At 39.8% G+C, this 121,896-nt stretch overlaps 1 protein-coding gene and 2 long non-coding RNA genes across 14 annotated transcripts in view; 1 reads left to right on the forward strand and 2 right to left on the reverse strand.

Annotated features, from left to right (window-relative positions):
• The window catches only part of LOC123627517, a 16,302-nt gene extending 10,975 nt beyond the window's left edge, over positions 1 to 5,327 (reverse strand). Inside the window, exons 1-2 of one of the 2 annotated variants that reach the window (XR_006731319.1) lie at positions 5,248 to 5,327; positions 4,236 to 4,339 (exon numbers count right to left, since the gene is read on the reverse strand). This is a non-coding gene — a long non-coding RNA (uncharacterized LOC123627517). Of the gene's footprint in view, positions 1 to 4,235; positions 4,340 to 4,438; positions 4,481 to 5,247 lie in introns of those variants that run through there. The other variant, XR_006731320.1, reaches the window with a different exon arrangement.
• Positions 5,328 to 5,763: 436 nt separating this feature from the next.
• Positions 5,764 to 8,731, forward strand: LOC123627518. The gene is made up of 2 exons (XR_006731321.1): positions 5,764 to 6,252; positions 7,064 to 8,731. It is a non-coding gene; the product is annotated as an uncharacterized LOC123627518 (long non-coding RNA).
• Positions 8,732 to 16,188: 7,457 nt separating this feature from the next.
• Positions 16,189 to 116,641, reverse strand: ENAH (ENAH actin regulator). 11 transcript variants are annotated; one of them, XM_045537118.1, is made up of 16 exons: positions 116,172 to 116,641; positions 68,615 to 68,780; positions 62,429 to 62,606; positions 50,653 to 50,709; positions 45,364 to 45,448; positions 39,761 to 40,080; positions 37,746 to 38,540; positions 35,110 to 35,414; positions 34,028 to 34,173; positions 33,809 to 33,866; positions 32,952 to 33,000; positions 29,033 to 29,099; positions 26,258 to 26,320; positions 23,165 to 23,243; positions 20,260 to 20,317; positions 16,189 to 19,731 (listed from the first exon to the last, which is right to left on the reverse strand). In XM_045537118.1, the coding sequence occupies exons 1-16, from the start codon at positions 116,174 to 116,176 to the stop codon at positions 19,694 to 19,696; spliced, it is 2,469 nt and encodes an 822-aa protein (XP_045393074.1). In that variant the 5' UTR covers positions 116,177 to 116,641; the 3' UTR covers positions 16,189 to 19,693. The 11 variants fall into 11 exon arrangements, with proteins under 11 accessions (XP_045393074.1, XP_045393079.1, XP_045393075.1 ...); XM_045537123.1 differs by having other exon boundaries at positions 37,746 to 37,856; positions 116,172 to 116,584; XM_045537119.1 differs by lacking the exon at positions 116,172 to 116,641 and adding an exon at positions 115,705 to 115,748.
• Between the last annotated feature and the right edge of the window lie 5,255 nt (positions 116,642 to 121,896).

Raw genomic sequence — 121,896 nt, forward strand, 5'->3', positions numbered from 1 at the left:
GTACAGCTCAGCATCACCCAAATGTGTCTTCTCCCCTTGATGAGTCACCCCCAGTAATGACCCCTGGGCGGGGACAGGGGAGAAAAAGGCAGAACCGCCTCAGACACTGAGACCCGTCGGTGGCCGTCCTGGGCCCCTGCCGCTGCAGAGAGCTGGGCACGTCCAGGGTCTCACTCCCCCACTGTGGCCAGCGCAGGGGGCCGGCTGGTCCCGTGGGCGTGGCCGAGACAGACTGTCGGTGTTTGTAGCTGCTCCGGCCACACGGCTGCAGATACCAGCCAAGCACCAGCCGCAGGCAAGGCCTTTCTGATCAAGACCGGAGCTCAGGTTCTCCAAGTCCCAGCGCGCCAGAAGGGAGGGTGGAGCCTGGGGCAAGGCCTCCTGCTTCGGGGACTCACAGGGACTGCAGAGCCTGCGGGGAGCCGCCCTCCCTGTGGCTTGGGTGACTGAGATCACTTCCTGTCTCACTTCCCTCTCTGTGGCCTGCGGAAGGCGGGGGGGCAGGGCCGGGCTGGGCCGGGCTGCAGGGATGCGGAGATGCGGGCTCTCCCCAGGCCGTGGACCGACAGCAGAGCCGTGTGGCTCCGCCCAACTCCGGCAGTGGCCCCTTCGTGTCCCTTCCTGCTCCTTGACCCTGGGGCCTCAGAGGAGGCTCCCGGTGACAAAGTTCTCTGTAGCCACAGGGCTCGGAGGCCACTGAGGACAGTTAGGCTCCTCCAGGAGGGTCAGAGGCCTGCGATTCATTGTTCTGTTTGGAGCAGGGAAGGACAAGGAGCTTTCTAGGGCTACTGCCCCAGGGACAGCTCTAACTGCTCTTTCCCACCCTTTCTCGTGTTCTTTCAAACAAGAAACGATGAACTCTAGCAAAGGACTCGCGGGAAACCTGCAAGGATTTCCAAAGGTTAAGGGGACAGGAAGCCAGAAGGTGGAGATGACCTTGTGCGCCTCCAGCCACCAGCTGTGACATCCGGGGGATCTGCGAGGTCAGACAGGGCCAAGCAGGAAGTCCCCAACCACAAAGCACAGGCACAGGAGTGGGTGGGGCTCCTCCAAAACTCGCACCTGCTCCCCAGTCTCCTCTCAGAAACATCCCTGAACTGAAGACCGGCCCTCGGCTGTGGCTCAAAAGAGCCGCGTTCTCCTCTGACCAAACCCTGGGGACGAGGCCCTTCGAGACCCCCCGGAACTCAGTCTCCTCATCAGCAAAGGGAGGGGCTTGCAGCTGGTGGTCTCTGAGGGTCTTCTCAGCTCTGAGCCTGTGATCGTGAGTTTCACCCCCTGACCTGTGTGCAGAGAATTTGAGGAGTGAGACAGATGTTCAAGGCAGCGGGCCCTGTGCCGGCCTACGCTACTAAAGCAGAGGCAGGGCCCAGAATCGCGTTTTAACAAGCTCACACTGAAATCTCAGATGGTAGGGTAGCACACCAGCTTTCTCGTGGTTCCTCAACTGTGACCTTTGCCCTTGCTGTTCCCTCTGCACTGCAGCCTCCCTGAATCCTTGCGGTCTCTGCCCGAATGTCCCCTTCAGAGAGGTCTTTCCTGACAGCCTAGTCTAACAGCTAAACAAGAAGTCATTTTTTAACAAGGGATGTCCCATGCAATGTTCGAAATGTAACTGGACATCCTGCGTTTTTAGTTGCTAAATCTGGCAACCCTCAGCCAAGGGGACTCTGCGCCTCCAGCCCCCTGACCGTGGGCCATTTGTGAGCTGGAGTTCCGGGTGGCAGACGGCACCGCAGCTGCTACGCCTGCACAATCCACCCCTGCACAATCCACCCCTGCACAATCCACCCCTCCGCTCCCCTCCCAGAAAGACGCGTAGACGCTGGACAGCCTAGACAATTAAAACAAACTGTCTTCTGCGTAGTCTCCGCACCTACAGACGCGCACCTGCAGAGCCAGGGATTTCTGGGCCAGGAAAGACCTAAGACATTTCTTCTCCCATCCTCCCCTCCCTTCCCCCACCTCCCGCCCCACACTCAGGCCCCCCGAGTCCCCCAGCGATCACATCCGTACCGTCAGCTGCATGTCGGTACAGACGTACGGTACAGACCCCTGCGCCATGCAGGCCCCTGTTGTAGTAACGGGCACCACGGGGCAGACACACTAATAGAAGAGGCCCCTGCCCTTGACACTGGTAACCATAGCGACCCAGAGTTGGAGCATGTTATAGGCTGAATTTTGTCCCCTCCCAACCCCCCAAATTCATATGCTGAACTCCTCACCTCCAGGACCTCAGACCGCAGCCTTATTTGCAGACAGGGTTTTCACAGAGGTAATCAAGGGGGATTGAGGTCATTAGGGTGGGACTACATGCAATTTGGCCGGTGTCCTTGTAAGGAGAAATCTGGACACAACCACGTACAGAGGGGAAGACCACGTGAGGACAGGCGGCAGCCGGCCACCTGCAAGCCAAGGAGGGGCCTCAGAAGGAACCAACCCTGCCAGCGCCCTGCTCCCGACTCCAGCCTCCAGAACTACGCGATGACACATAGCTGTGGTGTAAGCTGCCCGGTGTGTGGCACTTTGTTACAGCCGCCCTGGAATCTGACACAGGTGCCCGGCCTCGGAGCACGGACTGGCTTCACCCTCTCTCCTGGCACCTCCCGGCCCCCTCAGGCCGCAGCCCATTCCCAGGTGGGGTCTCCGCAAAAGCACGTTCGTGGTGAAGGCTCAGGTTGCCTCAGCGACAGGCTCGGCTCAGGAAAGCCGCCGGGTGCCAGCCAGGTTGGCAACCCAGCTCCGGTTGGAGACCCCCCGGCGGGTGGAGAACACGCTCACTTTCCTAGCAGCCTCGCCGGGGAAACTTGTGCACCGGCGGCAAAAGCGCACGAGGACCCAAGAATGAGACTGTCAGGTCTTGAGACCGAATGAAAGAAATTCGGAGCAGCCAGGGTCAGGGAAGGGCGAGTGGGCACACAAAGCGACATGAAGCCGACTTTCTGGTCTCCGGAGCTTGGCGCCGAGTGAACCAGGGCACCCAGCACAGCACCTAGCACACAGTAGGTGCTCAGTAAATGCTAAGCGCTTGCCAAGATCAAACACAAACATCCCAGCCCAAGCAGCACCTTCCAGCACTCTCCGTTGCTTCAGAGTCCTGCCCAGAGGAGGTCAAAACTCTCAGAGGCCGGAGTGAAGAATCAGAGCTGGGGACGACACCACGCCACCAACAACCCCACCGGGACATCAAGGGGCAAGGAATCGCACTCGGGCAGACTTGGCTTATTGATAGCGCTTTAGGGAGACGAATACGGTTTTGAGTGACCGTCCACCCTGCGCCTGCCTCAGGACAAAGAGTGGCACGGGGCAGAGAAAGGCATGGAGGGGAAGGCCCAGAGCTCTCCCTGCCCGAGCCCTGGACGCACACGGTGGTCATCTGCCACATCCGGTCCTCCAGTCAACACCAGCAAGCGGCTGGGCCCCTCACCCGGCAGGGCGGACCCTGGGCCAGAGGAAAGTGGGGATGAGAACAGGGTGGGGGCTGGACAGCCCAAGGGGTGGCCTCCAGTCCCCCTGGGGCCTGTGACTGGCCTCTGCTGCCGGATGCAGCTGGTGTCCAGGGAAATGAGTCAGACAGTAGCAGCACGGAAGAGAGAGGCCTTGGAGCCCGAGAGCCACCAGCACGCGGGGCCGGGCTGGGGTAAGGACCAGCACCGGAGGTGAGCGAGAAGCTCAAGTCTGATGATGTCACCCTGAAGGAGGCAGGTGGCCTTCCTGGTCCGGCTTTGCCGACTGATCGCACCGAACTGCACAGGCTACCTGCCCCCGCCCTGTGCTGCTGCCGCCTGGGAACCCCATCCGAGCCCTCTCGGCGGGACCTGAGCCCCAGGGGCAGGGCTGCACCAAGACACCAACCCCGTTCAGGAGGTCGAGGTCACAGGATCGCTTGACGCCAGGAGTTCAAGACCAGCTTGAGCAACAAAGTGAGACCCCGTCTCTATAAAAAATAGACAAAAAATTAGCTGGGTCCAGTGGTGCGCACCTGTGGTCCCAGCTACCAGGGAGGCTGAGGCAGGAGGATCGCGTGGGCCCCGGAGTCCGAGGTCGCTGTGAGCTGGGCTGACGCCACGGCACTCACTCCAGCCCGGGCGACAGGGCGAGACTCTGTCCCCCACCCTCCCGGCCACTCCATGCGAACAGGCCGCAGCTGCGGACGACCTTCGACAGTCGGCACCGCGGCTCGACACGGCCCCCTGGCGCCCCGCCGGGCAGAGGGGAAAGATCGCAGGAGCTACCTTGCACTGGCCGCAGGCTCCGCGGCCCCAACGCCCGTATTCGTGCCTTTTCTCAGCCAGCTGCAGCGAGGATAAATCACTTCTCGGAGCCTCAGTCTTCTCAGCTGTAAAACAGGAACAAAGTCAACACCAGCTGCTCCGGGCGCCGGCGGGACGCGGGGGGAGGACGGGGACGGCCGCGGCCGGCAGGGGGCGCTGCGCACCCGTGTGGGACGGGACGCGCCGCCGAGCGCGGCCGCCAGGGGGCGCCCCTGCCTGCCTCCCCCGCGGACCGGCGCCCCTCGGGCCTCGGACCCCGGACCCGTCCCTTCCCCGCTCCTCCCGCTGCCCGCCCGGAAGCTCCGAGCACGTCCCTGCCGGGGGGGGAGGGGCAAGCGCGGGGGTGGGGAGGGCGAGCGCCGGGGGAGGGGCGAACGCGGGGGGAGGGGAGGGGCGAGCAGGGGGAGGGGCGAGCGCCGGGGGCGGGGCAAACGCGGGGGGGAGAGCAAGGGGGAGGGGTGAGCGCCGGGGGAGGGGCGAGCGCGGGGGGAGGGGAGGGGCGAGCAGGGTGAGGGGCGAGCGCGGGGGGGGAGGGGCGAGCGCGGGGGGGAAGAGGCGAGCGGGGGGAGGGGCGAGCGCCGGGGGAGGGGAGGGGCGAGCGGGGGGAGGGGCGAGCGCCGGGGGAGGGGCAAACGCGGGGGGAGGGGCGAGCGCCGGGGGAGGGGGCAAACGCGGGGGGAGGGGCGAGCGCGGGAGGAGGGGAGGGGCGAGCGCGGGGGGAGGGGCGAACGCGGGGGAGGGGCGAGCGCGGGGGGAGGGGCGAACGCGGGGGAGGGGCGAGCGCCGGGGCGGGGGAGCCAGGGTGGGTGGCGGAGTCGGTTCCTGCTTATCCCCGAGCAGCCAGCGGGTTCCACTTCCCGACCAGCCCACGGAATGACTGAAACAAGCCAGTCCCATCCTCCCGAGGGAGCCGGGGTCACCACGCCCTCGTGCTGTCACCCTGCGACGCCTCCCGCGGCCCCTGCTGGCTCACTCTGTCCCTGCGTGGTCCCCGCGTGGCCTGCGTGGCGCGGCGTCCTCGTCCCCGCGCTGCGAGTGCAGGTTCCCAGTCAGCCGCTGCTGGGCTCAGCGGTCCAGCGTTGGGGGTGTGGCTGCTTCGCCATGACCCAGGCGGGAGTCCCTCCCTCACGACAGGTGACCAGGAGGCAGTCAGAGCAACACTGCTGCCACGTGGGTTGCCTTGAAGCTGGGCGTCCTGCTACCGATGGCAGGAAGCCCAGGGGCTCCCCTAATCCCCAGGGACCCCGGCTCTGAGTGTCCCCCACCTGCTGTCACCTGCCATGCACTCGGGAAAGCGCCAAGCCGGTTGGTTTATTATTCCGTGTGTCCACAACCTGCCAGGTCACTGCACCTGTCCTGTAGCATATCCACGAATCCAGCAGTGACAACAGACCCGCTCTCAACCATCGGCTAGGAAACGAGAGGCCATCGTTTCCTAAAGGGACCAGTGTTTTTTTGTTTGTTTGTTTGTTTTACTTTCCCGCTGGACTACTTAAAAACAATTTGGCTAAGATTTTTTAAATGGTTATATATTTTCCACACAGGGTCTAAACGTGGGGAAGAATGTTAACCCAGATACCACCGTGGTTTCCAGAAGACAGGGACCGGGTCACGCGTTTACCTGTCTTCTGTGTCAGCACCTTAAAATCTGTTTCTTTTTAAAATCGGAATCAAACTCGCTGTCTCCCATGAGGACCCCTGGAGCTCTCTAGAAGCCACGGAGTCTGACGTGGCACGTGCAGGATTTCATGGCAAAGAGCCAACGGTTCCCAAATCCGTCCCACCCTCTCCGAGCCACGTCCCAGCCCACCTCCACCCCGCACGCCCGCCCCCAGCCGCGCCCACTCATGGCTGCATGGACGTCCCTGCGCTCTCACGGCGCCGAGCCCTGCGGGCTGGTGACACCTGTCATTCCTGAAGCCCAGCTCATCTGCCGGCTCCAGATGAACTGACTTTTCCATCACCTAAGCCACATACGGTGATTCCTCATCTGTTTCTATATCATTCTATGAAAGTTGTTGCACTGTAATTTTTTTAGGCTACTTTAGGTCAACTAATTTAGGCTAAAATCGTTCACTGATCTCCTCCTTGTCCCCCTCTCCCCAAGCACGTAGGGACATAGGGGCAGGGGTTGCATTTTAGAGGCAAATAACAAATGCTGCTCTCCGCTCGCCTTACAATCCATGGAAAGGAAGGAAAAAAAAACATCAGGGGGACAGCCACGCCAGAGGTTTGGCCGTGTGACTTGTATGTTCCATTCTGACCCGGATGTCGGGGCTCGTGGGCATTTGTGATGGGGTTTATCGTGGAAAGAGAACTCTAAGCTGAGCTACCATCTTGAGTAGGATTATACTGGACCTGGCTCCTGTTTGAATTCCGATTACATCCCACCCTCTCCATGCTCGAAGCTTCCTCCGTCCGAGGCGGTGAGCTCCGGCCCGGGGAGGGGGTGGACGGGGGGCACCGGCTCTGCCAATGAATGACGGACAAGCTGCCTCTTTGAGAATCACTGTCTGGCAGGGCTAGAAAGGATGGTTTCCATGGTTACCCCCATTCTAAGCTCTAACAGACAGTTCTTGGATCCTTGGCCCTGTGGCACACCCTGTTTATAATCTCGCTCGTTGAGTTGACAGCCCCAATCCCATCCCTGCCGATCAGCAGCCACTCCTGCTCCCTTATTCCACGAAGATTCCAGAAAGCAACTCTAAAATCTAGCATTCCAACTCTTCTGGCCTTTTGCTAACTTGCAGGCGTTTCGAGTTGCTATTTTTATCCTTTGTTTACATCAGCAGGTTGCAAGAAAGCAAGAGAGGCGCGGTGCCGGTCAGTGTTCAGTAGACAAAAGATCCGCAGGGAGAAGTCAAAGCCGCGTCCGCGCTAGTCTCCTGCGGCCACGCTCAACCTCGGGCTGACCTGCGTGACTCAGGGTTCACAGGAGAACCGGGCATGCGGATGACACTAAGTGAAAACAGTCTTTTCCTTTTCTTGAAAACTCAGGAGAACAAAGGGGTTCTGGGGATTTGAACAGCTCCCAATTAAAAAATAATAAAAAATAATTTTCCATAGTTCCAAAAATTATTAGCACTTAGCACTGGCGATCGGTATCTTACCACCCACTCCAAGCCCTGAACCCCCGGACGACCAGGCAGAGTGGAGTCACCGCCTCAAGTCAAGCGGCTTCCCACCCCACAATGATGAAGCCATGGGAATTTCTCTAGGGAACGTCTTTTAGGAAAAAACAAAAAAGGCAGCAACTTCCTTGGCTCTTGGGTCTGTGCCTCAGCTCTCCGGGCCTGAGAGCGAGAGCTTGTCACAACCTGTGAGCCTGTCACAACCTGCAGATCGGGAAGGAACAGCTGGTCCGCGAATCCGCATCTTGTTAGGTGGCAATTTAAAAGGCACTAAGAAAAATGTAATTTCATTGAGTATAAACTCACCGTATTGGAGGGAAAAAAATCTTCCAAGCAAATGCTTACAATACCCGTAGGCAGGAATAGGGATTTTTGGAAAAAGGGAAAGGAAGTTGTGGCGGGTACTTCTCAGTGTCACGTTTCGGGGGACAATCAGCCCGCGGTTGGTGACCGAGAGGGGCAGGTCCGGCCCTTTCATTTGCTGTCACCGCCATTCAGAGGGGGCCACCGCGGACGGGGCTCGCGGGCCCTCCCCGGCGACAGGCCCGTGCACGCCTCTCCGGGGCCGCCGCGTGCTTCGAAGTGGGTCAGGATCCACCGACGCCGAACCCAGCACCCACCGCGACCCACCGAGGCTATTCTCAGCCACACACCCGGGAGAAACGCATCCGTATGTTCACGAAGCCACACGCTGGAATATTCCTGGCAGGGCCGCCCACATCAGCCCCACGCTGGGAACTACTACAGCACAGCGACAACGGACCGGCCGCCACTACACACGCCGCGGCGAACTCGCACGCGACATCCAGGGAAGAGTCAGACACAGAGCAGAACGACTCCATTCACAGACAGCACAGAAACGGCAACGCTGACTGATGGGGTCAGAGGTCACTGGAAGATTCGGGAGCTTCTGGGGTTCTGGCAACATCCTTCCTCGACCCCCGTGCTGGGCGGATGGTGCGTTTAGTTTGCCACAAGTCGGGGAGCCGTACGCACACGCACACTTTGCTGCGTGTGTGTTTTACTTCAATGAAAAGTTAAGGAAAATAAAAAAGCCAATCCTGGCTGTGAACTCCCGACAGCAGCCCTTCCGTGGGTTTGAGTGGCCCGTCAGCGGGGACCTGTCTGTCCCAGGAGGGGACAGGCTGCTCCTCACCGCGGGTTCCCAGCTGGCTGCGACGGGACCACCGCAGGTGGCAACACCCACCCCGTGGCAGGAGCGGTGGCAGGAGGGCCACCTCCCCCCTTCACGTCACAGCCAGCTTCCCGGCTTCTCAGACTCACTTGTGTTGGGCTCAGGAGTGACGACCGAGAGCCGCAATCATCCAAGAATGACAGAAATCCCTGTCACACCCCAGGTGACTTTTGAAAAGCGCTTTGAAGAATCGATCTTCAATGCCCTTCCCCACAGGAGTGGCTTCCCGATATTAAAATCAGTTCAATGCGACGTTACCCCACGGCCACAGGCCTTTGCTGTGACAGGCCTTGTGGCCACGGACAAACAACAAATTAGTATTAATAGTTCTTCTTACCTGGTTTGCAGAGAGGAGCCTTGAGCCTTGAGCTTTACTCGCATCACATCTCCATGCTGGTGTCTGCAGCTGCCAGGGAGGTGACAGGGTGACAGAGGCTGTCTCGGGCTCTGATTCCGTCACCGTCAGCCCGGGCCATCTGCGGTAGGGACCTGCAGCCACCTGCAGCCAGGTACCCTCAGCACACGAGAACCACAGAAGCTAGAGCAGGAATGACCTCTAAGACCCACCCACTTCACTTCGCAGCTGAGAATGGAAGTCCTAAGACACGACCCCAAAGGTCACGTCACCCTCGCCCACTCTGCCTTCTCCGTGGCAGCCACCGGCTATCTTGCTGCCACCTAACTGCTAACGCAGCATCTTAGGATGTCAGATCTCATGACAATAATCTCCGAGAGAGTATCTCACTTAAAACCAAGGGGCCTCACACATCTTTCTGTCATATGGTTTCTTAGAGTGTCCCCTTTGCTACAGACAACGGGATTTAGCCTGGAACGAATAACATCAATCGCAGAAGGCTAGGGGCAAGCTCGTGACGACTTTGTCCAAGTGCCTCCTCCCAGCCTCTCTCCCGTGTCCATCTGGGGGCTGCTCTGCTGGACAGGGGAGGTGGAGACAGACAGCCTGTTCAGAAACGAGGCTGGTGACCAGGGACAGGGGGCCTGAGCCTTTTCACCTGCCTGAGGTCAGAGAGCAAAGACATGATGCAGAAATGAAAATGTGGCCATTAAAACGGTCACACCCCTTCCGCTAGTGTGCAGGCAAGCTCCTTCCCAACCACACACCCCAACCAGAACAGCAGGTTCATGCGCACAACTCTGAAGTCCTCGCGCCCCTGCGTGATCGTGCGGGAGTCCCAGTCCCGCTCACAAACTCAATACACTCGACATTAAAAGCGCAGGGCACCTGCTAGTCCCAGAGAACGGAGAGCAGGTGCACACAGGTCACCAGGCTGGAGTCCGGACTGTGGCCTTGGATGTCTCCAGGGAATAGGCCACTGGGTTTCCGTGGACTTGGTCAGGCACACCATTCGGAGAGAGGAAAGCGGTTGCCTGACACTGTCCTCAGTGACCAACTGAAATGCAGAAGGCCGATCGGGGACAGCTCCCCCAGCTTGTAGAACTGAGCACATTTTAAGGTCAGAATCGAGAAAACAAAACCGCTGAACTCTTTTTCACATCGTATACCTTTGGTACATTACAAACAAACGGGGAAATAAATACAAGTCTCCTTCGAATGAAGTATTTCATCTTTTTATTTCAAAAGAAGAAAGGATACCAAGAAGCAGAAGAACGAAGCAGTTAAAACCACAAAGCTGCAAAGTGGGAAAGAGAGTCCGAGAGGGGGCGATGGATCAGGTTCCAATGACACAGTTGCTTATGCAGACGCAGGGGTCGATGCTGCAAACCTAAGTCACACTGTGTCCAGTGACTTCGGCAGGCCCACGGATCCACCGCAGGGACAGCACCAGGCCCCTTGCTGCTGAATCCTGACTTTACACAGTCTAGACACATGTCATGCACATACAGGTTAACACGTTGTGGGTACATGAAACTGCATGCGGCTCACACAGAGAATCATCTAGAAGGCACTGTATTGTGCAGCGGGAGCTGCTGCTTTCTGGCAAGTCCTTCCTAGGCTGGCTCACAAGTGGTCCTTTTTATTCCTTCCTACTTGAAACTCTGATGCAAAAACCAGGTGCCAGCCCGATCCCACCCTGCCAGCTATTTTGGGTTCATGTCTCATCCTCTCGTCTGCTTCCCCGTCTTCAAAGCAGATGCCAAGCTTAGAAGATGATGTTTCCTGACAATGAGATAGATCCTGTTTGATTCAGATGTTCCAATGATTTGAGTCAAGCAAGCAGAAATTTAAAATACCACCTTGCATGTGTTTAAGTCAGCCTTCACTTTGAAAACATGATTTCGGCATATGCCACCCTAGTGAGGCTCACTCCCAAATCGTAAGGTCCCGGTTCATGGGCTGCAAACGTTTACATCTTTAGCAAAGAAAACAGCTCTGCAGCATCTTTTAAGGACATCCATACACATTTCTAGTTCTAAAATTCACAGCAAAGCAAGATGACGAACGATTCCAATTCCAGTGTATACTATGGAGGGTTATGGGCTGTGACTATCCATTTGGATCGTAACAAATTCACCTTTACATTTTTTTCTATTGTGCTATTTTATTGTATGCTTTTGGTTTATCAACTTGGTAGGCCTGAAAAGGAAAATGTATTTAACATTCTAAATCTCGTAATAGAAACTGCATACGTTGTTCTTTCACCGGGAAGGTCCATCACTGACTCCCCCACCCCTCAAAAAAATAAAAATAAAAAAAACCACAACAAAACAACAAAGCTTTCCTGCCATCCATTCACATGCTCGGTCTGATTCCACAAAGTCTCGGCAGAAAGCACGACTGACCGAACCAGCTTTCCTTTAGGTCAAGCAGAAGTTTTTTTTGTTTGTTTGTTTTTTTTGGAAGAGACAGGGTCAGGCTGGGCATGGTGGCTCACACCTGTAACTGTAGCACTTTGGGAGGCTGAGGCAGGAGGATCACTTGAGGCCAGGAGTTCGAGACCAGCCTGAACAACATAGTGAGATCCCCATCTCCACAAAAAAATAAAATTAGCCGAGCATGACGGCGCACACCTGTAGTCCCAGCTACTCAGGAGGCTGAGGCAAGAGGATCATTTGAGCCCAGGAGTTTGAGGTTGCTGTGAGCTACGAGGAGGCCACTGTACTCCAGCACCCTGTATCCAGAAAAAAAAAAAAAAAAAAAGGAAAGACAAAGTCTTGCTATGTTGCCCAGGCTGGACTTAAATGCAATTCCCTGGGCTCAAACAATCCTTCCACCACAGCCTCCCAAGCAGTGGGGACTGCAGGTGAACGCCACTGCGCCTGGCTTAGGTAGAAGGTTTTGAAATCTCCCAGAGGCTAGGCAACAGAAAGCTTTCAACTAGACCTTACCAGGGTTCGCTTCTACCTAAAATTCTGCTCTGCTCACAGCATGGCTGTGGCTCTCCGCCTCTCCCTCTGCAGCTACAGAAGAAAGGCTTTGAGTGTTCCTATCATTACAGACTGCAGAGAGGCTCGTTCAAAAACAAAAATCTGAGAAAATACGTATGCACTGTAATTGAAGATTATAGAAATATTCTGCATCGACTACAGATGTCTCAAGAATTCTTTCTAGCTCATTCACTTTTGTGACAAACATTTCATTCCCCCCCCCAAAAAAGAAAAATACACATAATGAAAAACATGTCTTATGATGACAGGAAATGAATCCTAGAACACATACACTCCCCCCCCCACGCGAAGAACCAAAGTAAAAAGAATGTCGGCAAAACAGGATTCATCTTTTATCATCCCAAACCTCAGACCTTTTATCCCCCTTTCTCTTGGATCAAAAAAGTAGTAAACCAGCCACTGGCTGCAGAGGGTACAGTGAGTGAAGAAACTCGGATGAATCGCAGATAGAGGCAGGCGGCCCAGACCCATCACTGAGCAGCCCTGCAGCCCAACAAGGGGTGAAGCCGGCTGGCCCCGTCCAGTGACAGCCCACAGTCCCCGACAAAGGAAGGACCAAGAGCAACAGAGCGGCGGGAACAGAGAAGGGCGGTCAAGCCTAAGAACACTGCAGAGACATGGGCACGATAACACTCTTTCAACGTTTTCTTCCAGAAACAAGGGTATTTTATGCAGGGATCAAATACTCTCCCCAAACTCAATTTCTGCAACTGGAACTTCCGATGATGAGGCATGGGTATCTACGACCAGGAAACCAAGTTGTAAACTGGCTCAGGCTTCAAACTTCCATCCTTACTAGTAACTACAAAGAAAATGATACCCCAATTTCAAAGCACTTTCTTCTAACTATCTAAACCTCCTCAGTTATTTTCCTTGGAGAGGAACTATTCTTCTCCCTGGAAATTTTAGTGGCAAAGTCAGTGCCCATTACCAACCCCGCAAGGTCTGCTCCCCGGGTACAGAACTGGCTGGCGTCTACACAGACGCATCACTACCAACTCTGACCGTGACGCCCTTCCACTGGCACTGGGGTGGCTCGGCAGTTTGTGGTAATCAGACGGGATTGGGATTACGATGTCCCGTTAGTCCACCGAGAGTACACAGAACAGATAAATCTCAGACTCGAGGATAAACGGGTCTGGGGAAACTCTTATTTAACATTCAAAACATCTAAAGCCACGGTCAGCAGAACAAAGCAAGTCTACACCTGAGTTCAACCTGGTAGTGGCAATGAAAATCGTAAAGTGATAGATATTTTTCACCTACAGCTAGTTGGAAGATGTTTTTAAAAATGCCCTTACAACTTAAAAAAAAAAAAAAAAGGCAGGGCCGGGGGGGAGGTTCCACAGATGTGACAAAGGGCATAAAATTCGCTTTAGGGACCAAATATGTTTTCTGTGACATATTTTTTGAGACAGGGTCTCATTCTGTCACCCAGGCTAGAACGTGGTGGTATCGTCATCGCTCACTGCAACCTCAAACTCCTGGGCTCAAGCGATCCTCCCACCTCAGCCTCCACAGTAGCTGGGACTACAGACGCACCACCACGCCTGGCTAATTTTTCTATTTTTTGTAGAGATGGGGTCTCCCTCTTGCTCAGGCTGGTCTCAAACTCCTGGCCTCAAGGGATCCTCCTGCCTCAGCCTCCCAAAGTGCTAGGATTACAGGTGTGCGCCACTGTGCCTGGGCAACATATTTCTTTTGTATGGTTACAATAAGGTATATTTTAAGTGTAAGCCAAGAACCTATTTTCTCAGTTTCCATAGGTTAGAATGGAAACTTTTGGACATGATGGGAGAATTATCCTTCAATCTAAACACCATCCATGTAGATTTCTTTTCTTCTGACTGCTATTTCCTGTGTCATCCAAAGTACCAATAGATCTTCTACTCTAAGCCTAAGAATAACCCTAAAACCAACCAAGCCCATAACACTACCCAGTTCCTATATTAGTGGTCTCTTTATATCTTTTTAGAATCCTCTCATCTACTACTAAAGACAGTTTTCTTGGACTTGAAGGGTTAAATCAGATTTACAACATGATAAACTATGAGGCTGTCATTTGTATACAGATCTTGATCTTGTGTTTATGGAATAAATGCTAACAAACTTGGTTCTCTAATGAACTATGCAAGCTTTTCTCATAAATTTTATTAAAATGGAAAGCTTTACTCTCTTGGAACTTAATTTTTTTGAGAAAAGGCTGAATTCAGTGACCAGTTCACAGGTATCTTTGAACTTGCTAACTACTAGGAGTTATATGCCTTAACAAGGTGAGACAAAGAGCACTACTCAGATGGTTACGTTTTCTTCACTCCCGGCCATGGAATGAGGCCCGGAATCTTCTCCCTCTGCCTGGGACTCCCGTGGTCCTGCGTCAGGACCCCCAGGGGCTGCTCTGTGCTGTTGATCTGAGCGTTTAATGAGCTTCACAGAACTAGGGGTGCAGCTCAGTGACTGTGATCCTTTGGTGCAAACACTTAACTGAGCTTTCATCTTTTATGTAGTCTGTATGTTAAATCAATCAGCAAGTACTCAAGGCCTACTATGTGCCTTAAATGACACGAATACTTCAGTTTGGAGCATTTATGGGCAACAGAGAACATCTATAGTAACTGAAAGTAAAAGTCATTTTTTCTGTTGATCTTCACATCTGTAAATTCCTTCAGATTTCAATGGACATAACCGATGAGACAACGATTCCTAAAACATCCTAAGTCACCAGAGCAAGTCATTTGTTTACCCTTTGACAATGATTCTGTACTTCGTAAAGAAAGCTGTTTGGAAAGACATAAATTTACATAGTTCATATTGTAGCAGTTTTCAAATATCTCTCCTCACCACAACACTCACTTTTCCTCTGATGTGACTTGACCGTTAGTATTCCTTAAAGAATTTATCCTAGAACTCCACTGATGAATATCCATAACCATCCTAAATTTACTACTTTAATTTTACTTTCTTTTCTAACCAATTTTAGACTGTTTTAAATTTGAAGGTTTCATCTTTCCAGTAGTAACAGATGTAAAAATAAATCTCTTGAGGTCTCAAAAATTATCTGGAAATAACATAAAGGGAACAAACCTAATAATCCACAATTTATTTTGATGCTGGGAACAAAGAAAACCTGCATCGCAGACTTCCGACAGTACTTGGCTTATGTAAGTGGTTTTTCTTCAGGGGTTAATGACTTGAGCTGCTTAGTCAATTCAAATCATCGTATACTCAAAAGGAAAGTATTCTTACATGTAAATGTTCTCCACCACGTCTTTATGTAGCAAAGAAACCTAGAACATTTTTGTTCACTCAGGGTTAAGAAGATTCCTTATAAATACTTGTATATCAAGTTTTGACTTCAAAAGCATGCAACTAACAAATATTAAATGGCTTTCAGTGAAAGTCAGAGGTATTAAACATCATTAATTGCACTGTTCTCTCAGGATCTTTTCCTTATTCCTTAGAGCTTTGGAGAGATGTGCAGACTCCACTTCATCTTCCTATTAAAAACAAAAATGGTACTACCAGGAACAGGTTTGGAGTTTGGAAGTGAATACTAGAGCAAATGTCTTCAGGGAAGTGGATTTTGTAATACCTACATACAGGAATTAAGAGCTCACAGAGAGTTCCTTCACATAGTTTTGCTTATATGGTGTTATTTTTATGCTTATAATCAATAGAATTTAAATAATAATGTAGCTATCTTTAATTTCTTTTTGTGGCCATTGTGACTTTACAACCCCATTAATATAATGGTTACAAAAAGGAATTAAAGAGATCCTGGGCATATTTTTGGAAATTGTGCTTCCTAGGATAAAACTATATAGAATTCAAAAGCCAATTCCCCACAATGGCACTCAAAGTATACATAAATTTAAGACACATAAAAGTTGTAAGTAGGCAAATTTAAAAGGTTAGCATCTGTTACCTAATTCATTTTTGAATGAGAAATGACTTTTAGTTTTTGGACATTCGGATTTACATACGAAGAGAAGCAAGAACCTGAGACAGGACAGAGCAAAAAAAAAAAAAATAATAAGCTGATATTTTTACAACTGTGGACTCTGCAATGGCCGCACATTTTAACGAATGACAGGAACACAGTTCATGAAAAACGGAGAAGATAATGGGGGGGCGGGGGGAGGAGGACAATCTGGGTTTGGTAGAGAAAAAAATATGAGGATTACTGTATTTCTAACGAACACATTAGAATTATAAAATGGAATTCAAAATTAATACTTTATAAGAGATAAAAAGTACTGCTGCTTATACGTAGAACAGTTTTAAGAAATCAGTATAACGTATAGATAAACACAGAATTTACTGGATTTGAAATTCACTACTTGGTAATGCCCTTTACCATACAAAGTCCTTTGCCCTGCAAACTACATAAAGGAAAGTTTTAACTGCATAAATGAGTTTAAGTATCTGACCATGCTGTAGAACAAAAGGAGCAAAATCAAACACTTATCATCATCCTGACTGTAAGAGGAAGACACTGTGTCAAGGCAGGCCGAAAGAAAATAAAAACAAAATAGGAAATACCCAACAGTTATCTCAAACAGAAAGTAGATACATGATCACATATTCCCTTTGTATACATTATTTAGTATTCGTGACTTTTACGAAATCTTTAAAGAACAGTGACGTGATATGTAAACTTTAAATAGTGAAGTCTTGGACTTTAAAAGGTTGTTTTTCACATCCAATATAACCTATTTTAGAACTGACAAATTATTTCAAAAGATTATCTAAGTGTCACAAACAAGCAACATATATATACTGCAATTTTATTTCAATCGCACAAACGAAGTTAGCGTGTAGGAACTTTAAATGAAATAAAATTTAAATGAAATAGTTACTGTAAAAAGAGCAGAGAACGGAAAAATCTAAAGAGTACACCTAAAGCATGAGAATTCAACATTCGTTAGGGTTTCGCCTTCAGTTCTGATTGACACTTGATGCTTGCAAATTTTTAAACAAACTTTTAAATCATGATGACTATTCTGAAGAGATTTCAGCACCAGCACTAAGATTTGTACATTCAATTTGTTTGCAATGGACTTGTTAGCCATTTACATAGTGTATAGTACAGGTTTGTCACAGGTCAGATCACAGTGTTGAGGAAAGCAGTACCTTCCTGTGATTCAAAAGGATCCCTAAGCTGTATTCAGCTTAAGACATCCAATGTACAAGAGCACATAAACCATCATAATAATGTGGTTCTAAGGAACATAGTTTTGATAAAGAAAGTAACTTAGGCTTCTGTTTCCCATTTTAATTACTGAAATCTCTAACAATGACACAATTGTCATGTATGACAGCAAATGTACAGAATTCAATCTAACTTTGTGGAAAGAACACATTTAGCAATCTGGGAGAATGCAAAATGATGGAAAATATAGCGTGATTCAACACTGGTTCTTTTTTGTCATTTTTACACAAGACATCATGTTAATATTAGACCAAGGCACAAAACGTTTAGTGCATAAACCAGTTTAAGATTTAGCATTTTATTTTAGTCTTCTATCTTAGTTTGGACCACCTGTACCCAGTACTCTACCTATATAGACTATTTAACTTACCCAACAAAACCAAAAGAGCTTTCTGACCAGATTTATGGGGGACATAAATGTTTGTATTGTCAAAGTGTTTGCATAACCAAAAGTACAATGATAAAGATGAAAATGCCTCCTATTTCTTTTGGAAAATAGTACTTTATAAGCTTGCTGCATCTTTAATGTCTTTACTATTACTGCACGACAATGAATACCTGATAGAAAAAAAGAACTGTATATTCAAATTATGATAGCTCATCCATCACAGTTTAACCTAAAAATGAAATTTATACAGAAACAGGAACTATTTCACAAGGAAAAAAATTCCCTCATTCAGACTTCTTTGTAGTGGTAAGGCCTGCAAATGTGCCGCACTGAGAAGGCTATGCGACCAACAAGCTTTGCTTTATGAACAGAGATCTCAGTGTGAGATCTAGAAAGCAGGTGAGAGTAAATTATCTCTTCAAAATTTTAGTGAGACATCTGGTAATTGAAGATTTCAAAGCAAATATGGCACGTAATAACTCAAGCATAAATCAAGATGGAGAGCATGGAGAACTTTTGATTTCCTAAATTTTCCAGAAAGCTATCATTGCCACATATAGGATTTCTTCCCTGTTTTCATCTTACCAGTTTCAAAGAAAGGGAGTGGACTACACAGAGACAGCACGTGTGTGCACGGGTACACACACAGGGTGGTGGGCACAGTATCCAATTCCTTTGTCCCAACACCTAAGTCTCACTTTATTTATTAAAAGAAAACTGCAGAACTCCTCATCGGTTTCCCTTGATATAATGATTTCTGTGACCTTAATTGCTGCCATCATTGTTATTTCTTATATTTCAACATAACAAAAGTCAAAAGCAGCTGCTGAGTCAGGAACATGTATCTGAACACGTATAACTGCAGGGGCACCTAGGTAATAGTAACTGCCGAAGTCAGTGATCAAACTTTTGAGTTCCACACCAAGATATAATTCATGTGAAACTCAGAATCATGTTTCAGACCATTGAAATTACGGATTAAAATACAAATAGCTGAAGACATGATGTAAAAGATTAAGTACTTGGTTTTGTAACGTATTTACCAATTAAAGTCACAAAATATTCCTCATTACTATTCATGCAGGTAATTGAGAAAAAAAGACAGTGCAGAAATTAACTTTAAATAAAAAATTATTCCTTCCCTTCCTCCCACTCCCCTATACGCTACAAAATGTTTTCCCTGGGACTAGGCCTTGAAAAGGCCACTACGTATTAGTGTGACATGCATTACTGTCTGCGATTAAAAAAGCTAACTTTGTGGTGATTGTAATTACATTATAAAAATGTCCACATGCATAAATCTAAAAAAGGTTGAAAACCTACAGTAAATCTACAATATATTGTTTTACATTTGACCACTGGTTTGTGTTATGTAGAAGTCATAGATTTGGTAAAGCATTGTAACAATTTAGGAAGGCATCTAAATCTTTAAATTCTGGACGAATTTTATGTTTTAATCTACAAAATTGCATGAAGGCTAATTCGAGAGACTTCCTATCACTCTAAAATTCCTCAAGCTGGACAAATCATTTTTAGGACACTTTCTTATAAATATCAACCTCTGAAAGCACTTACAATTCCATTTGTTCCACATTTTATGATCTTAACCTACACAGGGCTGATCTCAATTATTCATGGAATATCAAATATGATAGGAAGACAAACCTGAGAGAAACATTTGCAATACAATAGCATAACTTGCTAAATTTTTCATGAGTACTCTCTGAAAAAAAACTTCTTAAGCCTTTTTCCTCTTTATATTAGCAATGTATTGTGGAAAATGTGCAATTTTATCTTGACATGGAAATACCTCCATGCACGGTGATCTTGCCTGATGAGTTTAGTATTTTCTGCATAACTGTTACAGGAACTTTTATGCGACACTCTTCCATTCTGTTGTAAAGATCAGAAAAAAGCAGCAAACTGAGGGGGAATAGCTTATCGCCAGAGTCATGGTATCTGAAGGCTTCCAGAGTATGTCGGGTTTTCCCTTCTTGGGACTGTTTGTCTCCATCTTCTTCTGACAGCTCATAAAATGTAGGGGTTTGCTGTTGTTAACAGTTGTTGTTTGTAGCAATTTTTTTTTCTCCAGATTAAAGTCTTATCTCTCCTTAGTTTGCTTCTCTATGCAGTATTTGCCTTGCTCAGTTCCTGCCTGATTGCTGGGTAGAAAAGAAAAAGTAAATATAATGATAAAGTAAAATAAGCTCATGATTCATTCTTAAGTACTGTGTTCAAACTCACAGTAATAAAAAATATATATTGATTTTGCATCTTTCACTGCACAGTTCTTTTACTATTACAAAGATGGTACTAATTTCTATACAGGTGTATTTATTTTCCCTTTTTGTATACAAAATGAAAACACTGATTATCTGGGCCCCAAAACAAGAGGGCAGTGGAATGACTGAGTACAGGTAATCTAGGGAAACATTTGTTCATCTGGTTTTCCATCTAGTAACAGACAACACCTGAATCTTAGGAATATTGTTTACTCCCCATTTTTACAAATAATTTCCATTATATGAAGGAGAGAGCTCCTCCCTGGCATCCTAAGCCAAGTAAAGGGCGAGATACTATGGAAAAGTAATTGCCCTCAAGTAATAAACTGGGTATTTTTAAATTCACATTTTCTAAAAATAACTGTTCTTAAATACTGTTCTAAATGGGTAGCAAATTTGTGTACTTACCATCAATGAGCTCTTCTTTTAGCTTTGCTAATTCTTTTCTCATTTCATCTAAAATGTCCTAAAATATTAGAGAAAAACAGCAATTAAGAAATTAAAAATTACTGCTAAAAATATTGTCACTCATATAAAATTTTAAGAATGTTATAAAATACAATGTGAGTTCTTTTTATTTCCAGTCATAATTCTACTACTTGGAAGACACCAGCTTTGGTAAATTTTGTTTTAATATTATTCTTCCCTTCCCAATCTTTGCTTATTCTAGCCTAGCAAGATATGAAATAAAGTGCTTTCTAAAACTAAAATAGGCCAGGTGTGGTGGCTCACTTGAGGCCAGGAGTTCGAGACCAGGCTGAGCAAGAGCGAGACCCTGTCTCTATAAAAAATGAAGAACTAGCCAGGTGTGGTGGCCCACACCTGTAGTACCAACTACTCGGGAGGCTGAGGCAGAAGGATCTCTTAAATCTAGGAGTTTGAGGCTGCTGTGACCTATGATGAGACCACTGCACTCTAGCCTGGGTGATAGAGCAATACTCTGTCTCAAAAAAAAAAAAAAAAAATTCTGTCATCCAGTGAAAGGTTTGATTCAGACAGTTTCTAGAAAAGCAAATGGCTCTGCTGTTAATGTTGTCCTCTGGCAGCAGTCTGAGAGGTGATGTTTCCAAGAGGAAGGCGTTACAGTCAAGTGGACAGCTGGCTCCTGGCAGATCTGTCATCTGATTTGAAGCATGGGGATTTCTTAGGAGTCACCACAGCTGCCAGACCATGTCTCAAAGAATCTTGGATTTCGCTGGAGGGACCTCAGGGGCTGCCCTGAAGGGTGGGGACGAAGGGGTGCCCCACACAGCAGGCCCAGCCACAGGCAGCTGCTGCACGCTTGGAGCAGGGGGGGTCTAAAATGGGACGTGCTGTCCGTGTGCAACACCCACCAGATCACAGAGATTTAGTACGATAAAAATCACATAAAGGAACTCATTGGTAATTTTCAAAGCTTGACTACATATTTAAAATATTTTCAGTAAATTAAGTAAAATATTAAAATTTTGCCCTTTTCTTTGTACTTTTTAAATGTGCCTACCAGAAAGTTTTAAAATGGAAACTATCAATTAGTTTAATTCTTTCATTTTTACCAATGAGGGAACTGAGGCACTGAGTTACAGAAGTTATTGTATGGACTAACAGATGAATCAAATTCATCTTTAAATTATATCAAAAGTCAAATCTATTCTTTCTTCTACTCCATTACTTCAGATAACCAAGAATTTACCATATTTTCTAGTGTGTTCTTGAAAGTGTTCTATTTTAAAGCATTTTTCAAGAAGAGGGCCGTATTCAACACACAGCAGAACACGGGCTTGGTTATTAACGACCACATGCTTCCTTTTTAAATTATATAACTCTACTTTGCAAATAGCTTTGGAGAATAAAAATTAAGTTTATCTAAAAAAAATATTTTATCTCTTCTGGGAACAGATTTTTCTTTTTTTTTTTTTTTTTTTGAGACAGAGTCTCACTCTGTTGCCCGGGCTAGAGTGAGTGCCGTGGGTCAGCCTAGCTCACAGCAACCTCAGACTCCTGGGCTGAAGCGATCCTACTGCCTCAGCCTCCCGAGTAGCTGGGACTACAGGCATGCGCCACCATGCCCGGCTAATTTTTTCTATATATATTTTTAGTTGTCCAGATAATTTTTTTTTATTTCTAATTTTAGTAGAGACGGGGTCTCGGTCAGGCTGGTCTCGAACTCCTGACCTCCAGCGATCCACCCACCTCGGCCTCCCACAGGGCTGGGATTACAGGCGTGAGCCACCGTGCCCAGCCTGGGAACAGATATTTTAAAACTCACAATCTTACCACCTATTACTTTTTCCTGGATATATATACATATTAAATATAATGCATAACTACCTAAAATACGAATAGTATCTTTTTCTTTTTTATAAAACTGAGATAACTGTACACATTGGTTTTGTTACCTGTTTCACCTAACATGGGCAAGTCTTCACAATTCATTATTAAATATTCTAAATTATGATCCCTTGATGGCTACAGAATCCTCACCATATATTTGCAAACTTCTACACAGTATTTTCTTTGCATAAATTCCTGGAAGTGAAACTGCTGAGTTTAAAGGTAAGACATTTATTTTTCAGGCTTTTGATTTGTTTTCCCAAACTGTCTTACAAAGCAGAAACATACGAGAGTGTCTATTTCCTTACATTCTTCCCAAAATCAGAGTTGTTGGGTCCAATTTTGCCAATACAGTAAGTAAAATGTAGAAGCCTACTGTTTTCTCTACAACTGAATACCATGCACTTATATTTAATCTTTACGCTCTCATACTCATTGGGCCATGGGCCCACTCTCCACCACTGCTGGAACTTTATATGAATTCACTGAACCAGAAATGAGAATTTGAAAAAAATAATACAGTACTATGCTACTAACTTATATAAAAATATTTTAACTCTGGCAGGGCGCGGTGGCTCACGCCTGTAATCCTAGCTCTGGGAGGCCGAGGCGGGAGGATCGCTCGAGGTCAGGAGTTCAAGACCAGCCTGAGAAAGAGTGAGACCCCGTCTCTACTAAAAATAGACAGAAATTATCTGGACAACTAAAATATATATAGAAAAAATTAGCCAGGCATGGTGGCGCATGCCTGTAGTCCCAGCTACTCGGGAGGCTGAGGCAGGAGGATTGCTTGAGTCCAGCAGTTTGAGGTTGCTGTGAGCTAGGCTGGCACCACGGCACTCTAGCCCAGGCAACAGAGTGAGATTCTGTATTAAAAAAAAAAAAAAAATTTTAACTCTATTCTTTTAAAATACATTCAGGATCCCTGTCAAACATATGCACATGGGACATTTTAAAAAAAACAAACAAGTACTAGTAAAAGTCGCCACCGAGAACGCACCTGTTTCAGCCTGTCATAGTCAAGTCCTTCGGTCTGGACTCCGTTGGCACTGGGCTGTGATAAGGGTGTGGATTTTGGTCTGTACAAAGGAAATTTCCAGGACAGGTAAACAACATTTTTGACATTTAATGAGTTCATTAAAACTGGCAGATTGTGTCAACCCAACACCAGATTTAAATACATTTCTTAAATAAAACACACTTTGCTTAAAAGGTAGTTGTCAAAATTATAGGACTGATTAGAACATAAAGCAGAAAATCTTTCATTTTTCTCAGCATTGCAGTTATTTATAAAGAAACTATAGGAAGGTGACAAGATGGTGAGACTTCTTCAGAACAGAGTAGAAGACAGCATTCTTTAGGCATGAGGCAGGTGACCAGGTAACACGTGGCATGTTGACCAAACAGTGATGAAGAGGCCAGCTGAAACATCTGAGGCCCAAATAACATAATCTTGTTTTCTCCTTCTTTTGAAATTTTACATTATCTACTAAATTACCTGGCAAACCAATGGAAGGAAAAATATAAAGACTTGACTACTTTACTCTAACACAAATCAGTTTACAAAGTCTATTATTCCTTGGGTTGCAAGAAGAAAACATTTTAGTAAACATGATCTCTTTGTATATATTTTATTCCATTTCAACATCAAAATAAACAAGAATGTTGGAAACATGATTAATAGGTTAGACCATATGACTCTTTCCCCATGAAATTTTTATGGAGACATCATTTGAATGGTGTTTCAGGTTAACTACATTCATAAACTTATTTTGGTTTAAAAAAAAAAAAAAAAAGGAAATGCCAGACAGAGCAGATTGTCAATTTATTATTGCACTTTTAAAAGTTCAGTTTCTATTAAAATTTTATGTGAAGAAATATACCTAGTGATTAGGTATATTTTAAGTAGTTTTAAATTTCAACATCAAATAAATCAGTCATGGCTCCCTCTCTAAATCTGGCAATAAGAGAAAATCCCCAGTGGAAAACCTAGAACTTTAACTGGCACTCCTCCATTTTCTGGTTTGGTATAGTAAGTGGCCACTCTTTAAGGGCCACAAATCAGTGAAATTTATAACTATTAGGCAAATCATGTGTTTCCAATTTCACAGAGAACCCATTTTAGAAACCTGAACCAAGACACAATAGGCATAATAACTTTTTCAAAGTTATAATTTCATAATTCTTGTAAGACATACAAAACTTTAAACCCATAAGCATTGCTCATGAAGATGAAATACTGAGTTAATTTGCTTTAATATCAAAACGTATCACTGCTTCAAAGATTGTTATGAATCAAGTCAACCAATTTTACTTTATTAGGTATCTGCTTACATGAATAAGGAAAAGAATAACTTTCAAAAAATTTCATTCAGTAAGCACTGAGCTTATTAGGGGATAAGAAGATTTATATGAGCTACATCCTTTCCTCTCGTGAGGATACCCAGTCTTACTTTGCTGAGGAAGACTACTTAATTCCACAGTCACTTTAGATTGGCTGAGACCACAGTATGCACATCATGGGGTTCTGTGTAGAGTCAGGTCTAGAGATTATTCTTGACGCACACTGTGTGTTTCACATATTCATGCTATTTATTCCTGTTCTCCAGAATTAAATTATTAATTACCCTGCTTTTCTTTTACTTTTCACATTTAAGTGGCACAATTAGCTAGTTATTTTCTCCTAAGTTGTATAATGAATACCTCTGAAATTCATACGAACAACTACAGTCTGCTGCTTAACTGGGCAGGATGTTATCAATAGATCCTTATTTACTTAACAATGCAAAAATTTATTGTTATTTAATAAACAATTGTGGAAACATGCAATTTTTAAAAGATTTAATTTCATGCTAACATGCAATCCATCACCACCACCACCACCATGATAATTAACTAAAGGGGGGAACTTTTCATACTGAAGGAAAGAAGTAATCACCACTTTTTTTTAAAAAAAACAACAAAAAGGTTTATTAACATTATCCCAGGGAGCACTATGTGTGAAAGGAGAGAAATAACTGAGAAGATTTATCACAAAAAAATCTCTTTGTTAAATGCTATTTTTCACTCTTCATACTAGCAAATTTTCTAAAGCAGGAAAAAGTATTTCACTATTGCAATATAAACATTTTATGAAAATTTAACTGACAAAATTAGCTTATCAAATATTTTGATTATCAATGGCATGAAAATAATTTTTGAAAACAAGGATTTGGCCAAAGGGTCTGATGACAGAACTCCCTACTCACTGTGATGGACAACCCTCCCACGCATACTATTAACTCCTCTTCACAGCAGACTTGATGTGTGCAGTGACATGGATATATTCCAGTTATTTCTAACCTACATGGGTTTCACTATAACTGATAAATGAAGTATGAGGGTTTTTCAGAGGTTTTTATTACTTTATAATAAGAGTGTTGCCTTTAGACACCTGCCTATAAAATAACTGTACTATAATGTTTAAGTCCCTATTCTGCCAAATTCTATAAATAGCTGAAAAGCATTTAAGGATTTTTCTAATTATCTATTTTTTTAATTAAGAAACAGATAATTCATATCTTAAGTCTTCTTAATTAAAAAATAGTATAATAGGGCTCATTCTAGGAAACAATTTGCTCAGGATGTTAGATATTAGGTTGCTAAAGATTCAATTTACTATAAAATATCTAGGAAATAGAAAGTTTCCTCAAAAGAATGAATTATCCACAATTGTGGCTGTAATACTGCCCTGTGTTCCAGTAACAAACAGTACAGGATCTTCTACTCCACTTTTTAAAACCTTGTCTCATTATCATAAAGAGAACAGCCTTTAAAAAGAAAATGCTGAAGCTACAAATGGCCTAGATAATACATGTGGCCTTAGATTCCCACTCAAGTATTTCTGGTATGTTTACCATTTATATTTATCCTAATCCTACTATAAAGTCATGGAAGGATTTGTTTTAAAGCATGCAAAATAAAGTAAAAAACGAAGGATTCGATCTTCCTAAGTATCTCTGTGGTGATTACCAATCCAGGTAGAAAAAGCTCAGCCCTATCCTCAACATGTTATTTAAAAGTCTCAAATCACAAAGTCACAGCAGGATGATACCTGTGTAATGAATCATAGGACCTGTTGTCAAAAACAATCTGATTTTTCCTTGGAGAATCCCGTCTATGAAGGGGAAAAACCATTTAAAGGGATATACAATAGAACTTTCAAAAATAATTCTCATTATGTTACTGTTCTATAGGTTTTCAGTTATAGCAAGCAAAATAAGAATTAAAGGAGTCCATTAACCTTAAAATAATCGTTATCCCCGATAAAAATCAAGATATTTTAAGACTAATTTTAGTTATGTAAGGATACTATTTATTTGATTATTACAGAAAAAAAAAAAAAGATCATCCCAGAATGGCTACCTTTACAGGCTGTAGGCACAGTAAAACCTACCTACCACAAAGATTCAAAAAGTATCAAAACACAATCAAAGACATTTCTATTAGAGTGACTATACAAGCAACAGGCTCAAAAAGCATAATAAAAATCACCGTAGCTTCAAGTATACAAAATTAACTCTCTTTAGGAGGCATGTAAAGTAATTTTTCCCCCATCCTGAATACAAGATCTGTAAGATCTTAATAAAAACCAGAAGAAGAATTCACAAACTTTCCAATGTTACATTCTAGTAATAGTATGAAGCATTTTTAACTACAACATTCTTGCTTTTACTTTACTATGTCACGTCTTCACTTAAATACAGCATAACGCAATATTCTCATGTACATATGGGGTATTAATCCATCTTACCACTGACATAATTTTGACATGGGTGTTCAGAAGAGAAACAGGTACTTTCACTACAGTGGCAGGATGCGGTATACTTAAATAGAAACATAAAGTAGCCAAAATACTTGCTTTCCGAAGGAACAGGGGAGATAACTTAGGAAGAAAAGCAATGTAGTTCTTAGTCTTTTAAACATATTTTAAAAATCTTTTATGGTTTAAATCTGCTTTTGCTGAAATTTTAAGGTATACGTATTAGTGGCTGGAGCAAATCTATCAAAAGATACACGAGTGGTCAAGAAATAGGTATTTCAGAATTTCTATTCTGGGGAAGGTGAGGAAAACCACCTAAGAGTTGGGACAGGATTACAATGCACTGCTGGACAACGAGAACCAAGGCTCAACTAATCCATATAAAATTATTTTCAAAATGGTGACCTTTAGAGTATCTATTAAATTTCTTTTAGAAGTCTGAAAAAGTCTTTCAAAGAGTATTTTCTCTTTTACTAAGCGAGAGACCAAACACACCAAGGAGCGCACGTGCGTGGGGAGCCTCTTCCATGTGTCTCCTGAGACTTGCCTTTTGCCATCGGTGAGGCTTAGCTTTGGGATCACCAGGGAATGTCTATCATGAAGTGGGCTGAACAGCACCATTCACATCTTCAAGGACAAAATGTACATCACAGTTCTGCTCCTGGTTATGCACGTGATAAATCAAGCCTCCTAATACACCACTGAGAAAAACCCAGAACAACTGGTAGAGACGTGTTAGGAGGCCCCCTCAGGTATCTGAGAAATAGATGTGCAATTTTTCTACTCTATTGAAAAACCATGTCCACTAAAAGCAACTCTCTTCTTTCATGTAAAGTCAGATACGATCATCTTTTAGTCACTTAGGAACTAAAAGCTTTTATACATTCAAAAAGGTCCGGTTTCTCTGTGGAGCTTAAATGATTGCATCATCACCAAACCACCTTTCCTCCCAGCAGAAAGAACCACACAAAAGCCAAAATCAAGTTTAGACTTAGGCTAGCACAGAACAGGTTTGTGATAATGTGAAGGCTACCCTTGTACTTTAACTAGGTTTCTACGATTAAAGACACGTTTGCTTTTTGAGGCACAAATAAGGCAAATGGCTGAGAAAGTAAAGACAAAAAACTTCAGTCTCTAAATACATACCTTTTTTTCCTGGGAAACATGAGCCCTTTAAACTGTCTCATAGAACCAAGAAAAAGTTTCATCTGTGTTAAAGATCTGTGATACAACACAAATCCAGCCATGATAACACAGTACGCGAGCTAAAGGGACAATGACTTCACCTGACTCTGCCCACCTGCCACTTACGGAAACAAGCACTCACCAGTCTCATTTCTGGGCACTGTCTTTGCCAACTTGATTATGCTTAGAAGTTTCAACAGAGATAGAGAAATCCTTCTTTACAAATTAAAAGTTTTAGGTTTTGTTTTGCTTTCTCTTAAAAATTAGCCTTTTCTCTCCAGATGATTTTTCAGCTTAAAACATAAGCTGAAACAAGTTTCTTCCAAAAATTGTATTTAGAAAAAAAATCTATGAAGGATGTTAGTGAGATTAATTGGGGAAATGTGAATATATACTATATTAGATAATATTATTGTTCAATGTTAAATTTCTTGAGAGTGATATAATTGTGTAGGAGATGTTCTGGTTCTTTGGGATTTGTGAACTGCTTTCAAACTATTCAGAGGAAAAAAATTGTGGATGTGTAGATAGTTAAGACAAATGTGACAAAATGTTGACAATCGGTGAACACAGATAATGGGTATATAGGAATTCTTTCAACAACTTTTCTGTAGTTTTGAATGTGTCAAAGTAAACAAATTGGGAGGGATTAAGCTATCTTAAAATTTCAGATAATCTAGCTATTAAATGTAGGGTAGAATTTATCAGACAATCACTAGTAAAAAGATAAGGAGGCTCAGTGCTTATCAGTACTAGCGGGATTACCGGTATTTTATGTGCTTCTTTGTATAATTTCTAATCTTTCTTCAATTTTTTTCTATAACAGTATTAATTTCTTTTTTGATACAGGTGAAATACAAAACTTAGAGAAAAAATTGGTACCTGGAGATAACAGGTGACTTGCTGCCATTCATTGTGTTTGTTCTTTCCCAAGGTTTTCTTGTTGGTTCTTTAAAAATGAGGACCAAAAGTCGTTAAATATCTTACATGTTTCCAGAGTTATTATAAAACAAATAACAGAATACTAAATGCCATTATAACTGTTTATGTTAGCAACGTAGATAAATAAAAATGTTAAATGTAATTTTAAACATTAAAATCTGAAAGGATGCTAATTTGTACAATTTCAGACCTTAAAATGAGAAAAAGTTAATAAGGAAATACGATAAATTCCCTAGGAAAAACTCAGATTGTTAAATCTGAACTATTATAATTCTATACACCAGATGGTAAGAAGTTTCCCTAACAAAGATAGGATAAGAATAAGGGTAGGATAATTTTAATTAATTAGGATAGTTTCAATTAATTAGAATAGGATATTACCTATACAATTTTTAATTACTTTTAGCGCTAATGATAAAACAAAAAATATAATTTATAATGTGTTCATGTACTTCAACATTTCATCTAAATCCAAACAGTCCTCATGGAAAAAAAAATTGAAACAAAATAAATTTCAGAATCATGGAATCCTATTGTACTCCCTTGATTCTTAGACAGTAAGTTCTTAGGATTTGGCAGACAATTCCAGTTAAACATAAAGAAGTTCACTCTAAGCTCCTATTACCATGTGGTGACCCACTGGTTGGCCTTCTGTCGTGCTCGAATTGTGTTTCTAACTTGGGCTGACTCACGAGGTGTCCTCGGCCTCACTGGACAACTGGGCAAACTCAGAAGTGGAGCCGTGTCACGGAGGAAAGCATTTGGGCCACGTGAGAGTCAAGTCCGTGTACGACTTGTGATCTCACTTCACAGTCGTAACTGACTGCTCTGCTCCCAGTTCCCCCACAGCCCCTCTACTGGCCTCTGCACTTCAAACTAAACACAGGAAAAACTAAACTCCAACTCTCCCTGGAGACACTGCTTGTGGTTCTGGATTTCTGTCGCACGCTGGCATCTAGGTGTGAAACCTTGAAGTCATCACTGATCTTGCTTTACTCCTCAATCAATCAATTCCTTCCTTTTTCATTACTTTTTTTACGCCTTCTTTTGTACTCTAATAGCTAACATATTCTCTCAAAGACCGCCACAGTGGTGCCAAGTTCTGGAGTCGGCCAGGGGACATCAAATGTTCCCTGGGTTGGGGACAGACAGAATCAGAAACCTCCAACAGACACCAGCCTGAGCAGGTAAAAAAAGGAAAGTCCCCAATGAAACAGGACAACTGGGCAGGGAAGGAAACAGTCATCAGGTCACTGTCACCCAAGAGGCAGGTGTAAGGATGGGGCAGCAATCTCGAAGTAGGTAACATGTAGTGAGTGCTACCTTTTAACAACTGGCTGAGAGGTCCTTTTGCAATCAGCCAAACCAGAACCATCTTTTGATCTCAAAAGGGCTCATGTGGCTGTGAGGAAGAGCTGTTCAGTCTGGCTCTGAGAGCAGAGACAGTAAGAACTCTTCTCTCGAAGGGGTGCCAATGTGTTTCAGGGGGAGGGCAGGGGCTGGGTTCCCTTCGGAGGGTCTTTTCTGGCAGCAGTATGGTGCTTCGCAACTGGCCGCCGCCCTCAGTCCTCCCGATTTCCACAGCACGCTGCTCAGGTGCCACTTTAGCGTGCCTGCAACAGGGTCAGTGGACTCAATGTCAACCTAATACTTGGAGGATTAAGTCTAAACTCCTGGCCGTTCATAAAAGGCTCTTGACATCTTTTTAGTTTCTAGCTCACTTTTCCAATCTTTCCCGGTAATATTCCTCAAAAAGAATTCTCCACTCAAGCCAGGGAGTCTACGTACTATTTCCTGGCCTCTTCTCCAACTCCGTCCCTTGGCACACGCTGTCCTGACTTGCTGGAATAGCATGCCTTGCCTCACTTTCAGCCAACTAAATACTCTCCAAGGCAAAGGAAAATGTCACTTTTCCCCACAAAGATGACCCAGGTGATTCTATACATGATCTCCCTCTCTGACACAGTACTTAGAAATTCAACACACGGTTGCAAAAGATGAACTTTCACTCCTGCGTGTCTCAGCTGGACCAGGAAATTTTGTGCTCAGGATCTTTATCTCTCGTTTCTTTTTGGCCCTTCAAGTGTCTGACATAAATCCTTGATTTGATATCAAGGATTGCATGGGTGCACACATGCAGGCACACACAAAACTTGTGCTTTAGTTTTTCATATTTTAAATAAGGGGACATATATTCGATAAGGCATTCTTGGGGACATGGATAACCTTCAGGGAATTCAGAAACATCTTAAAATTATGGACAAATCTGTATAAAAATATGATTCTTTCCTGGAGAGAGAAAATCTATAGCTCTTATAATATTCTAAAGGTTCTATGACCCCAAAGTATGGTCCAGTTTTAAAATATTTATGGTCCTAATGACAGCATATATAATTAATTTTGGCTTATAAGAAGGAGGATAAAGGTAAAATAACTGGGTTATAAACAAGTGAGTTTTTCATTAAGGTAACACAAAATGAAGTCTTATTCAGAGGAAAAACAAGGTAGGCTGAAGAAAAATAGTTTACAAAGTCGTAATGTTAATTATAATATAGCAGTCAGACTACTGAGTAGTCACTATTCAATAATAAGAATGAGGAATTTTTTTGAGGGGGGAATAACTTACAATCACAAAAACAAAATTAGAAGTATGTTTTTTTTTTTAAAAAAAAAGAATACTAGATACAGCTGGTAGTCTCTAAATCAAAATACGTAGGAATTAATATTAACATTTCTCCATAATAGTTTCCTATGGACCATTTTCAGATACTAATTCATCAAATTTATTTATGTTACTTCATTCCAAAATAGATAAGGAGGTAAAAAATAGTTCAGCCCTTAGTCTTTAGTCCAAATGAAGAAATGACATGTGAATGTGTAATGATCTCATATTCTCATCTTGGATATAGTACTCATTAAGTACCACAGTGAAACATATTTTATATGTGTATAAGTAACAAATTCTATGCCCAAGAGTTCTCAATGCCAGAAATTTCACAGAATTCAAAAACAATTCCCAAAAGTTTTAAGGAGAATTTTTTAGCTTACAATTAGAAGATTTATTTCCTTGATTATTAATATGACCCAAATGAATGGTTAAAAAAGACAACCTAGTCAACTTGAGAATGTTCTGAAATAAATACTGCTGGCTAACATGCTCACTTAATTTTTATCCTTAAGAATGTACTATTAAAAATACTTTCCATTCATTCAGTCATTCATTTTAGAGATAGGGCCTCACTCTGTTACTCAGGCTGGAGTACAGTGGTATAATTACAGCTCACTATAACCTCAAATACCTGGGCTAAAGCAATCCTTCTGTCTCAGCCTTTCAAGTAGCCAGGGCTACAGGAACATGCCATCAAGCCCAGATAATTTTTTATTTTTTGTAGAGATGGGATCTTGCTATGTTGCCCAGGCTGGTCTTGAACTCCTGGCCTTAAATGATCCCCCACCTTGGCCTGCCAAAGTATTGGAATTATGGGCGTGAGCCACTATGCCTGGCCTAATAATGTATTTTTCTTGTTTTAGTGAATAACCTCAAATTATTAACAATACATATAAAATGTGTAAAAATATGGTTTTCAAAGAGAGTCATGAGAAAAAAACTTTTGCATTTTAACAGATCTCTTAGTATCAGGAAGAAAGCAGCAGCTTATGGGATCACAAAAGGCAGTTGGGGGGGGGGGGCGCACGGGGAGGGTGGAAATCAACGCTTTCAAGTATGAACAAATAACTTTAGCATTTTAGTGACTCATCAGTCACTTGGTCCAAACAACGGTGAGGGGGAATTTTTAATTGGGGAGTATTACTATTTACAGAAAATTTATATAGGTTAAAGTATTTCTCCTGAACTTACCAGGTGTACTTATTGAAGAGGCCTTAGAAGTTACAGGCTCTGAATCCTCCTAAATACACAGAAACATTTATGTTAATGCCACATCTATCAGAAACCTGTTGCTGTACACAGTAAGCGCTTCTCTCTTCCACTTCCAACATTCTTTCTGCCTCCCCCCACTTTTTCCTTCCTCCATCTTTTGTCCCTTCCATTTGGCTTAGACTTTTTCTTTCTCTTCCCTCCCTAACATTTTCCCCCTCAGCCTTCTCCACAGCTCCTTCCCTCACGTGTTCCTCCTCAACGAGAACTTGCACTAGCCACTGCCACCAAGCCAGAGGTAGAACAGGGATAGAGGAACGGCACCAAGGAAGGCCAGATGTTGCCGGGGAAACAATTACGTTGTTTGTTGAACACCAACAGCAGATAAAGCAGAGTTTGCCCGGCTGAACTGGGGCGGGGGGAAGAATGTGACACTCTTAAGGGGTATTGCTAAGAACCACAGAGCTCCTAGAGGAAATGTATGAAAACTATTCATTTAGTCTAATTCCTTCATTTTAAATTAATGGAAGGAAACTGAGATACTAAGAAATGAAAAAAACGAGTAAAAGGTCTTTCGCTCATTTAAAGGTAGGCTTAGGAACAGAATTAAACTGCAGGTTTGAACATCAGTGCTTTCCTATAATTCTACACACTCAATTCATTACGTTAAGAATGCCATTAAAAATTTATAAATAACATTCAAAACAAGACACTTTTAACATGTGAATAGTTAAAAAAAAATAAGCAAATAGTTCAAATTAAATAATCTGACACAATGTCCTGAATGAGCTATGCCTGAATTTCACGTAAGGTGCTGGAGACTGTCTGTATCCACTTACACTTTTGTCCTCTTTTTGTTCTGTTTCTATTGTTGATCCCTTTTCAGCAATTCTTCTCCTACAAAGAAGGCAAATTGGTTTTTAAAAATATCATCTAACTCTTGGCATAAAAACTACTCCTTCTCTAAGAGGGAAGAACTGTACCTAGTTGTTATATTTGGAATAAAATTCACAAAATCTTCTCAATCTGGACACGTTCCCCATAAAGAAACTCCTCACCTCCTGGCCAGCAGGGCGCTCATTTCTTCCATTAAGCCACCACCCCCCAGAGGCAGGGGTCCGTTTCCACGACCCGAATCTGCTTTGGATGAGGCCGAGTTCACACCAACGGCACTCCCTCCACTTGGGAAAGACGTATCCTCCATCTTAATGAGAATATACACACATTAAAACTCCTACGTTAGACAACCAAATGTTTATTAATATAGTACATTCAAAGCAGAAGGATACATCAGCAGTAATTTTAAAAAATATTACCTAATTCTTAAAACCTTCTTAAGAACCAATAGAGTAATACCATTGACTTTCTAAATCAATGGGAGTTTATCAAAATTAACACCACCAGTAATGGGATGAAACAACATGACGTCTCCTCCTTTGTACAATGAGGACACAACTTTACTTTGGTGGTATGACGGCCAAAAAAAATGCATAACCTGCATCTAACCCTGAGGACACATCAGATAAGCCAAACTGCAGGACAGTCTACAAAATAACTACCTTACAGTCTTCGAAAATATCAATATTATTTAAAGGAAGACTGAAGAACTGTCACACATTAAGTTACAGAGACATTACAACTAAGTGCAACAGATGAACTAGAAAAAATTGTCATAAAAGACATTATTGGACTGTAGATGAAATTTGAATATGTGAATATTTATAGATTCCAGTATTCTATCAATGTTAAATTTCCTGATTTTGATAATTATACTATGGTCCTGTAAGTGAATGCCCTTGTTCTTACAAAATACACACTGAAGTATTTTGAGCATGATGTCTCTGACTTACTCTCAAATCATTCAGACAAAAAGTGTGTATATTGAAAAGAACATAAACAAATAAGGAACAATAAAGCAAATACTAGTAAAATGTTAACTGTTAAATCCAGATGATGGGTTTACAGAAATTCTTTATATTATTCATGCAACTTTTCTGAAAATTTAAATTATTTTAATATTTGAAATCAATGATGCTGATAACATAGAATTCATAAAATTAGAATCCAATACAGTCAATATTTTAGATATTTAGAATAAGATATATATTTTAAAAATACCATAATTTAGAAATATATTTACCCGTGACACTTTCCTAAGTTTTGCTCCAGCAATTGCAGCTGCAAGTCCAGTTAAAGGGCGATTGTCTTCCGACATGGATCCCGAAAAAAATCCAGATGCAGGGAGGGGAGGGGCAGGAGGTGGTGGAGGAGGAGGGGGTACTTGATTAGGAAGAGGAGGGGGAGGAGGTGGTGGTGGAGGACCGGAGGATGGAAGCGGAGGTGGTGGAGGGGGTCCTGGGGGAGGGGGGAGTGCTACCGGAGCCTGGGCAGGACCCGGTGGGAGCGGTGGAGGGGGTGGAGGTGCAGGTGGTCCCAAGACAATGCCTGAGAGAAAGAAATGTTAAGTAAGACCACCAACAATAGAGCTGAGTGACACTATTTTAAGTGGAAAGATACGCAGAAGACCACGCTAAATTAAATCGACTCAAACATTTACCACGTATTAATGAGTCCAATTTATCATAATGTTTAAAGTCTGAATCAGTTTTAAACAGACACTAAAACAAAAACGCAAAGTACATATAACTATGTTATGTTAGAGCTTTAGTAATAGAACTATGCAACCGATCATCTAATTGTTTTCATGGGGATTTGGTAAATAAAATAAATTCTTATAGAATTTGGGAGAGAGGTAAGCATCCCTGAAAAAAAAAAAAAACAAACTAGTACATACAATGACAGTACCATTTGAAATAACTGACCCAAAATAATCCACATAAACCTTACGTGTTGAGACAGTAAATTCTATGACAGTGAAGACATATATTTAGTTGTTCACAGACAGTCAAAGTGGCTGTCTATGAACATGAAGGAGGGGTTAGTCCCAGGCTTCAATATTTTAACAATATTACACATTTAAATGCAATGTGTAGCCAGGGTTGAGATCACTAAAGTAAAGGAATTTACTAGTATAAATGTAAAACCTCAAAATAACTCTCAGAAATAATTAAATAACATAAAACTTGAAGTTCACAGAGTTGTTTTATCCTACGGGACTGGAAGTAGGAAGAGAAATGTTTAAATCACAAAGGGAGTGTAAGATTACAAAGGGAATGAACCTGAATTTATTTAATAACAGAATACTGAAATAGTAGGTATGCCCTTCATGAAGGCTTAAAGGGGGTGTTTCAGGACAAATGCTATCTGCACACTGGGTGGTAATTGCTAACTTTTTCAGCTTGAGCAGTTGCACAAGCAGAAAACAAATTGTTCAAAGAAGTGCACAGAGCAATAGACTGTCCACCTTCTGCGGCTGTGAGAGCTGAGGATACAGCAGGTAGGTCATTCAACCTGTCGGGCTGGCTGTGCCTCTCTGGTCCAGTATTAACTTAGTGATACTAAATTGCACATACTAGAATTTTGACTCAACTTTTAAGCAAGTTAAATAATAAAAAAATAGACACACGGCAACAACAAGCCTTATGAATCTTGGGAACTAAATTTTTTTTTTTTTAAAGAGGAGTTTAAACCCAGACAATAACACTGTTTAAGTATAAATTTGTTTTCAGCTTCCTTTCTGCAATCTTCCCTAAATCACATTTTTAAATACAAGGGTTGCTAAGCATCTTCTTATTTATGCACAGAACAAGGTCCTTCTGAATTTACAAATAATCCACTTAGAGATTACATCCTTCCTTCCCGGTTACCATAACAGCAAGGTGCATGGGGGAGGAGGGAGTAACTGTAGAGGATGCTGTTCTCTCAATTATCCCTGCAGCCCACTGCTTCTTGCCATTTTGGACCCTGAAACCCTTTAAGGACATATACCAAGCCTGTCGTCCTCTCTACCCTCCTACAAAGTCAGAATGCTCCATAGGGTTAAGGTGCCACCTGTCCTGAAAGTCCAATATGGGAAGCGTAATATATAAAGGCCCAAGATCAGAAATCAGAACTGTTTCAAAGGAAATTCTAGGATGATGTATTTTTTTTTTTTTTTTTTGGAGGCAGAGTCTTGCTCTGTTGCCCTGGGTAGAGTATAGTGGCATTATCATAGCTCACTGCAAACTCAAACTCCTAGGCTCAAGTAATCCTCTTGCATTACCCTCCCTAGCAGCTGGGACTACAGGCGCATGCCGCCACGATTGGCTAATTTTTTCTATTTTTGGTAGAGAGAGGGTCTTGGCTCTTGCTCAGGCTGGTCTCAAACTCCTGTCCTCAAGCAATCCTCCTGCCTTGGCCTCCCTCAAAGTGCTGGGATTACAGGCGTGAGCCGCCATATCTGGCCCTAGGATGATGTATTTAATGACCACAGTTGGGCACAAAATATATCTCTAAGTCTCCCAGAAACTAAAGAAATACTACTTAGATCATATATTTATTGTGTGATAGATCAAACGGGTCACAAAAAGTTTTCCTATTGAAAGAAATGTGTCATGGGGGCCATTAAACACATTTAATAATGATACTGCAGAAGACACCAAAATCTAGCTCAATGTGGAAATTCTTAACTTTGATCCTCCAAATACAATTAATCCAACAGGAAAAAACAACTTTATTTTCCACTTTAATTTAAAAAAATTTAAAAAATACATGGCACTACTGCATGTAGACATTCAACTATCAAAACCATCCTACCCATTCTTCCAGGCAATTCAAGTTGCTGCTACACAATATTTTCGAGTGATTAGCTGTTAGTAGCAATAACGAAAGCCTTACCCTGTTGGGCTGGAGTCTCGGCCGGCTGAGAGGCTGCCTGCAAGCCTGGCTCAGAAGCAGAAGAGTCTCCCAGCACAGAGTTTAGAGGAGTCTCAACAGAGGCAGGGGCAGCTGCAGAGGGAGAAGGGAGAACACTAGGCTTGGATGAGGGAGTTGAGGCAACAGGGGTGCTTGGAGGAGGAGAAGCTTGAGATCCACAGTGTGAGAGTGATGCGAGGGAAGGCAGTGGAGGCGGCGGCGGAAGAGCTGCTGGCCCTGAGGTAGGCGGTGGAGACACTGGGTATGTTACAGAGTCCAGCAGCCCATTGGGCGCTGTTGGTGATGGAGGCATTTGGGGCACAGGAGAAGAAACACAAACAGGGAGGACAGGCCTTGGACCAGTAGCTTTGCCTGGGGGGCTGCTAATCATTATTGGAGGAGATGGAGGGAGGGGCGAAAAATTGGAAGTAGACCAGGCACAGGGCTTCGGAGCTGGAGGCTGAGAAGAGGGTGTGTTCACAGGAGAAGAAGGTCGAGAGTTTTTGTTCAGAGGACGAGGAGCTGTAGCATAATGGGGAAGAACGGGGTGGAAGGCTGAACCTAAAGATGTTGCAAAACGTGTCGCTGGGTGTCGCAGTGGTGGTGTAGGGGGTGTGGAAGTAGGTGGCAAAGCAGTCACTACAGCATAATCAGGAGTGGCATCTGACACTGGAGCTGAGATGACTTTAGCGTATGATGGAGGAGGTGCTGAAGGAGGCTGGCAACTGGAATACTCAGGAAGTGGAGCGTTATACAGGGAGCTGTCTGAAGATGGAGCTGGACAGAAGGTGGAAAGCAGCAGCAAAAGACAGGATAAAAAAGGAGAGAGAAAAAGGGAGCTAGTGAAGCCACAAAACCAGCATTCAGACAAAATGTATCAATGTAGACTACAGTTAGTACCACAGCATTAGCACATGTGCAAATAACCACTTTCACCCAGGAATATTTTAATTCATAAATACATTCTGAGATCCAGAAGCAGAGGAAATAAGTTTTCTTTTTATCTAACAAGTGGATTAATAAATTAAATCGATCATTTATCCTTTACTAGAAAAGGATATCCTACTACTAGAAAAGGCTAGTAGTAGTCTTAATTTTTATTATTTAGTCCACTAAAAGGACATTAAAATTACGTGACTAGGACCATAAACAGAATAAATTTAGTTTTTTTTAAAAAACAACAAATAGCAAAACTAGTAAAACTGGTAAGACATTTACTACAAAGGGTGAAGAATTTCCTATTCATTCAATGCTTATTTATGAAAAGGTTTTGTTTTCTTGGCCATAACTCCAGAAAATAATTAGGTAGGTAAGAACAAATAAATTAAACAATAAACTGACCAACCAATATTTAATCAACCCACACTGAAACTTTTGATATAAGCCATAAGAAATAAAAATAAATCCTATAATGAATGTTAATTTTAATGAATGTTAAAATATCCCAAACTTCCAGCCATATCTTAATTCTTATGTTTTTCAATAAATTCCATCAGATTTAGTATTTTTAATTTTTTGCAACACTAGAAAATAGATTTAAATAGTTTTAGAGATAATTTTTTTTACCTATTATTTTAATTCCTCCTTCAAAAACTTTCAGCAAATTTCTTGCTGAATGGTACTCTAATACTAAAGACATTTAAGACAATTTGAGTGGGCTCATAGGGGAAATACATTCCAAGTTCACCCACTATAAAAAAATCTCCCATAAAAACACACTTACACTTTATGGCCAATTTATAGGGAGTTAGAAGAATTAGAATGCCAGAATAAAAATTTCCAAGAGCTTTCTCTAAGTCTCCAAGCAATAAAAGCAATACAGAGAGAAATGAAAAGAAAACGTTGAAGTAGCAGCTGCTGTGTATGTTTCATAATTTCAAATTGTATTGCTTAATCCCAAGCATCTCAAATGTGAACCGGTTTAATACACGGCTGCACAGAATATCATCCAACCAAGCTCAGACACACAAACACAGAACAGTCTGTAAAGTTCTTACCAGCACTTGATACTCTGCGCTCTCTCTCCCACTCCAACTGCTCCCTTTCTAGCTGCTCTTGCCGCTCCCTCTCCAGCCTGTCCCGCTCCAATCTCTCCAGCCGCTCCCGCTCTTGTCTTTCTTGCCGCTCCCGCTCCAGGCGCTCCTGCCGCTCCCGCTCCCGCTCTTGTCTCTCTCTCTCCAGCTGCTCCTGCTCCAGGCGCTCTCGCTCCAGCCTCTCCCTTTCTAACCTCTCTCGCTCCAGCCTCTCCCTTTCCATTCTCTCTCTCTCCATTCTTTCCCGCTCCAGCTCCTTCTGTCGTTGCTGTTCTTGTAGTTGTCTGAAATAAAATTTAAAAAAAATTAAAAGCATGCACTCATCATTAAAAAGCCATTGTTTTCACAACAAACGTATGTGAACTTTATTTCTGATTCAGACAAAAGCAATGTTGAGCACACAATCAACATCTCTCCTCCCAGGGGAGTAAAGGCTACCTTAGAGATGCTGTATGTTTCATACACGTAAAATTAATTCCTCCAACCTGCATCGTATTGGCTAAATGCTTTAGCACATTATACTACGGCCTCATTTTATTATGTACTTCTCACGAATAAAGTGTTGCAAATAAATTAATTTTCCAAATAACTGAACATATCACTTTAATGACTGGGAGTCATTATTTTAATCATTTAATAAAAAATTTGTAAAATTGTAATTTCCTTCATAAAATATACTACCAAGTTTTAACCATACAAATGACATATTATCACTTCAGAAAACACAATGGCTGGCCACAGCGCAGTAAATGTTTGCTGAATGAGAAAAGGACAGTTAAATAAGAAGAAATAAACTGGTCTCAAACTCACGGCTTCAAGTGATCCTCCTGTACCAGCCTCTCCAAAGTGCTGGGATTACAGGTGTGAGCCACAGTGCCCAGTTTAAGATTTCTGATACATAGTTCCAAACTGTCTTTAGGAAAAGTTGTGTCAATTAACCCCGCCTTAGCAAAAGTTGTCTTTATCTTACACATATATATTTCGTAGCATTGTGGGGCAGATTAAGTGAGGTAATACCATAAAAGCTGTTTGAAAAGCACGTGGAGCATAAGAACACTCAATAAATGTGAGCTGTAGTAACATCTGGACATTTCAAAATGGGACCTGTCCTGGACTGGCCGGTGAACTGCCTGGGTTCTGATCAGAGCTCTGCAAAGCTAAATGATGGAACACACATGGAGCCTTTGCTCCTCCTAGTAGTATCAACACACCAATAAGTTCTTTCCAAAAACCTCTCTCCCCTCATGTTTCCTAAGCTGACTTTAAAACAAAAGAAAAATTTTTAACCACTCATAATAAGCACTACCGTAGGTTTTTTTCCGTTTTCCTCTTGCAGTCATTGTTAAGTATGGTGATATATCCAAAGAGAGGCTGTGTGTTTTTGTGAGAGAAGTCAAGTAGGCTCTTTTTCTGACAGACTATTTTAATTTTCCTTTTAAGTTAGGATATGCACTCTACAATAATTTGAAAGTTTCTGAGAAAACAATGTAATGTTTTTCAGAAACAATTACAGCACAAATGACCAATATTACAGCCATTAAAACATTTAAAAAACAGTATCAGACATAGTTGCTCCTACCACCAAAATATCTACTTCTCTCCAAAACAGACAGCCCCAAATGTAAATACATACACAAAGCACTGCCCCACAATGAAATTGATAGCTTTTTTATATATATTCAAACGTGTTTAGTTTATTGTTGACTCAAAGACTTATCTTTTGAAGCAAGTAAAGTATAAATAACAAAATTTCAAAATACATTTCATCCAGCCTTACCTACAATGAATAGTGTAGGTAAAAAGAGTGATTTCAATTTTGACATAATGAAGTAGGAGAGCAGACTAGGAGAAATGTTCTGAGTTCGTAACATTTACTAACACTGATGCTACTGACATTTGTCAGAAAATAAAACTACATACATAATGCTTTGATTGTGTAACATGAGCATTTCGCTATTCCATTAGTAAACAAATGAAAAACAGAGGAAATCTAACAAGATATTTAAGTTTTAATATTACAAGGCTCCTGAGACAAGACCCAGTACTTACAACAGAAGGCGGTCGACTCTCGGGCCATCCTGCCTCTGAAGGGTAACTGGAGGGCTATAAACTTTCATTGCTCTAACTCCTCAGTTATATGCTGGGACTATTATTCCCCTTTTATAACTTTCAGGTAGTAGTGGTGATTTGTAAACTATTTATAGACAATAACTAAGTTCTACATTGAGACTAACATAGGACTGACTCACATTTCTTAGAATAGATTTTTTTCATCATACCCAAAGAAGCCAAATATTAATACTATGAGTACTAAGGCACCAAAAACTGATTTAATAAATGATACACATATGAAGAGAAAACTATACTATCATCATATTGAAGGTACTGGACTAATAACATTTAAGATCTAAAGCAAACATTTGTTTTATGAACTCAACTTTACACTGATTAAAAATTAAACTTATAAAACACGTAACTTAAAAAGCCAAATAGTATTAGAAGGCTTGTAACAAAACAGTAATCCTCTTACCAACCCTTATCACTTATGATTTTGCCCCTAGAAGCGACTACTTTCAATACTCTATCTTGTTTCTGAACATGGTAATTTGTTTGCAACTATTACTTTTTGATTTTTCAGAGTTAGGTGTTATGTCCTGGCTTCTTATATACAAATGATTCAATTCCTACATTCCTGACACCCCTAAAACCTTTTCTTCTCCATTCTCCCAATAAAATCATAACACCACTTTGGATACCTCAATATTTGCTTATCATATAATTTACTACTGATCACATTTACTTTCCAGAACAATTTCTTTCTTACTCTGGTGCTAAAAATTAGTACTTTTTAAAATTTGATTCTTTTTCTATATACCTACCCCTGTTTCACCCCAAACTCTCCACTGGAACTGTAAACCCTCTGACTGTGGTCAAACACAGCAAGTGATCAGGTTTTGCGGTTTGCTTGTTTTGTGTTTCTTCCCCCCACCCTGTCAGCAGCCCTTGGCCGTCCTGGCTGCAGTCAGTGGGCTGCTTCACCTAAGGTTCTGCCTTCACCTTAGTCCTAACTGGGAATTGCCTTATTTCTTTCCTAAACTGGATTCCTTGCTTCCTGGATCCTCTCACGGTTTCATCATTCTTACAAACAGAACACATCTTTCAATAGCTTTCTAGGAAGTTGTACAGAAGAGGAAGTTTTCAGATTGGAAAGAATTTCTCTCTGGATTTTGACGCTCCCAACTCCCCAACCCCAAAGCTTTGAAATCCTCTCTTTATTCTAATGTAGTATTTTAAAATTCCACAGTGATATGCCTTGGTGGTGGGTCTTCTTTTCCCCACTTACTGGGCTGGGCACTTGGTGAGCTTTATCAACCTAGACCAGAAACTGGCAAACTACAGCCCTGGGGCCAAATCTGGCCCCACCAATTCACTCACATGTTGTCTACTGCAACCTACAAAGGAAGAGCTATGCAAATGGTGTAGTCACCTTATGGCCCACAGAGACTAACATATTTATTATCTGGCCCTTTACAGAGAAAGTTTGCAGACCTCTGATCTAGAAGATCAAGTCACTGAGTTCCAGGAAAATTTTTTATGTTACTTATTTGCAGATTCAATTTACTGACAGTTTTGTTCTTGCTGGACCTCCTAATCTGGTCTTACTTTACTTTCTTTCCCATATACCACCTCTACGTTTTACCACTATTTTCAGGGTAATTTCCTCAACCTTATTTCTCAAATCTTCTGGTTTTTTATTAATAATGCAGTTATTAACAAAAATTTTTTCCAAGCATACTTTCTTGTTCTCTGATTCTTTTAAGATAACTACCAATATTTGTTTCATTCATGAAATATATTCTTTCAGTCCTCTGAAGCTATTATAGTATATTTTTAGGTTTTCATCTGCTCCCTGCATTGTATCTATTTCATCCAATTTCAATTCTTCATTTTGGTCTCCATGTTATAGAAGTTGCTCTCAAAGGTTGGATGATCCCTGGCTGTCCATTCATATTTATAAGTAGCACTAAAGCTGATCAGAAGCGCTTACGTAAATGAGCTTCACTGGTAGAGACCTAGAATGTCAACATCTCTGCCTTTTCTCTTGGCCAAGGCAATTTCCCAAAGAGGAATCTCATGGTTTCTTCCCTGAGCTCTGCAGGTCTGGCTGCCAGCGTCTAGGAGCCAAGCAAGGGAAGGAGAGCGATTTTGCCAACTTTCACGTAATCTCTCTTTTCAGTTGGCACCTCACCCATGTCCTCCCAATTGTGATTTTACAATGCAAATTAATAATGTTTTTCAATACATTTTTCAGCAATAGTGTAGAAAAGAGCCAGTTAAATAGCCAAAGTTAACAGGACAATTTTACTCAGCTTATGAAATAAAAGTTGACCTGAGGGTATTTTATTGTGCCTCTGAAAATGAAATCAAGGAAAAGAAAAATGATTTTTATATAAATAACTACATGAAATAAATTTTGGAAATACAATTTCTACTACGAACCAATCACTAGACTGTGCTATATACGTCCTTTCCCACTGTGTTTTCTTTTTTTTCTTTTTGTGAGACAGAGTCTCACTGTGTTGCCCTGGCTAGAGTACCGTGGGGTCAGCCTAGCTCACAGCAACCTCAAACTTCTGGGCTCAAGCAATCCTCCTGCCTCAGACTCCCGAGTAGCTGGGACTACAGGCATGTGCCACCATGCCCAGCTAATTTTTTCTATTTTTAGTAGAGACGGCATCTTGCTCTTGTTCAGCCTGGTCTCAAACTCCTGACCTCAAGTGACCTTCCTGCCTCAGCCTGCCACAGTGCTAGGATTACAGGCGTGAGCCACCGTGCCCAGCCTAAATGTACCTTTATTTACAAAATATTCCTTACAAAATTTTATAAAATTGTTCCTTTGTATGGAGACTTTTGGGACACCCTGTATTATAAATATCTGAGCAGCAGAGGCATCCATAGTCCAGAATACACTGAAAACGGCCAAAGCACACCTAGGAAGAAGAACCTGGGAAAGACCTAACTTGCAGTCAGCAAGCGGGCAGCGCAAACATAACCAAGCTGAGTAAGAAACGCACACGCTGTCTGAAGAACAGCTGTAACAACTCCTCCACTCTTCTCCCCAGTCCCAGTAGAGAATAATTTTGTATTCTGCTAAGAAACCCTATGGTGATTTCTCAAGATCAATGCCTTATAGAACCAGCCAACACTACTTCAACTTTCTAGTTAAATTAGTCATGTGAAAACTGATTACTTTATAATTATTATAAACGTAAAAATAAGACTTCTGGAATTATAAAGACATTCTGTATGCTGTTAACTGTATTTAAATATTTTAAGCACACTATGAGTATGATTTTTACAAAAAAGCACGTATGAAATTTTATAACATTATGTGTCCAGCCTAAAAGTATCTGGTCACTTATTAACGGTGATTCCAAAACATAACTAAGAATAACAGTTGTGACTTTCAAACAACTGACAAAACAATCTACTTTCAATATTGAGACATTCCCAGCTTAGTCTTCTGTAGTATAGAGAAAAGGACAAACAATCACTTCTAAATTTACCTTCTTTGAATTTCCAATTCTTCTTGGGATGGGCCATTTTGAACTTGGACAGGTAGTTGTGAATTTTGTCTAGGCAATGTTGGCCCTACAGAGGGAGGAAAACATTATAGGTGAATATTATCTTCATATCTAGCTGGACAGAGGAGATAAAACCATGAGAATAACATAAAACCATCACATATTTACAAATGTATCTTCTTTTTGTCTAGCAAAATAAAATATAAGCTTTACAAAACACACAGCAAATGAAAGACTGCAACATAATATTGTCATCATCTCAGAAGGCTTACTTGAAACAAATGGAAAACATCAACAATAAAGGAAAAAGAAACATTTATATATGAAGAGCTTGAGTAAAACAAGTGTTCAATGAGCATCTGAATAGGCACCTAAGCTTGACATTTTCTAAGACAATGAGACATTCTCTTTAGGGTAATTATTCATGAAGTGGAGAAGGAGAACTTAAATGGAAAATCAGAATTCAAAAACTCACCTAAATAGAACACTGGAAATGAAAAACAGGAGAGAGAGAGCATGAGAACCTTATTACTAGACTGAAATATGCTAATGCATTTATCAAATTTGCCCAATTTAAGCTGCCATTTTTGTTTAATGGCCTGGCATTTCCAATACTGGTGAAAACAAACATTTGCTAAGCTTCTATATAACAATTAACCTACTTATCTGAATTTCTAATGTAATAAAGGTAATCTTAACAACTTTTCATTTGTGGGTAAGAAGGAAAAAAACCTGCATTCACATCAACATGATTCTGTCATGAGAAACTAGTGACCATCCATTCCCACGTATCACGTACAATGCAGACCATTTTTAGCATTTTAGATAGAATGCCACTAAATTTTGGGACAACTTAAATGTCACTGGATATAAAAATTAAATGTGTCATAAAATGAGATAAATACTAGACGAAATATACAGTGCCTAGGGTTAAAACAGAATAATCTTGAAATCTTATCCAGTAAACATGAGAGTAAAGAAATAGTATTTATCTTCCACTCTTGGAGAGGAATATATGAGTAATGACATACTATACATATTTGTGAATTCTAGTGTGCCACCAAATGCTCCTAGCAGATATTATGATAGATTTTTATAGACCATTAACATTAAAAAGTCAGTAAATAAATGCTGTGTACACTAAAGCAAATTCCTGTCATCTATAAGCCAATTAGTACAAAGTATCTATCTTGTACTAGTGGAACAGATTTCACAACTAGAAGTAAACATTTATTAGGATGTAATACAGTATTGGTGTATCCCAAATGTAGAAAAACAAAAGTAATTCGATCTGAACTTACCTACTAACTTTTTCCCTCACCTCTTTACAAATGTTTTTAATCATTTAATTTGTCCTATAAGGACAAATTAGATGAAATAGCAGTGATATATTTCATTAGATTTCCTACGAGTCTGCTATTTTGAGAACCAAATAAAGGAAATATAAAAATATATTACTCCCATATAATCAGTAACAACAACAAAAAACCCAAAAAGCTTTTGAAATCAAAATTAAATACACACATAAAGGTTTGCATAAATAAAAATATGATTGTTGTCAAATAAACAGACTAGAATTCTTTCCTTGGGAAATTAACATAATGATGTAAAAATAAAAACAGACTGTCATATTAGGCCAAACGCTAATGTTTAATACTTTCTAGGGAAAAGATTTCTCTTCTGGCAGAAGGATGGGCACATGCAGGGTGGGAGGGTACGTTTGAGAAAGTATAAAATGTTTGGGGACGTACTTTATACATCCAAAGTTATATTTATCTAAAACTATTAAGTGTGAGGTATTTGGCATGGACAACTCACAAGACCATTACAGTTTAGCTATTTTTTAAAGAAATCTTTATCTGAGTATTTAAGTGGAAACCTCAGACTTCTTAAATAATGAAACAGTTGAATGTAATAGCTTAGACTTGTCTGGCCTCCAACTCAAAGAAGAATGCACTCGTCGTACTACTAGCATCTAATCTAGGACAGGCATCATATCACAACAGTAATATTAACGGATTAACGCTGGCCAGTTGAAATCTAAATTTTAACTGAAATATATAAATTCAAAAAGAAGATGTCAAAATTCCAACTCAACACTATTGTTTTTCATTAAACAGGTTTTTGGAAAACAAAAGTTTGATAAAACTCACAAACTGAGAAAAAAATCTTTTAGCAATTTATAGAACCTGTTTTGGAATTTTTTTTAAAGCTTTTTAAAAGTTTACTGAGCAAACCTGTTTAGAAAGGAGGTTTTATTTTAAAATATGGATAATATTTTATGGCTGCTATCACTAAATATAAAAATAACTTACTAAAGTTTATTTGTGTAGCTGAGGAGGAAAGAAAAACTTCCAAGGGAGAGCCTTTTAAAATGGGGAGAATTTTGATATCAAGCAACTCTTAGAATTCTTTTCTAGTAATACGTGGTTTTGTGGTAATGGGCTATTTGTCTTTCTAGACATTCTTTAAATGGGGATTAGAGGGTGGCATCCCTCCCCTCAGCAATTTTTCACATCTATATTTAATCTGGTTGTTTTGCTTGTTTCTTCATCAATATTGTCAAGCTGTAATAACTAGCACATTGAAATTTATGTGCATTTAAAAATTAATATATAATAAAAACACCATAAACATTAAATAAAAGTTCAAGGTAAATTACGAACTTCAGGCACATAATCACATTTCTCTTTCCTCTCAAATGCTCTCATGGGCTACAAACTTGGCAAACACCACCAAAGGCCCCACAGGGACAGGGAGCAGCAGCTAAGGTTAGGCGACCCTGGCAGCTGCCACTGTGGGCTCAGGAATGTGACTGCCACTTCACACAGGTCACATTCCCAAACAAGTGTCTGTGCTCTCATAAAATATAAAACAGCTACTTTTACAACCATTTCCGTGGGCAAATGACATTTTATGAGCATCGTACGGTAGTTAATAGCACTCTTTTGGGGAAAAAAGAGAGAGCAGTTAACACCCAAGGTTAACAAAGGAGTGAACTGTGATCCTAGCACTCCAGGAGGCCGAGGCGGGAGAACTGCTGAGTGCAGGAGCCCAGGAGACCAGCCAGAGCCAGAGCAAGATGCCTTCTCTACCAAAACTAGAAAAAATTAGCCGGGCATGGTGGCATTCCCCTGTAGTCCCAGCTACTCCAGAGGCTGAGGCAGGAGGATCATTTGAGCCCAGGAATTTGAGGTTGCCGTGAGCTATGATGACATCACTGCACTCTAGCCCCAGCGACAGAGTTGAGACTCTATCTCAAAAAAAAAAAAAATAGAAAGAAAGAAAAAAAGAAAAGAAACGAGTGAAACTTTTTTGCTCCTACTATGTGTTATCATAAAGAATAGTTAACGTTTTAAGAGCTAGTTCTTTCCCTAACAGCCAAAGGCAATGGTTGATCTTAACCTGTCCTGGCTAGAAGAGGTATATAGATAGCAAAGTTTGTGAATTACTGTTTCTAATAAAGAAAATGTGGCAATGTCACTGATATAGTATCCTATAAATGCCGAAACATCATATTGGAAGAATCTCTTTCTAAAACAGGAATGGCATTTCAGTCTTGCCTTCAATACTGAGTTTTGGTTAAAGCACATTTCACTTACTGTCACATTTTAATTTTCACAAATCTAGTTTCACACTTAACCACAGACTATTTAAAAACACAAGACTAAAAGACAAATAGGTATTATTATACACAATACAATCAAGTTAAACTTAGCAAAGTGGTAATTATATTGTTTGTACACAGTTAAATTAAAGGTAACAGTGGGGGAAACCTGTTTTTTAACACATTATTTTACAATTTTAAAAATTCACCTTTAGTGAGGCCAAATCAATCTTTTCTCTGCAACTGGGCAAACTATTATTCTACATGTGAACCTCAATGTATTAAGTAGAAAGCTACAGAACATCAAGTGGGTTTTTTAAAAATGCATTAAAGAGAGTCTTAATAACATAAATATCAATAATCACTCATGACTAGTTCAAAAGATAGCCTGGAAAAATCCCCAGGAGGAGGCAGAAAAATCAGAAAAGAAAGTTACTGATTAAACACTTAATCTCCAATGTTTGATTTTGGGATCTGGGAGGGAGAGTAGGGACTTACAGAGCCACACAATAGGCTCACTGCTTTAACTGTCACCTGGAGGTAACTAAGAAAGATATTAGAATTTTCTTTTCTTTTTCTTTTTTTGAAATTTACAACACATATTTCTTTGCCTAAACCAGTAAGTACATAAATTCAAAAATGATTCTCTTCATAAAGAAACTATCAATAATACTGAGGACTCACATTAAAAATTCTCAGTCACATAGATAAAGTATACATAGCTGAACTGTATGTAAAATTTTAGCAGTACTGTATATCATGTTATAACTTTATCTCTCTCATAAAATAATCTGGCTACTCAAGGTGTACCTTAAAAAGGTATATATAAGTCAATAAAAGCTCAAATAATGAAGAGTTGATTTCTGGAACTTGGGCTTTTAACATACAAAGTTTTAGGATCAAATGGGGATAAAAAGATTTCAGATAAGGATGTGTATCTATCTACAGATATAGATATATCTACTTATAGAGAGATATATCTCCTTGTGTGAGGATAAGGATATGTACATATCTGATTATCTCTAATTTGGGGTGGCCAAGTGACATTGGTTTGTCCATGCAAACAATACATACATGTGCACACATGTGTGTATATGATGAAATTGAGAGTGAAAGAAAACAAGAGCCTAAATTCACTCCTAAGCCACAGATATTTAACCTACTGAGTAAAGGAGGCTTTCAATCAGAAATCAACCTATTGAAGCAAATAATAGCTTACATCTGCCTCGCAACATGCACACCTAAAATTAATTCAAGTGCAGCAAATGCTCCCTTCGAATAAGGCATATTTACATTCCTCAAATCATACTGAGATGGATATAAATTTTTCCTTAAATTCTAAATTAAAAGTTTACTCCCAAACAAAATAATTAAAAACAAAAATGAACAAACAAACAAAAACCCTTGTCATTGGTGTTGGAAGAGGTGGGCAAGAATAGTTTTAAGATCCTAATTCTAAATAAATCCTCACTAACAATCCAACTCAAAAGCTGACCAAATCACCTACATGAACCACAACAAATATCACAACATAAAAACAGTAGCTTGCTGTATATCCCAAATATCACAAACCAGACTATGGCCTAAGGAAACAAAAATTATGAAAATGTGCAAGTAGTATGTACCACAGCTTGAAAAAGTAATGTAAACATAATGTTGCTTACCACAGAAAATACATCGCAAATTAGTGCTGTCCTGGGTAGCAGTAACCTTGCTCTGGGCTGCAACAGACACCTTGGTGTTAGAAGCTTCAAAGGACAACGGGGCCATCTGAAGAACTTCACATAAACTAAAAGGTGCTTTGAAATGTTCAAAACGTATTTATACATACGTCCTATCTAGATCCTCATCCTGGAAGCTCTGTAATTTAATAAAAACGTATCCTCTTTAGCATAAGTGCTTTAAAAATTTTATATGTAGTCTTATTTGTGGGAAAACCCTATAAGCAGCCATAGATCAAATGATGCACTTACAGCTCAATTATTTCCTAAGTTATATCATCAAAAAGTGCAATCCACATTTTAGGATTATGTATTTTAAAAGTTAATGGCAATAAGGTAGAAGTCAGGAGTCTACGGCCATTAGAGTTAATTTCATGAGATCTACCCTCTCATTTATGAGAACTGCATCTGAAAAAAATTTAGGGGAAATTCTTAAGATTATCTTAACATGAGATTAACTCATTTCTACTAGCTGGAAAAAGACCAAAGCCATTTTAAACAGCCTACTGCAATAAAGAGTTTTATATTAACTGATATGAAATAGTATCTTTCTTTGCTTTGCACTTTGAAAAAAAAGTCAGTTATTCATTGTTTTACCAAGCCACATTTTACTGTTTCTTTTTTCTTTGATATGTATATATATTTGACAAAATATCTTATTAAAAATGTGTGGCCACATCATACAGCCATTTATTTAGGCTATACATTAAAATTTAACATAAGTGTCAATGAAGTAAATTCTTTTTAGGAGGAAAAAACTCAATGAGAAGGTGGTAATTTATGAATAGGGGAAGGGCTTATCCAAAATCAAGGTGACACTCTCACAATTGGGATGAGAAAAGCGAAAGTAAATTATATATATATTTTACTACCACTTTAGTGACATCCAAAACTTTACAACAATAATCTTCTGTAAAGAAATTCTTTTCAGCATGGGAAAAGTTTTCTTTTTCTATCAGTATTAACCAAGAAACATTTACTGGTTAAAAATATGTATTCTTTAAACAATACAACCCATGCTAACTAAAAAAGTTTTAGAAGAATCAGAACCAATTTATATTTAAAGAGTGCACATCTAAAAATGGTAATAAATTTTAATTAATCAAGAGAATTGTTCATCCTTTTTAGAAATTAAACATAAAAGTTGTGCTTTAAAAATAATCACATACAGCAGATATTTGCAAACACAAAATAAATAAGACTGATAAATGTCACCTTTGCTAAATACTCCCAACCGATTACTCAATCTATTATTAAAGTTGCATGCACAATATTTATCTAAAATGACATAAGATATAGAAAGATCAACAAGCATAGAGATAAAATGTCTACCAATCTAATGAAATCATTCCAAAGGAGATAAACAATTTAGAAATTTTTCGATAATTATAGCTTAAACTGCTTTTTAAAAAATCTACCTTACCGATCCTTGTAAATGGCTACTTCTATAAAACCTTTATTAAAGAAACATGCCTAGTCTTCAGTTTTTATACTTCAGTTCCTTTAAACCATACTTAGAAGAAAACGTAAGGACAATTAAAAAAAAAACAACTTACAAGAAAAACCTGAGAAATTATCTCGTCTCTGACAACAAAGAAACTGCCACATCCCGTTACCAAGCATTTTGGCAAAAAGTCACCTGACAATTGTCAGAATGCAGGTAAACCTTATTACTGCATAAGACAAAACACTTTCAACCAAAAATTCCCAATCTTTCTTACAATTTAAACTATTAAGCAACATTCTTGCACTTGGTATCTTTAAGCATCTTCTTTCTGATGACTTTTACTTCATACTACCATGTAAAATATTGATCTAAATTCTGATATGGTTGCTTGAATTCTACTGCAGTTGGCATTTCCTGAAAATACTAAATTATTCATTCTACCATATACATAAGGCTAACAGAACTTCCTGCTTAATAATGATGCCTTAACTCTTTCTTCACTTAGTCGAGAGAGTGGAATATGAGAAAGAACACTCATTGTCCATGTTAAGTACATTCAGTAATGTTTTCAGCATAGTTTTAAGACTAGCACTGACAGTCCACAAACCTTACGTTTTACCTATGAAAGGACATTTTTCTTTTAAGTTAGCCATATTAAAACAGGCGTGGGGCTGATAAAAATTAGGATGAGCCCCAAGGGAAAGTATGAACTGAGAAGACTGAAATGAATCCAAAATGTAAAACTTAACATTTATATTAAACTTCTAGAAAAGAAAAATGACCATCTCCATCAGCTACTCTGAACTTAAAGCAGCCTTGTCATGCTTGGCCCTTTGTTACTAATGAATGCAGTTGGTGAAACAGCCACCCTCAAGCTTTCCCTGCCTTCAGTACTCTTTACCGTTAGGTGTTCTGTACGAGCAGGGAAATGCAGCAACCTTGGGTGAGATATTAATAGTGGAAAATAACAGGCTGTTTGGATTTGATCACTATTCCTGTATATTATTACTATAAACAATTACTACAGTAGATCCCTAGCATTCATGCTTTTCCCACCAGAGGTTATATTAGCAGTTAGTCCCAAGGCAATTTGTAATGGGGATATCACCCATCTCAGCATTTTTTTCTGAGGATTAAATGAGATAATCTGATACGCCTTCTCCGGAAAGCTGGTCTGTTGAGTGAGTGAGCAGAGTATCAGCATCTAAATTAGTGGTGTTCACACTTCTCACAATTAATAAGGCCCCCAGGTCTCTCTCTCATGATTGCTAAATTCTACTACTGGCACATTTTTGAGAGGCAATAAAAGCAAACGTGTTTGTGCAGAAGGGAGGCCGGCACTGCAGTGGTACGGCTGCCTACGTTCAACAAAAAACAGTTACCATATTGCAGGGCCCTGTGCTAGGAGACATGAGAATTACGAACAGTCAATTTTATTCCAAGCAATGGCATTTTTAAATTGGCATTTTGAAACATTTTCAAAAGTATTATTTCAAATTTTGTTTTAAAATATACTCTTTAATAAAAGAAAACTTCTATGTGTCTCAGGAAATAGAGCACCATGCATCTATAGCCACACATGAAAAAAATACCATCAGAGAGAACACTTCCCTTATTTTTTTTTTTTACTCAATCTTAGGCAAAACTGTATGTAGATTGGGTTTTTCTACTCCTTCGTTTCTTGTAATCCTCTCCCAACTTACGGTCTCAAATGCATTTTATACCCCTCTAAGCAAATATGAAAATGACTGCTAACAGTTGATAAATTACTGATAATTTATAAGGCTCAGTGGCAATAGTCTTACTACGTTCCTCAGTCTACTATCTGTTCAGTAAGTCATTCATACTTAGTTGTGGAATGAATGACTGTCTCTAGCTAAAGACACTTGAAGAGTCAACTAAAGTTAAGGGGGCTGTTATTTACCAATCCTACCATATCCTAATGCTTCTAAAGGCAAGAGTAACCCAGTGTTCCCACCCCCATTCATTTCTCTGCTTCCTAATTCTGAGCACAGATCATGACCTGTCCGTCCAATCACCTGACCACGCCCCTAACCCTCTGCTACTAAAGGCAGTACTAAATATATGCTCAGAGAAGGCACCACATTCCGGAAGAATCATGTTAACAAACACGATTAGCTTATTAGAATGTTTGCTAACTCTAATCAATGCTCTTATCTATTCAGTTACAAAAACTAGAAACCTAGGACTCTCCTCAGCCCTTCTTTCTCCTTTACTCCTATTTAACCATCTACAGGTCCTGTCAATGACACTTCCTAATTTCTTTCTCCAAACTATCTCCGTGGCCGCTGTTCTTGTTCCATGATCTCTTAGTTAGTTAGTAGTGTTCATAATGGGCTACATATATCCCAGAAGTTTAACATATTATCGGGGCAGGAGAGAAAACAACAGCACTTCTATTTGTTAATTTTACTCATCATTTTTACTTTTTTCCCCTAATATATGTAATATGTCAACACCAAAGTATGTGTGTGTGTGTGTATAAACAATAACACATCAATTACAGGGTATGCTGAAAAAGTGAGAGACCACCAGCCTAGACCGTTACAATAGCATCACCTAATTAAACTGCCCACTCTAATCTTATTTTCTGTCCCTTTTGCCATAGCAGCCACTGATACTTTAATAACTAACCAGGTCAAACCATTTCCCTTAGTAAAATCTCTTCCACTACTTCCCATTGCTCTTAAGATAAATGCCAAAATCCAGTGCTTTCTCCCCATGATATGAACGCTGCCAGTTCATCCAATTCGTGCCTTGTTGCGCTCTATGCTCCAGGTACACCGGTCTCAATTTCTCACATGTTCCACATGATCCTCCCTCTGCTACACGGGCACATGCCTTCTGCCTCCGATACTCTTCTCCTGGCTAACTGGTTTGCTTCTATTTGTACCAACTAGAACTTTCTGACGGTCAACACTTAATTAGAGTTACTATTAGCCCCCAGACAACTAAGATAATAACAAAGTTACTCCTCCCTCACCAGAAATTTTTCCTTCAAGTTTTATTATATATGCTGTTTTCCTATTAGCCACTTCAAAAGATTTGAAAGCAGGTAAGCATTAGATAATATCAAATTTTCTAGGAAACACGAAAAATCTATCTAAAAGGCTTAGGAGAAAAGCTTTCGTACAATATTAAAACTAGTCAAAGAGGTCTAAATTTATATTTGGGTAAGAAAGGAGGTTTGTTCTGGTTTCTTTTACTGTGGATGGGAGTGGGCAACAGAGAGAACAGACCTGCAAAACTGAAGCTCGGGGGTAAAACGACCAATTTATCCAACTCCATAGGCAAAGGTAGGCGCATTCAATGGTATCATTTTAAGGAAACACACAATTGTGTTCCTTTATCTGCATGTAAAGAACTGAATCTCCTTTAAGAAAAAAGGTTTATTCTAAAAGCAGCATAAAACAAAGGCTTTCAAGACCATGTCTGTTTTTTCCTACTTTAAGAGAAAAAACAATTATGAGAAACACCAAAGACGATGCTTCTAATACTCTAATACTTTTAGGGGTGGAAAAAATGAAGGAAGTGGAAGTAGGGCGATTCTGGGCAAGAAACTTGAACCTGGGGGCAAGAGAATAAATCTCAGAGAGTTCACAGTTTGGCCAGGCATTCGTCTCTGTTGACATTCAATTTGGCATAGAAAATCTGCTTTACATAATTTACCCAGTTTTAAAATGTTGATTTTTTTTTTAAGTAAAGAATTGAGAAAGGCTTTTTCCTTTGATTTTAATCACTTTGCCTTAAAAATTCTTAAGATTTAGTCATAACTTTGCACCATACTCAAACAACTTTAAAACAAGAGCCAATTACAACTCAGAAAGCATGCCTAGAGACATGAATACATGCCTTTTACTAGGATTTGCTTTGCAAAATGGCACGCATGATAAATGCCACAAGATGTATAAAACCTTGAAAACATTACGCCAAATGAATGGAGCCAGTCAAAAAAGCCTGCATCTTGCCTGATTCCATTTGTATGAAATGTCCAGAACAGGCAAAATCTTCAGCAACAGAAATTAGATCAGTAGTCGCCAGATGCTAGGAGGTACAGAGGAAGGGGGGTGGGGTGTGGGTGGGGTAATGACCTAAGGTTGTGGCTTTCTTTTCGGTGTGATGAAAATGTTTTAAAATTGTGGTGATGGTTGTACAACCCTGTGAACCACTAAACCACTTAAATGTATGCTTTGAAACAGACAAACCGTATGGTATGTGAAGTAAAGCTCAATAAAGTTGTCACAGGAATAGAAAGTGCCATGCTGTGCATGTGTTCTTCAACTCACAATTGTTTATAACACAATGTTTAAAAATATCCCAGTGCCTATCACTTTTCATTACGAAACATATTAAAGGTGATTATCTCTGGATGGTGGGGTTTTAGGTATTTTTATCATCCTCTTTATGCTTTTTTGTACTGCTCGAAGTTTTATAAGCAGCACACAACTTTATAATCAGAAAAACATACTTATTTTCACTTGAAAAACAAAATGCCACGCTGGAAATTGAGTTCTACTAACAAGAGTGGTTCTTGTCAGACAGGGCTCTCTCTAACTGGCTCCAGTTTCTGACAGGAGAACTGGATGTTAACAAAGAATGAAGTGAATCTCTTAATAACACCAATACAACCCCAGACATCTGGGACCGCAGAGCCTGGACCCGAAAGCCCTTTGCAAACAGCAGAGCTGGTCTGGGGAGAGCACACAGCAGCTCCTCTGCCACCCTGTTTCGGCAGGAATCAAAACCAGAGGCATTTTTAGCTCACGACTCTCTGAGTACATGTCCCTTCAGACGTTTCATCAAAACCCAGGACTGTCCCAGTTAAACCAGCACCATGGTCCCTTTCCCATGGGAACCTCACTGCCCTTTCCCTTCCCTCTCTGTCTACACAATAATTCATGATACTTCAAGAAGCTGCTTACCAAGAAGCATCCTCTATCTAAAACAACACAGGGCAGCTAATATGTACATGAGAAATCTAAATGACATTTCCTTTTGAAATTCAAAAATATGTGAAAATTTTATTAAAAGAATAGTTTTGTTGAATATGTAAAAAATTTTAAAAAGTGAGTTTATCACAAATGGGATTTTTTTAAGAGACCAGGTCTCTCTCTGTCACCCAGGCTGGAGTGCAGTGGTGCAATCATAGCTCACTGCAGCCTCAATCTCCTGGGCTCAAGCGATCCTCCTGCCTCGCCTGTAATCCAAGCACTGCCCAGAATGCCAGGATTACAGGCGTGAGCCACTGTGCCCTTCCCAGTGCCAAATCTGTCACCCACTGCGCAGTGTTTCCTCTGAAGCAGCTCCTTGCCACTTTCTGCTCCATCTCAGGTTAACAGTGCCATCTCTGCCAGTGGCCCAAACGGATACACCTGGCCATCATCCTAAAACATCATTCTCTCCTTCCTGGCCTGCCCATTACATTTTACTGACAGAGTAGAAAGACACTGAATTCTAAAACTAGATCTCGGTACAAATGCCACTAATGCCATTGTCTAGCTGTGGGCCCTTGGGCCAGTCCAGGACCTCCTAGGAGCCTCAGTCTCATCTCTAAAACAAGGATAATACCACCCACCTTGCAGGGTTGTTACAAAGATTTTCAGTAATGTCTAGGCCAGATTAAGACTGGACACACAGCAGGTGACTAACAGATTATTCTTGCCTCGGAACTGCTTTAAGGACTAAATGAAGACAGAGACAGAAGGCTAGGGTACTAGCAGGTACAGCAGGCACCTTTACATAAAAGCTGGTGACCCCGTCTTCTCTCTGCCCCTTCTCCCTACCGTGTCAGGCAGGCCTCATCTTTCTCACAGATACAATCACAACAGTGTCCTGACCTGATGTTCGTGCTTGTAATCCCACGCTCACCAATCCATCACACTTGTCCTAAAACACAAACCTGGTCATAAGAATATACTCAGCATCCTTCAGTGGCTCTTCACCCCCTGTGTGATAAAAGGCGCACCCCCATCAGCAACTCCAGGCCCTGCCCAACCTCACCAGTCTTAGCTCTTGGGACTCCTCCCAAACCCGTGTAAATTCTCACGTCCAAGCCACAACATGGCCTATTTGTTGCTTCCCAATTGCTCCATGCTCTCATGCCTCCAAACCTATCTAGAATGTTCTTCTATCACTGATGAGGCCTCCTCCTTCTTCAAACCACAGCTGAAATATCATCTTCTCTTCAGAGCTTTCCCTGACCCTAGCATTCTCTTTGCTATTCCAAAGGCCCTTCTTCATGCTGCATTCACAAACTGCATCCTAATTTTGTTGGCCTTGTTTCTAGTAGCTCCAGCCCAACTGCAATTCTGGAAGGGAAGGGACAGGCTTTATCGTGTCGGTGCCACTCCCAGTGCCCATGCGCAAAACATGCTTATTTGGAGGTATTTTTGTGACGAAATCTTAATTATCTTAGTATCAGCCATCTGGAAGAATGAAAAATTAAACTGTCACTCTGAACAAAGTATTTCTAGAACAGTTTTTGAGATTTTTTTAATCTAATTAATTCCAAAACATATCATAAAGTGATTTAAAAATGGTGAAATGAAGCTCATGCAAATGCTTATATTGGAAGATATGTCAGGCCAAATTATCATTACGAAAAAAATGAATGGAACCTCACTGTTTATTATAAAATCTGAAGAAAATTTCAACCATAAGGAGATATCTTTGACTATGTTCCCATTTTCAATAGATAAAAAATAAAATCTAGCAAAAGCAGTCTTTTCGTTAATGGTAAAATATTTTGAGGCTTTCCTTTTGGGAAAGTGTGCTTAATCTTGGTTCAGTAGAACAAAAGGCTGGCTATGCATATCCCTTTTTTAGTTGATTTAAAAAATTATTTCCTATTTTCAAATGATTTAAACCTTTTACAACATAAAACAGATTGTGCAAATTTATCTCCACCAATCATCACAAAAATTAACTTTATAGTTTAAGTAATCCATAACAATTACCTACAAAAATCTATAAATGTATTTGATAAATTAATACAGAAATCAAAAATGTCTGTTTGGATAATATGCTTGTTTAAAATTGAGTCCATTTCCATTAGAGGAAGGAAAAGATACACTGTAGCATTTGGTATAAAGGAAAGAGCACTAATTCAGCTTTTTCAAAAATGTTAGAACATGTGATTTGTTTTTAATTCCAAATATAACTCACTGTATTTAGCACCTCCTGTACTTTCCAGTATATTAGATAATTGCACACCAAGTTAAAAACAAAATAAAGGAAAACATACCCGCCACCCACCTTTTTCATAAAAAAATGGAAATATTAAACACACACACACGGAGCATCTTCTGAAGGTCAGCATGACTAGCTGCCCCCCAAGACTAATTTTTCTTAATTTAAGAAATTTGAGAATTTAGGGGACTTAGTGGGCGGGGAGGAAAGGAGAATTGTGTGATTATTGGTTTTGGCCAGAAAGATGAGTTAGTAATATTCAGATCCAGCTTTCGAGAATCACACAGGTGCCTGAGGTGCTGTGGGTCCCGACCTTCACACCAATCAGTGAAGCTCCATTTTTTTGGTCAGTTTATACACTGAGCTTATGCTAATTTGAGTAAGTGTCCGCAACTTTAAAATGTCTGAACATCACTGAGAAGGATTAACCAATAATGACAATGGATAATACTGACATTAACACCTAAATAAACAAAAATGTGAACGGAAATGTTCAATATGGAAAAATGGTTTTAAAACATGGTAAAACATTAAGAAGCAAGACTATTATTTGTAGTTGCTTTACCTTTATGAATAAGTTTGTTCTTTTGCTTCTGATCAGAGTTTTATTGGGCCGTTTGTTTGGGGAAGGGACACACAAGTGAAGCTTTTCCAGCTTGGTTTTGGCAGAAAGACAGCAGATGATTCCAGCAAGGAATTGGCTGTGAACCCAAAGCAAACAGCTTTGGCAGGGGATATGATCAAGCTGAGTGGTGACATTATTGGGTATGTTTGTTTAGATGGATGGGAGGAGGGCCCACATAATAATACTGGGGTAGGGTACATACCTACTCTACTTTGGGGATATGCATAATAAATTACATCCCTTCCTAAGAGCACTCCTAATTCTTAATATCTACCCCCTCCCATGCTTCCACTTCCAAACCAATTAATGCCATAAAAAATCAAAAATTAGTGCTTAACTACAGTAATTTATAAAAAGTCATTTCCTAAATAAATCAGACTATTTAGAACATTAACCAATTTATATGCTTTGTTTTCCATGATGAAAAAAACTACAGAACCAAAAGCTTCTTTGCCAATGACTTGGTCCTTGATACAAGGAGACAGCTGAGATGGATCAAATTCTTCCACCATTATCTCTCTTTCCTCAGCCCATGGTATTAGTGGTTGATATTGTGACAAAAGAAGACAATAAAGTATCAAAATCATCTAAGAAGACTCCTATTAATTTTTTTTACCACACTAAAATGCTTCTGTAGCTAGTGAAATGATGAGCAATTTTCATATGTGCCAAATTTTCTATACGGTGGAATGTTGTTTCTTAACGCTTTTTATCTCCCTACATTAAGACTCATTAATGCCAAAAGATCCAAGATCAGAAAAAAACTTAATCAGCATTTGCATTTTGAAAGCAAACTGTATGACTACTCACTGATAAAAACAATCCTTCCTATTTGGTTTAAAAATATCAACGACAAGATGAACAATTTTGAATAAGTAACATTTAGTTGCTAATACGAGTTCCTAATATCGGTAACATTTAGTTCCTAATATCACCGGATACTCTTTTGAAGGTTTAAAATTACAAATAATGCTAGTTTGTTCCAAACACGGATGGGGGAGCCAAAAGTTGTCATACATACACTCCAAATTTTGGTCCCTTAATTATTTATTATGTAATTGAGCTATCTAAAAGATATTAAGAGTCACAATTCTACCTTCTTCTCTATGGTAAAACTACAGTGAACAAAAAGCAATTCTATGCCTACGGCAGAATGCTGAAAAAATACTGGTACCTACAAGAGCAGTACAGAGACTTAGAGAAATGATCTACATACAAGACTGCACAGACTTTCCCACGGTATTTTCTGTACTTAGAGACAAAGCAGGAGAGGTTCCAGTGGTTTACTTTTCAAAATAGATAAAATATAGGAACTATGTACAAGTTATTTATAGGTATTAATTTCCTCAAAAGAAGAACTAATACAAAACATCTATAGGCCTAACAACTTAAGTTTCTGCGAGATCCTAAAATGTCTTCTTGCTCTGAAATTCATAATTGAAACAGACTAACACATGAGCTAGATGCTTTAATCCTTTTTAGAATAAAGCAAGGTATAATTATAATTTAACATACTTATAACAGATTTTGCAACTCTAGACCTTCAACAATCAAATTTTCATCTGACTATAACTCCTTCCTCTTAAAAATATATAAATTGTTTTTAGCATATTTCTATCATTAAAATACACACATAGGCAAGAGTAACCATATTTGTATTGTTTCTTTAGATAATATTTATTTTCCAATTATAAAATCTTTCTCTTCAAAGAAATAAACACATTGGTGTATTTCTTTTTTTTTTTAAACCAAGACAAAACTGAGCTCATCCCCCAACACACATACAAGTTTTAAATCCTGGGTTTTTTTTAAAGTGAATTATCTCTAAATATCAGCCAGGCGCGGTGGCTCATGCCTATCTTCCTAGCACTGTGGGAGGCCGAGGCAGGAGGAGTGCTTGAGCTCAGGAGTTCGAGATCTACGGATCTTTCTGAAAACATGCAGGGTCAGAGGAGATGCAATTCATGCATGTACCACCAGAGGGCACTCCCAAAATCCTTCAACAACTTTAGAATCCAATTTTTATCTACTAGGAAGGAGACCTAGTCCTTTATGAGGTTCACTGACTCAGTAGTGGCTGGAAAAACGTGTTTCGCGTAAGTGTTTCTTCATAAAAAGAAAGATGGTAAACAAGCATAATTCCTACCCACTGCATCTTCTCTGGGCCTCGTGTCCTTGCAACAAAAGTTGAGTTTCTAGAGCAGGATGAAACATAACTAAATAATTTCAAATGAGAGGGTTGAAAAATGACTAGATTAACTAAACTCACAGGATTATCCTTATAGATTATACATTTATCAACAAAGGTTCACATTTTTGTAGAAACCAACAAAAATACAAGATTTCAAATATAACTATGATTTAAAGTTGACAAAAAGATTTGCTTTAACATATACATGGCACTTCACTTCAAGACAAGTAAACCACGGGCACCTTACCTGTTTCCTGTGAATTTAACACTTCTAAGGCATGCATCATGGCACTTGCGAAGACATTGGCATCCTCTTTGCTGCCAAAGTTGAGACCATACACCTGTCTAGCATCTCGCCACTGGTGGAAGGTCTGTGTAGCTTGATTGTACTTCAACCCTTTAGGAATGGCACAATTTATCACGACCTAAAAGAGAACAATTCTTTATAAAGTCAAGCTAATAACTGTCAGAGTCAAGGATGTCAACAGATCCTGACGGTATATATTCACTCAAACCTGTCCCTAACAGACCCTGGCAAAATGGTTAGAACAATTATCTAGGGCAAAATCAGTCTGCAGAAATATCAGTCTGACAGAAGGTAATTTGTTGGATGGTCACAGAGGTCTGCCTTAAAACAGTACATCAGCAAACCAAAAGAAAACCTATATCCCTTAGTAAACATTTTAATTTATTTAAGTACCACCAATACAAAAACATACATAAAATCTATGTGCAGATCTCAGTGAACTTCCCATATAGCTAATAACCTAACTAAGAAGAAATCAAACATTAACACCAGAACCACCCCACCCCCATCCCTTAATTCCTCCCACCTCCCAAAAGGGACTCGCCATACTTCTAATGTCATGAATTACTTTTGCAGGTTTGGTTTTATGTAATTGGAGTTACACAGTATGTATTATAATGTATCTGCCCTCTTTCCCTCAAAATTATGTTTATGAGAACCATGTAGTTGTAATCTGTTCATTTTCATTGCTCTATGGTATTCCTTGTTTATTTACCCATTCTCCCACTAATGAACATTTGGATTCTATGCGGTTTGGGATATTACAAAACAGTGATGTTATGAACTTTCTACTGAATGTCTTTTAGTTAACACAAGCACACATTTTTGTTGGGTATATACCCAGGAGTGGAATAATCACACGCTGTGGGTATGTTCAATTTTAGTAGAAAACTCCAAGTAGCTTTCTAAATTGGTTCTACCAATGTAGACTTCCACAACAGTACACAACAGCTTGCACTAACTCCACATACTACGCAACATTACAGTTGGTACTGTCGGTCTTTAACAATTCTAGTGGGTATGAATTCTACATCATTGTGGTTTCAGTTTGCATTTCCCTGATTACTAATGAGGTTTAGCACTTTTTCTAAGGAGGTTTTAATACTATTTCTACATACTTTTATTGGCTATCTAGATATCTTCTTTGTGAATACCTGCTTAAATTAAATCTCTTGCCCATTTTTCCTGATTTGTCCATCTTTTTCTTCATTGATTTGTAAGAGTCCTTTATATATTCTGAATACGATCCCACTGTTGGTTATCTGTGTTGCAAATATCTTGTGTTATTTCATGACTTGCCTTTTCACTCTTCTGTCTTGATGAACAGAAGATCTTCACTTTCTGCCCAACTGACAATCTAAATGGAAAGCTACTGCTTTTTGTGTCCCGTTTATGAAAAATTTCTCAATCCCAAGGTCTTGAAAATATCACCCCATTTATATTAGAGAAGCTTTGCTGTTTTACCTTTCACGTTTACATCTCCAATCCATGTGGAATCTCTTCGTGCCTATGGTGTGAGATGGAGCACACATTTCTATTTGTCCCAATACAGCATATGCAGCTGACCAGCACTGTCTATTAACTGTGCTGCAGGTTCACCTTTCTAATAAATCAGGTGTCTGCATGGCTCTATTTATCCTACTGGCCAATATGCGTATCTTTCTGCCAAGTACTACAATGTATTAAGTACTGTGGCTTTAAGAAGTCTAGAGGGCCACTAGAATACGTCCTTTTCTTCTGTTCTCCACTATTGCTTTGGTTATTCTTGGCCCTTTATATGCAACTACAATTTGTCAGTTTCCACCAAAGAAATCTTTAGGACTTAATGGAGGTTGCACTAAAGCTAACAGATCAATCTGAGAAGAACTGGTATCATAAAACCATCTTCTAATTCATGAATGTCATATACATTTTTAATTTAGATTTTATTTAATGCTAGCTTGCTATATAGGGGTCTTAAATACCTTTTATTACATATGTTAAGTGATAAATTTTTGTTGCTATTGTAAATACTATCATTTTTAAAATTTCATTTTCTAACTGATGAAAACTATTGATTTTTGTATAAGGACAATGTATCCGGAAACCTTGCTAAACTCATTTATTAATTCTAATGTTATTATCTAATCTATTTAATTCTGACTATTCTACTATTCTATTAATTCTAATAATTTACATCCAGGTTTTTTCCCCTAAATACATAACCATGTCATCTGCAACTGATAGTGTTATTTCTTCTTTTCCAATCCTTGTACAGCTTATTTCATTTTCATATCATCATATGCTGGCTAGGAATCGCAATATAATGTTGAAAAGAAGTGGTAATTCCAGGTATCTTTGTTTCTTTCCTGATCTTAGAAGAAAGCTTTCTTAATTAAACCATTAAATATGATCTTCATGCATTATTTTTGTAGATATCTCTTATCAGACTGGGGAATTACCTTCCTATTCCTGGACAGCTAAGTGTTTTCATCCTAACTGGACACTGCATTTCATCAAGTGCTTTTTACCATCTCTTGAGATGACTGTTTGGCTTTTCCCTTTTTATGTGATAAATTACACTGATAGATTTTCTAATACTCAACCAACCTCATATTCTTATGATAGCCTTGGTCCTCACATATTACCAATTTTTATATTAATATGTCCCTGGATTTCTGTCTGCTATTGCTATGTTTATAATTTTTACATCTATGCTCATGAGTGAGATTAATCTGTAATTTCCTCTCTATTGTACTCATTCCAGGTTTTATGTCCAAGTTATGCTGGACCCAAAATGAACTGGGAACTGATCCTCTGGAACAAACTGTGTAACATTAGTGTGATTTATTCATCAAAAGTTTGGTTAAAAAACCACCACCAGTAGAGCCAACTGAACAAAGAATTGTCTTCTTCTTTTTAATTCTTTTAATTATGGTATTAATTTTGTTAAAAGTAATTAAGACTTCAGATTTTCTATTTTTTCTCACCAGTTCTGGCAAGTTGTGTTTTCCTAGGAATTTGTACATTTGATCTAAATTTTCAAAATTACTGGCATAAAGTAGCTCAAAATATCTCCTTAACTATCTTATGTCTGTAGGATCTGTAGTGATATCCTATCCTTCCTGATAATAATTATTTATACCTTCTCTCTTTTTTCTCAAGCTGTTCCTCCAAGGGACTTTAGAATAAATCTCCTTAGTGTTTCCTTTCTATTGCATTAATGTCAGCTCTTTATCATTACCCTCCTTCTAATTTATTTGGCTTTCATTGCCTATTCTTTAATTTCTTGAGGTGAATGCTTAGGTTGGCTGAAAAGTCGTCAATACTTCTTTTCCAATATAAACATTTTAGTCTCTAAATTTCACCTAAAACACAATTTTAGTTGCATTCTATCAGTGATAAAAGGTATCATCGTTGATATGTAACATGTTCACCATCATTCAGCTAAACTAATATTTCTAAATTCATGATGATTCCTTCTTTGACCCATTGGCTATTTAAAATATATCTTAACTTCTAAACTTATGGGATTTCTCCATTATCTTTCTCATTTCCAGATTAATTCTGCTGTGGCCAGAAAACACACTCTGTATGATTTTAACCCTTTGAAATGTGTTGATACTTGCTTTATGCCCAAGCAAATATTCAATTTTGAAATTGTGATCTGTCTATTTGTAAGGTATGTACACATATGCCAATTAGGTTAAGTGTGATAACTGTATTGTTCAAATCTTCTGTATTTTTATTAATTTATTCTTCTGACTACTTGTTCCATCAGTTACTAAGAGAAGTGGGTTAAAGTCTCCCGCTACGATTCATGAATTAAACCTCTCCACTTCTGTTTCCAAAATGGCAGCACAGAAGCAAGCTGGCTGCACTCCTTCCTCTCCGCAAACCAAAAACAAATACACAGTGACAAAATCATTACTAGCAATACTCCAGAACTGAAATATGACAATGAGACAGTTCTTGGAGCCACAGAGAACTGAAAAAACTGAGCAGACGGTAAGAAAATTGAACTTCCACATCCACAACACCCCTGCCCCCCATCTGCCCAGCACCAAGCACATGGAAAACTCTCCCCAGACTCATGGCCTCTACGCCAGAAAAGGTGAGCTCAAGGAGGACACCCGGCTTCCCCACCATCTTAGGAGACCTGTCCCTGCCTCAACTCACAGGAAGGTGGAAGGGAAAAATATCCGTGAGGACCACCAGAGACAAAAAGCGGGGAAACCATCATCCCTGGCCCTGCAAACTCTGTTCTGTAACTCAGCCAAAAGAGATGCCAAATCAGAATGGCTGTTCAGCAGCACCATGTTCTCGGAGGTTCGTTCCACCGGTCAACCGAGCACAAACCCCTAGCGAGCCTTCCCACACCACTGGGATATCCCCACTGGGACAGGTGACACTCTGATTGGTTACTACAACTGAGCCAAACCTGAGCTTAAGGCATCATCTAGTACCGAAAAGGAGGCAGTGACCTAGCAGGAAAAAAAGAAAGAAAATCAACAAGTAAATTACAAATAATCTCTAGACAAAAATATGCAATTAAAACTAAAACAGGCCAGGCTGAGAAGACTGGAATAAATACCTAACCCTTCAATGCTAAGGCATAGATGTACATCCACAAGAAACACTATCAAACAGGGAACCAAAACCTGCTCAAACAAAGCAAGGAACCAGTGACTGACCCTAACCAGACGGTGATATGTGAACTCTTTGACCAAGAAATCAAAATAGCAGCTTGAAAGAAATACAGTGATCTCCAAGATAACACAGAAAAGCAATTCAAAAATATATCACAGAAATTTAACAAAGAGGTTGAAATGGTAAAAAAAAAAAAAAAAAAAAAAATTAAATCTTGGAACTGGACCAAAAATTCATTAGAGGCTCTCAACAGCAGAATGGATCAAGCAGAAAAAAGAATCAGTGAGCTCAAAGACAGGCTATCTGAAAATATAGAGAGGAGTAAAAAAAAGGAAAAAGAATGGAATGAAGATTACCTTTAAAGCATAGAAAATTACCTCAAAAGACTAAACCTAAGAATTATTAGTGTTCAGGAGGGAACTGAGCAAGAATGAGGGGTAGAGAGCTTATTCAAAGAAATTATAACAGAAAAATTTCTAAAACTTGAGTAACAGTTAAATGTCAAAATATAGGAAGGTCAGAGAACACCAAACAGAACTGACCCCGGTAAGACTGCCACAAAGCATACAATAAACAAACTCTCAAAAGTCAAGGACAAAGAGAGAATCCTAAAAGCAGCAAGAGAAAAGAAGCAAGTAACATGTAAAAGAGCTTCCTTCTCAACAGAAACCAACAGGCCAGGAGGGAACAGAAACATTTTCCAAGTTCCAAGTGCTAATCGGTAGGGTGAGGGGGGGCAGACTGCCATCCAACAATACTGGAGCCCTTTTTCCTGCACGTGTAGAATGATTTTAACACCTCTGGTAAACACTTTTTCTGAAACTATTTTGTAAATCTGCTCTTTACAAAATTTCTGGCCTCTATGAATATACAGTTAATGCTACTAAGACCCTTCGTGCTTTTCCCTGTCTGCTGCTCCTGATCTGTTAAGGCCCAAGACATCAAGTACCAGATAATCCAGCTACTTCTAGGAAATCCAGACCAGGGAATTAGTAAAAGCTTAGTTGGCGTTCCCAACATGAACTGCAAAAGCTTAGCTATCCCAGCAACCTCAACATCTACCATTTTCCTATCATAAATGAATTTAACAATATTTTCTGAAACTAGTGACACCTTCAACTCCTTCCTCCAGCCCCATCCCCTACACCTTTGGCAGGAAATAAATTCCATAAACATACAATCTGCTACGTAAGTAGTCATTTCATTTTTGTTTGTCTTAAATTTACTTTAGATTTCAAAAACTAACTCACTGGAAGGCCAGAAGACCTCATGAAGATTCAAAGGAAAAACTCATATTTATGTTTTTGTACAATTAGTTCTAAATCTTCCAAACTGAGGCCTCATAAAAGGCAGAAAGGGTGGGGAGGCAAACCCTTCCGGTTTTCCCAGCACAACCATTTTGATTAGAGTTTTGAAGCATGACTTAATCTTAGTGACTGCACCAACTCCTTTTGTCACACTACATCACCTGACGTAAGAATTTTCATGACCCCTTACCTGATGGTCCTGAATCTTCCTGCCCACCACTCGGAACGTGTTGTTGCCTGTGTGGTGATATATATGAACTCTGCTGAACCCAGCTGAGCCACCAGCTGGCACCCACTTCTTATTGGCATCATCATAAACCATCACGGCAGCTCTCGCCTGACAGATACTCTGTTCACTGTAAAAAATAAAATATTCAAACTTAAGATATTTGAAATATGGTTAAGTGTCCCACATCGCCATATATGCTGGGTGCTAGAAACAAAGTGAACAAGACAGAGGCTTTCTGTCTTTATGGATAGACTCTCATAGGGAACAAAAACTAAAAATTGAAGCATAAGAAGAAGCCAAAAGGAGGAGATCACGATCCACAAAGAGCACTTGTACAGGCAATACAATAAATGTTTTCTCCTAAATCTGAGTATCTAATTCCTTCATTCAACCGAATCCAGTTACAAGAATAAATTAATCAACATTTGTTTAATTGTGTATATGTTTATTGTATTGGTGACCTGTCTATCATTACTCCTTTATTGACACAATTATTTTTATCATCAGGCTTGCTTCAAGGCCCAGAACAAATTCTGGTAAGTGATCTCTGTCCCTTGAGACATGGAGTGGCTACTAACAATCAACGTGTGGCAATGTGACCGAATCCTTGATTTGCCTTGGGCAACAGAACGTCCTATCCTTCAGATTTCTTCATTTAAAAATGAAAAAGCAACAGAACGTCCTATCCTTCAAATTTCTTCATTTAAAAATGAAAAAGTGGCCCAAGTGTGATGGCTCAAGCCTGTTATCACAGCACTTTTGGAGGAGGGAGGGGAGGATCACTTGGGTCCATGAGTTCAAGAACAGCCTGCGCACAACATAGCAAGACCCCATCTCTTAAAAAAAAAAAATTTTTTTGAAATTAGCCAGCTATAGTAGCCCACACCTGTAGTCCTAGCTTAGCTACTAAGGAGGCTGAGGCAGGAAGGTTTGCTTGAGCCCAGGAGTTAAAGGTTACAATGAGCTATGACCCTGCCACTGTGCTCCAGCCTGGGTGACAGCGCAAGGAAAGGAAAGGAAAGGAGAAAAGGGGAAAGAGAAAAGGAAAACAGAAAGAAAAGAAAAAGTAAAATGAGTTGATTTCTAAAGATCTTACTCGATTTTAAATTCTAACCTCCAAAGATAAATATAAAAGAAGAAAAGACCAATTCTATGATAGGATCTTTAAATCTTAGCTTCACCTACTTCAATTATTTGTTACCAAGTAAGCCTGAGATACACAAATAAATCTCAATTTCATATTAGGCAATAGGTTCATCTTTCGAATATTCTATAATGCTGCTGGAAAACTTGATTTGAATTTTGCCTTATTTCATGCCCTGTTTCATTTTTTTTAAAAACTCAAATACCAAAGTGAGCAACAGAAAAAAACAAACAAATAGGTATAACAATTCTATGTTAAAAATAACCTCCATGTAGACAGGCCTTCTGATCCTCCTGATGCTGAAGCAGCAGTTAATGGAGATCCTCCTGAGTAGCTCAGGCAACCCCATCCTTAACAAAAGCACTGCTCATTTTACCAGTTTCAAAGATTTTAAATAATAAACCACGTAGATTCTTCCCCCAGATTCTCAGACACGAACAGTCATCCCCACACCCTCCCCTCTTACTCATGCTCTGCCCCATCTCTCAGCCCATCTAGGACAGGTAACGAATGCAGTTTTACAGGACACAGTATGTGTTTTATTCTTGTCCTGTGACCTGATGACCAAAGAGCATGGGAGACCTAGAGAGGTCACAGCACTGAGCAATAAAATTGCTTCAGAACGGTGAGGTTATAATTGTTTATAATTTTTCATTAGAAAAATTTTACAAAAACTTGTAACAACATTTGTGTTGCAAACCCAATGGTACTGTCTAAATTTTTATGCCACACTGAAATTTTTCCGTAAACTATGTCTACGAATAAAAACCGTTCAGTAACTAAAGCTGGAATTATTGGTAAGAGATTAATTAAAGGGCATTTGTCAGTATAGCAGTTGAAACCTCTTCATCATTCACAACAGGAATATTTAAGAGACAACATTTATATAACTCTACACAAAGATTACATGAAACAAGCTAAAGCAAAATGCCTCTTGCAGCTTATAATTCAAGAAACATGTACTACTAAATGTAAATAATTCAATAAACAACTCTGTAGATTAATACAGAATAGTATTTTCCCACTTTCAAAAATTAATATTTTGGACCTATGTCTCTTCAAGAAGTCCTAGTGGGGCCGGGCACGGTAACTCATGCTTGTGATCCTAGCACTCTGGGAGGCCAAGGCAGGAGGATCGCTCGAGGTCAGGAGTTCGAGACCAGCCTGAGCAAGAGTGAGACTCCATCTCTAATAAAAAATAGCGAGATATTAACCAGACAACTAAAAATATATAGAAAAAGTTAGCCAGGCATGGTGGTGCATGCCTGTAGTCCCAGCTACTCGGGAGGCTGAGGCAGGAGGATTGCTTGAGCCCAGGAGTTTGAGGTTGCTGTGAGCTAGGCTGACGCCATGGCACTCTAACCCGGGCAACAGAGTGAGACTCTATCTCAAAAAAAAAAAAAAAAAAAGAAGTCCCAGTGGGATATAAGCTACAGCAATACCCCATTTTGTAAACTAGGCCACTCTGTGCCTCAAAAAAAGTTAAATATATATATATAGGAAATTTCTGTTAAACATAATATAGGAAGTCCTATCCAGAGCGATCAGGCAAGAAAAAGATAAAAACGGTATCCAAATTGGGAAAGAGAAGGTCAAATTTATCCTTGTTTGCTGCCAATGTGATCTTGTATTCAGAAAACCCTGAAGACTCTACCAAAAGACTCCTAGCATTGATAGATAAATTCAGCAAAGTCTCAGGTTACAAAATCAATGTACGCAAATCAGTAGCATTTCTATATAGTAATAACAACAGTCAACCTGAGAGTCAAATCAAGAACGCAATACCTGACCGGGCGTGGTGGCTCACACCTGTAATCCTAGCCCTCTGGGAGGCCGAGGCGGGTGGATCGCTCGAGGTCAGGAGTTCGAGACCAGCCTGAGCGAGACCCCGTCTCTACTAAAAATAGAAATAAAAATTATCTGGACAACTAAAAATATATATAGAAAAAATTAGCCGGGCATGGTGGCGCATGCCTGTAGTCCCAGCTACCCGGAAGGCTGAGGCAGTAGGATCGCTTAAGCCCAGGAGTTTGAGGTTGCTGTGAGCTAGGCTGACGCCGCAGCACTCACTCTAGCCCAAGCAACAAAGTGAGACTCTGTCTCAAAAAAAAAAAAAAGAATGCAATACCATTTAAAATAGCTGAAAAGAAAATAAAATACCTAGGAATACACTTAAGCAAGGAGATCAAAGATCTCTATAAGCAGAACTACAAAAACACTGATGAAAGAAATCATAGATAAACAAATGGAAAAACATCCCATGGTCATGGATTGGAAAATCAACATTGTTAAAATGTCCACACTGACTAAAGTAATTTACAGATTCAATACAATTCCCAACAAAATACCAACATCACTTTTCACAGATCTTGAAAAAATAATCCTAAATTTTATATGGAACCAAGAAAGTGCCCAAATAACCAACACAATCTTCAGCAAAAAGAACAAATCTGGAAGCATCACATTACTTGACTATAAATTATATCTAAAGGCTGTTGTAACTAAAACAGCATGGTACCGGTACAAACGTAGAGACACAGACCAATGAAACAGAATAGAGAACCCAGAAATAAAACCATGTAACTATGACCAACTGATATTTGACAAAGCAGACAAAAACACACTCTGGGCAAAGGACACCATATTCAACAAATGGTGCTAAGAAAACTGGATAGCTACATGCAGAAGAATGAAACAGGATCCCTAACTCTCGTCATATATAAAAATTAAGTAAAAATTAAGTCAAGATGGATTAAAGAGCTAAATGTAAGACCTAAAACAATAAAAATTCTCAAAGAAACCATAGGAAAAACTCTTCTAGACATCAGCCTAGGCAAAGAATTTATGACTAGGGCCCCAAAGGCAAATACAGCAACAAAAAAATAAATAAATGGAAATTAAATTAAAAATACATCCGACAAGGGGCCATTATCCAAAATCTACACCTAGGAGTTCACTAAATTTCTGCTGAATCAAATACTTGGTATAGAGTGAAGTGATCATTTTTTTTTAAGTATAGCATAAGAAAGCTCCATTTCACAGCTGAGTTTTAGACAAAGTTAGCAGAAATCTTACCTTTAGACTACTGACTACTTTCTTATCTCTGATTTTCCTACAACTGGACATATTTGCACTATAACCTGAATCCAATATTACTGTAGAAAATGTGAAAGGTCAGCAGACTCAGTGAGCTCTAGTGCAGCTATTTATTTATTTAATAAATATCATAAACATCCCAGCATCTTAAAATTACAATACTACATTAGTTACTGTTTTTTTCTTTTCTTGGAGACAGGGTCTCCCTCTGTTACCTGGGCTATAGTGCAGCGCATCATCATCGTTTACTTCAACCTCAAACTCCTGGGCTCAAGCAATCTTCCCGACTCAGCCTCCCAAAGTGCTAGGACTAAGGCTATAATATAACTAATGAATATAGCTAGGACTACACTGGAAATAAATCAGAACAGCATTGTCTGTGGTGGGAGCAGTGGTTGTTAAAGCAAGGAATAACAAGGGAAGGGGCTTCAGTGAATTTTGCCATCACCCCCAGAATGTTCTGTATGTTGAAAGGAGTTTGGGTTACACGTTTACAACTGTCAAAACTTACCCAATGATCTGTGCTTTGCACTGCATATATATTCACCACAAAAGGGAAAAAAATTATAAGCATTATAGAATCCTAGTTAATGACAGACATACTGACATAATTAGAAAACAAGTGTGCTGATGACTATAACTTACTTTTTTGAAATGCAACTGAATAAACAAATAGATAAATTAGTCATCCCTCAGTATCCGCAGGGAATTGGTTGCAGGACCCCCACTGAGACTAAATTCCTTGGATGCTCAAGTAAGACTCTTACATAAAATGACGTAGTATTTGCATATAACCTACACACATCCTCCTGTATACTTTAAATCTGTAGATTATTTATAATATCTACTACAGTGTAAATGCTATGTAGTTATTTATATGTTTATTTGTATTATATACATAGAAGGATGGAGAGAGAAATATGTCACAAAGTACAGTAAAATGTTAATGACAGACCCTAGATTAAGTATACATATGTTAATCAAAAAATTCTTTCAACTGCTCTGTATTTTTGAAATTTTTCGTTATGAAATGTTGAGGGGAAATTAACCACATGTTCACTCCTATGCAGCTTGCTCTGTAAAAGAACTAATTATGCACAAACTTCATAGCTATAATAAAAATTACGTAATACAGCATATTTCCATATTTTCATTAATAAAAGGGAAAAAGACTGGCATGTTTTATTTCTCCATATTCACTCAAATAAGAATTCTAAAAATTTTAAGTCAAATGGGTTGAGCCATAATGTGTAGATGGAAATAACCAGAGTTTGGTAAGGAACACGGTGACTAATTCCTCCCTTTATCACGCAAAACACACACACACACCCCATCAAGGCTTAAACACACAGTCCATCCTCACTGTTTCAACTAATACCTGTGAAAAAGTGCCAAAAAGGTATTTACAGTCCATCCTTCTCTCCTGAGCTTCAAATGCACATAAACAACTGCCTATTATGTATTCCTACCTAGATATTATACACAGCTCAAAATACAACCTACTTTCCTCCCTTACCCTATCTGCTCCTCTCTCCCTATTTCCTTTGCCAGATGAAGAATACCAAAACCCTACTGCCCGGCCCCAGCTAGAAACCGGAGTGCTAGCCTAGACTGCTCCTTTGCCACCACCCCTACATCAGTCACCAGCCCTGTCAATGCCACCACCCAAATGCCTCTACTAATACCTCTTCCACTCTGTCCCACTGCCATGACATTAATGCATTATTTCTTCCCTGAATTACTACAACAGCCTCCAAAACAGCCTTCCTACCTCCAGCTTCTCCTGCTATAAGCCCCACAATCAGCACTTCCTGAGCAACTATAATATAAGCATCTTAATATTACCTAGACAATACAATGTTTTAAAGGCAGGCATGGTGGCGTGTGCCTGTGGTCCCAGCTACTGGGGAGGCTGAAGAGGGAGGATGGCTTGAGCCCAGGAGTTCAATGCTACAGTGAGCTATGATGACAACACTGTGGTCCAGCCTGGGCCACAGAGCAAGACCCCATGAAAAGGAAGGGGAAGGAAAGGAGAAGGGGAAGGGGAAGACGAAGGAAATGAGGGGAAGGGGAAGGAAAGGAAAGGAGAAGGGGAGGGGAGGGGAGGGGAAGGGAAGGGGAAGGAAGGGTGAGGGGGAAGGGGAAAAGTAAGGTGAAGGGGAAGGAGGGAAAGAAAGGAAAGGAAGAAGAGGAGGAGGGAGGGAGGGAAGGAAGGAAGGAAGGAAGGAAGGAAGGATAGAAGGAAAACATTCTACTATTTCTGCATAGCAGAATCTAGTTAAGAACATTTTAATTAGGCCCTTTTACAAAATAGATTGACTTCCCTGATCTTATTTTCAGGTAAACTTGTTAAAGACAATTTATACATGTAACCACATCACTTTTTTAGTTAAGCCCAGAGGACAACAGTGATCTCAGTTTTCATTATAAAACTATTGCTAACCATATATGCGTTATCAGAATCACTGATACATGGACTGTATGTTTGTTTTTTCCTCACACAGCCTATAATTCAACAAGGCTTCAAATTTTTCTGAGATTTTTAACATCAGTACTAAATTCTACAGACCCCAGAGTGGGTCTTTTTAGAAGCACCAGAGCATAGGGATTAAGAGTAGAGAATGTAGAGTTTAACCTAAGTGAATGTCAGTCCCAGCTCTGCCATTTCATAGCTGTGTAACCTTAAACAAGTTTTCACTTAGCCTCTCTAAGCCTCAGTTTCCTGATTTCTGAAGCAGGATATTAACAGTAATACTAAATGGCACTATTGTGCGAATCAAACCACGTACATAAAGCACTTCAAGTCCCTGGCACAAACTGGGCACTCCATGATGTTAGCCACAACTATTATTACCAGCAGCAACAGTACTTGGGCAAAGGGAGATAACAAACGGAGTTCCAGAACCACAAGTGAGTACAACCACAGTATACCCTTACCATTTGAATGTTTGTTGACAAACAAACCCAAAGATCCATCACATGTCTCAAGCCACCTTTTGACCAAGGTAAGAATCTGAACTTTCCATTCTGCTAGTCTGGTATGTGAGGAGTAAGCTTGACCAGCTTCTCTATCCAGCGCGTGAGGCAGGTCAACTTCCTATCATCCGCATCCCAATGAGACTTTCTACTGAGCATTTCTACCCACCCTTGGGTACCCATTTTTTATGGTGGATATTATGGGCTACAGTGGTTATTTGTGAATCTGGGAATTCACGATGGCCCTGAAATGCCATGAGTATAATGCAAATGGCTGTTGCTCAGCACATCTCTATGGGACGGATACACAATTCTAACTTCTTGTTTCAATTTAAGTTAACTGCTACCACATGTGACTTAAGGTTTATGGACTCTTCAAGTCCTAAGAAATTGTTTTTTGTTATTTTTTAATATTTGAATTTATTTCAAGTCAACTTGAAATAAAATATAAATGAATATAATATTCAGGTACATTCGCTACTTAGTCAAACCAAATCAATAAACAACTGATGCTTCTCGTGCTTAAATATAAACACTTGAGGAAAGCCTGGTTTTCCTATTATCCTAAGAAAACCCTTAATTTTCCAAGAACATTTCTTGGACATTCACAGTTCCAGACCAGATATTTATAGTTTGGCAGATACATTCAACACTCATCAGCTGCCAACTCCTGTGCAAAACTACTTCATAAGTTGTGAAATTCTGTCCTGAAAAGCAGTGTGTCCACTACAGCTGGGAAAACATATTTCCCTCCTCTTTCTCCACATATAGTTCCTCCATAAAGACCAGGAATTCAGCCCCTTAACATAACACATCACCCCTGGAACAAATTCACTAAATCAAATGAGGTTCGACATACGTTAGTTCCAGGGATTAGACTAGCATGATGACCACCATATAGCAGGAATTCCAGACAAAATTATTTGAAGATGACATGAGATGGCGCATAATAGACCTTCTGCCCATATATGCTAAAGAAGTCAAGGAGCCCTGAACAATCTATAGCAAACAAATTTCTTGGAAGTTTCATATCTCATAAAAAAAATCTAATGAGTATTTTGCAATTCAATCCATTACACAGCCTATTTTAATATGACGTTTGCCCGCAAAATCTTCCAGTAAAACTGACCTTCCAGGTACTTACATCACAACTGTCATGTATCTTATGTTCTGCTCCATATGCAAGCACACTGCAGCCTGTCCCTGAAGGAGTACAAGTACCCCAATATGAGAATATAGAAGTACCAAAGAGTGCTAGAGGTGCAACGAGAGGAAGCCTGAATTTCAAGGCAAATACTAACACTTTACACAAGCTTGGGAGGTGGAAGAATACACAGGGAATGCAAAGTCAGTGGTCATGTGATTGTCACTTGCAACAGAATAAACATGATGAAAGCTAAGAGTGACTTAGGAATCACTAGCATATGATGTTTTGTTCACACACTTTGGCAGTGTGTTCAGAAAGTAATTATAGCATAGCATAATCAAAGAAAATTACTGGCCGTAATCTGAAAAACGGCGGCCCACTTTTATCATTCGTCTTCAGCCAAATACAAACTGTATGACATTCAGAGATTTTGGAATTTCTTGTCCTGTGCTTCTGCAAAATGTTCAAACAAGGTGGAATAGTAATTATTACTTTTTTTCAAGCTGAATAAGAGAAGGCCTTAAAGCTGTGCTTGTCTGATAACATCAACAAAGTGTGGTTATTAACAACCAACGATTGCTTGCAGAGAAGACTGCCTGCTGGAACCTGCTGAAGAAATGACCAAATTGGCGTGCCTTGAGAGTACACCTGTTATTCTTACATGGTGTCAGCAATAAAAATTCTCTTTTTAATCTGTTTCATTTCTAATTTGAGTGAGGACATCTTCAAACAATGCACAAAGTTTCAGTTCCTGGGATTTCAATGCAATGACATCACTACAACAGTCTATTAAATCCTGTCATTCCCATTGGAGCAACAGTCTCTCTTGTCGCCATTCCTTTAATCACGCTATTCCTCACTGTGGAAAAAGACAATCCTTCCTCCTTTCCTCCACCACCTTATTGTTACTGCTCAATCGTTATCTCCCAGTTCACATCCGAGTGGTCGTCTCATACTGCCCTCTTCCCAAACCAGCCCTCAAGCAGGTCTCCAAGCACCGCAGAACTCCAAAGATACTCCTATCTTTGGATATTAGAGTATTAGAAGTATTAGACTGTATACTTCCCAGTGTAGAGAACTGCATCACCTCTATCTACAGTATTAATACTTGAAGAATATTCAAGTATTTGCTCAATGTCAAATAAAGCAAATGGATCACAATGTTCAACACAGACAATCGCTATTTTAGTCATTTTTTTTTTAGGCTGGTCAAGTGAAGCAGTAGGCGTGGAGCAAGACAAAGGAATCTGTAACTGGTTGTGATCAATTAGCTGCAAACACCACTGCACTCAGACCAACCTATTTTAATCTTTTTAAATTTTCATTTCTTAGAGATCACCTTCCATGGAAATAATATGCAATTTTGTATTTCACATCAATGGGAAAATTTATCTTACTTTATAGACATCTTTGTTATAAGCACAAAACACTTTATATAGACAGCTTTGCCAAAAGCACAACCGATGAAGGTTAGAAACTACATATGCTCTAAATAAACATACAGGATTGATCCAACTGAGAAAAAAACAGGTGTACAGAAACTCAACACATAGTGTCAGAGCTACTTAACTGAAGCTTGGAAGCAACTCAACCTTAAACTACCAAATTACCCATGGCACAAAGAAACTAAGTATTTCCACTAACCAGCAAATTTTAATCAAATGAAGTATGGAAACTGAAGTTGATTTAATGAAATATATATATTGAAATGAGTAGCTGGTCACACTTATTCTAACAAAATGAGGGGGAAATACTCCCAGCTTTCCAACAGAAAACCTAACCCCAGTCTTCTAATCATGACATGCACTTTGCCATGACAAATAGTTAGGTGCCTAAAATCTGGCAGGCACTATACAGTCCCAGAACATTCTAAAGTACGATGGTCATACCCTTTAAGAATTTTTATTCTCATTTGTTAGCTTCTCTCAACTTGAAGCAGCTATCAGCTGGCACAGGACCCAAATCATGATCTTACTGTTCAAAGTAATTCACATACATCTCCAAGCAACAGCTGTGTAATCTTTATAGTATATCTAAAAATATAAAGTTCAAAACATTATATGAATTTCATCTAACATTTAGAAATATGACTGAACAAAATACAGTTAATTCATGTTAAAGGAGTAATTTAGCAGAAGGCAACATTTGAAATGATGAGTAATCCAATTCATAAAAAATAAAAATGTTTATGGGCTATATTTTAATTTTAGAAGTGTCCTCTTTTTTTCCTCACGATATGCAATGCCTGCAACTATACTTATGCATTCTTATTATTATTTCCCTACTCTGAAAGAGGGCACTCTTTTTGGCTAAAAATTTAGAAACTATAGTTTTCTCAGTATCTTGACATAATTCTAAGCCCTCCCACAACTTTTGTTACTGCGAAAGAATCTTCTGAAGCTGGCTTATTTTGTCTTTCCTTGACTGACCTCATAAGCTACTTAGCTGCAAAAGGCTCATGGTATCCTTTAATACTCTATCCTGGAAGTCCCACTGCGAGTCAGACAGACAGCTGTGTATACCACAAAGTACTCCTCACTGACGAACCCAATTTTCAGACACTTTTCTCCCTTTAGTGACAACCACAACAGGGGCTCATATTTTACTGAGTGTAAGGCTGCCAGGCAAACCCACCTGAGCAATCCTCCTACCAGTCAGACCCAGCGCTTAATCAGCAAGTAAGAGGAAGGGCTCAAGTTGAGGTTAGCCCTCTCTGGTCTTTAATTTCCTGGTTCCTAAAATTATACAAGTCTTATTACAAAACTAGGAGGACCATATATAGCCACAGAGAAGCTATACAGCATCAGATTAAGGAGGAAAGGGGGAGGGGCAGCTTTAAAAAGCACTTTTTCAAAAAGTTCAACCATTTATACTCATCAAATAGCAATTATATTATGCAACATCAACAACAAAATGACTACAAATATCCTTCCCCAATTATTAAGCCTGAAAAGAGTGATTTAGCATACATAGGTAGATAGATAGCTCTAAATCCATTGTAACAGTTTCTATGAAGTTTTATTATACTTCTTTGTTCTAGGAATAGAGTTTGAAAACCTTATCTTACAGCAGTCTCATTTCAAAAGCCACAGAATAAAAACATCATGATCATACGATACTGGCACAACTTGGCCAACAAAGGGTTAAAAATGAGCGTTTAACCTGAAGTCCTGAAGTTGGATAGGCTACTCCTCAAACACAGCTGCCATCTTAATGAAGACTTCAACCTTTCTTCAAGATGTTCAAAGGAAAATTAAAGTGAAACAAAACATCTGACCAGTCAGATACAAATGCTAAGTAAGTTGAACAAACAGCCACAGTTGCTAGTTGTGCCATCCTGGTCATTCTGATGAGCTCTAGGATAGAAGATTTATAATCCGCTCCCCACCTCTCTCCTTCTTTCATTCATACTCTGTAAAACAACAAAAGCTCTCCAGCCACGTACTCAGCATCATTCCTACACGCAGGACATATACCCAAGGCAACCTATCATTTGTTTCCATTCTGCCCCAAAATCAATCATTGCCTACAGAGACTCTGTGTTTTATAATGGTAGCTCCTGGGAACAAGGTTAATACTGAAACAAAATACAACCCAAAGTGGAGGATATTACACAAAATAAATAGTCCTTACTCATCAAAAATGTCAAGGTTAAAAGACTGAGTTACTGTTCCATATTAAAAGACACTAAAGAGATGTGAGAATGAAACCCAACATGCCATCACAATTGAATCTGGGCAAGAAAAATATTTTTTTCTTTTGCTACACTGAAACAGAACAAAACAGTAATAGATAATGCCATAACACCTACTGAAGGTATAGTCTAAGATCATATTCTCCTAAGATCTAGATCTGAAATCAACCTGGTTAACTTTTTATTTAAATCTTTACTTTTCAATCAGCGGCATTTTAAGAGTTTCCCTCTGCTTAATGTTTTTTTTTTTACAATTATTAATATTCTTTTTCTGAGACAGGGTCTCACTCTGTCCCCCAGGCTACAGTGTGGTGGCATCATCATGGCTCACTGCAACCTCAAACTCCTGGGCTCAAGTGATCCTCCTGTCTCAGCCTCCCAAGTAGCTGGGACTATAGATGCACAACACCACACCTGGCTAATTTTTTTTTTTAAGAGACAGGGTCTCACTAAGGTGCCCAAGCTAGAATATTGTTTTTAGATCTATGCTTCTATATTACCTCAATCCTCCTCCTTCATTCCTTTCTAAAGATAAGTTAGCAGCTAGCTACAAAGAACTGAAGAAACCTACTTAAGAGCACCCAGTTGGACCAAAAGCCGCTTCACACAGTGTTTAATATACCAATGCCTAATGCATGTTGCAGAGTTAAGAGAATTAAGTTGCTCCACTTACAATAGGATTCTCATACTTTCATACATAAGTATCAAACTGTAATTTTTAATTACAAATCACTTGGGAGGAGAACATAAAATATATAACATCCTGCTGTCTTTTAAAAGAGAAAGAACCTACACAAAAGTAAATGGAAGAGTTAAAGACCAGGGTCATGCCTGTAATCCCAGCACTTTGGTAGGCTGAGGCGAAAAGGATTGTTTGAGGCCAGGAATTCGAGACCAAACAGGGCAACATTGCAAGGCCCCATCTCTACAAAAAATAGAAAAATTAGCCAGGCATGGTGGCACACACCTGTAGTCTCAGCTTCTAAGGCAGGAAGGAGAATCATTTGAGCCCAGGCATTTGCAGTTGCAGGGACCTATGACTGCGCCACTGCACTCCAGCCTGGGCTACAGAGTGAGACCCTTTCTCTTAAAAAAAAAAAAAAGTGAGAAGGAAAGACTGAAGGAAGGGAAGGAGAGACAGAGGGAGGGACAGGTACAGGGAGAGTGAAAGGAAAAGACAAAAATACGTCCATAATAAGAACTAAAAATCCTTGCGGGGATGAGGTGACGGGAGACCTCATCCAAGAACATGGAAGTACAAAGGTACCTGTCTTATTGAAGAGAAGATACAAACACTGGTAAATTTTTTAAAACCAGGAGTAAAGAAATATACATACACATATGGCAATGGCTAAGAACATGTATCTTTTTTTTTTTTTTTTTTTTGAGACAGAGTCTCACTTTGTTGCCCGGGCTAGAGTGAGTGCCGTGGCGTCAGCCTAGCTCACAGCAACCTCAAACTCCTGGCCTTAAGTGATCCTCCTGTCTCAGCCTCCCGAGTAGCTGGGACTACAGGCATGCGCCACCATGCCCGGTTAATTTTTTCTATATAGATTTTTAGTTGGCCAGATAATTTGTTTCTATTTTTTTAGTAGAGACGGGGTCTAGCTCTTGCTCAGGCTGGTCTCGAACTCCTGAGCTCAAACGATCTACCCGCCTCGGCCTCCCAGAGTGCTAGGATTACAGGCGTGAGCCACTGCGCCCGGCCTGTACTTTTGAAATACAAAGAAATACATCCCAATGGACAAGGAATACTTTTTTTTCCTAGCAATCCTAAAACATCTATATTACTAAACCATGTATTAAGCATAAGGAAAGCCTCATTAAAGTCTAAAGGGTCTATCTTACAGATTATTTTCTAATATAATAATACAGTGACATCAGAAATCAATAATAAAGTAACATTTTAAAAATACCCAAGTTTGAAAACCAAAAAGTTTAATTAAATAATCCTTAGGTTAAAAAGGAAACCAATACTATAGAAAAACTCAGATGCATTTCCCTTAAGTCAAAGAAAAACATTACCATGCTGTCTAGCACAGTGACCGTGGCCAACAATGTAAGAAATGATAACATATGAAAAGGAAGAGATAAAACTATTGCTGTTGCCAATGACATCATCTATCTAGAAGAACCAAAACAATCCACAAATATTAGAATAACATTTCCCTACCAAAATTAATCTACAAATGTAATGCAATCTCAAACTTCCAGTTGGATTCTTAAGAAACTCAATAAACTTTGCCTAAAATGTTTATGCTAAAATGAACGTTAGCCAACGAACAGCTAAATCAACCTTAAAAAGAATAAACTTGCACAACCAGATACTAAGACATACTATAAAGTCTAGTCACAATAGTAACAGTGAGGTAGGAGCACAGTAAATGGTCAAATAGAACTAAATGAGAACTTATTCCATGACACAAAGAACTAAGTAACATAATAAAGGATAGAAAGGCACCACATATCATGGCAAAAAAAATGGATTGTTTGATTAGTGGTTCTTGACCACCCAAAATATGAAGACTCAACATTTAAACAGTCATTTTCCCTAAGTAAAAATAATTAAACAAACACGAGAATTACACATGGAACTTCTTTAAAGTACTAAAGTTTTTTTTTTAACTACACATGGATCTTTATTAGAGTCCAAGGTACGTATCTAAAAGCTCCTAAATTATTAAAAGAATAACTCCTAAAGTTGAGATACTATAATTTGCAGCTCCTATAAAATTATTTTTAATGGTCCATTAACACTTGAAATTAAATTAGAGGAAGTTGGAAAAAAGTGTACCTGCAAATACAACCTTGCTTTTCTGTTTCTCCAAAATTGCAGTTCTGTTCATCTTTAAATTTAACACTAGTATCAAGCTTCAGTTTCAAAAAGGAAAGGAATTGCTATGTTTATTCTACCACAGCCTCAAAACGTACAGAGAGGCATTCATTACAGGCATGCTCTGGCTACCTAAGTGCTGTGAGTCATGTTTATTTTCAAAGACAACATTTAGGGAATATCAATCAGAAGGACTGTGAAAAAGTACATTAAGAAAAACATTAGTATCTACCAAATGTGAAGTTTTAAAAATTAAAGCATCAGCTAATACACAAAATTGTAACACTGAAATTGCTTTATATAAAATTTCACAAAATTAAGCACCATATGGCTATTGTTTTAAGTGGTCAATATAAAAATTGTTGATCACTTCAAATCATAAAGAAAAGAGATTATGGTACAATCACAAATATGTTATATAAAATAAATGAAAATACTACCTGACAGCCTTTCACATGTTTTGATGGGTCAATCTAAATCTTATTTATTCAACTATAATATTCATACAAGATAAAACTTTTTGTGAATACTACAGTCTCTGTTCAAAATTTCTAATAAGCAAAAGCTTGTATGTATGCCAAAAAATCTTCAGTTAGTAACACACTATGAGTAAAATAATAACACATTTTTCCGCTAATTAAACTTGGAAACTTAAGGCTACTTTTAGTGGCAAATACAAAACCGAAATTCCTTATCACTTTGATTTTGAAAGTAACTCTTTTAGGGAGTATTCCCAGCATAATTACAGTCCAGTCTCTTCCACCATTTTTGGTAAGTGAAGTTATTACTGTTTCTTTTAACTCTGGAAAATGTCAATGGCTTGCTGAGGGAGAATGGGCAAACACACACTGCTAAGGGGAAAAACAAGGGCTTAATATAAAAGAGGGTGAATGAGTAGGTGAGAGAATATGTGCTAGACAGCTAGTAAACAAAGAGGAACCACATATTGAGGGACTTACCCACTAGAAACAAACAGCAATGTTTAAAAATTGTACAAGCGTTAACATAAAACACTGCACTATATTAGTAACAGTACGTACAAGACTAAACAGAAATCCTCCTTTTATTCAGCTAAATATCATCAAAAAGCAACAAATATTCTTAAGCAGGGGGAAAAAGCGGGACTTCAAAATAAGTGTAATTCACATTGTTTAAATAAGCCCCAAGCTCTTTGACTAAATTGAGAGGGAAAATAAAAGTAAATAAATAAATAAGCCCCAAGAGAAAAGAGTACAAGAGTACATGATGCAAGCATACTTTGGTCAACATCAATTAAATATTAAGTTAGGGGATCTGAAGGGTTAAACATTTTATACACAGTAGGGATGATGTCAGCCTCTAGTGCTGATTCTCACAGGGCTTACGAAAGAAAATCTGCGTGACAAAAACAAAAACATGAACCTAGAACAATCAAGGTCTTTATTAATCTCTGAGATAAAAATAAGAAATATCAAACTAAAATCTCAAAAAAAGAAAAAAAGTCCTAAATTGCCTAATCTATTACCTGAAAAGATAATATTACAAATAAAACTTAAAGCAGATGTAGAACAAAAGCGTACACCTGCCCTCTTAGACACTTAGTTGTGCTATACCACAGAACGTACTACTAGTGATGGCTAACAAAGTAGTGAATCCATTATAACCTAATTTTAAAACAGACTAGATACCAAGTTCTACAATAGCTTTTAAATTTTATTGCCAAAAAACAAAAACAAAAAACTCACCAATTTTCTTGGTAGTTAGCCAAGCAATATCTAACAGTTATAACTACCCTTTGGTCAAACAGTACTTGTAATATGCAAGCTTTAACCTTCCCCTCCAAAAATCAAGATATATTGAGGGAGTGTGTGTATTACTGTAACATAACCAAGTACAAGTAAAACTCAAGCACAGTCCTAAACATGGACCACAGTTATGACTTCTACTGAAACTAATGCTGATTTACAGCAGGAGTCCCTCTTAAATATGGTGTATTATATCCTGTACTATTTTTAAAGTATTACTATTACCACATAATTAGAAAATCAAAAGCAACTAAATAGATGTATTCGAGAAATCATTTTAAGACTAATTACAGTTAGCTGGAAACACATGCTTCGTCTTGAATAAAAATGACAGTACTATTTTAAATAAACTCTTTCTATTAAATGCTGATGAAATTTCTAGTGAAAAGTTTAAGAATGCCAAGAAACAAAGGGCATGGAATCAGGTGGAACCAAATCAGGTAGCAAACAAAACAAAGGGAGGGGAAAAAAAGAAACAGACAATGCAGGGAACAGAAAAAATTTAAAAATATATGTAACTATTAATAGCATCCTCAAAGGGGGAAAAAAAAGGTACCCATCCATGAAGTAAGAATGTTGTTAAAAGAAACATTCATTAAAAAAATTTTTTTTTTGAAATAAAAAAAGACAGAAGGGCCAGGGCAGTAGCTCACAACTATAATCCCAGCACTTTGGGAGGCCAAGGCAGGAGGATCACTAAAGGCCAGGAGTTCCAGACCAGCCTGGGCAATATAGCAAGACCCTGTCTCTACAAAAAATTTTAAAAATGAGCTGGGCACGGTGGCATGCACCTACAGTCCTGATACTCAGGAGGCTGAGGCAGAAGGGCTGCTTCACTTGAGCACAGGACTTTGAGGCTGCAATGAGCTATAATTGCACCACTGCACTCCAGCCTGGGTGACAGAGCGAGATCCTGCCTCTTTAAAAAAAGTAGTAACAATACTTAATTCTGGCCAGGATATAGTAAACACTCTCCATACGTGGGTAAAATCCTGAGATTTTTATTTTTCCTTTACACAGTCCACTGACAACTGTGGCATCATTTCTAAAAGTAAATTTAAGTTCTACTCACAAAGTAACAACCAAACTAAGTAAGCAAATATGCAAATACACCTCTAAGCCCTTGTGATGTTACCCTTCTGGGCTGACAGGTCATCTAGATACCACAGGTGACCTACTAGTACTGACAGCTGTAGGCTGTAGAGACTGGGGTTATTAAAAACCTAGCTCAGGACTGAGACACATCATCTGATGCATAAATGTCACCGTACACCCAAATTAACAGCACCAGCTGCAGGTTCTTGTATCTGTAGTATTCAGTAAGTATTCACTTAGATAATAAGAAGGATCTTTAGTCACACAGTGCTAAGTGGGCAGCGGTCATAGGCGGGCAATTAATTTAATCTCTTCTCTAAACTCTTGACTTAATTAGTATTATCACAAGTGGTCAGATAGCTGATCCATGTATGCACCCCCCCACCCACTAGAGTAAGGTTAGGAATGAGTCAGCTAAGTAAATTTTACTACTAACACTTCTAAAGGCTACTAGGATTTACATTCCAACACACAATATGGATAAGTCTTGTTTGACACTGCCATCTGAACAATCAGAAAGCATCTTAAGTCTCTATCATTACCAAAATATGGTTAGATAATATACAGCTAATTTTGAAGTCAAACATTCTGCTACCAGCAACTTATGATTCAATTCTGAGCAAAGGCCGGGTGTTGTGGCTCACATCTGTAATACTAGCACTTTGGGAGGCTGAGGCAGGAGGATGGCTTGAGCCCAACAGCCTGAGCCACATAGAAGACTTTCTCCTTTTCCATTTCAGTGTTGTAGGTAGAACATAAAACTTTCCGAGTTGAATTTTTGTAGAGAGATCACTAAGGATTTATCTGTATTTCAGAGGAAAAATTAGCACGATGACACCACTGCACCCTAGCCCCAGCGACAGAGTAAGACTGTCTCAAAAAAAGAAGAAAAAGAAAGAAAGAAAGAAAAATTCTGAGCAAAAACTAAGGGAAGGCAGAAGCAACATTTTCAGCTATTCATGGTAGCTGTCACATACTCCTTCAAGAAGTTCTCTTAAGAGAAAGGCTATCAGTGAGAGACACTACTGGCCAGAACAAGTGAATGTAACTTGAGTGAGCAGGAAAACATTCATCCTTGAGGCAAAGAAACATAATTTCAGGAACCAGGAGGCAGATTTCAACTACATACAAACTTGCACCCAATCCCCAAACAGACTGTTCAGCAGCTGTTGCCCTTGCCAAAGTGTCTCCATTCTCATCCAAACAGCCCCCGGGAGGAAAATGACAACTCCCTAAAAGCAATCAGCCTGCCTAGCAATCAACTTTTCCAATAACTGAGGAGAAAGAGAAAGTGGACCATGGGCCAATATCCCTAAAAACTAATAAAATAATATCCTGCCAGCAGCTCTTTATATGAACGGCTTACCTCTTTTAAAAAAGAATGGCCATCTAAGATACAAAATTAGCCAAAGGGATTTCTTTTAATCACTCAATTGCCAATTTGGGATTCCTCTTTCATCTCTCTCCTTCCAAGAGTACAGCACAGAAATAAGGGGAGGATAAGCACCTCTCTGTCCCCACCGTCACTTTGCTTCATCACTCCCTAGTAAGTAGAGTTCACTGATCCTAGACAAGTGCTTGGGACTATCTCCATTCACTCTACATACATTACTAACTGCCTACTACTGGGTACTATTCTTTCTTATTTTCCTTCAGAAATGCAGATAAATTCTCAGTGATCTCTCTACAAAAACTCAACTTGGAAAGTTTTACATTCTACCTATAACACTGAAATGAAAAAGGAGAAAGCCCCCTCTGTGCTGTAGGTTTTCCAGGTTTCGTTTTTGTTGTTGTTGTTGTTGTTTGTTTGTTTTCTGTTTTGAAGACAGGCTCTCACTCTGTCACCACAGCTAGTGTAGTGGCATCATCATAGCTCACTGCAACCTCAAACTCCTGGGCTCAAGCAATCCTCCTGCCATCCTCCTGCCTCAGCCTCCAGAGTAGCTGGGACTACCAGGCTCACACCATCACACCTGGCTAACTTTTTTATATTTTGTAGAGACAGGGTCTCACTATGTTGCTCAGGCTGGTCTCAAACTCCTGGCCTCAAGCGATCCTCCCACCTCAGCCTCCCAAAGTGCCAGGATTACAGGCGTGAGCCGCCACATCCAAATTTCTCAAATTCTGAGCCAGTGATAAATACACTGTACATACTACAACCCAGTACATACACACAAATACACAGAGACTGAAAGAACTGAGTCAGTTTCATGAAATACCTGACAGTGCCATGTGCGATATATTGATATATTTTCTATTCTCTTTCGTTTTTTACCAATGCTGTTTAAAAACCTACAGTTAGAAAAATATCACTCTAAAATACTCCTCCCTCCCTAGTCTTCTTTTGGGGATGAGGAAAAGGAGGAAGACTAATAATCTCTAACAGAAAACCCATCAGAGCACAGGGACTAAGGAAAATCCCCGTTCCCAAAGCAGATAAGGGAGCAGAGAGGAACAGCATCAAAAAAGGGAGGGAACCCTAGATCTCAGGCATCCCAATTAAAAACTCTGAATGTATGATTCCAAAGAGATGTTTTTAAAACACGTCTGTAAGGACAATTTTGTAGTCCCAGGGTTTTGTCAAATAAATAAATTACAGACATCAAAAATGGCTGGTGATAAATGTACTGGGTTAAACCATATGAAATTGCCAATATCTGATGGTTTTTGACTTTTAAAAGCAGTCATCTCATATAGTTTAACCTAATAGTATCACACATACTTCAAGGACACATGGATGCGTTAAATGGCCTTGTGTGTACTGGCTTGAGAACCTATTAATAATTAGCCCTCATTATAACAGTTTTCACAGAACACAGGAAGATGTGCTAAGCTTCTACCAAACAATTGCTTTTGAAAGACGGAACTATGTGAAATTAAACTGTGATGTGATCCAGTATATCTGAATGCTTTTTTAATGTGACCATTACTGGTTTATCCTTTTAGCCACCAGAAAAGACCGACATCTCTAATAAAAACCGACTACGTTTCCATGCAACTTGGGATACCTGGTTCATTCTTGTTTACACACAATTACCAAATCTGGAGGCTCAATTTCTGTCTGCTACTTCTCTCAGCCCTATCTTATTTTCTGAAGGTATGGGCACTTCAAATCAACAGATCATAAGCTCCTTAATTTTGGAGACAATCCTTTTTAATCTTTGAAAACCTACTTCCTTGCAGATGATAAAATGTGTCCTGAATTAAAACAAATCTCTGAAAAGTCTTTGCCCCGTTTCAACTTACCGAAAATCTTCCTTCTAGGAGAGACTATCTTCCTAATACCAAGTTCTAGAAGCTTGGTGTGACCTTTCACACCGACCACTCTCATACCACCATTCACCTTTCTGACTCAGTATGGCCATGATAATCACCTCTTTACACCTACCTCTTAATCAACCACGGAGATTATTTTACATATATACCATAAGGGCCCTGTCGCTCCATCTCCCAAATTCTTCACTGGCTTTTCCTCAATTACATATGTCAAATTCAAACTTTTCCCACATGGTGGATGGGCCTTTAACAACTGAATACATCCCAACCAGGCACTCTTATCATTGACCACAGCTCCAGTCTCACCTAATCAGAAGGTAAATGCTCTCTGTACCATACCTGTCCTCCCTCTCAAAGCTCCATTCTCACAGCCCTTGCAGACGGAAGTATTTGCTTTATAAGAGAGGGGACCATTCAAACTACTTATGCTCTCTTTTAGTCTCTCCTTGCCTCCCTCCTCATATATCCCTTATTTCAAAAGAAGCTGAAAATCTATTTCTACCTCCAACACGGAAAAAAAATCTGTGTACTACTATCATGTTACATGTGTAAAGATGTTGTGACAAGCCATTGCTCAGCTCTTTAAAAAGTCTTACTACTACTAAGACCATGTATTAATAACAACATGGAAAAGTGTTCACGGTATACTGTTAAATGAAAAAGGACATCAAAGGTTACAAAATTCAACGTTAGGATCTGTGAGTGACTTCTCTTTTTCCTATATTCCAAATATTTGTTCACATGCTTATAATACTTTTTAAATTGGGGATATGTTCACTATCTTGACTGTGGTGATGGTATCACAGGTACATACATTGTCAAAACTTATCAAATTATACATCTCAATAAAGCTATTAAAATGTATAAACTGTATTAAATGTTTAATAAACTAGGTATCTTAATCTGTTCTGCTGCTATAACAAAAATACCTCAGCCTGAGCAATTTATAAACAACATTAGTGTACTGCTCACAGTTCTGGAGCCCAGAGAAGCCCAGGATCAAGGTGCCAGCACATCTGGTGTCTGGTGAGGGCTTGTTCTTCATGGTGGCACTTTCTGTTTGTCCTCACATGGTGGAAGGGCAAAAGGGGCTAACGAGCTCCCCTGAGCCTCTTGTTTAAGGGCACTAATCCCACTCATGATCACCTCCAAAAGCCCCATCTCCTTACCATCACACTGGGCGTTAGGTTTCAACATCCGAATCTTGGGAAGACACAAACATGAAGGCCATAGCACTACGGCACAAGCCTTAAGCATTTAAGGATAGCTTATAGGAGCTGGGGACAGGGGATCCCCGAGAGTAATTTGTTCCGGTAATTTCAAAAGGAAGAAACTACAAACAGTAAGAAGTGGGAAAAAGACATGCCTCCTCCCAACCCACCTCCAGCCCAGTTTGCAGAAGCTTCTCTTATCTACTTTAAGCAAAAACACTTGCAAGTTAAGGTTTTACAAGCAGGACTTTTGTATTACAGAAGAGATCCTAGATTATGCTAAAATCCACAAGAAAGGCAGCTAAAAATTTTCAAGTCACTAGAATTCTTACCATGGATTAAAGAGATCTCTGAAGAAATAGGCGTACGAAAGGAACCAGATAAAATAAAGAGGATTTTTTTTGTTGGTTTTTTAGGGTTATGTTTCTTGTGCTTAGTTTTTATATTCTGTTGCCCTATTTTCTGTATTTTGGCTATAAATAGCAAAGTAAATCAGTCCCTTTGACTTGTTTCTCTAAACTACCTCTCCCAATTTTTCTCTTAATATTGGTAAAATACTTCCCCAAACAAGGCTCTCGGATTAGAAGTTAACCTGTTTGTGTTGGTTAGCTCACTTGGTTAACTAGTGAGGAGAACAGAGGAAAGGAAATAACTAACGAGACTTTTTTTTATCAGCAAAGACCCATAATTTCACTTGCAAATTCAAAGTATAATGATACTTTCATTAACGAATCTCCTAGAAAATACAGAAACTTTAAATGTTAAAAGCTTGATAATTTAGTGGAGGCTGGATGGACTATCCTAGACAATGAAAGGATGCTCTGATTTCCTCAACATCTGGACTTTATCTACCAGGGAGGGATGCAGAAGCCAAGATTAGGTTCCCCCAAACTGGAAGTACCCCAGATTCTGATGTTTGTGATATGTGACACAGGGCTGATTCTCTCCAGGCCACAATCATACCTGGTCTCTATATCCCTGCATCACCAAGTGGGGACGCTACAGAGTAAGTGCCCACCTAACCTGGTGAGATGTGAAATGACTCATCCCTTAGTCTGCCTGACAGCTGGGGACACGGGGCCCTCAGAATTCCAGAATCCCTACTCTCATACATAATCCATGCCTGAAAAGCACATAAAAGCATAAGATTGTCAGAGCTGAGCAACAGGCTTAATTTAAAAATGGGTTTTCATTCCAAGAGTCAAAAGATGTGAAATCCTCAGTTAGGGGATGAATGTTTAGTTTTAAAAACTATGGCATAATCTATCACCTAAAACAAGGTAAAGTAAATATAAAATACAGATAAAATTAATTTTCTTAAATAATTCTCAGCTCAAATTCTAGTTTCTTAGCACACCTAAAGCAATATTAAGTAGACAGGAATGACTTTTTTTAAAACTGCTCAGAGACTCTGCAAGAAATAAAATGTTGGCCGGACACAGTAGCTCACGCCTGTAACCCCAGCACTTTGGGAGGCTACAGCAGGAGGATCACTTGAGCCCAAACGTCTGTGGCTACGGAAGCTACAACCAGGCCACTGCTCTCTAGCCTGGGCAACAAAGCAAGACCCTGTCTCAAAAGGAAAACAAAAAAAAAGGAGAAGTGAGATGTTATCTTACCAATTTTCTTTAAAAAAAATTCTCAGGATAAAGTTGAACTCCTGCCTTCTTCTTTTAAAGGAAAGAAGTGTTGCAAGCTACATTCCTCAACAGGCTCTATGGTCCTGTCAATCTAACAGATCGCTAAAACAGTAATCTTGAATTTCTTCCCTCAAAAAACTTCACCTGTTAAGACACTTTTTTTATATATAACTCAATTTTGATATTGTCCTCCTTAGTGGAATATCATAGTGCATATCTACTGCCAGCATTCTTTCTCCCACTATAGAAAACTGCTCATTCCCCAGTACCAAGCAGTGCTCACCACAGTAGCCCACCCTTCACTAGAGAAGGGACAATGACCCGAGTCCAGCTTCTCACCAGTCTTTTTCAGGACTTTTCTCCATGAAGATTACAGGAAACATCCTTTGATATCAATTTATGAAAGCTGGAGAAATCATAAGACTTCAGAAAAAAATAAATAAATAAAGCCAAGCAAAGATAAGAGAGAGAACAACCCCTGTTCAACCAAAATTGTCAGCTGTTCTCATCTCTGAGATCCTTGAGCTGCCCCAGCTCCGGCAGCTCTCATTTTGATTCTGTAAGCTACACTGGGATCCTTCTTAAGCTAACCTGAGTTTCCATCAGGGTCAACAAAGAATCTTGTGTGATACACAATCAGCTTAAGTACAAACAGGGTGCAGTCCCATTAAGACTGAATGCTATGGTTTGAACGTATGTGTCCCTCCAAAATTCCTACGGTGAAATCTAATCACCAATGTGATGGTATTAGAAGGTCGGGCCTTTGGGGAGGTGATTAAGTAGGTCATACGGCTCTTCTCTACTGCATGGATGACTGTCCTTTAAAAAGATCTAGAGTGAACTAGCTAGGCCCTCTTGCCTTTGTGCCTTTAGCCATATGAGAATGCAGCAACAAGGTGCCATCTATTAATTAAGCAGAGAACAGCCCTCATCAGACACCATATCTGCCAGGACCTTGATCTTGGACTAAAGGCTCCAAACCGTGAGAAATAAGTTTCTGTAGTTTATAAATTACCTAGTCTAAGGTATTTTGTTATAGAAGCAAGAACTGACTAAGACACTGAAGAATTACCAGTTCTGGAACACCTAGTGATGCCCATTCTAGCTCAACTACAATATATTATCATTAACATTGCATTTCTTCTATTCTCATTCTTATAAAGGAAAAAAAATACAGTAACATTCAAATAAATGCGTACAATGCTCCACAAAGCCATTGACACTGACAAAACTGAACTGTTGAGTAGGCAAGTCGTACCACCATGCAACAGTTCAAATCGCTGTCTGCCAGCTGAATTTGAAATACCAAACTGAGAAAAAGGAATGGTATGTAACGACACAGGTATACAGCATAGGAAAGCTCCCATAAGTAAAATCCTTTAATAAGAATTTTTGTACTCAGTTATTGGTAAAGAAGTAAACTTTCTTCTGGTCTATCAGAAGAAAAATTATAGGATCTAAAGCTTACAAAAGGAGAGAGGAAGACATTAGTTTCAATAATATGTCTTACATTGATACTGTTTATAATTTCACCCCTGTTGTTTTTATAGTTGAAACTGTGAGAAAAAATTGTCATTGAAATACCCATCTATCGGTAGGTATAAACTTGCATGAAAATATCACATACTCTGATTCGGACGTATGGTATTTACGGTGCCTATTAGTTATATAAAAAGAATTAAGCTGTCAGCTTTTTTGAAGCTCAGAAGAGAGAACTAGCCAGAAAATACAAATCTGGGAACCAGCAGCACATAGGCTGCGAAGCCCAGGGACTGAACAACAGTGGGGAGAGGGCAAGTCTGAGGGGGAGAAGAATATTAGACGGGAGGAAAGGACCAAGAGATGCAGCCAATGAGCTACGGAGAACCGAGAGCTTAAAATCACTGAAGTCAAAGTGGTTCGAGGCAGGATGGTCAACTGTGCCGAAGCTGTTATAAGGCCAGAAGAGACCAAATAAGAACTCCGTTACCAACTTTCCACAGCAATGTTTTCCCTTGACTTTCCTTCTACTTAGGGGGAAAAAATTCTATCCATACTTAATTCTTTTGAATTCTCTAACAAGTTTTTAGGGAGAAGCCACTTTACCTCCAGAGCCGTTCATGGTTTTCTAGCTAACGAAGTGGGAGTGACTCATGCTGCATCTAAGCGGCACCCCGGACGAGGTGGCTACTGAATCTGACTTCAGATGCCTCCACAGACACAGAACCCAGCAGCAGGGTGGAGGAGAAAGCCAAACCCACTCCAGCTTTCAAGGGAAATGTCACGTGATACTGCTTTGTCCCCTGCCATCCAACTTATCAAAACAATTACGGGGTTGAAAAAGTCAGTCACTTCATGCACCCAAAAGGATGCACCTTAACCTGGCAGTGACCGCAACAAAACAGGACATAAGCAGTTTAAGGAGCAGGAACTAGTAAGCCAGGCCTTCCTTCTTTCAAATCCAATCCCAACCACAATTATAATTCTAGGTGTAATTCAGGATAAAGGCCCAGTGGAGCCGTAAGTCAATTCTTCTTAGATTTAAAAGTCAACATCAAAACATTCCCTGCTGTCGCTGGTCGAGGTGAAATGGACACTCCATATTTCTCTGACTGGCATGAAAACTGGTACAACACTTTTGGAAAGGTTTTTGGCAAGATGATTTAAGAGCTTTTAAAACTGTTTCTGTTTCTTCAGAGATCTAATACTATTTCTGGAAATCTATCTTAAGGAATTAGTCTGCAATTAGGAGGGGGGGAAAACCCTTTGCGTTCATGAAAGCATTATTCATTATACAAAATCACTCTAAACCATGTAAATAGCCATTTGAAAGGAAATAGGTAAATTACAGTGAAATATGCAACTAATAAAATTCTGAGCAGTTTTTTAAAAACATAGAAACCGCCTAACATATCAAGTGAACAAGGCAAAAAATGTACCTAGTATAATCACACATATATAAAAATAAAAGGAGGAATTTTCTGTTTTAAAGATGGTACAACCTGGCCAGGCACGGTGGCTCACGTCTGTAATCCTAGCCCTCTGGGAGGCCAAGGCGGGTGGATCACTTGAGGTCAGGAGTTCGAGACCAGCCTGAGCGAGACCCCGTCTCTACTAAAAATAGAAATAAAAATTATCTGGCCAACTAAAAATATATATAGAAAAAATTAGCTGGGCATGGTGGCACATGCCTGTAGTCCCAGCTACTCGGGAGGCTGAGGCAGGAGGATTGCTTAAGCCCGGGAGTTTGAGGTTGCTGTGAGCTAGGCTGACATCACGGCACTCTAGCCCGGGCAACAGAGTGAGACTCTGTCTCAAAAAAAAAAAAAAAAAAAGATGGTGCAACTGTGAAGAGAGATGGAAAGCAAAAACTACAGAATAAATCTGGCTGAGCAAGATAGGAACATAAATTTAAGGAAGATCAGGATTCAGGGTTCAGCAGTCACCAACCCTTTTGGTACCAGGGACTGATTTCACGGAAGACAGTTTTTCTACAGATGTGGGGGGGATAGTTTTGGGATGATTCAAGCTCATTACATTTACTGTGCAGTCAAACCTCTCTGCTAATGATCATCTGTATTTGCAACCGCTCCCCAGCACTAGCTTCACCGCCTCAGCTCCACCTCAGATCCTCAGGCATTAGATTCTCATAAGGTGCACACAACCCAGATCCCTGGCATGCACAATTTACAGTAGGGTTACCACCCCTGTGAGAATCTAATGCCACTGATCTGACAGGAGGCAGAGCTCAGGCAGTGATGTGAGCAATGGGGAGCGGCTATAAATACAGATGAAGCTTTCCTTGCTCACTGCTCACCTCCTGCTGTGCACCCTAGTTCCTACCAGGCTACAGACTGGGGACCACAGTACCAGAATATTCAAGGGGTAGGGGTGGGGGTGGGGGGGCGGCGGGAATCAAACAGGGAAAGGTAAGTTCCTCAAAGAATGATAATAGAGATATACTGCACAGCAGAAAGAAAGCAGTTTGCAAAAACCTACCTGTATCCATCAATGGAAAGTTCAAATGACTCCTTGCAATACTTTTCTCCCTTTACATACCTGCCTGTTACTGCTCTTTAGACTGCCAATACTACAAGTAACTCCAGATTATCCATGAGAAAGAAGATAATGAATTTAGAAAATACTAAGAAGATGATCCAATGCCAACTGGCTTTAGACTTTGGATGGCATCATATTAGAGTTCTCTAACAATGTACCCTCCTATTTATATCTATATTAAACTACCTAAAAATACTTTGCATTCCCTATATAGTCTACTGGAAGAATGGCATAGAAAATGGTCCAGAAACAAAATGAGAAAGAAAATTAAATTCTGTTTATATAATTAACCATAATGTGCATAATTTTATATACAAACTATAATATAAAATAATATAAACTGCGTCCTTTTATAATATCTAGGAAAAAAGATGTATGAAAGACTGTAGGGATTTCCAGCCAAATTAAATTCATTAACAGTCCAAAACGCTGTTCAAGTATATTAACTTTACTAGAAAAAGCTACAGAAAGAAATTTAAAAAAAAAAGTCACTGCTCTTACCACTAAACAGAAAAGAAAGTAATTCCAAAAGAGGACAACAATAAAGCATAATGGTTGAGACCACAGAAGAATCGGACTGCTGATGTTTGAATCCTGGCTCCACTAATCATTAGTTTTTGCGTTCCTTTCTGTGCCTCAGTCTTCTCATTTGGAACAAAAGTGTTTATCATACAGGGTTGTTATGAAAATTAAATGAATTAAATGATTTAGAAGATGGCTTGAACTAAGTCACTAAATGGGATGCAAAAGGCTATCATCCAGTTCTTAAGATGAATAGAAGTGATGGTTGTACAGCCATCACCAGAATGTGAACATACTTAACGCCACCGAACTGTACACTTAAAAATGGTTAAAATAGTAAATTTTATGCGTAATTTACCACAATTTTTAAAAGGCTATTATCCATCACCCATTTACTATTAAAGCATTTTAACTTATCCTAGAAGATAATAAACTATCACATTCTACATGAGACTATACAAGTTTAGAATTCCTATAAAAATAATCTTTCTCAACTAAAGGGTTTTTAGGATGCTGATATCAACTTTTGGGTTCATACTTTGCAAAAATAAATTTCAAAATAATGCTGTGCTATGATAAAGTTCTAGTGTTCAAATTATGTAACTTGATTTCTCAAGCAAAAATTTACTTTTTAGAAGTTAGTAGTATTAGCCCTCTTACAGCAATAAAAAATACTCTGGTCTAACCTGAAACAACTTGAAACAGATCTATAAACCCTTTCTTTAAACACAAGGGTTTTAGTGTATCTTCTACGTAAGTACAGAAAGACTTCACAGGCCTTAAATATAACCAATGACAAATAGCAACAAAAATCTTTAAATGCTTGTTTTAAAATAAAACCTTGCAAAATAGCCCCAAACCACTTCTCTCAGATTGCAAAATGAGCATGTGGTGAAAAGGGACAGAGAATACCAATTTACTATACCCTATACTGACTGACAATTTTTGTTGCATAGCAACAAGATTCTGCAGTCTGAAAACAGCACAGAACTCCTTTTCTTGAATTGCCAAGCCACAATTAACCCCATGAAGGCTGAAAAAGTAGGCAAAAGCAAACCTGCAGAAACTACTACCAACATTAGAAGCCTAATGATAAAAATTCTAAAACTGTAAAATCATAAGCCAAAATTCCAACCTACTTACAACCTGAAAGTATTGGTATGCCTTCACTGTCCATGCTTCTCCACACACTGGGAAAAACTGCTAATGCCCATTTTTAGAGCACATTTCTTTTGAAAGCATCATCTGCGAGAGTTAGTTCTTTAAAAATCCTAGGTAATAGCACACCCACACATTTTGTTTTGTAATTTAAAAGAAGCAATTTTATCCTTTCAGTTTATTTTCTAAAAATCATAATTTATAAGAATAGACAATAATTTCCTACTAAGTTTTTCTCCTACTTAAAATTTGTTTGAACTATTTTATGGAATGCCTGTATAGGTAATTAGTAATATCTCACAGAATTTTTTTTTTAATAAAATTCTACCTCATCTAAAGAACAACAACAAAAAAAAAGATTGCAGTTATTCTTGCCATAGCTTTAAATACTTTCCTCGTTTAGAAATTAGAGGTTTCCCCCTTTCAGAATGTTAAATGGTTGCAAAGCCCCAACTAAGATACAAGTTAAATAAATACAGAGAAAATCAATCTAAAACAGTGGTTCCCAACATTTCCAAAGATGAGAAGATCCTTTAAGTTCATGAATAGTTGTTCTAATTTTAATACTGTATATGTTAACTGAGAAAATGTGATATAAAAGCACTTAAAATTTACTAGCTTTTTTTTTTTTGAGACAGAGTCTCGCTTTGTTGCCCGGGCTAGAGTGCCGTGGCGTCAGCCTAGCTCACAGCAACCTCAAACTTCTGGGCTCAAGCGATCCTCCTGCCTCAGCCTCCCGAGTAGCTGGGACTACAGGCATGCGCCACCATGCCTGGCTAATTTTTTCTATATATATTTTTAGCTGTCCAGCTAATTTCTTTCTTTTTTTTTAGTAGACATGGGGTCTCACTCTTGCTCAGGCTGCTCTCGAACTCCTGACCTTGAGCGATCCTCCCGCTTCGGCCTCCCAGAGTGCTAGGATTACAGGCGTGAGCCACCACGCCCAGCCAAAATTTATTAGCTTATAAATGAATCTATACATTGTCATAAAAGCATTCTACATATACTTGAAATATAATGCATGTGAAGGCTGGCATCTTTAGACTACAGACAAAGCTTGCTATATCTACACAAGGGTTCAAGTATTCTTTAAAATAATGCCAGAGCTGGCCCCGACTTCTTACATATTGGAAATCGTTAATTTACTGGAAAATTTCAAATCATTTTGAAGATAAGACTCAAGGTAAAGTGTATGTAAGTTTGGAAGTGAGATACAGCTGGGTTCAGGTCCAAGTTCCACCACTTAATTGGCCATGTACTCTTGTGCAAGGGCATTAATGAAGATAATACCTACCCTGCACGGTGGCTTAAGGATTGGAATAATATACAAGAAGTTTGTGGCACATTAGTTTTTTTCTTTAACCTGTCACTCAAGTCTTGTACGATCCAGCTCAATCTACCACATATCCTACCACTTCCTACACAAACTTCAACATATGAGTTGAGACAGCATTAGATGTGATCTTAAGGATGGAAAATGAAATCTGAGAAGTAAACAGCATTGAAAAGTAAAATAGTAAGAGGCTATATAAAGTATAAGAGCAAGGCCTTTGGAATTATGCAGGATTTTGATTTGAATCTCAGCTGTCATTTATCAAGGGTACGACTTCGGCCAAATCACTTAAGCACCCTAAACCCTGGATTCCTCCACTGTAAAACAGCAGTGATGACACTGATGTCACGGCTTATTCTAATCCATTAAATGAAATGATCTACATGAAGTTGCCCAGCCTGTCTTTAAATGCTAAATAAACAGTAGCTATTACTTATCAAAGTTATATGTAATGGGTCAGCCCACTTGGTTTACACCCAGTGTGAGTAACTGCCACCCAAAGGTTAGCCTCAGAGATGCTCTGGTCCACGGCCAAAGACTCATACCCTATGCCACGTATGTGTTGGATCTTCAGGTGTTGGGCCTCTGGATCAACGAGGAAATTTTGTATCCGGTCTTTGAGACCCAGGAGTTAATCTTTTAAAACAATGATTTAAGTTTATTTTAAATACTTAACAATGAGCTAACAATGAAGTAGAAAGATTTCCTTGAATTTTTTTTTTCCATTTCACTCATGTTAAAATTCAATAGCTGCTGGTTTTTTTTCCTTTAGGTAGTTCCTAATTTACAAATGAGCTTATAGCAACTGATTTTTAGGATACAAATTGATTTTCTTTCTTGAAACACTTTTTATAAATCCTGGTTGGGGCACCAAGCTAGCCCATTAACATCTAAGTAACCAAACAGGTATGTGCTTTCTGCAATGAAAGTAAGAAACAGCACAAATGTCACTTCTTTTCATTTAAACATAAAGCACTGAAATGTTTAAAATATGCTGAACATGTTTTTATTTTTATTTTTTTTTATTTATTTTTTTTTTGAGACAGAGTCTCACTTTGTTACCCGGGCTAGAGTGAGTGCCGTGGCATCAGCCTAGCTCACAGCAACCTCAGACTCCTGGGCTTAAGCGATCCTACTGCCTCAGCCTCCCGAGTAGCTGGGACTACAGGCATGAGCCACCATGCCCGGCTAATTTTTTTGTATATATATTTTTAGTTGGCCAGATAATTTCTTTCTATTTTTAGTAGAGACGGGGTCTCACTCTTGCTCAGGCTGGTCTCGAACTCCTGACCTCGAGCGATCCACCCGCCTCGGCCTCCCAGAGCTAGGATTACAGGCGTGAGCCACCGCGCCCGGCCTGAACATGTTTTTAAAATGTGTAAGTTATACAGTAGCTCCTGACATTACAAAATTTAAAGAGGTTCTCAACAGGGGTGATGTGGACCCTCATAAACATTTGGCAATGTATGAAGAAATTTTGGTTGTCACTACTGGGGAGAGAGGCTGAGGGGTGTGCTACTGGAATCTAGCAGGTAGAGACTAGGAATTCTGTTAAATATCCCACAAGTCACAGGACAACCTTGCAACACAGAATTATCTGGCCCCAAACATCAATAGTGCTGAAGTTGAGAAACCCTGATTTAGGAACAGGCATTCATGTTGAAGAAAAAACACTAAACTCTCTTTCAAAAAGACTTGAGAATATCATTTCCCCCATTAAGTGGTCTTATCACCTTTGTCAAAAATCTACTGAACAAGAAAAAAAAAACCAACTGAAAACATACTTCAGAGTTTACTTCTGGGCTCTCTATTCTATTCATTAGTCTATAGGTCTGTCCTTACGCCATTAGGTCACTGTTCTGTTTACTGTAACTTTGTATTAAGTTTTGAAACTCGTTAAGTATGTTTTCTCCAACTTTGTTCTTTTGGCTATTCGAAGTCCCTTGAAATTTCATAAGAATTATTTTTGCAAAAAAAAAAAAAACAACACCATTTGGTTATTGATAAAGACCGAATTTCATCTGTACATCAGTTTGGGTAGTACTGTCATCTTAACAATATTAAGTCTTTCAATTCATGAACACAGAAGGCCTTCTGGTTAATTTAGGTCTTTAATTTCTTTCAGCAATATTTTATAGTTTTTAGTGTACAAGTCTTTCACCTCCTTGGTTAAATTTACTCCTTTAGATTCTACTGTAAATGGAACTGCTTTCTTAATTTTTCTATTGTTCATTGCAGGTATATAGAAGCACAACTGGGGCTGGGTACGGTGGCTCACGCCTGTAATCCTAGCACTCTGGGAGGCTGAGGCGGGAGGATCGCTCGAGGTCAGGAGTCCGAGACCAGCCTGAGCAAGAGCAAGACCCCGTCATATGTCACATATGTTGTCACTCTAGCCCAGACAACAGAGCGAGACTCTGTCTCAAAAAAGAAAAAAAAAAGGACAAACTAGAAGGAGACTGAAGCAAGAGTGGGACTGAGGTGAGCACAAAGGAGGCAGCTTTCCAGAAAAACAAAAGGAATAAACCCAAAATTCCACTGGTATCTTTGGGTAACAACAAACAGACTGTTCTGAAATGACTTCACACACGAATATTGAAAGGCATGGCTGGACTGTTTTTGAATGCCACGCTAAAACATCTCTTCTGTGGGCTACAGGGGTACAGGTAAAGGTTGTTTGTTGTTGTTGTTTTTTTTCTTTCTTTCTTTCTTTTTTTGCAGCTATAGGTTCTGGGCAGGTGAAGGTTTTTTTTTTTTTAGGAGGCAGTTTAAGGAGGATGGCTGACCACAGAGGAAACCACGCATTATAAAGGGAAGGCAGAGTGAGAGATCAGGGGGAGGAGAACTTGTATCTCATGATACAAATAACCATTCTACAGTCCAGGAGGCAAATCTAAAAATACGGCAATGAATTATTAATTCAATTTTGCAAAGAAAGAAACTGAGGTTTGGGACAGTCAAGGTCTTTCACAGCTAGTAGAGTGGCTTTGAAGTCAATGCTGATTCTATTAAACTTGACTATCTCCTCCCAAAATGAAAACACCTTGAAAAACTTCTATATCCAGAGGAATATAAAGTAAAAAGATGACATTCAAATAGATTTCCCTTAAAGTGGACAAAATAACACTGGCAATCTGCTGACACTAAAAGGCATAAATTCTAGAGGAAATTTAAAATATTTGAGAAAGACATTTATAAGGGTATGAACCAAAAACGTATGAAACTATCCTTACCCTCATGGTACCATGTAATGCTCTTCACAGCTCTTAAAAATAAATTAATGCCTCCTCCCCCACGAAACTGTGAACATAAGGAAATGGGTGATATCCATGTACATCTTTACCTATTTATAAGTGATTTTTTGAGGATTTTTCTTATTGGCTGTTTTGCTAACTTTGGAATCACAGAGCAAGGAGAATCATGCAGGACTTAGGCCACGATGAAGAGGAGCTTGGTCTCAATTCTAAGAGCAATGGGAAGCCATTGAAGTATTTTAGATGTAAGGGTGATCAAATCTAAATTTCAGAAAGATCTCTCTGCTGCATAGATAACAGATTGGATGGGAGTAACAGAACAATGCAATAAATCAGAGAATGCAGAACAACATATACGTAAAAACGTAAGACAGGACAAAATAGGTACAAGGGTCATAATATGAAAGTTCACTGTCAGACTGCCAAAAGTTCAGGGAAGCATAAGTAATCCTAACACAAAAATACTCACTAATGAACCAACCATTTATAAAATAAGTCCCCATCAAACATCCCTCCCAACGTAGCATTAGCCTCTCTCTGCCCATTCCACCTTTGCCTTGTCAGTTTCTCAATGACTAGCAGATATTTCAATCACAAAGCAACACAATAGAAATGATTTACAAAGTTTAAGTGCAAGCCTTTCAAAAGATGCAGGCCTTTCTGAAGTCAGTGAAAATGAAGAAAACTGTTTCCAACCAACGGCAAAGCAACTGACAAAATGAAAATTTGAGAAAGACAGTGACCAGAAGGGGGCATGAGGAAACTTAATGGCATGATTTAACTATGTTCTGTATCCTAGCCTGATTGATGATGACACAGGTATGCATATATAGTAAAAATTCACCAAGCTGTATGTACACTTATGATTTATGTATTCATTTAGCTGTATATAAATTATACCTTAAGGGGGTTGCTATGGTTTGAATGTTCAAACAGTGAAATTTAACTGTCATGGTAACAGTATGAAGAGGTGGACTTTGAAAAGCAGATTAGGGCCGGGCGCAGTGGCTCACGTTGGTAATCCTAGTACTCTGGGAGACTGAGGCGGGAGGATCACCTGAGTTCGAGACCAGCCTGAGCAAGAGTGAGACCTCGTCTCTACTAGAAATGCAAAGAAATTAGCTGGACAACTAAAAATATATAGGAAAATTAGCCGCGCACGGTGGCGCATGCCTGTAGTCCCAGCTACTTAGGAGGATGAGGCAGAAGGATCACTTGAGCCCAGGAGTTTGAGGTTGTCGTGAGCTAGGCTGACGCCACTGCACTCTAGCCTGGGCAACAGAGCAAGACTCTGTCTCAGAAAAAAAAAAAGAAAAGAGATTAGGCCATGAGGGCTCATGAATGGATTAATGCCATCATTGTGGGAGTTAGTTATCGTAGGAGTTCAGCCCCCTTTTCTGTCTCAAGCACACATTCTGGCCATGTGATGCCTTCTGCCATATTATGATGCAGCAAGAAGGCCCTCACCAGATGCAGCCCCTTGATCTAGCATGGACTAAGACAGCGGTTTTAAAAAAGGGCATAATGGTGCATGCCTGTAATCCCAGCTACTTGGAAAGCTGAGGCAGGAGGATCACCTGAATCCAAGGAGATTGAGGCTACAGCAGAGACCCTGTATCTTTAAAAAAAAAAAAAAGAAAAGAAAAGAAAGGAAGAGACAGTCTTACTTCCTCCAAGAATTACTGGGATCTGAATGTGAAGCCTGAAAATCCTACAGCCTACCTGCAACAACTGTGAAGACGAAGTGAACACCAAAGATGGCAAAACATACCTGGGTCCTCAAAGGCATCAGGGAGCCACTGAGTATAGTATGTGTGGAGCCTACCCCATCTCTGGACTTCCAATTACATGAGATAAACTTTCTTAATGTTTAAACACGTTAAGTGTGTTTGTTACTTGCAACTGGAAGCATTTTAACTGATATAATAAATTAATAGTTGGAGAAAACTGATAAAGAAGAGATTACTAAGAGGTCAAAAGAAAATAATCTAAAAATCAAAGTAAAGCCCCTAGGAAAACTAGTGAAACCCTTGAATATTTTTGCAAAAATGACTTTATGATCACACTACGAAAGTTGATCGTAACATGGATACGGTTTCATGCTACCTTACAATTTTGTCAGAAAAATTATGTAAAAATATTTTCAAAACGCAATGAACATTTGATTCGTTCTTCTTCCATTCAAAGAATTTAACACAGCTGGAACCATAACATGAATGTTTTCATACTTTTGTTTCATTTTTCAAAATTAGACCCAAATAAAGCTGTTTCTCCCAACTCCTGCCATGTACTATTATCTCTGAAATGTTCTAGGTCAATTCATTCTACAGGGCCTTATTTTTGTATCACTTATTTTCAGAAAATAAAGAGCCTTTATATGACGAAATCACAAGGAAAAATAAATTATTTACTCACACATCAACATTTGGAAAATTCAAATACAGGCCTCGGTTCATAAAAGTTAACCATTACAGGGCGGTCTAAGAGCTTACTGGTTAAAACTATGGGCTCCAGAACCAAACTACCTGACATGAAATCCCAGGTCCACCGTCTACCGGCTGGGTAACCCTGAGCAAGTCACTTAACTCTCTGTGTCTCAGTTTCCTTGTCTACAAAATGAAGGTAACAACAATTCCTACCATTTAAGTTGTTAGAGGAGTATTAAATAAGTTAATATGTAAAGTGTTCAGGCAGTATGTACTCAATAACTATTAGCTATTATGTTTTTTAAAACTCAAAGAAAAGTGAGGAATATAAATGCCAACAATAGAATTAAGTTAATCAGCGAAGGAAAAACTTTCTAAAAAACACAAGCTTTAGGCTTTAATGACAAGCACATACACTTTAAATAAAATTAAGACAGAGAAAAATGAGAACAAATATACTTATGATAAAAAAAAGCTAAAAAATGCACATATTATAAATATTTTTGTTATGTAATTTTTATATATTAAAAGTTATACATTTAATTTCTAAACATATAAGGATTTTTTTAAAGGTACCATGTCAAACCTATCAAATTAGAAACTAATGTGTTGCTGTACTTTTACTAAAGATGAAATAAAAAACCTTAGTATACAGAGAAAAAATTAGAAAACTCAGTATTATAAAAGGGTCGATTGTCTCCCCTACCAATATGAATCCATTAGTTTAACATAGTTTTAATTAAACACCAACAGGTTTGAGAGATGTGATTTTTCTTTTTTATTTCACTTTTAATGGTTTTAATTGATGAAATGACTCTAAAACTAATCTGAAAGAACATATTACACAGTGTGGCAAATCAAGTTTTGAAAAATAAAAAAATGAACAGTAACTTCTTTTACTACATGTTAAAATATATTATAAAGTAATTATAATACAGAGTAATTAAAACAGTAAGGTACAGTACTAGCATAGAATCAGACAGATAATTAAATGAGTCCAGAAACAGAACTAAGTATTTATAGGAATTCACTATACAATGAATCTGGCACTTTAAATCAGTGGAAAAGGATGGATTACTCAACAAATGATGCTAACAAATGACTAAATATTTGACAGACACTAACCTCCCATTTTACACCAAAAATAAATTTCACGAGGTTTAAATTCAAACATAAATGAAACCATAAAAATAACAGAAGAAAATGTAGGTGAATATGCATACAATTTTAAGTTGAGGAAGGCATGACACCAAAGGCAGAAACTATAAAGGCAAAGACTGATGGATGTGACATGAAATTTTAAAACTTCTGTAGCAAAACAAAGAAAATCATTAGACAAGTGACACTTAGGAGATACATACAACAGATTTTGCATTATGGCCTCCAATGAATCACACCTCTGGATAAGTCCTTGAGTAGTCTCTTCACACAGTGACCCCGGCCTTGACTGCAGAGAGACACAAGCAAACAGGATACAAGCACAGGTTTGGTAAGAGCCTGCATACTGGGCAGGCTGTTACTGCTACATGAGAGACAAAAGTGGGGATGGAAGGCGGGTACGGAACAGACAAACACATCAGATGAACAGAGCTAAGTGAAGGAAAACGCATGAATGAGTCCAGGTAAGAGCACAACTGCCCGACCAACCCGTATGTGTCATATTAAGTTTTGAGGTGGTTTGTAAACAACAGTAGGTAACTGATCCAATATATGTATATGCACTATAAAAGGTTAATATCCTTATTAAGATATTACAAATCATTACAAGACAAACTAAACATCCCACTGGGAAAACATGCAAAGCACATGAACATTCACACAAAGATAGAGATGTCCAATAAACACAGGAAGGGATGTCCAACCCTCCTAGCAATCAAAGAAATACAAATTAAAACAGTAAGATAACAGCTTTTGCCTTTCAGACTGGCAAAGATTAAAAACGTCTGACAATATCTAAGTGTCTGTACCCCTCTAATATTCTGAAATTAAAAAAAAAAAAAAAAAAGCCTGATAATGCCCTGAGTTAGCCAGAATATGGGGAACTGGATCTCTCAACTACACTTGCAAATTTGGTGATGTGTATCAAAAACTGATTAAGATTTCCTTTAGTATCGTCATTTTGTTTGTTATTCACTCAAATATCTACTGCACACTCACAGAGGCCTGTGATAGGAACTAGGAATACAGAGCCAGGTCACACAGGACCTGAATATTTTTCTTTTTATTATTAATTTAAGTTTTATTCTAAGATGCCATTGAAGGCTTTAAGAGGGAAATAACAATACCCAATTTCCACTTTAAGATTATTCTGAGTGATGCATGGAGAATGGGGGACAAGAACGGATATGAGGAAACACTAGAAGTTCCAGAGAGAGTTAACACTGGCCTGGACTTTAGCAGTGTCAACGAGATGGACAGAAGCAAATACAAGTGACCTGGCAGGATGCTGGGAGACTGAATATAGAAAAGTAAAAGAATTGATTTTATTTCTAGAAATTTATCCTAAAATATAATCAGACATGTACACAAAGACATATATCTAAAGATGTTCACAACAGTGTTTTTAATAATACAAACAGTGGAATAAATCTAAAAGTCCATCCCTAAGAGATTCATTAGGTAGATAAGATCATCCATTTGAGGCAATGAAATACTACGCAGCCACTTAAAATTATGTAGATCTGGGCCGGCCACAGTGGCTCATGCCTGTAATCCTATAGCACTCTGGGAGACCAAGGTGGGAGGATCACTTGAGCTCAGGAGTTCAAGACCAGCCTGAGCAAGAGCAAGACCCCACCTCTAGTAAAAATAGAAAAATTAACCAGGTGTCATGGCACGTGCCTGTAGTTCCAGCTACTTAGGAGGCTGAGGCAAGAGGACTGCTTGAGCCCAGGAGTTTGAGGTTGCAGGGAGCTACAATGATACCACTGCACTCTACCCAGGGCAACAGAGAGAGACTCCGTCTCAACAAAAACAACAAAACAAAATTGTATAGACCTGTATTTAGTGACAAGAATTATACGGAAAGCCACCAGCTATAAAAGACACAATATAATACAGTATAGTTCCATTTTAAAATAGAATATTACTTTTAAGTATACTCCTATCCACATAAGCACATTTATCGCTGCATATACATTACAAACATCTAGAAAGGTATATATGAAAATATTAAAATTCTAGATGGTTTGGATTTGAGTTAACATCTTTATACTTTCCATACCTTATAAAATCTGTGCAAAATCTGTACTGTTTTATAATGGAAGGAAAAAGTAATTTTTAAAAAATAGTGACCATTTATTTATTTGGATAATAGTAATTGTTCATTTTCTAAAAATACTGCAAATACAAAGATTAAGGAGACTAAAAAGAAATAAAAATAAATTTTAAATGAAAACTTAAGATTCATAAATCTTACATTGTCAAAAACTTAACAGTCACAATGTTGCTTGCAATACCAGTCTTACATGAGACGAGAAGTTGGGGGAGGAAGAAAAAGAGTGCAGAACAAAGTAGACACTCAAACAACCAATATTTAATAATTATAAAACCTACACAGAAAGATCCCTTCACTGAACTATAAAAGGAGCAATTTGGACTCCCATGAGATTTGGCCTAAAGAGCTATTCATTTTATTATGTTCTTGGGTTCTTTATAAAGTCTCTCCCCTACCAAGTTGGCAAATATAACACAGATACCAAAAAGAACAGAGCTTGAGTACCACTAAAGCACAGTTAAAGGCAGTCATTTTGATTTCATTTCATCAGATATACTGTTACCAAGACCAGATGTTCTAGAAGGCCTTTACCACTGGAAAAGTACTCAGTTCATTCAATAATGTCCTCCTGACTACCTCATTCCCCAAAGACAAAACTCTTTGGTATTTGAGACTATTATAAACAGATCCAAGAAAACCACCACCCAGATCAGTTTTCTGACGATTCTGATGGATGTGCTTCATCACATTTTATCTGTGACCTCAGTCATCCTCACTTAAAACAGGGCTACCAGAGAGATGGCCGCTTCCTGTGCATGAAGATACAGCTCCAAAATCTGCTCAGGCCTCTGAAAGGTATCACCATCGAGGTTTCCACCTCAGCACCTCCACCTGCCTGGCTCCCTACAGAGAAAAGCCCAGCAGTTCTGTCTTCCATCTCTCTTCTTTAGAAAACACGAAGAGGTCAACTTAAAATATTAATCCAAAGTAATAAAAATGTCAGAAACAACAAATGTAAAAAGCAAATGAGATCCTCTCCAGGTGTTGTTTATTCTAGTGAATACGTGAAAACAGTAATCCCAGGATTGGGCAGGGGGAAGAGTGAAATATGATTTACATACCATAAAATTCACCATTTTGAAGTGTTAAATTCAGTAGATTTTAGTACATTCACAAGGTTGTGCAACCATCACCACTATCTAATTCCAGAACATTTGCATCAGCCCAGTAAGCAAGCCCATACCTACCCACAAAAGCAGTCATTTCCCATTCCTCCCTCACTCCTGTCAACCACTCCTTTGTCTGTAAAGATCTGCCTGTTCCAGACATTTCATATAAATGACATCATATAGTATGTGGCCTTTTGTGTCTGACTTCCTTCACTTAGCATAATAATTCCATCCATGCTGTGTAGTATGTTATCAGTACTTCCTTTCTTTTGATGGCTAAATATTATTCCATTGTATGGATATACCACATTTTGATTATCTATTCATCAGTGGAAGGACATTTCAGTTGTTTCCACTTTTTGGCTATTATGAGTAATGATGCTATGAACATTTGTGTGCAAGTTTTTATGTGGACATATGTTTTCATCTCTTTTGTGTATATACCTAGGAGTGAAACTGCTGGGTCATAGATAACTCTATGTTTAACTTTTTGAGGAACTGCCAAGTTTTTCTAAAGCAGCTGCATCATTTTACATGGTGGTTAACATTCTTAACACAAACTTAAGAGGTATCAGACTCTCATAGAAGAAGTAGGGGATTCACTCTTATCAAGCCCATTTTGTATGCCAAGTATTATGCTAGAATTTTAATTTTCCCAATAACTCTATGATGCAGAAATTATCTCCATTTTATGGAAGAAATCCAAATCTCAAAAAACGTTTGTAACCTGCTCAAAAATCAATTAGTTAGTAAATGTCAAAACTAGAATTCAAATCCACAGTTGGCTTCAAAAGCCTACACTCTACCCTACACCATACAACCTCAGCACTTCGATATGCGTTCACTGCATCACACATACTTTGGAAAAGTTGCATGGTAATAAAATTTATTAAAATCATTATAAAATAGAAGCTTCCCAATGTAAAGATGTTTCCAGAAAATGTAAGAAATACCTTGCATAAATCACCCCCAATTTATCTTCTTTAGTAAATGATTTCTACATAGTTACTTAAAACAAAACATACCTATAATTCACCTAGGTATTATACAGATTGCATTCTTCCATCCAAGCTATATGCATTAACAAAAATGTTTATCTTCTGCTACCAATAGAATTGTAGCCATCCAAAATTTCTATGTGGATCCCTTAACCCTCAATGTGACTACATTTGGGAAAAAAGGGCTCTTAGGGGGTAATTAAAATTAAATGAAGTCATATGGGTGGGGCCCTAATCCAACAGGATCAGCGGCCTTATAGAATGGAGAGAAATTTCTCCCCACCCCCACCATGCCACCCCCGACCCCACCATGTGAGGTGAGAAAAGAGCCCTCACCAAAATCCAACCACACCAGCAACCTCACTGGCAACCTCATCTCGGACCTCCAGTCTCCAGAACTATACGGAAATAAATTTCTGTTGTTTAAGCCACCCAGGATATGGTATTTTGTTACGGCAGCCCGAGTGACTAATAAATACATCTTCCTTCATGAATATCATGAACTACCCAATTACTGGTATTTGAAGCACTGAAAAGAATCAAAACAAAGCAGGAATTAAACGTAGCAGAAATAAGCTAAACCAATAGAGATGCATAAGCTTGTTATTCAAAAATGAGTTCTTTGATCAAAGAGACTAAAAACCAGAATGATGGCTCTTCTATTAATTCAAGATTTAACGATAAAGTCAAGGAACTGGCATCCTCCAAAGGGCTTTGGAGTTAGACAGACCTAAGTCTGACTCTCCGGCCCCTTCTGAGTTTTGTGTATGAATAAGAAACAAATTTTACACCTATTCTTGTGGTCAGGATGCTGGTTTTTGTGTTTGCCAGTAAAATTATTTAAACAAGTACCTACTAAATACTATATTGCTCCCTACAATACCCACTACACCTTCTAGAACATTACATATCCTCCAAAAATGGTGATTGCTATTGTTAGTGAAGAGATTCTACAAAAGACCGTCGCAGTCAAAGTAAAAAATTTAAATGAGTAGCCACTATTTGCTGCGTATTTTGCTGGTACCATGAAGATAAAAATGCAGTCCCTGCCCTCAAGGAACTTACAGTGAAGAGGAACGAAAGATCCAGATAATTATAAAACAGTACAATAAATGCAACAGCAAAAAATATGCAGAGTGCACTGGAACACACAGGATTGGTGGGTAAGTCAGGGACTACTTCCCATGTCTGACAAGGAATCCCCTTCTTGTTTCTAGTCCAGAAAACATCATAAACCCCTATTTGGAGAAGCAGCCACTGAGGCAGAGCCTCACATCTGATTTTTCTCTTTAACCTCTACTTCCACTCAATTCTATCCATCAATTTCAAAGGAGGAGAAAAGAAGAGGAAAAGACAACTGTAAGTTGGCACAGAAAGGGTTTAAGTATCCTTTCCCTCATGAATGCATAAAAATTGAAATCACATTTTTCCAAATCTTTTTTACACTCATGATAACAACTGGGTGTTTTACAAGTTATACAGTCACCCCTGTTTTAAGCCGTGTGTAAGATAAATCACCAAAACCTTCAATCTAGTATTTAATTTCTTCTATACCAGCCAAATGGTGCCTACCTACTTATTTTGCTTATTCCCACTGTGCTAACAAGGTATCCAAAACCTTGAATACCATGTAAACGTCAGTAAATTTTCTCTATTAATCCACACTCTTATTCAAGATTTATTCACTTAATAAATACCTACAATAATGACATTCAAAAAAATGAAGCTTTGGCTCTTGCTCCTAAAATAAACGTCTGTGGGAAAGTCACACACCCAACAGCTACAAGTATAAATGAAGACCCGCAGGAACAAAGAGACTACTATTTGTATCCTTTCATAGCTATCTCACTTGACACAACAATCCTGTGAAATACTAAGATTATCTCCATTTTTATTTGTTTTACCAATTTGCTAAATTAACAGATCAGCATATAAAACCTGGGTCTTCTGACCCTTGATTGTACCACACTCTAAACTGTATATTAAAATTTAACATTACCGTAAATGAAGATACTTCAAACACCCTAAACATACATACAAGAAGGAAACAGCTTCCTCACCTATAAAATAAGTAAAACGTAACCTAGTTGACATCCTTGAGCTAAATAAGGTCCACAGGTGAAGCAAACAGTCCAAAAGTTTTATCCAGCTAGTCTAAAACAGAACTAGGCCTCAAAGCAAGAGGAGTGACAAAACTGTTTAAGGATTAGAAGTATACAAACCACCTTCTCTTCTATTATCATTTGATCCTCACTACCTAGTAAAGAATTATCCCTATTTTTACACATTTTTAAAAAATACAGCAGTGAAATAAGATGATTAGCTTAAGGCCACCTAGCTAGTAAGTGGCTTAGATGAATCCTCACAACCCTATTGCACCTTTTTCCGTGAGAAAAGTCACAAGAGTACTAGTGGAAGCCAGGACTATTTAATATGGACCCAAGAATATCAATCCAAAATCTTCTGAGCTCTTCTTAGCCACTAGGCTACAATCAACTAACTATTTTAGACTAGACAACCTCCTGTTTAAAAAAAAAAAAAAAAAAAAGACCCTGAGTAACTAATCAACTAATTTCAAAAACACAATCACCTAAAAGGCATACACTATATTTTATATATTTATATATCTCAATCACAAAGCATCTTATAATTTTGAAACATTACATAAATGATAACTAAGAATAGAATCAAATAATCAGATGAGATACTAAAAGTACCAGTTTGTTGGTCTCAACCCTTCTATTGTCGTGTCATATACTTTATTTTTTAAATCCTCATGTTTAAGCAAATTATTAACAAGTAAATTTATATGCTGCATTTTACGTGTATAGAATGCCTTATGGCTGTTTCAGGAACATAAACTATTACTCAGTTCTCTTCTGTGTAAGATTACATTATATCACAGTGAGCATGCTATTCCGAAAATTAAAGTCATCTGAGAGATACCACAAATACTTACACCATAACATATTCATCATAGCCTCTTTTCAGAATTCTGACCAACTTAATTGGAAATTCCTGCCCAGGCATTCCTATTTCTGGATGGCCTTTGAAACATCAGAACTACCCCTTAATATAACTAAAAAAGACTCGACTTAAAAGGCTAACATTTATGTCCTAAATACTTGAAAGCATCATAGAGACTAAGGAAATAACATAACCTGAAAAGCCCTTTCTTAAGCACCAAAATATCCCAAAGCCTTTTGCAACCAGCACAAGAGCCTTTTACCCCATACCAGACAATCTTACTTTTACAGGTATCTAAGCAAATGTGCACACTACCTGAGTTGCACAAACCACCTCATCGAATAATCCAATTCCTTCCAAAGTGAAAAGCTGATCCTCTTTTCTGCTCTTAAATTATTCAAAATTAGCCTACAAAGAATTACTGTAGACTGCTTAACCAAACTTTTCAGACCTGTGTACCATGTTCTATATTTATGCTATTAGAAAACATCAGTGTGATTCCTCTCTCTCTATACTTAAAGAATAGAGCAAGAAAAGAGCTTAAAAAATAGAAGTTACTTTTTATTAGAAAAGGAATTTTTAAGTGAAGACATAATTTGCCTGTGACAGACTGACAACTATACATGATAGTGATTAAACTTTACTGAATACCCAAAATTTTAACTTTTGGGGGGATTTGCAACATCTGAATTATACAACTTTATAGCCATTTTTATTTAAAAATAACCCACTTTGACTATTTTCATCCCTCAATGTTAAGATAAATTTACCAAAGTTTGAAAAAAACTGGTAACTTCTGGTCTGTAACATCCCTATAGCATTAAATCTCTAAAACAGAGATCAATAATACATAGTATTACAAGATATAACAGTATGTGTATTTTATTATAGTTTCTGAGTTTTCAAGGATATCAGTAACTTGATTTAAAAAAAAATGCTCAAACATATGACTGAAGTTTTTCAAGCCATATTTTACAAAGATTGTGTTTTCTGGTCTGCATGCCATAACTACTTTTTAAACTGGTAACATTACAGTTGAAAATAACTTGTGTGAATCACCAAGGAAAAAGAGGTCAGTCACTTAAGAGACACAGTATTAAACACATTCTTTAAGACCATCCTAAATAAAGGTCTATAACTTAGAATCAGAAAAAAAAATAATTCAAATTCACACTAAACTTAAGTGAAAACACAACACAGCTATATCACAAAGAATATATGTAAAAAGGCAAAACAGGAACATGTTCAACCCTGATAGGAAAAAAAAAAAAAAAAAAAACATGAAAACTAAAGTTTAAAATGGAAACTACTTAAATTGAGAAAGAATTCCAATGACATGACATTTTCCTGCCCAAGCTAAAGAATTTGTAGATTATATCATTCAAATCTCATTGTATTACATTATAAAGGTCTTGGCAACGATTGGCCATTAATCTTTAACACAAAGGAGATTCAAATCCAAATGAACTGTAAGACTATCTCTTCCAACAGACAGAAATTGAGTAATTTACTTTATCCACAATTGTTTAACCTAAAAGGAAGGCCTTTAAGGATGATAACGCAGAATGGATCAGCCTTCAGTCTACCAAGTCCCATTTCTCACGAAGTCTTGCACCAATCCGAAAAGAGAAGGTTATGGACACAAAACAGGCTTAGGAAAGGCTGGAAAAAAAAAAAAATCTCCAATGAATGACACACCACATCATGGTTTATTCTCCTACACAATTGGAGAAACAAAAATGAAAAATATCACACCATATGTTTCATCGTATCAATTAAAAAACATTTTACGACGGTACATTCACTTCTTTCCTTTGGGGCTGCAAAAACAATTGAGTTTCAGTTTTATTGATTACAGAGGAAAGGGAAACAGCAGCTGCTGCAATGCAACACAGGCTGCTACAGGGGAAGGGGAGAAAAGGGTTTTCCAAACAAATCCCTCCCGCCCCCGCTTACACACCCCTAGCAACTTACTTATCCCAACCTTTTTGCCGGCCCCCCAAGTAAAACTAATAAATTCTTTTCCTTTCCCCTCCATCGTGAAATTTCACCTTTCACAGTTCCTTCACCTACCCCGTGCCAGAGGCACTTTATTACCCGCAGAGATTTCAGACCTTGCAAACTTTTCTTCCTTTTTTAATTAAACACCAGAGTTTCGTGAAATAAAGCGCACGGAACCCTGACACATAGACGGAAAAATACCTGTCTCCCAGCAACACACACGCTCCGATTCTCGAACCCCTCCCCGTCTCCCGGGTTTTGCAGGCGCAGGGTGGGGGGAGGGAGCCCGGCGCGAATTAAATTCAGGAGGGGAAATCCTGGGCGAAGGAAGAGCGCTGGAGGAAAAAGGAAAGAATGGCGGAGCGAGACCCCCCAACCGGGGCGGCTTACGAGAAAGAAAGAGGAATCAGAAGGGACAAAAGGGGGAGGGAGGCCCGGACCGCGGGCGGGGGAGACGCCGGGCCGGGAGAGGGAAGGCGGGTCCCGCGCGGGGGTCGCGGCTCCCGCGGCACAATGGCCCGCCCGCCCGCGCCCCTCACCTCATGGTGCCGGCGGCGCGGAGGCTTCCCCGGCGGTCGGGAGACGCGGGGGGCGCCGGCCCGGGGGGTCTCTCCTCCTCAGGGACACGCACGGAGCCCGCAGACAGGGGACAAGCGTCCGGCTCCTCCGTCGGCGGCCGGGGGGCTACACCATGTCCCCGCACAGAGCCGAGGCGCCGGCCCGGAGGGTGAGGGAAGGGGGCGAGAGAAAGGCCGGCGAGGGGGCGGAGAGGCCGAGGCGCGGAGCGGGTCTCCCGGCGGCCGCCGCCTCCCACCTCCTCCTCCTCCTCCTGCTCCTGCTCCTCCTCCTCCTCCCGGAGCTTCCTCGGCCGCCCTCGGAGGGGTGCCCGCCGGGGCCGCGCGCCCGGCCGCCGCTCCACAGGCCCGCGCCCGCCGCGCCCGCCGCCGAGGCCGTGCGCAACCGGCAGCTGCTGCAGCCGCGGGAGGAGAGTCGGGCGCGCCGCGAGGAGCCCGGGAGGGGGCGGGGCGCGCGGCGGAGGAACACGCAGGCGCCGCCCTCCCCGGGCGAGGGGGCGGGGGCCGAGGGGGCGGCGGGGGGAGGGGGAGAGAGGGAGGGGCGGGGGCCGGGCGCTCCCCCGCCGGACTGCGGCGCGCGGGAGGGGCGCGCGCGAGCTCGCGGCGGCGGCGGCGGCGGCGGCGGAGGCGGAGGGGACGCTCTTTGTTGCTTCCCCGCCCCGCCCCCTGCGCCCCCGCGGGATTCGGGCTGTCCCCCACCGCCACCTCTCGCCCGCTGTCGCCGGGGCTCCTTGCCCGGGGCTGTCCTTGCCCCCCGGCCCCCTCCCCGGTGCCTCCCGGGCCTCTCCCGCGGCCGGGTGCGGAGACCGAGGCGCCGGACCCGCCGGCTGCGGCGCGGGGAGCCGGGATGCGTGACTGGGCACGGGGCCGGGCCGGGGACTCCGGGCGGCTGGCGGCGGAGCCCTGGCGCGGACCGGCCCTCGGCTCGCCCGGTTGCCCTCCGAGGACCGGGCCGCGGGAGTCGGTGGGCGCCCGGTCAGCCCCACTGCCCGGCCCCGCCGCGCGGCTGCTCCCGGCGGCTCCTCCGGGGCCGGGGGCGCTTATGAATGTAAAACGTGGTCGTCATTGTCCTCCTCGCCCCTTTTCTTCCCGAGGAGTCCCGGCGTGCCGCGGCAGCCTAACGGGCCGGTGCGCCCACCAGGCACAGGGTGACTTCATCCCCGAACGGGCGCCGCCAGCCCGCGGGGAAGCGCGGCCGCCGGGCGGCGCGGAGGACGCGAGACGCGGCCGCTGGAACCGCTTTCTGGCGTCACCGGCAGGAAGGGAATCCCGGGCGGGGGGCGGGGAGGGCTGTGAACGAAGGATACGTGTTAAATTCGCCGTCATTCCCATGGTCTTGAAGTCACCCCCTTTAAAAAAGGAGACATAAAATACAGGCGAGGCAAACTCATTTAATTAAAGTCAAGGGGACGGGGACAATTAGGAAGCCGAATGTATAGTTAGGGGAGTTTTTCGGTATCCAAAAACAAGTCCAATAAGCAAATAAAATTTTAAACTGGACAAATCACAGCCCTCTTTTAGGCCCGAAGAGGGGGGTGTTATATTTTCTATGTAAAAGATAACTAGAATGGAAAAGGGTTGTTACTCCAGGGCTCCCATTGCTGGAGGATCTAATCCAAAATGGAGGCCCTACCAGGACTCCACGAATCCGTTCAAAAGTTTCGGTGTTTTAAGATGCAGGTTCAATTCAAATGATAGTTATGAAGGTTGGGATGATGTGCACTTCCAAATGAAAAGGGAACAAGTTATAGTCATTCTTGGTCAATGCCTGATTTGTCTGTAGTGGAACTGTGTAGCCCACTTTTAACTATAAAAAGCTTCCTGGTTTCAGAGCTCAATACCGAGTTATTTTCTTTTTGGAACCTGCAGCCTCAGGCCAACAGCATTGTAGAAGCAGCGACCTGGAGCTATGGCACAGGACCAGGGTGGCCTCAGGTAGTGAAAAGCACGATGCGGCTGCCCTAAACATGGTGTACTTGAAGAACGCTAATTTCCACCCACATATCTAATTGCAGCTTACCATCACAGAGAGCATTTTATTCAAATATCTCCAAGCACTGGAAAGAAAACACCCTTGCCAGTCAAATGTCCTTGTTGCCATATTACAAGTAGAGACAGGGCAATACAGAGCTCAAGTAACTGGATCAGTTAGTGCAATAGGCGTAATTAAAAATCGTGGCTACTAATAATGTCTCTTGCAGCAACTTGGATGGAACTAGAGGCCATAATGAACAGGGATGGAAAACCAAATGCTGCACTATAAGTGGGAGCTAAGCTACAGGTACTCAGGGGCATACAGAGTGGTACAGTGGACATTGGAGACTCAGGAGGAGAAGGGCAGGAGAAGGGTGAGGGAAGAAAAACTACCTATCCAGTGCAACGTGCACTATTCGGTGATGGGTCCATTAAAGCCCATACATCACCTCTATACAGTTCATCTATGTAACCAAAAACCACTTGTAACCCTAAATCTTTCGAAATAAATAGTAAATAAATGTAAAAAAAATATCGTGGCTATGATGATGTTCATTGTCTTACATAAGTTACTGACTGTGGTTTAAAACACATGCACCTCAAGAATTATTTGCCAAATTAACCGAAGAACATTTGCTGTGGAGGCTTTTTTCTTGGAAAAAGTATTAAGACATATTGAACCATCTTGGAAAAGTATTAATAAGACATATTCAACCACAAAAAAGTCACACCAATTTCCTTAGTCCATTCATACCAATACAGTAAATCCAACAAAGCTTATGCTTCAGGGAAACTTCTTAGGAAGGGCCAAAAGGGGTGGAGATAGTGCTGTAATGACTCAAGCTATCTCCTGCCAGACACAAGAAACAAGGATAAAAATTCCTTACAGATGACTCCATAACCTACTTCTCATTCGTGAAAGTTAATCCATCCTGCGCTAAATAAGTGATATATCACATCATCTTTATTCTAACAGCAAATGTTCCAATGGTATGGGCACCAAATTAAGCAATCCGAATGGAAAATGCTGTTCTTATTTTCTATGTTTATTAAATATGTACCAGCCAAGAATTTTGGCTGCCTACAACCATTTCCATCCTTTTGGATGGCAGCCTGCCCGCTCACAAGTTGGTCATACCATTGCCTTTTGGATTTAGATATTGCAATGGGTGGCCTGACCTCCAAAGGTCATTCTGTGGAAGGGCAATTTGTTGGCTGTGACAAAATGTTAGTGCTTCTTGTTCATATTTGGTTTGACATTCAAAGAGAGCAAAAGGGAAACTTGAGGTAGGAAGTCACAGACTAATTCTAATCACAAAGGAAAACTTCGTGGAATGTGTTACCATATAGAATAAAAGAATTTTAGAGACGGAAGGAATCTTAAATCCAACCCACTCATTTTTCAAAAAAGGAATGTGAGGTCCAGAGAGGTTAAGTAACTTTCCCACAGTCACACAGTCCCTTTGTGGTAGAACTGGAACTTAAACTCAGGATTCTCAATTCTTGGTCCATTGCTTCCTTCCACCATATCATACTACCTTCCTAACACATAAGTAAGAGTGGATTAAGGCAGTAACAATTAAAGCTGATTCTCTTCTCATAAACTCTGCTTAAAAATTAGCTGAGGTTTCGGTGGTTTGGCTGAATGGTGACAATCATTTGAACTATTGGGTTGCCCAGCCCAAAGCCCAAAGCTCAATGCCTACTCCATCATGTAGGCACCTAGATATTCGGAAGGTGAACAAATGAATGAATGAATGAATGCTCTGTTTTAAGATAAAGAGAAAACCATTCCTCAAAAGAAATATACTCTCTTCTTAGCACCAAGTGTATAGATGTCAACTTTCCCACACAGAAACTTTTCACCCCAGCCTGATATCACACACAGTAGGAGGCTTGCTCTACGCCCTCGTGTACACAGCCATCGCAAGTTGGTCTACACGTCTGTTGGCAATGTGTACTCAGACAGAAGATGAAATAAAACATGCTTCTGTTGAAGACGAGTTTGCTGCAGGAGTGTTGTCAGTCTGGCTCTGAGGGTTCTCTCAGCACATGCCTTGTTTAAATTCGTCTGATAGCATCAGTGTAGGCTTGTCCTCCATTTATGGGCATGAGGAGGATGCATGACTAATGCTACTCAGCAGTCAGGAAATCAATGTTCAGGATTGGAGGCACAGTCTCCACCATCACCCAAAAAAGGTTCTCCCTTGAAAAATTAGAATTTATTCGGGGATGGGTGAGGAAGAGAAGGTAGTTTGGAGTGAACTTGATTACATGCTTTCTACTTGTACATAACAGTATTGTATTTTCATTTGTGGCGATTACTTCACAGTGTAGTTTTTGTTTGTCTCCCCAAGAATGGAAGAAAATAATAATGTAGAACATGATATTCCAGTAGGATTCAAGATATTTTTATTAGTCATCTTTCAGCTTTAGCTGCCCATATATAATCTCGGCTGTAAAATATTATCAGGAGACATAAACATTAGAGGAAACTATTTGCCTCTCTGCCATTTGCATTTTTCTTCCATTTGTCATTTTTCTCCCTTCCAAATTAGGATTTATTTTGTTAATTTCATTTCTTCTTCCACAGAGTCTCCTTCTTTTCTTAGCTTTACAGTGTTTAGACTTGGCAGAAGACTCCCATAGCCTCAGTGGCATGGGAGTAACGTTAGTCAGTGGAGGCCATATTCTATAAAATGCAATGCAGTATTTTCACAAAATTCAGCCAGGACTGCCAGTTAAAGAATATGGCAGGCAGGCTCCATTTCTAGATAACAGTCAAATCATGGTGCTAGAAATTGGATTGAAAAGAAGCATGGTCAGAAACTAATTCTGAACTCTTATCTCTTATTTTGTAAAATCTAGCTTGTATCTTGGGAAGAAAAAAAGACTGGTTGCCCTCTTTCTTGCATTGAATGGATTTACTTGTCCCATTTACTGTAATCAAACCGGAGAATACCAGTCAATTTTCACGTACATTATGATCAGGTGACAACTGACCTCGGAGTATTTCCTCAAAGGAGATCAGGAGAAAAGTTAATAAAGAAAAGATTATTTTCTGGATAATTACAGTAGAGAAGAAAGCTATTACCACTAGGATGTATCCTGAATAAGCTGTCTAAAATTAATTCACACTGCTTAACGCCATCCCTTTTGTAGCTTTTATCCCACCTTTCAGGTAAATTTCAAAGCTCATTAAATATCCCCAATTATCTTTCTCTTTGAAACTGTTGCTAAGCATGGTGACCTGGCCAAATTCTAGTTTGAGAAATTATCTTCAAATCTTCATTTTTCTTAGGTTTAAAGTCAAAATTCAGTCTCTGGTCAAATCTTCCTAAAGTTGAAAGGAAAGCCGAAAATAATCAGGAAAATAATTTCCTTATATGTCATTAGTCCTAATACTTTCATCTGGCCTCCAAACATTCTAATACCCTTAACCCATTTATCATTAGTACCAACTTATGATGAAGTAAAATGGTGATACTGTACTCATTTTGTATATGAAAAAGTAGAATCCTTTGATCAAGGTAGCCAGAGGCTGAACTACGTTTGGTAGTAAATGAATTGAACAGCAAATCAAAAATTAGAGCCATTGAGAGAAGAATTTAACCTTTTATGTCAGTCCTCTCTCCTTAGGAATATCTACTTTAGTTGGAACCTGATACAGACAAGCTTTACATTTGAGAAAAATAACGTTCTGTTCTTTGAGTTA

Source organism: Lemur catta, chromosome 25 (genome assembly GCF_020740605.2).
Source record: "Lemur catta isolate mLemCat1 chromosome 25, mLemCat1.pri, whole genome shotgun sequence".
NCBI lineage: Eukaryota > Metazoa > Chordata > Mammalia > Primates > Lemuridae > Lemur > Lemur catta.

Bases quoted from the DNA above. Each gene is read 5' to 3' on its own strand.
- ENAH (XM_045537118.1), bottom strand. The intron at 34,174-35,109 runs GTAAATATATTT...ATTCTCATTAAG, and splicing joins AACTTAGGAAAGTGTCACGG to ATGGAGGATACGTCTTTCCC. The intron at 29,100-32,951 runs GTAAGTTCAGGA...TCATTTTTAAAG, and splicing joins CTCTTCAATAAGTACACCTG to AACCAACAAGAAAACCTTGG.